A 123,628-nucleotide genomic window follows, 5' to 3' on the forward strand; every position below is an offset into this window, starting at 1 on the left:
GCCTTCATCAATGGATTGAGCAAGCGTTCTGCTGATTATGATTATATCATATATTACAACTGAAGCCTAGCTCGTATGGGAAGTGAACAAAGTGTTTAAACCTGTTTGAGCTTCAAGTTGACCAAGTGCCAAATTCCGGAAGGCCGACTCCAGGACCGGAGGTCACAATCTTGAATCGCAAGCAGGTGCGGCCTAAAATAGTTGGGCTCTCTATGTTGATCTCCATGGGACTTGGCACAAACAGTGGAAGCTGGAATATAAATTAGTAATTACAAACTCGTTGCCAACAACTTCGTTTTCAACTTTAAAACAAAACATGAAACAAAAATACCTGAAGTGCAAATGCGTGCATTTTAGGCTATGTAGGAAGGAAAATATGCAGTGATTTGTTTTAATTATTTTCCCACGTTTCATGGCTCAGCGCTCACCCTATCTCATGGGATCCCTCTCCTTTCCTCAACAGCGTTCGTTAGGTGTCACTGTCGCTAATTGCAGGCTAACGCCACGCCCGTAACGAAAAATCGTCATGATGCTCCATTTGGGGGAAGTAACACACCAGTAACACACCAGCATGCCACTGTGCCTGAAGAAGGACGTCGTTCATCGCAGGATTGCGAGAGATTGTGACCGCTTGGAAGGGCCTTCATCCAGCAGTGGATTGACCATGGCTGAAGATGATGCTGCTCCGTTTCGACGATTTTCCAATACAGTGGAATTGAATATTGCACTGAACATGTCACGTGGTCCATCGTAACAACGTACATTTCACCTTCAGAATTTTCGTCCAGTTCACCTTCACAAAGGCAAGCGAGCTATTATCGCGCGGCTGTGAATGCGACCCCAAATAAGTGTTATTCTCTGACTCAAGTTGGCAGCTTTGCTTTGGAGATATCCGCTACTTGTGCATTAAAAGGGAGGGTTGCGTAACTGTGCACCTACGCGAATCCGACTCTTGTGTTCGTTCACGATATCCCCGCCGTCCTCTCAGCTCTCGGGACGCGTCACTCATCTGGAAAAAGCTTCACGCACAAGGCGTGCGCAAAACAAACCCGACGAGTCTTTTTGTGGCCACAATTCAGATGAATTGCAACAAAATGCAATAGTACTCTTTGGTTCTTTCGGTAAAGTCACGTAGGTATAAAATAAAACAATATAAATAAAAAAAAATTCGATTTAAAGCTTTCGTGACTGCAGGGATTCATATTCTTGGTTCTTTCGGTAAAGTCACGTAGAAGGGAAATAAAAAATAATATGATAAAAAATAAAACATAACAAAATAAAATTCTCACGATGTTTCGGCCACAACGCAAGCAGCCGTCCTCAGGTGAAGAACAGAGCTGTCGGAAAGACAGCGCTCCTAATGAGCTCTGTTCTTCACCTGAGGACGGCTGCTTGCGCTGTGGCCGAAACGTCGTGAGAATTTTATTTTATTAAAAAAAAATCACGACGTTTCGGACGCAACACAAGCGTCCGTCATCGGGTGGGACAACCACATCAAGAATCAAGATTACAATGTAATCGATTTGCGCCTCTGTTTCTTCAACTGGTGTATCACACGTTGGTTGTGGAGGGAATGTAAAAAAAAAATGTGTGCGATCATCGCTTGCGTGTTTGTTTATATGCTGGTGGAGCTGTCACCACCTGTGCGCAGTTATGCCGTAAAAAAAAAAGGTTCAAGCGGACTGTGCGGCCGTAAACGCTTGCAAAAGAATACATTCGATAGGAATAATAATATAATAATGAAACGGGAGCATGGTCCAGGCAGGCGTTGGAGGCGCACGATGACGCCGTGTATTTTTAGCCGCAGCTAGGTACGTGCCGCGCTCAAGAGAAAGCCGGCGTGGAAAGTGCCCTCTCGGTGCCACAGCAGCAGCTGTGGGTGTCTGTAAAGTCCAGGCAGCTGCCCGTGGGCAGTTCCATCATTGCGCGTCCTTGTAAGGACATCGAAGATTGAAATATTGGTTCCTCTTGGGTTGCCACGTGGCGTGTTCGAGCAACGCGTGCTCCGCAAAGATCTGCGAGTGGCGCCGCTTCAAGTGTCCTTCTCACCTTGATTTGAAGCTTTCGTCACTGTAGGAATCCGTACTCTTTGGTTCTTTCGGCAAAGTCACGTAGGCGTAAAATAAAATACAATCACGACGTTTCGGGCGCAACACAAGCGTCCATCATCAGGTGCATGCTTTCCCACCTGATGATGGCCGCTTGTGTTGCGCCCGAAACGTCGTGATTTGATCGCTGCACTGTGGGCCTAAAGCACGGCCACACACGCAAAGCATCCCGAACAATTTACGCGTGCACTCAGCCCCCGCGTGCGCAAAGTATTTTAAATAAAATAGATTTGAATTGGCTTTCAATCACTCTGGTGGCATTGTTGGCCCGAATTAGCCCGTTCACTGCAGTCGTCTGCTCTTGTGGTTTTTTTTTGGAGTGCGGAGTCAACGCGTAAATCTGACGGTAACACTGAAGTGCAGCGATAACCCAGACAGTGAATGGGCTGTGGACAGGCGTGCAAATGCCTAAGCCATGGTTATATTGACGTTCGGTTACCTCGATGAACGCACCCGTAATCTTAAATTCGTTTCTCGCTGTAGGTCACGCACTGTAAAGGGCCGGCTAATGTGGGCAATTTGGTCATGAGGCTGAGGCATACTCGGCGTCACTCTTTCGCCGTTGTGCCCAGCACGAGCGATCAAATTACAAGCGCAAGATTGAATTTCTCCTCAGTCATTCCTCTGACGTCACATTGAGAGTTGCTGACCGAGGTATTCCGAGGCACCGCGTGCCACCCATCGTCACAATGGCAGTGACTGAGAAACCACGTGTGCCATCGTAAACAAGTGCATGTAAAGTGGCATTTATACCCTGTGGGGATCTGTAGTGTAGCGGGTTAGTGCGCTGTGCTTCGAATGAGTACCTGGTGCAGTGTGTAAACATCGCCAGTGGGGGAGACAAAGACGGTCGGGCGTGGTGCTGGCCATCCACCTCCTCGTGTGCCGTGCCGGCCTTAATAGGTGCTCGCTAACAGCACTTGCCCCAACACATCTGTTGAGGCTATACGTGGGGGGGGGGGGGGTCTTTGTCATACCCTACGGAACGCTAAAGCGAACCCGCGCCCATTCTCGGATCCAATGCGACTGGTATTGGACAAAATACCGCAACGCTGAAAATGTACTTACAAAGTACTCAAATGGGATTACACACAGCACTATCACCCCTCTACTGCAAAAAAAACAAACTTGTCCGGAACCTTCTGAAGAAGAGTTAAGACTCGGTGAAGCATTCCTCGGTAAAGAAGTGCAGCAATCATGATGATTGACTGGGACTCAATCCTGGGTCACACTCCCTTCTCATCTCACCGTACCATCCCTCATATGCTATCCTCCGCAGCAATCGAGGCCTCCTGCAGAAGCCTTCAGTTCATCCTCACTTAATGGGAGTTCACTCCTCGACTGTTATATTCTTAGCTCTTTCGGTAAAGTCACGTTGAAGGGAAACAATAAAATAATAATATATATAACAATAACATTCTCACGACGTTTCGACCATTACACAAACGGTCGTCATCAGGTGTGAAAAGCAACGCAAAGAAACATTTGAAAGAAGTGTCGGTTTGCATTAATTTATTTATCTTAAAACGTTAGCACCACGGGCAGCGATTTGGCAGTTTGTTTAGAAGGACGAGTCCATCTATGTTCTGAAAAGAGGAGGGGGGAGACGAAAAATTAATGTATGCTGTCTGAAAGCCACCGTAAGCGTGAACAATCAATTAAGACCTGAAATGGTTTATCAAATCTTTCCAATGATTGCTAAGCCAGAATCCATCTTCTCGGTTGAAATTGTCTCTGTGCTTGTATATGTGGATAGCCTCATGAACGAATCTCTCATGGTAGCCAGATGGCTTACAAAGAACCTCTGTCTTGGAGAAGTCAATGTCATGTGAGCCTACTTAATTATAACAATGATCTGCCACGGCCGAGGTGTTGGTCCTACCGTGTTTAAGGTCTGCTTTGTGTTCACGAATGCGGTCCGAGACATGGCGTTTGGTTTCTCCAATGTAACTACTACCACAGAGGCAACTTAGTTTGTAGACACCAGGGTACTGTATGTCCGGAATCACATCTTTTACAGACGGACCCAGATCACGGATTTTATGTAATGTGTTGAAACGGACCTGGATCTTGTGTTTATTCAAAATTTTGGAGATCTTTTTTGTGATCCCCGCAATGTAGGGTAAAGTGATGGTTTTGAAAGGTTCCTCAAGAGGGTCCTTCTTCATGGTTTGAGTGATAGCTTTGCGGATTGTATAGTCGGTGTAACCATTAGCCTTAAGAGCTTGGTGTACGTGCTTGAGTTCACTGCCTATATGTTCCTGGTCAAAATTCCTCGACTGTTGTTCCTGTTGTGTCGCGTCTCCTTCCTCCAAACCATCCGCGTTGCTGAGACCCTATGCCTGTCAAAGTCCAGGCTCAATACTTCCCCCTCTTCCTATTCTCTTCTGCATATTTCACTTACTTGTCTCATATCTTGTTGCGCGGTCACCTGTAGCTGCTCTATAACCTTTATTGTCTTGTTGTAACTGGCCAAGTGGCTCAGCAGTAGAGCAAGCGGCTCGCAGTTGGAAGGTTGAGAGCTCTAAATCCTGGTTGAGGGTTGACTCAGCCCACCATTTCTACTTGTTCGATACAATGAGTACCACTTTGTGGGGAAGTCAGCAGTGGTGGTTATATTGGAATGTGAAATTGGTGCCACTGGCTGAGGACTATCAACGGATGAACACCACCTCGAAGCTCATTGAGCAACACATCACTTTGATTGTATTGTATATCGGTATTATCAAAGCGAATTTTACTAGTTTGTATGTATCATGGTGAAAATGTGGTGCTTTAAAAGATATTGCTCACTTGGTATATCTAATTAAAGACATCTCACTATCTCCAGGTGACTTGCTTGTCAGCTTCGATGTAGTTTCTTTGTTTACCAAAGTTACTGTGCCTGACACCATTGCAATCATTGAAGATTTGGTCCAAAAAGGACTGAATGCTGATGTACCGGCCCTGGTGATACACTGCCTCACCAAAATTTACTTCACCTGGAATGGTACATTCTACATACAAGTTTAAGGTACCCCAATGGGTTCTCCATTATCTCCAGTGGTAGCCAATGTTCTCATGGACAAATTTGAGACAGATGCCATCCAGACATCCATCCTACGTCCTTCCTTGTAGAAGAGATACGTTGATGATACATTCGTCATCTGGCCACATGGCCTGCCAGCTCTAAACCAATTCTTCAACCACATCAATTCCATACACATCTAAAACCTGACTCCCACCACCAGCCAGCCAAGAAGAATTCCCTCATAAAAACTCTACACTATAGGGCTCGTTGCATTTCCGACCATCACCACCTAGCCAGTGAACTGGAGCACGTACACCAAGCCCTCAAGATGAATGGATATTCGGATTGCACAATCCGTAAAGCTGTCACCTTCCTGCCTCAGCAGTCCGCCTGCTGAATTTTTCACCTGAAGACGATTGCTTGTGGTGCGATCGAAACGTCGTGATTTTTATTGTGATTTATTTTTCTATCTACGTGACTTTACCGAAAGTATAGATATTGCAAGTTTGGCATAGAGCATACTTCCTCTGTTGTCCAGTAGTTGTTGCGTCAGCAGTGTGAGATATATGAACTTACTCTTTGTAAAATTGTAAATTAATACTTGTGCCACGACACACACAGCATCATTGGAACCAGGTACAAGGACTTCCTCACTATGGTCTGTGACCTTAAACAGAAGCCTCTGTCAAGGATTCCGTATATATACGCACTTGCTGTGACTTTGTGTTTTGGTGATAGGGTTACATCAATGTGAGGGCGCGCCCCAGAATAGAGTTGACATTTTCATTGGTATTGGACTGTTGGGGGACAGAAGGTTTCTTACCACACACTGTTACTAACACGACCCGTGTTAGTAACAGGTACAGTTCACTTGTGAAACCATTGACACGGGCTGGAATTTATTAGCCCCAGGCATTTCAGTCGGTGGCATGGCTACAGCAGGGGGCATGGAAAAGAAAGGAATGGCTGTAAGCTGTTCTGAATGAAAACTATCCTGCATGGTGTCCCACTTCTATTATTTTCATTCTGTCATCATATTCTAACGGTACATGATACACTGGCTTACTACATAGAGTCGATACTCGGCGATCGTGGAGTTGTCTCTTCATGTTATTGTTATTATTACATTGAACCAATCGTGCTCAGTTGCGAAGGTCATACGCTGGTAACTTAATGCTGGCTAGCATTGGCACCATGGCTCGAACATGCTAAATATATCTGCCAGGTCCATAACTTCCACTGGCTTTCTCCTCCATGCGTGGAGACAGGTAAACGAGCACGAGGCTGCGTGTGTCAGTGGAGAGCTGAGTCACGGGGCGGCCCGTAAATACATCGGACCGCTGCGATGAGGGCTTGCCTGGCGGAGCGGGGAGGATGGTGTCGGGGCGGCCGTAGATTGGGTGAATGAGGGCATTCGGTTTTTGCTTTCCCGGTCAGTTGTGCCGTACATGCAAATGAGCAGGCCCCAACCTGTGGTGACATCGATTTGCCGGGATTGCGTAAGACCTATCGGCTGAGACCGTTGAATGCTCGCACTTGTCCGGTGGCCTCATTTTGCAATTTCAGGTTTAAACTCAACACATTGTACCAGAAAGCAGCCTACGTGATATATAATGTGCGTGTCTGTAATTTCGAAGCAGTCCCGTGGCTAATCACAAGCAGCTGCAAAGCTTCACATAAAGCAGTTGTTCCGTGAGTAGATAATGTCAATGTACAAAACATACTTTTTATTTGGGTTTATTGCAATTGTTTCTCTCCAGTTAAAGCCAGGACTGTGCATTGTGATTAATTCCGTAATTACTTTAATAAAGCTTCCTCATATTTTGGACACATTTCAAATTCGCCACACACTGTTTAAAATTAAATAACAAACATTCATTGCAAAAATATTTCCTTGGTAATATTTTAAGAACATGTTTTACCCTGACGAATTATATATAGACCAAAAACTTAATACTTTTCATAAAATGATAAATTGTTGGTAATGTCATCCTGCACTTTGTAGCATTGCTCTTGTTGCCGAAGTAATTCCAAATATTTCACGAGAAGCGATCCAAGGCTTTCACATTTCTCCTGGGCACCAATTGGTCTCAGCTACAGGATATCATGAATATTGAGAGGGTGCTGTGCTGGGGTGACCAGGGTGACTGTGCACGACACATGGCCAATGAGCTGCTGGGTGTGAGAGTGGCCAGCCATGATGTGACACTGATGTGTCGACTGGCGTGGAAGAGAGCGGCTGGGTCATACGAGTTGGCCTCTGTGGGAGTTACATTTGAGTAATATTTGTGATTGCCCCAAAACGAATAACTGAACTTCTGCTACCTACAATCCCATTGCAAATGAGTGTACTGTAATACTATATCTCCATGTGCTCTCATCTGGTTAAATAAATATAACACGTATTGGATTGTGTATGGCTGTAAAACAATACAGAGGGCTTGGGGTATTTTGCCGGTCATGGTTGATCAAAGTTGAACTTTCAAATACAGTAATGATATCTTAATGCGCAGCATAACTGTGATATTGTGTTTCTGCAAATACGTGATGCAATTGCTGCATGAATCCCCGTGTGTCTCTCACTATTCAAACAGACCATTATATGCGACTGATTTTGACACAAATGTTTTCAAGGTTCAAAGTCATAAATTAGCTCGCAGAGACAGAGCCAGTGCAATGAGATATTTTGCGAGAACAAAGAATGCGTGGTGCGGTTTACTAATGGGAAAATATCGGCCGCGTAGCTTTAACGAGAACCATATGATTGTTGCACCTTATCTAGACTGTCCCAGATTAAATGTTGCATGTTTCTATTCTGAAGCCAGACATAAGTGAGGAAGATTGTTCTTATTTGTTTATTTCGTTTGGATGGCGATTTGTTATTGCGTATGGGCTACCGTGTTGAGTGCAGCAAGACAATTAATTATGCTTGCACTGTATGATATTAATGTCGTTATAGAAATTCATACTCAAGGGTAAGCTTAGAGATAAGGTTGGTTGCAGAATAGATATAAAGGGCCTTGGTGTGTAGGGTACAGGACATCTGGGACAAACCTCCGTCCACATGTAGCGTAAACTTAATTTAGATTTTTCAGTTTTACCATGTCTGTTAGAATTACAGTTCTTATACGGTACGTCACACGTCCATCCTAATTAACTGCTGAAAGTGCAGTGTTTGCATATGGTGTAACTAATTTGCTATATATCTTGACAAATCTGACCTTTTCACCAATGTGTTCTTCATCTCACGTCGTATCGCTTACCTTTAAAGTACACGAAAGGGTTTGGATTCTTTTCAGCAACTTATTTGCACTCACATCGTGTAACTGTCATTTTCGAAAGATGTCAAAATAATTAAAGTGCAATACTTAATGTAAATTATGTTTGTGAGCACAGCTTACCCTGTTAATTAAATCTAGATGTTCAAATATCCGACCCTTCACATGTTCGCATGTACATCTCAGTTTCCATGGAGTCATAAATGAGACATTGTGGTGCAGTTGTTTTTTTCCCTTCATCTTCCCTAATCAAGAGATGTTGTCCGTTCGACGCGAATCGAAGACGTCACCACGGTTCGTGCCACCGACATGAGCAGGATCTGTGGCATTGGGCGTGCGGAGTCAATCGCGAAGCATAACGTGCCACTTGCCAAACACTTAGGGCACAAAAAATGCCCATAGCCGAAGGACATTTGCAGCAATTGCCTTTTAAAGCAAAGGGTATGCAAGCACAGTATAAGCATACTTCCTTTAAGAGCATGTTGTTTTGCGCCAATGTCATCCAATGCGTTTTCCAGTGTTAGGGTTGACAATGAAATAATCTGATTGAGCTTAATTAATGTCTGAAATGGGAATGTACTGGACAGTCACAGGCTATTAAACATGTCTGAATATTTGTTGGGTGCATTTAGTAACTTGAGGACAGTTTTTGAATAATTTACATAATGGTGGCCCCATATAATTTTTCAGAGAAATAATTACCCTCATTAACTGTGATCTATTTTTAAACGTGCTTGCCTTTTTGGGTGTTCTTGAAATTCATCTAAATATAACCAAGTAAATCTGAATCAGATGCTGTTGAACTTGTCCTGAATGGAAGCACTCATGATCACAGCCTCTGTGTTGAACACTTTTTCTGCATTCTCAAAAGGGCGCTCCTCGTAGGTTAGAGCCACATGAAGACACAATCCCGGTGAAGCAATGATGCCTCCTCATGTCCAGGTCGGGTATTGAACGCAATGGGACTTTTTTTCTAAAGTTCCCTGAGTGGTGGTCACTTTTATGCATTGCAACACACACACAGCATATGCGCATAAGCCGGGAGACATATTTGCTTCTCTTTGTCCACCCAGTGATGTCACAGCAGACCAGCTGCAATGCGCCAGATCTTATCAGATCTTGGAGGTTGATGAGCGTTGAGACTGGAGAGTGCTTGGATGGGCGACCACCATACACAGGTTGTTTATAAGATGCGTGGCGATGTGGTGAGCAGCAGAGGGCAGTTTAACACGTAGGCTTTCGCGACGAATATCCACACTACAGGATGTTTGAAAAAGATGGACCGAATTTCAAAGCAGTATATTTCACGATGGCAACACGTTACAATTACACAAAATGTTACAAACGGTTTAATGAGTTATCAAGTTTTACAAACCATTTTATAAATGCTCTTTGTGCCCTCCACCTGCCGCATGGACGATATCGAGACGATAGTTGAATTCGTCCCAAACGCCTCTCAAAGTGAAGTCTTCTCCCACTGAAGTCACTGCTGCCGTGATTCTGTTTGAGTTCATCCAGATTAGTCGCTAATGGTGGCACAAAAACACCACGGGTCTTTGACGTATCCCCACAAGAAAAAGTCGCAGGGTGTGGTGATGTCTGGGGATTTTGGAGGCCAAGAGTGTAGCACCAAGTCTTGGGGTCCCATGCGACCTATCCAACGTTGACGCAGTGTTGTTTTGCGAATGACTGAGGCTAGGGGCTGTTTGTGCGCTGGGAGAGGCATCTAGCGGTAATCATGTGACACTCTATATCTCGCCCTTTCAAGTGGTAAGAGTTTCATTCGTGGGCGGTTCGTGGTTGCAGAGATATAGCGATTTCAAATCGGGTCCATCTCTTTCAAACACCCTGTAGTTTTTTTTAGTTAGATCGCGTAAATATAAATACGCCTTTAAAGCCGCCATCACCCGACACAGACAATTACTGTAGTAAGGTTTGTCACGTAAACAGAACATGCCAATTGGTTACTAGCAAGGCCATAATTGTAATATTCAAATATGCTCAAAATGTCCCCCCCCCCAATTTCTTGCTATAAAATAGATTTCTGTTTATATGATTGTGGTTATGGCTGTACTTTATTAATCCCTAATCTCTGCCATTAGATACAATGAAACAAGAAAAGGTAAAAAAATAAAAAAAAACAGAGCAATATAATACAATAACACTATTAGACATTATTGTAAAAAATAAAATAAAAAGTCCATCCTATGTGTTGGTGAATTTTTTAGGCAGTAAATTCGTTTTCAAATGTAGATATATTTTTTCTGGGGGGGGGACCCCCTGGAAGATTTGGTCCCGCCCCCCAATGTTGACTCCATGGGCTACATCCTTGGTTACTAGTACAGCACACCCGGTGTGTTGGAGGGCATATCCACAACAGGGCAGCAAATTCCGTTGCTGCGACGATACTCTTGACCATCCTGGTGGATTATGGTGAAACGAACCCCACGAACCGCATGCCGGTTTAGAGGCCGTTATCCAGCCGCACGCGGAGCACACACGTGCACATCATATGCTGTCTTCTCTAAGGCTCCTCTATGTCACTGTTTTGAGGGTTAAGTATCGGTACATGTGCAAGTCCACCGTTAGCCAAAAACCTGCGAGTGTGTGTTTGCTATGCGCCTATCGAGCCGCTTGCCTGGTGATTTACGGGGTCAGTCTATTCCCCCACCCCCCCCTCCCGCCGATGGTGACATTCCTCATCATGTGTGAGTGCTCTCATGCCCAAGAGTTTGCGTACTCGCTGAACAGCAACATGGCTATACTCTTTGGTTCTTTCGGTAAAAGTCACGTTTCGATCGCGACACGAGCAATCGCCATCAGGTGAGACAACTTACAGCAAGAACACTGCTGAAGCAGGCGTTGTGTTTCTTATTAAAGTGTTTATCAGTGGCCTCTCTCGCAGCAGAAAAAACACCCCCCCCCCAATAGTGTTTATTTCAATAGAGCTGAATGAATGCATCAAACTAGCCATACGTATGGGTGCTTAGGCTATTTATATTGTTTGCTTTGTGTGCGATATTGATCGTTTACGATGAGAGGTCATGCGATTATTTTGTATGTATGTATTTAATACAATAAGGCAAGGATTCCCCAATAGCTTGTGAACAGACTGTAGGGGCAAGTGCTGTTAGCGAGCACTTACGAATGCCGGCACAGGGCACCAGGTGGTTGGGGGGGGGGGGGGGGTTGGCCTGCACTAAGCACAGCCGCCTTTGTCTCCCCCAGTGACGATGTTTACAACACACAGCTACACCATTTGAGGCTGAGTCGACCTAGGGGAGGCCCCCAGAACCGGTTCAGATTTTCGTCGCTGGTGTTTAAGGCCGTGAGCGGGAATTGAACTCTGGTGGCCGGGCATGAACAACTTTGATCGCAATGACATATTTACGTTGATATCTCACGTACAGAGAGAGAGAGCGAAGAGTTCGCCCTCGTGGTACATTTCAGAGTGGACACCGCTGGGGGGCGCAAGATGCCAGCGCCGAGTGGTTATTTGGCAACCGAAAAGGCGAGGGGCCTCCCAACTGGTAAGCAAAACAAAAGCACGTTTTTATTCGCTTAAAAAAAGAAGTTTCACTGTGTAAATTCACACATCGTTTCGGCTTTAGGGATCGATTGGTTCCTCGTCAGTTATCGCCGGGATTGCAAACACGTGCACAGGAATAATATATATTTCGTACGCAAAAAAAAACGTAGCCCTCCCGTGCTTACTCTCGCGTGATATAATAACTAACCCCTTTGAATTATATCGACGACTCGCAACGACGATCTCACGCTTGCAAAGAAGGGCCACTTTGATGATTGTTCGCGTTTAGCGACTTCATCCCAAAACTGGTGGATTCATTACGTCCGCTGACGATAAGCGCAATGTTTCAAAAGCCAGGAGCTTTCATCTTAAAACTTGGTTCGAAGCTTTTTAAGGACGACTTCACTGTGTGCTTGTTACCTGTGCTGGTCCGCTCTACTTGAATGTCTTATGTGTGTGTGTGCGCCGTCTGTATCTTAAATTTCATACTTAACTTGCAATTGAGCAATCTTTGAAATAGCGTGATCAACCAGGCTATGCGTTAATTGTGTTTTGACCGACCGTCTGTGTTGCTTTATATGGTTTCCAAATTTTGCTAAACTCTGTTTGGTATGGTTCTCTCTCTGTGTCCCCTGTTGTATCTGTGTTAGTTCCCCCTACTTGTGTGTCTGTATATACATCTGGGGTTATGCGTTTCCTCTCTCTCCTAAATTTAGCTCTTCTGCACCTGATGATGGCTGCTTGTGTTGCAACCGAAACGTCGCACGCTATTATGTTGTTATTTTTTTATTTCTTATTCACAACGTGACTTTACCGAAATAAAAAACACACAAAGATTAGCTTTCATCTTCATCGGCGATCCATGCCCTATGGGGGCGGCAGGGTTCGGAGCGGCGACCTTCCCAACACACTTGCGCCTCACAGCAAGGAGGACCTAGGTTCGATCCCCGGACGCCTTCTCTCCGTGAGGTTTACATGATCTCTCTCTCTCCGTGAGGTTTACATGATCTCTCTCTCTCCGTGAGGTTTACATGATCTCTCTCCGTGAGGTTTACATGATCTCTCTCTCCGTGACGTTTACATGATCTCTCTCTCCGTGAGGTTTACATGATCTCTCTCTCCGTGAGGTTTACATGATCTCTCTCCGTGAGGTTTACATGATCTCTCTCTCTCTCTCCGTGAGGTTTACATGATCTCTCTCTCTCTCCGTGAGGTTTACATGATCTCTCTCTCCGTGAGGTTTACATGATCTCTCTCCGTGAGGTTTACATGATCTCTCTCTCCGTGAGGTTTACATGATCTCTCTCCGTGAGGTTTACATGATCTCTCTCTCTCCGTGAGGTTTACATGATCTCTCTCTCTCCGTGAGGTTTACATGATCTCTCTCTCCGTGAGGTTTACATGATCTCTCTCTCTCCGTGAGGTTTACATGATCTCTCTCTCCGTGAGGTTTACATGATCTCTCTCTCTCCCTGAGGTTTACATGATCTCTCTCTTCGTGAGGTTTACATGATCTCTCTCTCTCCGTGAGGTTTACATGATCTCTCTCTCTCCGTGAGGTTTACATGATCTCTCTCCGTGAGGTTTACATGATCTCTCTCTCTCTTCGTGAGGTTTACATGATCTCTCTCTTCGTGAGGTTTACATGATCTCTCTCTCCGTGAGGTTTATATGATCTCTCTCTCCGTGAGGTTTACATGATCTCTCTCTCTCTCTCCGTGAGGTTTACATGATCTCTCTCTCCGTGAGGTTTACATGATCTCTCTCTCCGTGAGGTTTACATGATCTCTCTCCGTGAGGTTTACATGATCTCTCTCCGTGAGGTTTACATGATCTCTCTCTCTCCGTGAGGTTTACATGATCTCTCTCTCTGTGAGGTTTACATGATCTCTCTCTCTCTCTGTGAGGTTTACATGATCTCTCTCCGTGAGGTTTACATGATCTCTCTCTCTCCGTGAGGTTTACATGATCTCTCTCTCTCCGTGAGGTTTACATGATCTCTCTCTCCGTGAGGTTTACATGATCTCTCTCTCTCCGTGAGGTTTACATGATCTATCTCTCTCCGTGAGGTTTACATGATCTCTCTCTCTCTCCGTGAGGTTTACATGATCTCTCTCCGTGAGGTTTACATGATCTCTCTCTCTTCGTGAGGTTTACATGATCTCTCTCTCCGTGAGGTTTACATGATCTCTCTCTCCGTGAGGTTTATATGATCTCTCTCTCCGTGAGGTTTACATGATCTCTCTCTGCGTGAGGTTTACATGATCTCTCTCTCTCTCTCCGTGAGGTTTACATGATCTCTCTCTCCGTGAGGTTTACATGATCTCTCTCTCCGTGAGGTTTACATGATCTCTCTCCGTGAGGTTTACATGATCTCTCTCCGTGAGGTTTACATGATCTCTCTCTCTCCGTGAGGTTTACATGATCTCTCTCCGTGAGGTTTACATGATCTATCTCTCTCCGTGAGGTTTACATGATCTCTCTATCCGTGAGGTTTACATGATCTCTCTCTCTCTCTCCGTGAGGTTTACATGATCTCTCTCTCTCCGTGAGGTTTACATGATCTCTCTCTCCGTGAGGTTTACATGATCTCTCTCTCCGTGAGGTTTACATGATCTCTCTCTCCGTGAGGTTTACATGATCTCTCTCTCCGTGAGGTTTACATGATCTCTCTCCGTGAGGTTTACATGATCTATCTCTCTCCGTGAGGTTTACATGATCTCTCTCCGTGAGGTTTACATGATCTCTCTCTCCGTGAGGTTTACATGATCTCTCTCTCTCCGTGAGGTTTACATGATCTCTCTCTCCGTGAGGTGTACATGATCTCTCTCTCCGTGAGGTTTACATGATCTCTCTCTCCGTGAGGTTTACATGATCTCTCTCTCCGTGAGGTTTACATGATCTCTCTCCGTGAGGTTTACATGATCTCTCTCTCTCCGTGAGGTTTACATGATCTCTCTCCGTGAGGTTTACATGATCTATCTCTCTCCGTGAGGTTTACATGATCTCTCTCTCCGTGAGGTTTACATGATCTATCTCTCTCCGTGAGGTTTACATGATCTATCTCTCTCCGTGAGGTTTACATGATCTCTCTCCGTGAGGTTTACATGATCTCTCTCTCCGTGAGGTTTACATGATCTCTCTCTCCGTGAGGTTTACATGATCTCTCTCTCCGTGAGGTTTACATGATCTATCTCTCTCCGTGAGGTTTACATGATCTCTCTCCGTGAGGTTTACATGATCTCTCTCTCCGTGAGGTTTACATGATCTCTCTCTCCGTGAGGTGTACATGATCTCTCTCTCCGTGAGGTTTACATGATCTCTCTCTCCGTGAGGTTTACATGATCTCTCTCCGTGAGGTTTACATGATCTCTCTCTCTCCGTGAGGTTTACATGATCTCTCTCTCTCTCCGTGAGGTTTACATGATCTCTCTCTCTCCATGAGGTTTACATGATCTCTCTCTCCGTGAGGTTTACATGATCTCTCTCTGTGAGGTTTACATGATCTCTCTCTCTCCGTGAGGTTTACATGATCTCTCTCTCTCCGTGAGGTTTACATGATCTCTCTCTCTCCATGAGGTTTACATGATCTCTCTCTCTCCGTGAGGTTTACATGATCTCTCTCCGTGAGGTTTACATGATCTCTCTCTCCGTGAGGTTTACATGATCTCTCTCTCCGTGAGGTTTACATGATCTCTCTCTCCGTGAGGTTTACATGATATCTCTCTCTCCGTGAGGTTTACATGATCTCTCTCTCTCTCCGTGAGGTTTACATGATCTCTCTCTCCGTGAGGTTTACATGATCTCTCTCTCCGTGAGGTTTACATGATCTCTCTCTCCGTGAGGTTTACATGATCTCTCTCTCCGTGAGGTTTACATGATCTTTCTCTACGTGAGGTTTACATGATCTCTCTCTCCCTGAGGTTTACATGATCTCTCCGTGAGGTTTACATGATCTCTCTCTCCATGAGGTTTACATGATCTCTCTCTCCGTGAGGTTTACATGATCTCTCTCTGCGTGAGGTTTACATGATCTCTCTCTCTCCGTGAGGTTTACATGATCTCTCTCCGTGAGGTTTACATGATCTCTCTCCGTGAGGTTTACATGATCTCTCTCTCCGTGAGGTTTACATGATCTCTCTCCGTGAGGTTTACATGATCTCTCTCTCTCCGTGAGGTTTACATTATCTCTCTCCGTGAGGTTTACATGATCTCTCTCCGTGAGGTTTACATGATCTCTCTCTCCGTGAGGTTTACATGATCTCTCTCCGTGAGGTTTACATGATCTCTCTCTCTCTCTCCGTGAGGTTTACATGATCTCTCTCTCTCCATGAGGTTTACATGATCTCTCTCTCCGTGAGGTTTACATGATCTCTCTCTGTGAGGTTTACATGATCTCTCTCTCTCCGTGAGGTTTACATGATCTCTCTCTCTCCGTGAGGTTTACATGATCTCTCTCTCTCCATGAGGTTTACATGATCTCTCTCTCCGTGAGGTTTACATGATCTCTCTCTGTGAGGTTTACATGATCTCTCTCTCCGTGAGGTTTACATGATCTCTCTCTCTCCGTGAGGTTTACATGATCTCTCTCTCTGTGAGGTTTACATGATCTCTCTCTCCGTGAAGTTTACATGATCTCTCTCTCCGTGAGGTTTACATGATCTCTCTCTCCCTGAGGTTTACATGATCTCTCTCTCCGTGAAGTTTACATGATCTCTCTCTCCGTGAGGTTTACATGATCTCTCTCTCTGTGAGGTTTACATGATCTCTCTCTCCGTGAAGTTTACATGATCTCTCTCTCCGTGAGGTTTACATGATCTCTCTCTCCGTGAGGTTTACATGATCTCTCTCTCCGTGAGGTTTACATGATCTCTCTCTCCGTGAGGTTTACATGATCTCTCTCTCTCCGTGAGGTTTACATGATCTCTCTCTCTCCGTGAGGTTTACATGATCTCTCTCTCCGTGAGGTTTACATGATCTCTCTCTCTCCGTGAGGTTTACATGATCTCTCTCTCCGTGAGGTTTACATGATCTCTCTCTCCGTGAGGTTTACATGATCTCTCTCTCCGTGAGGTTTACATGATCTCTCTCTCCCTGAGGTTTACATGATCTCTCTCTCCGTGAAGTTTACATGATCTCTCTCTCCGTGAGGTTTACATGATCTCTGTCTCCGTGAGGTTTACATGATCTCTCTCCGTGAGGTTTATATGATCTCTCTCTCCGTGAGGTTTACATGATCTCTCTCTCCGTGAGGTTTACATGATCTCTCTCTCCGTGAGGTTTACATGATCTCTCTCTCTCCGTGAGGTTTACATGATCTCTCTCCGTGAGGTTTACATGATCTCTCTCTCTCCGTGAGGTTTACATGATCTCTCTCTCCGTGAGGTTTACATGATCTCTCTCTCTCCGTGAGGTTTACATGATCTCTCTCTCTCCGTGAGGTTTACATGATCTCTCTCTCCGTGAGGTTTACATGATCTCTCTCCGTGAGGTTTACATGATCTCTCTCTCCATGAGGTTTACATGATCTCTCTCTCCGTGAGGTTTACATGATCTCTCTCTCTCCGTGAGGTTTACATGATCTCTCTCTCCGTGAGGTTTACATGATCTCTCTCTCCGTGAGGTTTACATGATCTCTCTCTCTCCGTGAGGTTTACATGATCTCTCTCTCCGTGAGGTTTACATGATCTCTCTCTCCGTGAGGTTTACATGATCTCTCTCTCCATGAGGTTTACATGATCTCTCTCTCCGTGAGGTTTACATGATCTCTCTCTCCGTGAGGTTTACATGATCTCTCTCTCCGTGAGGTTTATATGATCTCTCTCTCCGTGAGGTTTACATGATCTCTCTCTCTCCGTGAGGTTTACATGATCTCTCTCTCTCTGTGAGGTTTACATGATCTCTCTCCGTGATGTTTACATGATCTCTCTCCGTGAGGTTTACATGATCTCTCTCCGTGAGGTTTACATGATCTCTCTCTCTCCGTGAGGTTTACATGATCTCTCTCTCTCCGTGAGGTTTACATGATCTCTCTCTCTCCGTGAGGTTTACATGATCTCTCTCTCTCTGTGAGGTTTACATGATCTCTCTCTCCGTGAGGTTTACATGATCTCTCTCTCCGTGAGGTTTATATGATCTCTCTCCGTGAGGTTTACATGATCTCTCTCTCTCTCTCTCCGTGAGGTTTACATGATCTCTCTCTCCGTGAGGTTTACATGATATCTCTCTCCGTGAGGTTTACATGATCTCTCTCTCTCCGTGAGGTTTACATGATCTCTCTCTCTCTCTCCCTACCACCTCATCCTGAGGTTCGTCGTGCGTTCCCCTCCGTTTTCGTCGCTGGGTTACACCCGTAGATACTACTGCTCAATTGGGATTACGCACAGCATCACCCAAAAAAAAACTTCGGATAATTTCGACCGGACCTTCTTGGGTTTTAAAGAAAGCGTTAATAATTAGTTATCTACTGCTGGATGTAGGATAGCTTGCGCACGAGCTATCCCAATCGCTGCATCGGTGGATCTAATGTGGTGCACGGCCACAAGTCAACAATGCGTACAATCATCACGGACGTTGTGTGTGTAAAAAGGCTGAAGACTTCAGTTGTCATTGGCAGTGTTACCACTGGCAATCGTGGAAGACTGCGGTTGCGATGCGCTGAAGCTAATTCGGCAATTGAGGTATATAAGGCTACGTTCGACATACGCAGAAAGGTGACGGGAAAGTACGAATATAAACCTTTACGTGACGGTGGTATTCTGCATCGCTTTCCTACACGCCTCGGAAGCGTTGAATGACGTTAAATGAATGTTGCGCCCGAGTTAATAAGTACAGTACTTAAAAGGCGGACGAGGGCTCATGCATCAATGCTTTCAACGTTGATTGGAAATTGAAAGAGAAAAAAAACAATACAAATGAGACGGTAAACAAGACAGAGAATTAAGCGTTATCTAAGGAAATTGTGCTCAGGAATTGCGACAATTTATTAATTGTGGGGGACGTGGGGGACGGGGGGGGGAATTGAGTGATCCATTTCTAGATACTGTACCATTTTGATTCGTCATGGCTCACTAAGTATTGTTACAGTCGTTACAGTGTTCGCTCTATCTGGACCAAATGTGTCAGGAGAGTGGTCAAAGTTTCAACAAATGCATTGCGATTGGTGAGAAACCTGTAGATGTTGTTTCTTTTTCTCCATATTATTTTGATGGGGGTATCTATAAATGGACCACCGTGTAATAACGCAACGTTGTGCAGAATGTGCAAAATGCCATTGGGGAGTTTGGAAAATTGCGTGCAGGCAAATTAATTCAGCATGGAAGGACAGTATAATAGCCTTGCAATATCTGCCATACACACAAGGAAGCAGATGTATTGGCAGACTCAACACTGATGACCCTTCTGCCAAAATTCACTAAATCAGGGAAGTATGACGTTTAATACAGTGGTGAACAGTGCGTTTGGCTACCACACAGTATCTTAAGCACAAGCTTCAGTGGAAACATACATTCACGCAAAGTTTAGAATGTTTTTTTTTTTAAAGCTGCACTTTACTTTGAAAGAAGCAATATTATTCACGTTCGAGTTCAAGAAATCATCAAGGCCAATATCAGTTGCAATTGCAACTCAATGTTGCTTCCTCCTGCTAGATTCCCATCGTAACGGCAAAGTCGACACGCGATCTCCAAGGTCCGATGATCAGGTGCCACACCGTCATGCTTTGTACATGTTGAACTTCTTTCACACCGTACATAGCCAACCGTGCTAATCGGAGGTGCTGGTTTTCCCGAAGGTCACTGACCTCGAGGAGCCACTGCGATGCCTCTCTGGGTGACCCAGGCTTCCTGTACGTGTCCCAACCATCACAACTTCCACGTCCTGGTTAAAGTAAGATGAGATTGAACACTTTATGTTTTAGTGGCCTTCATCAGGTGAAGGGACGAGACTGTCTGGAGGACAGCGCTTGTGTTGTGGCCGAAACGTCGTGAGAATATTATTGTGTTATTTTATTTTATCAATTTATTATTTTATTCTCATTCTACGTGACTTTACCGAAAGAACCAAAGAAGATGAATCCTTGCAGTCACGAAAGCTTTAAATCGAAATTTATGTTTTAGTGATCACACTGTTGAAAAATATATTTGATTGATTTTAACTTTGATATCTTACACCATTTTCATACGCGTTTCTCGTTATTTTGTGTGATGCATATATTTACAATGTTTTATTTTTATGTCATTCCGTAAAGCGCCTTGAGGTCACCTTTTCATGACAAGCGATACAAAATAAAGATTGATTGATATCTACATTTTGTTTTCTGAACTTCCAAATTGTTGACACTATCCTCGTGTGATATGTTTACGAAGGTGTAAAGTTATCTTCTATTTGGTACCAGTAAAATGTTATTAATTGATTTATATTTAGCCATAGCCGATGCCCAATTTTGACATAAGTTAATGTTAATATCTCTCTTATAACTAAAACCTGTAGTTTTTTTATTATCATGAATTAGCAATGCTCTGCTGCTATGTACATTATTAAACTAGAGTGCCTTTTTCAGTACCCTTGGACAAAAGAGATGACATTTCTTTTTTCTATTTTAATGACAAAAAAATTCAGATCTGATTTAATGTTCTCTAAGAATATTGGACATTTCTTTTTAGCAGGAGCATAATTTTTTCACGGTAATTGAATTAAGTTTTGATGTAACATTGTCTTTGATGGTTTATAATTGTATGAGCAAAATTAACCAAATTAGAGGCTAAGGAATTTTATTTTCCTACAATTTATAATTCGCTTGGCATAGCTCAATTTACTTTTCTTTTCGAAAAAACTTACCTTTAATGACTTACTTTGGAAAATAATCTACCGGCAAAAATTATGTTGTTTGGATTTTTATAATGAAAGAAAATTACGTAAAAAAATGTAATTTGTTTATAAAGATGAGTGCAATCTCAAGGTCTTTTATTATTATTATTCTTATTATTCATAGGTCCTGGAAGTAGTTTCTTGTTATAAATTGCAGCACAACCTCCCGACAGTTTGAAGAAACATGGAAAGCGTGCACGGCTGAGTTGCGGATGCTGTGACATGCGCGCCTGACTGAAGGTAGGTAAATGTTTAAATTAATGTAATTTCTATAACCCTAATAATATCGTAATGTATTATAACGCACGGATATTACAGTCATATAACGTAAACGGTCGATTAAAGTGTTATTACATTTTTTGCAAACAAAATATTTGCAAGGTAAGTTCCCCAAACAGTCATGTACTTGATATGGTGGTGCAGGTGTTTGCGCACTAATGGTGTAAACCTGGCTACCAGAGTTTGATTTCCTACCATGGCCAATATCAGCGGTGAGTCAGTTTTAGAAAATGTATTTATACTGGAGGAATCCGATGAGCTATGAAGCTTTTTTTCACAGATGTCCAGTCGGGGCAGGTAAGAACGTTACAACAACAAACAAAACAAAAACATGACAGTACAATAAAGTTTTGATTTAAAGCTTTCGTGAATGCAGGGATTCATATTCTTGGTTCTTTCGGTAAAGTCGCGTAGAATAGAAGGGAAACAATAGAATAATAAAATATAAATATTTTTATATTTTTATAAATGTTTTACATTTTTTTGGTTCTTTCGGTAAAGTCACATAGAAGGGAAACAATAAAATAATACAAATATCAATATGTTTTATATTTTTATAAATATGTTTTATATTTTTATTATGTTATTGTTTCCCTTCTACGTGACTTTACTGAAAGAGCCAAGAATATAGTGCAAGAAAAGGTAAACAAATTGGCCCAACACATACAAATAAAACAAAAAAACATCCTTTTGCTGCCACACAAAGCCCACTGAGGTATTAATTTATTTTGCAAAAGCGAACTGGCCACTAATGATAGCTCAACAAAGTGGCTTATTATTTTAACATCTGAACCATTATCCAGCAGTGAATTGGCAATTGGTGGGACATTTCTTTTTTACACATTAGCAAAATAAGCATTACAAATTTGATGCTGTTTTAACCTTTAAAAAAAATGTAATCTGAACCAGAGACGTAAACCGCAGTCCTTCCCGTGTCGAGCAAGGCTGTTTAGTATGGGTTTAATATTTCACGCCTTGTGAGTCAACCAATTATCACAATGCAGGGTTACAATTTGGTTCAAGACCTGTCTATTTTATTAACCACTGTGTTAATTTAGCAGCTTCTAGTGACTGCAGGATCACATAATCCTGTTACATGTCACATACAAATTCAAATGTTTTGATTATTACATCATTCTATGCAATTGTCGTGAGCTCAGATAATCGATAATCATCAATGCCTCTTTGAATTAGAGCCGGGGTACAGTGCCTCAGAGAAGGAAATTACGTTTTTTCTATTGAATCTGATCGAGGAGCGCATGCTCTGGAGATTGACAGGCTCCCCATTTTTTAATTAGGATGCCATCTCGCCCTACTTCAGTATAGTGTGGTATTTGTGTTTAATAATTATTTACACTATTCACTCAAATCAATGGTGTATTTATACAGAACATACCCTAATGTTACATATAATGCTGGAGAGCCCTGGAAAAAATTTGGTAACGCACGAATGCGACTTTCGTTGAGAGTAGGTGGATTCAGTGACTGAAAAAGTATTTTTTTTAGTTTGCTGCATGGCCACCTCTGAGGAGGTAATATTGTACAATAAATATTACCCAAAGTGCATTTTAAAGTACTACTATGAGGATAGCTCGGGTTGCCCATAAAAACTATACGTGGTTTATAAAGTTTGTTTTAGGACGCCACTTTTGTTGAAAACCCCCCCAACATATACGCACATAAACCATCATATTCATCTCGGTCACTGTGCACACCGTGTAACTGAAGGCTCACTTGTTTGTACTCAAGTCTACATTCATGCCTGCCTGCTCAAACATACGTTCGGTAGTGCTCATTTCTCTTGGTTGGCTGCCTTGAACCAGTGGTGAAATTGGAGTGCATTTATTAATAGACAATAGGTCACGACATCAGAACGCACGTGGTTTGCTTACGTGAAGTATGTTCTGGGGGCTCCTATCGGATGGAATCAGTGGGAACCGTGCTCATAAGTTGAGGGAACTTATCTGGACAGTGTTGGCTCATAGTGGATTGCCGTTTTGTACAAAGAGCTAAGTTTGATTCTTGCTGTGGTTAAAATGGTATTGGTTCATAGATTATTTCAACCTGGCCGATTTACAGCATCCACTGACATAATAATGTGAATTGCATATCAAAACACTGAACATTGCGAACTCGTGGGCGGCAGGGTGGTGCAGTGTTAATACTTGTGCCTCACAGCAAAAAGGACCAGGGTTTATTTCTGACTCGGACACCTTTATGTGTGGAGTTTATATGATCTCCCTTTGTTCTGCATGGTTTTCCTCCACAGGCTACAAAAAAAACCAGCAATGTAAATGGTATTGCCCAAACATACAAATTCTGAAATATTACCTGTAAATTGCTCATTTAGGATTTCACACAGTGGCAATATCATCGCCTACTTGGCAGGAGCCTTCTGAAAAAGCTGATCAAGAGTCTTGATTTGTGATTTTTCTTCTCTCATTTTTCTTTAATATTTTGCATATTCTGCCGCAAGTGGCCACACATAACATTGAGTGCTTTCTTGTCCAATACTCCATTTCCTCGATGTTCAGAGGTCAATTTCGAAGTTTGGCTCGTGCACAGAAGCAGCATATGAGCTGCGAAGTTGGACAACGCTTCTTCCATGAGGGCTTTTCAGTCAGCCATTGCCACTAGAATATCGCTTCAAAAATAACACATTTACACAAAACAAGCATCTCACCTTCACCAGAGACGTCCCTGTTGGGGTTGAAACCTCAAGGCCTTTCCAGGGAAGCAAATACATTATCCCAAATTTTTTTATTGTTATGGCAAAATGCACTATTATAGTCAACTGGAAATAGTACGCTCCCCCAACACTGCAGGAATGGGCCAATACATTATCAACAATTTCTGCTTTAGAGCATTGAAGTGCAAAACTAAGGGACAGGGAGGAAGCTTTCCACCAAACATGGAACTCCCTTCACTACCTCTTCTCCGGTGGGTATTGATTCGTCAGAGCATTCATGAGGGCATTTAGGCACCCCCACCCTTTTGCCACCCCCCCCCCCTATTTTCTTCTCCTACAGGGGTATCAGAGCTTAGGAAGACACCAGGGGGTTGTAGAGTTTATTGAAACAGTTTATTGAAACGTGCGGTTTAGACAGGTTTCCATTGCACTGTAATCCGTAATGTGTTTGTTGCTGATGTCAGCCCCCTTTCATAGTCTCTGTGTTTGCCTGAATCGTTAATAAAATACTTTTGGAGAAAAAATAAGACATTTAGCACATTATGTTCTGTAAAGTTGTTGCCATCTTACCGTGCCTTTCTGGAGGGGTGATTTCAATAATAATCTTTTGATAAAGACTAAGTTGGTAATGAGGGGGCCAGGTGGCCCAGACATCAGCGCACTGAGCCTGCACGACCGAGATTATAGGATCTAATCCAGGCAGCCGTATGTGATTTTGGTCATGACCAAATGCACTTTCTCCAAATGTGTCGTTAGTGTTTCTGTTCAATGCTGAAATTAGCATTTTGACTTTGTTTTCAATACAGAGCAGATAGATAATAAGTAGCTTTTAATATAATCAGCATCACTTTAAATGCATGGTATTATCAACATTCTTAAGATGAAATACTGAGCATGCTCTGTAATTTTAAGCATAATTTTCTTTCAGAAGGCCAGTGTGGGAGTGTGAAATATGCTTCATTTAATTAAAAACAGCATTGATTGTTTATTCCAAAGGCATAATACAAGGCTATGGAGTTGGAAGTAGGCTGCATAAACTATGTGTGGTGCATTGTCCAAGATGTGCATGGCAAGCACGTTCATGCAGCGGTTTTATATGTGCACGTGTAGGTGTGTTCCAGGGGAATCTTTTGCTTTCCCTTGTGGGTCACTATACAGTACTTAAATATTAACGAAGACTACAAGGCTTCATGAAATGTACTGCACTGTATTCCACCAAATTGTGTTTTATTTTTTGTATTTATGTTGTTGGGCAAGTGATAGTATCAGTATTTTTTTATTATCAACAAACACAAGTATGTGTTTGATATATTTTAGGATTCTTTACTTTCTGATTGAGCTGTTGTGAGGTGGCAAGGAGATGGCAGAACATAAAAATGTATCCTTGGATCAGTGTTCGTGGTTATTTGAGTGTTGTCCGCTTCTGAATTCAAACATTAATGGAACTGGCAAGACATTTTGATGCGGGACCCTCCTGACAACGAGTCTTGAGGCTGAGGCTCTCCTGGGTTAAGGGAATTATTTGTATTGTAATAACAAGCAAAGGCATATGGTGAAAGGAATCATTCAAATCTGTAAATGATGAGAAAACCCTTGACGGCCAAAAAATAGGCTGGAAAAATTTATTTAACACACATTGATGTGCATTGCATGTACATGTTGTATTTTTGGAACCACCAACTCAAAAGCTTGAGAAAATGTGCAGCCGTGTCACTGCTGCCTGTTGTCCACATTTCTCAGTTGTTTAGTTGGTCTACAGTGATCAAATTATCACACATGCAGTTATTTTGAACTGGTGGTCTGCATAATTCGAATAGAACGTGTATACTTCATTTCTAAGGTTGTAGAGATGATTTATGATCATGAACTTTGAGGTGGAAGTGGGATAGTATATTGTTGGCCGGGTGCATGGGTAAGCAACGACATTAGCCATGGAGAGGAAGGTTGTCTTGAGTAAGGCACCCTCGACATGTTGTTTACCAGAGGGCTCCTTCTTCTGTCCTTGTTCTGTGCTGCAAATCGAAACAACTTCTAGCAAATCACTGAAACATTTGTTTTGCAGTTTTAGGTGAGGTGAGGAAATGTGCAACGGAGCGTTGGGGGCAGTTTATTCTTGGCTATAGTGACACTGTTCAGGAGCTAAATGCCAATGTCGAGGTCTATTAGCCACGACGAGAGGGAGATAGTTTGTGTAGTTTTTCTATTCCGCTTCCATTCAAGGCGTGCAGACTACAGTGGGTTACTATATGGGAGGTGATTAAAGTGTTCATAGTTTCGTTTCATAGTTGCCTTTATTTGGTATAGCCCTGTGAGCCATTCGGATCTTGAATCGGGTGCAACCGCAACAAACAAAAAAACAAAAACATGAACAAGAAAACATCTTAAAATGACTTTGTGCATGTGCAAACAGAAAATCCAGGAAAAAAACATCAAAATATTCCTGAAATAGCACCGTACACCAACGCTGTGTGCAAAAATCCCAGTGGGATGCAAGTCAAACAACAACAACAAGAAAACTTAGATTAAGGCCATCAGTCTAACTCCGTACTACAATAAACAAAAACATGGCCAAACCAAAAAACTTTTAGAAATCACCAAAATAAAGCCATAAATGCAATGTAACAGTGATCATAGGAACTGTCAACGAATTTGTAACAATAAACTACATAAATAACATGTAACACCAAACCCTAGAGCCACAGCTGACTGCATGAGTCACTCCACAAACAACAGGAGCATTAGTCGGAGTATGACATTTTTCAATACACCTTTAAGATCAGCACACTCAATCAAAATACAGATAATACTTTGCAGCGGTCATCCGGAGCGAAACATTTTATTTTATTTTAGGCCACTGAATAGCAGTGGCAGCTAGAAGTGTACAACGCCTCTAGAGCAGTTTTGAGTGAAGATCTCATAGGTAGTGATTCAAGTTGCAGTTTATTGGCAATAGCATTCCAGACCCTGGGGGCATCAATAGCAAAGGCCCTTCCTCCGGTTTTTGTACGGCAATAGGGAATGTGAAGCTGGTAGATGAGCCAAGACCTGAGGTCAAATTTGTTCTTTGAAACAGAGAGAAGATCCAGCAGGTAGTCTGCGGATTTTTTTATAAGTACATCGTGAATAAATAAGCCGTCGAACATTAAGAGATGTTAAGTTTGACCCAATGTAGAGATCACAGTGGTGAGTCCTATATGGGCAGTTCAATGCAAATCTTAAGGCCGAGTGATAGATGGAATCAAGCTTCTTCAGTACTCGGGACTGATTTATACACGATATCACAGTAATCAAGTAGAGGCAGTATGGTAGCTTTTATCAATTCCAAACGGAACATTGGGGGGAAGCAGTGCTTGTGTCGATACAGAAAACCAATTTTTATTTTTGTCTTTTTACCAATATAATCAATGTGATCTTCAAAATTCAGTTTTGAATCCAGGATGACCCCAAGATACCTATAGGTCTTGACTTGCTCTATTTGATAATTATTTAAGGAATGTAATTTGGGAAAAATAACTTTCCGCTTTAGTCCCGGTGAGAAGCATAGCACCTTGGTTTTGGAGGTATTTAGGACTAGTTTAAGAGCAACTAGCTGATGTTGTAGTTTGTTGAAATCACCCTGGAGCTTAGCAATCACGTCATCTGGCGAGCGGCCAGCAGTAATCAGTATCGTGTCATCTGCAAAAAGATTTACCCTGGAATGATCCAGGTCAGTGTCCAAGTCATTGACATAAAGAGAGAACAAGAGGGGGCCGAGGATGGAACCCTGTGGAACCCCTTTTGTCATCTTAACACTGTTTGACCTCCAACCATCTGTGAATACAGTTTGGGTGCGAGAAAAGAGGTAATTTTTTAACCATTTTACTGTGTTTTTGGAAAAACCAAGGCAACTTAGTTTACCAAGCAGGGTGTTGTGGTCTACTGTATCAACAGCTTTGGACAGGTCAAGAAAAAGACAGGCACAGTACTGCTTATTATCAAGGCTACTGTGAATTTGATTCAGAGAGTCTAATGCAGCAGATGTGGTGCTGTATTTTTTTCGGAACCCAGATTGTTTTAGATGTAGTAGATAGTTGGTGGACAGGAAACTGCTAATTTGGTAGTTGAATAATTTTTCAAAAATTTCATCAATGGGGACAAAATTGAGATAGGTCGGTAGTTATTGGGATCATCTTTAGGGCCCCCTTTGTGAAGTGGACGGACATAGGAATGTTTCCATTCTAGAGGAACTGATGCTTCTTTGATGGACAGGTTGAAAATATGGGCTATAGGTTTGTATATTAGGTGACCAACCGTTAGTAGAGCAAAGACGGGAAAACTACCTGCTCCGGTAGAGGAGGATCCTTTGAGGTAGGACAACTGTTTCAGAACATTACTTTCGTGGATTGGCTGGAAACTAAATTCGTTTAATGTTTGGACAGGGGTGTAGGAATTTGCATGAGCAGGGGTGACTCCCAATACATTATCAAAAAGATTACCAGCTTCAGAAAAATGAAGGTTAAAATTGTCAACTATTTTTTGGGGATCTGAAAAATATTCCCCATTTCGGTTAAGCTCAACGGGCAAATTGTCTGTTTTGGATGCCTTTTTGATACATTTGATTGTTTTCCAAAAAATCCTGGCATTTCCATGTGATTCCAGGAGAGTGGAGGAAAAGTAGGCATTTTTTGCATGCCGTATTTTTTTGACACATCTATTCCTTAAAATCCTGTACTCTAGCCAGTCATTTACCAAATTACTTTTCTGAGCACATGCCTAAGCCTTGTCCATAGTTTTCATGAGCTTTGTAATCAAAGGATCATACCATGGTGGGCGGTTGCCTTTAGTTTTAAATCTAACCAACGGAGCATGTTTGTTAAGAATTTGGAGAAACGTGTACCTGAAAGTCTCCCAAGCCGTAGTCAGGTTGGGGATATCACAGACCTTGTCAATATCCGAGTGAGGCACATCATTAGTAAATGCCTGAGTGCTGAAGTGCCTCAAAGAGTGCTTCTCAACAATTTTAGGAGGGCTTTGGGTCTGGCTGATGATCTCACCCCAAAAATGAAGGAGTGATCACTAAGGTTATTACCCAGAACACCAGTCAGTGCAAAATTGTGAGGGGCATTTGTCAATAGGACGTCAAGCAGAGTTGACTGACCCGGATTTTTTAGGTTGGGTCTTGTGGGGACATTTATTAATTGAAACAGGTTAAATTCATATGTAAAATTGGTGGCCACGGCCGGCGGGTTTAGCCAATTCCAATTTAGATCACCCACTAAAACTATTTCACATTTTGGGAGGCCCTCAAAAAGCTCTCTCAGTGCAGATGCAGCTTCAACATCCTTCCCACTAGGCGGTCTATAGCAGCACACTACCAATATCTGTTGTTTATTTAGGAGAGTTTTTCTGAGAGCTAAACCTTCAAAGCAACATTTTTTAATGTGTGAGCTGGTGAACATGCAATAGTATTACGAACATAGATGGCAATTCCACCTCCTTTAGATCCTCGGTCAAGCCGAAAAAGGTTGTAGTTGTCAATCGTAATCTGCAAGTCATTGACGGCAGGAGTGAGAAATGTTTCTGTTAGGCAAAAAATGTCCGGGTCAAGATTTGCCACTTCTAGTTTTAGTTGACTTAATTTAGTCACAAGCCCTCTGATGTTGACATGTAGAACACCAACACCTTTTCTGCCAGAAAAATCTGCAGAATTATACGAGTTCTTTACATTTGGGCAAGGATGAATTTCACTACCACCCAGAAATAAGAAATGTAGAATTAACAGTTTGCACACGTATTTTCTGTGAAAGGATGAAGAGCGGCGAACCTTGGACGAATAGCAGCAGCTCGTAGATGGTGTTATTTTTAAGAGCAGAATGAAGTTTGAAGGAGTGCTGGTGAAGTAATGGGACAAAGATAGGGTTTAAAAGGATACAAAGATGGAGTGTATAAGTGTCTATGAGCTGTTTCATTTGCAGGTGTAGTGGCAAATCGAGCAACAAGTATGGACGCAAAGTAATGAGGGTAGCTGTTTGTAGAGTTGAGTGTGGCACCAGATATGGCCGGGAGGGACAGCAGTAGGATACACAGCAAGAGAATTGCCATCTCTAAAATATCCGGGGTGAACACAGATTAACACACAAGCGGAAAAGAAAAAATATATATACTTGTAGCTGCTGCTGTAGAAGTTGCTGTAGCAGCTGCTGTAGCTGGATCCGTTGCTGCGACTGTGATTGTTTCTGCTGCAGCAGCAGCATGTACACATGAGGGGGATCGCATTGGAGATGTGTATGTGCCCTGTTGAATGGGCTGCTGGGTAAAGCATTGAAGCGTGTTAATTATTTAATATACTTTGAAACCTCCCAAAATCAGAGATCCTCTCTCGTTGCTTTATTTTCACAATTTAGTGAATTAATCATCTAATTACTACAAACTAGTTATCAACAGATTAGCATAATTCTTACTATAGATACAGCCATTGATATAATCTTTCAGACACTTGTCAAAACATTTACTTAACATTCTATATATACACGCTGTTATTATATTTTCTGAATATTCATCGTTGCTGATGTGCAGTCTGGGTCTCTTTCCTGAGACTTGCTGTTACTTGACTTTCCTCGCTGGTTTTATTGATCATCTTACGTTTTCCTCTCTGTATGCCATGAGGGGTGTGTCACGCAAGTGCAGGGGCTCATGCACTTTGCTCTGAACCCAATGATTTGAGTTTGGTTCCTGACCTCGCAGGCAATAATTATGCAGCAGGTTGGCGCAGTGGTAACAATCATGCCTCGCAGCAAAAAGTACCTGGGTTCAACTCCCAACTCAGGCACTTTTCTGCGTGGTGTTTGTATGTTCTCCCCTGGATTCTCTGGTTTTATCCCAAAGATAAAAAAAAAATCTAACAGATATTGGGTTTATACACAGCAACAACACCACGCCCTACTGCAAACAATTAGCAGAACCCTCCAGAATAATAGTCTTGGGACTCAGTGAGGCTTTCTTGGGTAAACAAGCTTACATATAAAAATATAAAAAAATCAAGTGATGTTTGAGCTAGTACAAAGCACCCCTTCACCATCACAATCCTTTAAGTTATTTGGACATTTTTTTATTCACCATATGTGGGGAAGAATGCTCCAACAGCCCCAATGATAGGCATGGCATGGGCAGGCCTTCATCCAGCAGTGGATTCACATAGGGATATACATTATCATATAGATTGTGTTATTATATGCAGGAAAACTTCCATGAGTCTCAAGACTTTATCAGGAAGGTTCTGCCAAGTTTTCGCAGTAGGGGACGATGTTGCTATCAGTAATCCTAATTTAGTCATTGATCTTTCAGCATTGGTATGTTTGGCCAATACCACTTACATTGTATTATTTTTAATTTGCTATGGGAGGAAACTGGAGAACTCGGAGGAAACCCATGCAGAATAGGGGAAGGAATATACAAACACCACACAGAAAGGTGCCCACATCCAGAATCGAAACCAGGCCCTTCTTACTATGAGGCACAAGTGTGACCACTGTTGACCATGATGCTTGCGGGTGATTCTTTGTTTATCAACAGGGCTGCATCACCCTTCCACACCCTCACATGGTGTTGCCCCTCTGCTGTTCAGTGCTTTAACCACTGGTTGAAGGAATAAATAGTAGTTTGTTAGTGTTAAAGGCTAATTCTTAAAACATTAATCATGTGTAATGACTCCATTATTCAACTAAGTACTATGCTTTTATCAAAAGCCATGCAGGATATTCGTGATCTTTCGTTTAATGTATGGAAAAAGTCAAAAAGTGTCTGTACTCAGATATCAGAATCAAAATCTTTATTTATCCTGGAGAAATCCGATGAGCTATGAAGTTATTTTTTCACAAAAGTCCAGTAAATAATCAGGTGGCCCTTGTGTCTTTTGACCATCCAAATCCAGTGGTCTGATTACATATTCCCCTGGCAGGGGCCAGTCAGTCACTTTTGAATTTTCACAAATTGGTAGCAAGTTTATCAGCTCTGGATGAACAACTGATTTGAGTTCACCCGCGACCGAGATTTAAATGCACGTTACTTGTATGAGATGAGTGCTTTAAAGCACAGTACCAACCAGCCGGATAACCACAGTGGTAAAAGTAGAAGTGCAGCGTTGCAATTACTCGCTCATGCCACGGCAGGCAGAAGTTGCCTGTACGCAGCGGGAACACGAGAGACAGCCCCTTCAGGAGTGTATTTTTGGTCTACTCTTTCACACTGGCCAGACATACCAGAGTGCTGTAGAAGTAATCCACATAATGTTTGAATGGCCCTCTGTGTTGAAAGTTGTACAGGGTGCAATACAGGAACGAGTGGGCGATTATCTTTTTAACACCTGTTCTTGTGTAATGCGTGCAAACGTCAAAACAAAGTGAAAAATAATTCAGAATGGAGATTCACCAATGCACAGGCTGCTGCTATTGCTTGCGAATTTTCATAACGGAATTCATCAGTAAGAGATCGCTGATTTATTTAATTTAATATATGCATAACTATATCGTTCGATTTCTTTAAATAATTGTACTAGGCTCTGTAATATAATTTGGCAGGGGTGCGGGTTCATAAAATGACATTGATTTATGCTCAAATTACTCCATTGTATGTTTAGACGTCTTGAATGTTATTAGGGTTATAGGCGATATTTTTTACTGGAATTTATTTTGCTTTAGTTTAATCCTGAATGAAAGCTCTATGCCTGACACAAAACATGAATTAAACTGTGTTATATTTACTACTGTTATAACATTTTAGTGGGGAAATTAGGATATTCCATAGTTCCAGTGTTTGCAACACAGCCTTGGTGCATCTTACGTGGAGTTGGTGTGATAAGCCAGTATTTTGTCTATGGATCCGTGTGCAAATAGATCACACTAGTGTATCGTGTTAATTATTTTCTTGCAATGGAACTACAGACCACAAGATGGCCTACTTAGCATGAACATTCTAAACAAAAAATAACATTTAATCAGTATATTTAAAAAAAAAATACTGCAGTGGCAAACATGTTCTATTGCATCTTTTATAGAAGAATAAAAAACGTGTTTTTAGATTTTTGTTCAGAGGTTTTCCTTGTTGTTTTATATCGCACATCTCATTTTCACATTTGGTTAATATTACAAACAGATTAAACCACTTACAACATAACATCTCCCACTGTGCTGGCTAGAAATTCCTTGAGAACATAGCATAAATATTTCATACGGTGTGTTGTTTTTTCTTTGAGACCCACCGAGAGAATTGACTAAAATACAGAGTTTCATATTTGGGGATTTCTTTGCTCTGACTACTGTTATTTGAAACCGGATAGCTTTGTGTGTGTTGTTGTCTCGTCTTGTGGAACAATATGTTTACTGGCTCCAGTAAGAATGATGCCAGATTTTTAAAGCACTGAGGTAGTTAAGTGCGTACAGCGACGGTTAATGCCTGTGTAATCTTCTTAGGGGAGTGAGTAGAAGATCTTTTCGAGACATTGATTCGTAGACTCGGTGTTTACTAATGTGCCTCTTTGAGATTTGGATAATTATTTACTCGCAGATATATTATACATTTAATAATCCTATGATGGTGTGTGTGTGTGCTGAAATAAATGCAATAGTAATGTAATTTTAAAAAAAAATTGTGAGGATATTTAAGATCATGAAAATAAAACAGGATTTATTGAGATTTAAAACAAAGGTCTTTTACGAATTGAATGCAAAATATAACTAATTGATTTAAGAATTAGGATTTGTAGAAAAAATATCCGTAGGCTATTAATATAGATACAGTTCGTACGTGTTATTTTCAGAAAATGTTCTGGCGTGAAGATCTAACATTCCTGTCAACGTAGCTTTCATTTAAATTGCAACTTTGGCAAGTCAAGGCAGTATAAAGGTACATCAAAATGTTTACAATATGCTAAAAACAATGAGTAAACATTTACTAATTAAAGCTTTGTGGGTAGTGGACTTTTTTCCGCCCTTAAATTCATGAATGAAAAATGCCATTTTTAAAACTCCCACCAAGTGCCAACTAAGTGTTTGGTAGGTTTAGGGATAAATTATTCATCTTGCTTCTCCTGTAGAACACAGCACTAAGCAGCACTCACACGTGGCTGGACTGACAGCCGTTCATGCAGATGATGCCTCCTTGGCCCCAGCAGCTGAACCCAGAGGTGGTGGCGGTGCCCATGCGAGAACACACTCGCAAAGCGCTACAGAACGCAGCGAGTTTGCACCGAAACCATTGCCATGGCAATTATTATTCCTGCAAGAAAAATCAAGCCGCATTAAATGAAATATCTAGCTTTTACCTGTTCACAGTACATATTAAGCCATTGGCATTTTAATGCATTGCATTACTAATCATACAAAACAATCCTTGGTAGATAAATTAGAATTATAGCCAGCAAGAAATAAGTTTGCAATTACACACGACGATGTATTCTGTTGTCTGCGTGGCAAAGTTTACACGCAATTATGAGCTTTAAATCAAGCTGCATAAAACTACCAGGGATGAGCGACGATCATTGATATTGATTTGGCACCTCTTAACGTGACTGTTGTCTCCTCCTGCTCCAACGCAGTTGGTAACATCAGTGCTGACATAAACTAAATAAATAAATAACCACCACTGGCTGGCAGCCAATATAGCGAGTAGCAATGGTAAAAACCCAAGCGCGACTTTAGGAGCAAAGTTTGATGCGTTTACCCACCGCCTGCCAAACAAACTGTGAGCACAGAAGCCACTGGCAGTGCCGCGGTGTGACGGCACCGGCAGTACACAAGTAAGGAGGTGTTGGTGGGTTAGAGACAGCCCCGCAATAGTTGAGACCTCTAAGCCACTGCCCCCGGAAGGAAGGGGGCTTGGAAACTACCAATCTTACATTAGGAGTAGCTGGATTTATAAGTGGCTGAATATTGATGTCGTAGCGAGAGGGAATTTTTTTTTGTTTAACATTTTTTTGCGTGCGTATGTTGTATGCGTGCGTCGATCACAGACTTCGAGGGAGCATGGCAGGACCTTTCCCAAAAGCCTCGTCGTTGTCAAACCTACTGCAACAGGTGGAGGCGGCCACATCTCCCTCGAGCAGCCTGGGGGCACAGAGCCAGAGGCAGTGCCGCGAGGGCATCATGAACCCGGGGCCCTGCTCCGAGGCAGACCGGGGCTTCTGCATCAACAACAGGGACATGCCCATGGCGGCGTCATCATCGTCGTCCTTCAGCGAGGCACATGGCTACGAGTACTCCGGGGCCTCGCTCTACCAGCCACTGCCTCCCTCGTGCACAGAGTTCTCAATTGGAGCTCATCAACAACAACAACATCAGCACCAGCATCACCAGCACCAGCATCAGCAGCACCACCACCAGCAGCAGCAGCAGCCACAGCCGCAGCAGAATGGAGTTTTGGGCGAGGGGCAGAGTTCCCATCTCTCTTATCTTCCGCCCTCGACCGAGCTGCCCCAGTACGTGCCCTCCAGCCCCAGCGCGCCCTACAGCATGGAGCTCGGGGCAGGGCGTCCTCACGGCTACGACCCAGGGCCACAGAGCCTCTACAGGTAATACAGCAGCACCCAGCAGCACCTAGCCCACTTGCTTGCCCCGTACTTCGGGCGACGCTAAAAATTCGTTCCCGAGCGGGCGTGCGTTTGTTTCTTTGTCTTTGCATGTTTGTCCGAGTCGGAGCCGTAGTGCTATAGGTAGTGTACTGCCCGATGAAACTGGCTGTCCGAGTTCGATTCCTGCTCACGGCCAAAACCAGTGTAGAATATGTCAACCCGTCCTGGGCCTCTCCCCTCCACCACCCAGGTGACTCAACCTTAAACGAGTAAACCGGTGCAGTAAACATCAGCTCTGGGGAGACAAAGCGGACCGGACGTTTTGGCCATACTATTGCTTCATGCCGGCCTTCGTAGGTGCTCGCTAACAGCACTTTGCCAAACAGAATGTAGAGGCTGCACGGGGGATCTTTTTATTTATTGTTTTTTTCAGGTAGAAGTTTAAATGTTTTCAGTATCGATGTGGCTAGTATGTGTGTTCTCAGCTTAATCATGGTGATCAATGCACCTTAAAATATTACATTCCATCTTTAGTTGGTGATGTTTAGAGAGGATTATTTGTATTTTCTGTTATAGGATTTACAATTTAAATGAATTTCCGTCCCTTAAGTTATTTTTTTATAAATGTATATCTTGTTAATTTGTTTTATTCACCAACCTGCACTGACTGGTGTGATAAAGTATGGTCAGACAACCCCAGAGAGCAACAACATGTGGTGAGGTCGTCATCCAGCAGTGGATTGATGTACTGCCATTTATGAATCCTGTAATTTCTTGTAACTTTTCATTTGCTTGAGTATAGACTTTGGGTAGGCATGCCCTCTCATCCAGTGACATATTGTTATCTCATTTAAAACATTCTCAACCCTACATCAATCAATACATATCGCTGAAATCGCCATGGTCTTCAAGAATTATCAAACATTTTAATGTTAAAAGTCTACCTTCCAAATTTGTTTATCTAAAGCTATTTAGATAAACACATGGCAAAGACTTTGAACTGTTTGTATCAAGTGGTATGCATTGATTTTACTATAGTCATTGGGAAATATTACCAAATGTTTGATTTATACGGTGACTGACAACGCACAATGTGGCACCGTGGCTGTGCCTTCAATGGCTCGCACACACAAACGGGTTCAGATACAACACCCCTGAAATTCACTGATACATTCATTATGATTATTATTATATATCATGGTGCAGTACCTAAGAATATATAGTATTTTGAACTATTTTTATATGGGCATTATGCTCACACAGATATACCAACAGTTGAAATTATCACTTTTGATTGAATATTTAAAGATTGTAAACACACTCATACTCGTACACATAGAACAGTAAAATGTTGATTTGTAAATTAACGAGTTTGAAAATGCTATCCCTCAAGTCAAATGAGCACGAATATAAATTACCAATATGTAATAACACATTCCGATCCATACGATTTCTGATGTCGTGATTCGGCCTCGTGGATGATTATGGTGAATATACAGATAAACATTGGAATAAAAAGCCTGTCGCAATCCTGCCATTTACAGGTAATTATACGTTTTAAGATTATTTGTGCACTATAATATCTCAAATATACAGTGGAACAATAACATTGCAAGTAAAATAGATGATGATGATGATGATGATCTCGTGTACGAAATGGTGTAATTCAGCAACAATATGAGGATGGTTTTAGTCATTTGCAGTCTGGATACAGATGCTATACTGGGAAAGGGGCAGTCGGGAATGTACACAGCAGCATAAAAAGTATATGCAAATATATGAATTAGGTTAATAGGCGAAATGACATGAGATTTAGCAGAATCAAACCTCAGCAATAAATACACTTCATTAAACGGCGGAAAGGAGGTTTAAATATGAATCGCAACGAAAGGAGTAATGGCTGCTTCCGTGAGAATAACGGTGGTTGTGAGGTAATGCAGTGGACACGAGCGGGAGAATGTTAAATTGTGGATGAGATGATGAAATATGCTACAGACAGAGAGAGAAAAAGTAAGAGTGATGATCAAAAAATATCTCATCAACTGGACAGATTCGGATAAATGCCGTGACTCTCGTTTTATACGTGTGAACGAGAACCCTGAATAAAACTCTCTAGTTTCGAAGGGAGATTGATGTACTACTATATTTCATGTAGAAGATTTTTTTTGTAGATTTGGCAGTGGAGTGGCTCATTCATCGGCAGAGACATTAGGTGTTACTAAGGTAGTCATAGAATGTTTTACGGAACTGACATTGTACAAATGCATTGGATAGCTGTTTATATATTTTATCAAGTTAGCGATTAACATTAAGGATCATTATAGAAGAGGCTGTCCAAGCTATCCGGGCAGGTGGCTCAACGATAGAGTGGAGTGGCTCGAAAACGGGAGCATTGCGAGATTCAAGTCCTGGCTGGGGATTGACTCAGCTTGACTCAGCTTGACTCAGCCCATCATCATTCTGGGGTCATTTAAACAAGTACCACATTGTGGGGAAGTCAACAGTGCTTGTCGTACCGTGAGACTGATATTTGCCATAGGAATGGGAAATTACACCACGTGCTTGGGACTGTAAACAGGAGATGAGCACCACCTTAATGCTCATTTGAGGTGGATATTATTTTGGAATGTTTTTATATTTGTCAAAGGAGACAATATACCAAGCTCTGCCAGATAATGCATTGTCAGGCATTAAATATCAAAGCCAAATCTTTAGAAGTGTCATTAATTGTGTACACATTCATACATTACTTGGCTGTGTGTATGCACGCTGGTCAAATATTCGTTAGGAAAACCCACAAGTGCTTTGATGCCCCAAGAGGTTTCGGATTAAAAAGGTAAAACTTTCCCACCAAATACAACACAAACAATAATTTCCTGCCATGCTGCCCAGTTTTCCACCAAAAGGGCCACCCACCTTCACGTGTAGCTGTCAAAACGATACCACAGCCTGGCACACTGTGATCACTGTGACACATTAACAGCTTGCCAGTGTTGTTTTGAACGCTTTACATTCAAGCGCGAGCGTGGGGTGAACACGTGGACATTGCGTAGTGCTCACAAAGACGCATACGTTATTTGTGAGATAAAAAAAAAACATTGCATGTGAAATTGCAGTGTCCAAAATAGAGGAGAGAATAGGAGTTCATGATACTCAAGGTGGCCTTCATCCTAAGAGGGTGGTGCTCACTCAGTGACCATTTTAATGTTCATGATTTACCCACATCTTGAGCATTTTTGTTGATTTTATTTTGTGTTTTACAACGGATTATTCTGCATAGGTGAACCTCAAAATTGGTCCAGCTTTAACTTAATGGAATCTATTGGGAGACAAGACCTGCCATTTTGAGACTGTTTGATACCTAATTTTATTGAGACATGGGAAATCATCTTGTTTTTTTCACCACCAAATTGAGATTTGTTAGACTTTTAACTTGCAATGACAAGGCAATCTATGATATAATATTAATTTTAAAGACAGAAATGTCAATCTGAATAACAGCAGCACCAATGATTAGTCATCATCATCACCAGCTATGAACAATCCACTGCTGGATGAAGACCTCCCCATGCCCCGGCCATCCCTAATGATACGGCCATGTTACAATTCACCCAGCACCTACACATGAGCTGAATTCATTGTTCCATCTCCTCGGTCGCCATCCTCCTCTGGCAACTACTTCTCTATCAGTGTATAATGATAACTACAGTGAGTAAATGATTAATAAGTGAGAGCCTGATTAATAGCTGAGAGCCTGAATGGGTGAGAGTCTGGACAGGTGAGGGTTTGAACGGGTGAGAGTCTGGATAGGTGAGAGTCTGGACGGTTGTGAGTCTGGACGGTTGTGAGTCTGAACGGGTGAGAGTCTGGATGGGTGAGAACCTGAACGGGTGAGAGTCTAAGTGGGTGAGAACCTGGATGGGTGAGAGCCTGGATGGGTGAGAGCCTGAACGGGTGAGAGTCTACGTGGGGGAGAACCTGCATGGGTGAGAGCCTGGATGGGTGAGAGCCTGGACGGGTGAGAACCTGGACACGTGAGAGTCTGGACGGTTGTGAGTCTGGACGGTTTTGAGTCTGGACGGGTGGGAGTCTGGACGGGTGAGTGTCTGCACGGGTGAGAACCTGGACAGGTGAGAGTCTGGACGGGTGAGAGTCTGGACGGTTGTTAGTCTGGATGGGTGAGAGTCTGGACGGGTGAGAGTCTGGATGGGTGAGACTCTGGGACAGGTGAGGGCCTGGACGGGTGAGAGTCTGGATGGGTGAGAGTCTGGACAGGTGAGGGCCTGGACGGGTGAGAGTCTGGATGGGTGAGAGTCTGGATGGGTGAGCACCTGGACGGGTGAGAGTCTGGAAAGGTGAGGGCCTGGACGGTTGTGAGTCTGGACGGGTGAGAGCCTGGACGGGTGAGAGTCTGGACGGGTGAGGGCCTGGACGGTTGTGAGTCTGGACAGGTGGGAGTCTGGACGGGTGGGAGTCTGGACGGTTGTGAGTCTGGACAGTTGTGAGTCTGGATGGGTCGGAGTCTGGACGGTTGTGAGTCTGGACAGTTGTGAGTCTGGATGGGTGGGAGTCTGGACGGTTGTGAGTCTGGACGGGTGAGAGTCTGGACGGGTGAGAGTCTGGACGGGTGAGGGCCTGGACGGTTGTGAGTCTGGACGGGTGGGAGTCTGGACGGTTGTGAGTCTGGACAGTTGTGAGTCTGGATGGGTCGGAGTCTGGACGGTTGTGAGTCTGGACAGTTGTGAGTCTGGATGGGTGAGAGCCTGGACGGGTGGGAGTCTGGACGGGTAAGAGGCTTGAATGGGTGAGAGCCTGGACGGGTGAGGTTTTAGACGGGTGAGAGCCTGACGGGTGAGGGTGTAGATGGGTAAGAACCTGGACGGGTGAGATCCTGGACGGGTAAGGGTCTAGATGGGTGAGTGCCTGAACGGGTGAGGGTCTGGACGGGTGAGAGTCTGGACAGGTGAGGGCCTGGACGGTTGTCAGTCTGGACAGGTGGGAGTCTGGACGAGTGAGGGTTTGAACGGGTGGGAGTCTGGATGGGTGAGAACCTGGACGGGTGAGTGTCTGGACGGTTGTGAGTCTGGACGGTGGTGAGTCTGGACGGGTGAGAGTCTGGACGGGTGAGAATCTGGACGGGTGAGAATCTGGACGGGTGAGTGTCTGGCCAGGTGGGAGTCTGGACGGTTGTTAGTCTGGACGGTTGTGAGTCTGGATGGGTGAGAGTCTGGACGGGTGAGAGTCTGGATGGGTGAGAGTCTGGACAGGTGAGGGCCTGGACGGGTGAGAGTCTGGATGGGTGAGAGTCTGGACAGGTGAGGGCCTGGACGGGTCAGAGTCTGGACGGGTGAGAGTCTGATGGGTGAGGGTCTGGACGGGTGAGAGTCTGACGGGTGAGAGTCTGGACGGTTGTGAGTCTGGATGGGTGGGAGTCTGGACGGTTGTGAGTCTGGACGGGTGAGGGCCTGGACGGTTGTGAGTCTGGACGGGTGGGAGTCTGGACGGGTGAGAGTATGGACGGGTGAGAATCTGGATGGGTGAGAGTCTGGACGGGTGAGAGTCTGGACGGTTGTGAGTCTGGACGGTTGTGAGTCTGGATGGGTGAGAGTCTGGACGGGTGAGAGTCTGGATGGGTGAGAGTCTGGACAGGTGAGGGCCTGGACGGGTGAGAGTCTGGATGGGTGAGAGTCTGGACAGGTGAGGGCCTGGACGGGTGAGAGTCTGGACGTGTGAGAGTCTGACAGGTGAGGGTCTGGAAGGGGTGAGGGTCTGACGGGTGAGAGTCTGGACGGTTGTGAGTCTGGATGGGTGGGAGTCTGGACGGTTGTGAGTCTGGACGGGTGAGAGTCTGGATGGGTGAGAGTCTGGATGGGTGAGAACCTGGACGGGTGAGAGTCTGGACAGGTGAGGGCCTGGACGGTTGTGAGTCTGGACGGGTGAGAGTCTGGACGGGTGAGAGTCTGGATGGGTGAGAGTCTGGACGGGTGAGGGCCTGGACGGTTGTGAGTCTGGACGGGTGAGGGTCTGGACGGGTGAGGGCCTGGACGGTTGTGAGTCTGGATGGGTGGGAGTCTGGACGGTTGTGAGTCTGGACAGTTGTGAGTCTGGATGGGTAAGAGCCTGAAAGGGTGAGGGTCTGGACGGGTAAGAGCCCTGAATGGGTGAGAGCCTGGACGGGTGAGATTTTAGACGGGTGAGATGCTGGACGGGTGAGGGTCTAGATGGGTGAGGGCCTGAACGGGTGAGGATCTGGACGGGTGAGGGTCTGGACAGGTGAGGGCCTGGACGGTTGTGAGTCTGGACAGGTGGGAGTCTGGACGGGTGAGGGTTTGAACGGGTGGGAGTCTGGACGGGTGAGTACCTGGACGGGTGAGAGTCTGGACGGTTGTGAGTCTGGACGGTTGTGAGTCTGGACGGGTGGGAGTCTGGACGGGTGAGAGTCTGGACGGGTGAGAGTCTGGACGGGTGAGAGTCTGGACGGTTGTTAGTCTGGACGGGTGAGTGTCTGAACGGGTGAGGGCCTGGACGGTTGTGAATCTGGATGGGTAGGAGTCTGGACGAGTGAGAACCTGGACGGGTGAGAAACTGGACGGGTGAGAGTCTGGACGGGTGAGAGTCTGGACGGTTGTGAGTCTGGACGGTTGTGAGTCTGGATGGGTGAGAGTCTGGACGGGTGAGAGTCTGGATGGGTGAGAGTCTGGACAGGTGAGGGCCTGGACGGGTGAGAGTCTGGATGGGTGAGAGTCTGGACAGGTGAGGGCCTGGACGGGTGAGAGTCTGGACGGGTGAGAGTCTGACAGGTGAGGGTCTGGAAGGGGTGAGGGTCTGACGGGTGAGAGTCTGGACGGTTGTGAGTCTGGATGGGTGGGAGTCTGGACGGTTGTGAGTCTGGACGGGTGAGAGTCTGGATGGGTGAGAGTCTGGATGGGTGAGAACCTGGACGGGTGAGGGTCTGGACAGGTGAGGGCCTGGACGGTTGTGAGTCTGGACAGGTGAGAGTCTGGACGGGTGAGAGTCTGGATGGGTGAGAGTCTGGACGGGTGAGGGCCTGGACGGTTGTGAGTCTGGACGGGTGAGAGTCTGGACGGGTGAGGGCCTGGACGGTTGTGAGTCTGGATGGGTGGGAGTCTGGACGGTTGTGAGTCTGGACAGTTGTGAGTCTGGATGGGTAAGAGCCTGAAAGGGTGAGGGTCTGGACGGGTAAGAGGCCTGAATGGGTGAGAGCCTGGACGGGTGAGATTTTAGACGGGTGAGATGCTGGACGGGTGAGGGTCTAGATGGGTGAGGGCCTGAACGGGTGAGGATCTGGACGGGTGAGAGTCTGGACAGGTGAGGGCCTGGACGGTTGTGAGTCTGGACAGGTGGGAGTCTGGACGGGTGAGGGTTTGAACGGGTGGGAGTCTGGACGGGTGAGTACCTGGACGGGTGAGAGTCTGGACGGTTGTGAGTCTGGACGGTTGTGAGTCTGGACGGGTGGGAGTCTGGACGGGTGAGAGTCTGGACGGGTGAGAGTCTGGACGGGTGAGAGTCTGGACGGTTGTTAGTCTGGACGGGTGAGTGTCTGAACGGGTGAGGGCCTGGACGGTTGTGAAACTGGATGGGTGGGAGTCTGGACGGGTGAGAGTATGGACGGGTGAGACCGGGACGGGTGAGAACCTGGACGGGTGAGAGTCTGGACGGGTGAGAGTCTGGACGGTTGTGAGTCTGGACGGTTGTGAGTCTGGATGGTGAGAGTCTGGACGGGTGAGAGTATGGATGGGTGAGCGTCTGGACGGGTGAGGGTCTGGACGGGTGAAAGTATGGACGGGTGGGAACCTGGACGGGTGAGAACCTGGACGGGTGAGTGTCTGGACGGGTGAGAGTCTGGACGGTTGTGAGTCTGGACGGTTGTGAGTCTGGACGGGTGAGAGTCTGGACGGGTGAGGGCCTGGACGGGTGAGAGTCTGGATGGGTGAGAGTCTGGACAGGTGAGGGACTGGACGGGTGAGAGTCTGGATGGGTGAGAGTCTGGATGGGTGAGAACCTGGACGGGTGAGAGTCTGGACAGGTGAGGGCCTGGACGGTTGTGAGTCTGGACGGGTGAGAGTCTGGACGGTTGTGAGTCTGGACAGTTGTGAGTCTGGATGGGTGAGAGCCTGAACAGGTGAGAGTCTAGACGGGTAAGAGGCCTGAATGGGTGAGAGCCTGGACGGGTGAGATTTTGGACGGGTGAGTGCCTGAACGGATGAGCGTGTAGATGGGTAAGAACCTGGACGGGTGAGAGCCTGGAAGGGTGAGGGTCTAGATGGGTGAGAGCCTGAACGGGTGAGGGTCTGGACGGGTGAGAGTCTGGATAAGTGAGAGTCTGGGCGGTTGTGAGTCTGGACGGGTGAGAGTCTGGACGGGTGGGAGCCTTGAGCTGCTGCTTGACGGTGGATGGTGTTTGGATGTTGCGAATGGGAGAGTACCCGACGATCGGTGCACCTACGGGAAAACGCCGTTCAGCTCGGACTACCCTGTTTCTGGGTACGATCGGTGCACCAATGGGAAAACGCCGTTCAGCTCGAACTACCCTGTTTCTGGGTACGATGAGAAGATTGTTGAACGTACTCTGTCGGACGTGGTGATTTGCTGTAGTTAGTGAAATGAGAAGGATGGAGAGATAACATGTATGTCAATTGATACCCTGGACACCCTTACAACTCAGATGTTCTACCTCAAGGCATTTTCTTTTTGAAATATTTGAATAAATAACTATTAAAAAAACATGTTAAAATTATCGAAAGTAACGTTTTTTTGAAAGACGTTAAAATATTCACATTTCTTCCAAGTTTTCAAATGGTGTAGGCACAAGAACAATGTATTTATATCTTGAGTTGTGGATGTAATTGGTGCCAGGGTTAAATGTTTGTTAATACAAAGCATTTTTCTAAGTATGTTTGAAGGACCCAATGTACTCTGCTGTGTTTCAGGAATGCACTCCTGTAACACACAAATCATACTACGCCCCTCTGTTGCATTTACATGATCCGTGATGTTTTTTTAATTGAGAAAAGCATGCTCTTGGTAATGCTGTATCGTGTTTCATAGCACTAGATCCATAGTCTGATGAAAAAATGTTAACGAGCATTGAAAGTGGGTTTTTTCACGTTTGAGCAGAAATGGTTTATGTGGCCACATGCATTAAGACATTTCGAGGTTTCAAGGCAGAATAAATCATACGTGACAATGCGCTGTAAACAATTTCAGTGATCCATGTGCAGTTTTGGCATTAGCGCCAGTTTGCCTTGTACGTGGAAGTTGGGCAGCGAATGTGCGAAGTTAAATGTGGTGCGATTATATCACTGGCCTACATGTTGAGCAATTGTGGGCTTAAGGCCATCAACAACCATCACCGGAAAACTCTGCGGACCAATCAGTGGGCGGGTTGTTGATCGTAAAGTCATAAAAGCTATGGCAGATGTCAAAAGAAAGCCACTCCGGGTCCAATGGCAAGCGTGAAAGAGAGACGGGGTTGTCCGTGCCTACGCACGGTGCTTGGCAAGTTTTTATTTTTCTCTGAGGTTTTATTTCTGTGGAAACTGCCGGGTGTGCCTGCGCTGCCTGTGATACGCACAGCAAGTTGGCGCTGTCCATGCCAAGGCTTGCAGAAGGGCCGCGTCTTCCGTGGCGTGTGGTTTCCTGCCAATGCATGCCGACAGCGAGTTCTGGTGCAGTGCGCTCTCTCTCTCTCGCGCGCGTTTACCGTCCACTGTAGTGGCAGACTTGAAGGGCTTTGGTTTTGAGTTGTGGTATGAACAGAATATCCTCGCGGTGTAATGTCTCGAATGGGTTGCTTCGCCGAGTCTTGTGTTCGAGGACATTTTTAAGTTTGGCTCTGTCCTAGGTTATAAAGGGACTATTTACAGCCTAGGCCTGAGGATCTGGCAGTGGTGGCGGACATGTGGCCAGAATTCAGGCTCGAGCGAGGAGGCCTAATTGTTCCGCCATGCTGTCTTTGTGTCTTAAGTATATATTTTGCTTGCTACAATGTGCATTCAGTGTGTGTGTGTGTGTACTTATTCTGTAGGAATTAATGGTCTGTACACCAATATATGTTTAAACTAATGGTGCTGTTTTTCCACAACTTTTTTTTGCCAGTTTAACGAGCAGGTGAAACTAGTTGTAAGTTGATATACCATTTATAGATTCTGCTTGTTATGTGCGTGTTTATTTCACAAGTCAATAATTACTCTGTGAGTGACCGTACGTTTATGAATTAACATACCAGTATTTGACAACTCACTTTCACCAGGAGAAAGCTTAAAGATGGTTTATCTCATCTAAAAGAGGCCTGCAAAAATATAACTACGGTATGTAGGGTAAGTTCAGATTTCTAATGAGAGGTTTATTCAATACTTTGGTTTGGGGTCAGAAACGCACGAATAATGCCTAATGTTTGTAAACGCTGAAATCGAAAGTTCGTTTACAGTCACTTTACAGGAGATGGGGCATGATGGTAAGTTTGTGTATAAATGCCCAGGTTGCTGCTGGGATCAAACTCGATGGAACCTCGCAAACTCACCTAGTGGTGAGGACACTCACCACAGCACACTCACCACTGTGGTGAGCACACCTACCGCTATTCTGTGCCATGGCGCTCTTCAGGTAGCTGTTTATTTTTGTATTTGTTAACAGCATTACAAACACGTTCTAGCAGTTTTTCTTTGCTCGTTCTTGAAACATAATTGTAACAATATTTACAACAAAATTGCAGCAATAACATTTAATAATTAACCTATGGAGCAAATTTTAAAACATTTGTATAGACAGCAGCTGAAATGACCAAAAATTTAATTAAGAAATTACCAAAAGTTACAATAGGCCGACGTACAATATACCTGACATCACTATTGTACCAACATAATATCATGCACATTTCGCCTATGGGTGTAATTATATGGCAATATATTTCTTTTTGTTTTCATTATTGTTTTATTGTGCTCATGCCAGCGGTTGCAATCCTACATTTGATATTCAGCAGCAAGGGCACCCTGGCTCTTGAAGGTGTCTCATCTCATCCCATCAGTAGTGACCGCTTGATATGTTAAGACCAAATGAGATGGCAGGCAGTGCCCCTCTCGTATCACAGGGCCTGCCGCCGACATCGTACGTTTGCCATGCGCGTGCATTCAAATGTATTTTGTATAACCAGGTAAACGCTCAAGAGACAAAGATTCGTTTGTTGTCTGTCCCCCGCACCTGTGATTTGCACGGTTGGCTACGTACGGTGCGAAAGAAGTTCAACATACATAGTCTCGTTTGCGAGAGTGATATGTGTGCCTTTTTTGCGTGCGTGTGTGTGTGCTGCATTTGCGGGGGGGGCACAGGGGCGGTGTGGAGAGCAGCGCCCCCCCGTACAGCGAGCAGCAGCAGGTGGTGGGCGGCGGCGGAGCAATGTCGGCCATGGGCTTGACAGAGCCACGCCACGTCAGCTCCGGATCGCTACCCAGCAGCACGAGGCCCGAGCGCAGCACCCAGTTCTGTGCCGTGTGCAGCGACTATGCCTCGGGGTACCACTACGGCGTGTGGTCCTGCGAGGGCTGCAAAGCCTTCTTCAAGCGCAGCACGCAAGGTGGGGGGGGGGGGGGGGCGGTGGATGCTCGTAAAATATCGCCGGAGGAGCCGGGGGAGTGTGGGTGTAGCTGGCGCTCTTGGGGGATGGTGTGGGCATGAGGTTTGTGGGAGTGGATCCGGGTTTTCTGGTAGCCGACTGGAAAGCATCTTGTCCCAGGGAGGACGGGAACAAGCCACGACACGCGGAATGTGGGACGGACGTCCCCACCCCTCGGCTGAGTCAATTACTTGGAAATCTGCATGGTGCTAGTACAGGAAAATGCAGCATAATGCCAATAAAGGTTTTTGGGCTGAATCGTCTGCAATTATATTCGTTTATATTTTGTTATTGTTTGTTTACCTCAGAAAGCCTCACTGAGTCTCAATAATTTTTTTCAAATGGTTTTCTCAGGAGGGGGCAATGTCACTACGTGGAATCCCATGTGAGTAATTTGCTGGTAATTTTCAACATTGTGATGATCGGCCAATAGAAGCTACATTTTGTGTGTTTTCGCTATGGGAGGACACTGGAGAACCCTGAGAAAACCCATGTAGAACAGGGGGAGATCATACAAATTCCAAACAGGAAGGTGCCTTAGTCAACAATCAACCCCAAACCCTTCTTGCTGTAAGGCACGAGTGTTGCCACTTTGCCACCCTGCCGCAAAAATTGCTCGATCATAAAAATGTTGTATCGTATCGATAAATATTTTTGGGCTGCAATGTTCAGTAAGTTTATACCACTGTACATTTAATTGCTTTTATGCTAACTTTTGTTATTAAATTAAGAAGCCCTCTTGTAGTTATCACAACACAACAATAAAATCCACGTAATTTAAAACACTTGCAGTCCATTATTGTTTTCGCCATGTTTGTCATTGGAAGTTTGACAAAAAACTTTTTGTGCTTTTCAGTAATTGCAATGTTGATAAAAAAAAAACAGACCAGCCTTGTGTTTCTGTGCCTTAACCTGTTCCCATAAAAACCCACGGCAGACTTTCAGAAGCGGCAATAAAAACAAGAGAAGTTTTTGGATGATGTCATCATCGCTAGCCGTGATCAGGCCACTGGTGGATCACCCAGCACCTGCGCAAGAGTTATTCCCTCGCTGCGTCTTATTAGTGGGCATGCTCACATACTCTCGTGCTCAAATCTCAATGCATCCCTACACTTGACCCTTGCCATTATCCTGCCCAGATGTAAATGCAGTTATTGAAAATCATCAAACAATTATGCCACTACATTGGCGTGAGTGCATAAGCACAAATAAGCAAAAAATAATGTTTATCATTAATACTACCTTATAAACATATAGAATATATACAGTGAGAGAAAAAAGTATTTGATCCCCTGCTGATTTTGTACGTTTGCCCACTGACAAAGAAATGATCAGTCTATAATTTTAATGGTAGGTTTATTTGAACAGTGAGAGACAGAATAACAACAAGAAAATCCAGAAAACTCAGGTCAAAAATGTTATAAATTGATTTGCATTTTAATGAGGGAAATAAGTATTTGACCCCCTCTCAATCAGAAAGATTTCTGGCTCCCAGGTGTCTTTTATACAGGTAACGAGCTGAGATTAGGAGCACACTCTTAAAGGGAGTGCTCCTAATCTCAGCTTGTTACCTGTATAAAAGACACCTGTCCACAGAAGCAATCAATCAATCGGATTCCAAACTCTTCACCATGGCCAAGACCAAAGAGCTCTCCAAGGATGTCAGGGACAAGATTGTAGACCTACACAAGGCTGGAATGGGCTACAAGACCATTGCCAAGCATCTTGGTGAGAAGGTGACAACAGTTGGTGCGATTATTCGCAAATGGAAGAAACACAAAAGAACTGTCAATCTCCATCGCCCTGGGGCTCCATGCAAGATCTCACCTCGTGGAGTTGCAATGATCATGAGAACGGTGGGGAATCAGCCTAGAACTACACGGGAGGATCTTGTCAATGATCTCAAGGCAGCTGGGGCCATAGTCACCAAGAATACAATTGGTAACACACTACGCCGTGAAGGACTGAAATGCTGCAGCGCCCGCAAGGTCCCCCTGCTCAAGAAAGCACATATACATGCCCGTCTGAAGTTTGCCAATGAACATCTGAATGATTCGGAGGACAACTGGGTGAAAGTGTTGTGGTCAGATGAGACCAAAATGGAGCTCTTTGGCATCAACTCAACTCGCCGTGTTTGGAGGAGGAGGAATGCTGCCTATGACCCCAAGAACACCATCCCCACCGTCAAACATGGAGATGGAAACATTATGCTTTGGGGGTGTTTTTCTGCTAAGCGGACAGGACAACTTCACCTTATCAAAGGGACGATGGACGGGGCCATGTATCGTCAAATCTTGGGTGAGAACCTCCTTCCCTTAGCCAGGGCATTAAAAATGGGTCGTGGATGGGTATTCCAGAATGACAATAACCCAAAACACACGGCCAAGGCAACAAAGGAGTGGCTCAAGAAGAAGCACATTAAGGTTCTGGAGTGGCCTAGCCAGTTTCCAGACCTTAATCCCATAGAAAATCTGTGGAGAGAACTGAAGGTTCAAATCAATTTATAACATTTTTGACATGCGTTTTTCTGGATTTTTTTTGTTGTTATTCTGTCTCTCACTGTTCAAATAAACCTACCATTAAAATGATAGACTGATCATTTCTTTGTCAGTGGGCAAACGTACAAAATCAGCAGGGGATCAAATACTTTCTTCCCTCACTGTAACAGGCTGACATTTCCAGGAATGGTCCTTCGTCAGGAGAGAGAAAGGACTCTGCCCTTTCTATATTTACATTTTAGTAGTAGAAGTACATTGAGTTTCGATTTAAAGCTTTCGTGACTGCAAGGATTCATCTTCTTTGGTTCTTTCGGTAAAGTCACGTAGAATGAGAATAAAATAATAAATTGATAAAATAAAATAACACAATAATATTCTCACGACGTTTCGGCCACAACACAAGCGGCCTTCATTAGGTGAAGGGACGAGACTGTCTGGAGGACAGCGCTGGAGTGAAAAAGCCACGCTCAGATCACGACCTTTAAGCTGTGTGAGAAGAAACAAAGCGCCTTGACAAAGGAATTAGCATATAATTTAGCATTGAAATGGCTGAGTGATTAGCTTGTGACTGGTCACAGAAATGGCTATGTTAAAGTTAAAGCATACACATCCGCAGAGGCACCCCTTGACAAAGGAATTAGCATAGAATTTAGCATTGCAATAGTTAAGTTAAAGTATACACATTGAGGTTTCTTAATAATTAATTTGAAGTTTAAATATGCATTATTTTCCATGAACAGATATTAAAGAAAAAAACAAATTTCCGTCAAACCGTCAAATAAAAGCAACTGGATATGAATCAATAGAGGCGGTCCTTGACTCAAGTTGGTTCGGCGCGAATCGATCCACACTTCCGGGCAGGTCGCTATTTTTGACCAAAGTCATGACTCACGGTGGTCGTTCCGCAATTATGGCACGACACCGACCCAGGTGCTGACAAACGGCACGTCGCCCAGTCTGTCATCCTTAAAAATGGCTGATAAAAGGAAAGGTGAGTGCTCTCGCGATGGTGTTGAAAATAAACGTAGCACAAAGGCCATTCAATCCTTGTTGGACCAAATCTTCAATTATTGCAATGGTATCGGGCACAGGAACTTTGGTGAACAAAGAGACTACATCGAAACTAACGAGCAAATCACCTGGGGACTGTGATATATCTTTAATTGATTATACCAGGTGAGCTGAGTTAAGAACAGAAGAGATGGTCTTACCAGTGAATGGCTGCAAGGTCTCAGGCAGATATCGGGCCAGTTTGTAGGTGGGTGAGCCAAAGGTGGAGACAATGGGACGAAGGGGTATACCTTTATGGATTTTTGGTAAGCCATATAGTCGGTGGTCTAGCAGCAGAGGGTTTTAAGGAAAACCGTTTGGTCTGTTCAATTAATGAAGATGAATCAGTGATGATACTGTTTTTGTAATGAGGCAGTTGGTGGGATTTCTATTAATTTTTGTGTAGCTACCATCATTAAGTAGGTCCTGAATTTTGTTATTGTACACGTTTTTGTCCATGATGACCGTGGCATTGCCCTTGTCAGCTGAGAGGATGACGATATATTTCCTCTTTTTTAATTGAGATAACTCAAAACACTCCTCCTTACTGATGTTGCTGACTGGTATCTTAGCGCTTTTGAGGTGTGCAGCTATTTCAGGTCTTGCTGATGTACCAGCCCTGATGAGACACTGCCTGACCAATACATACTTCACATGGGGTGGAACATTCTACAAACAAACGGAAGGCACCCTAATGGGTTCTCCCTTATCTCCGGTTGTGGTCAACATTTTCACGGAAAAATTGAGACGGACGCCATCCAGGCATCCACTCTACGCCCGTCCTTGTGGAAGAGGTATGTGGATGACACGTTTGTCATCTGGCCACATGGCCGACCCGCTCTGAAACAATTCCGAAACCACATCAATTCCATACACCCAGCAATCAAATTCACCATGGAGGTAGAAAAGGATGGCATGCTACCTTTCTTGGATGTCCTAATCAAGAAGAGACCAGATGGCTCAATGAGCCATTCTGTCTACAGGAAAGTAACCCATACTGATGCCTACGTAAAACCTGATTCCCACCACCATCCATCCCAGAAGAATTCCCTGATCAAAACGCTACACCATAGAGCTCAATGTATCTCCGACCATGAACACCTAACCAGTGAACTCAAACACGTACACCAAGCTCTCAAGGCGAATGGATATTCTGACTACACAATCCGCAAAGCCATCACCTCAACCGTGAGGAAGGAGCCATCTGAAGATCCAATCAAAACCACCTTGCCTTACATAGCAGGGATAACCAAAAATATTTCCAAAATCTTGAACAAACACAAGATCCAGGTCCGATTTAACACAGTGCATAAAATTCGTGATCTGATCCCATCTGTGAAGGACAAGATTCCTGACATGCAATATCCCGGCGTCTACAAACTTAAGCTGTATCTGCGGCAGCAGTTACATTGGGGAAACTAAGCAACATGTCTCGGACCGTGTTCGTGAACATAAGGCAGATCTGAAACACGGCAGGACCAATACTTTTGCCGTGGATGATCATTACTTTAATGCGGCTGGCTCACATGAAATAGATTTCTCTAAGACGATGGTACTTTGCAAGCCGACTGGCTATCAACAAAGATTAGTTCACGAAGCCATCCATATATACAGACACAGACACAATTTCAACCGAGACAATGGTTATAAACGCCACAATCATTGGACAGATGTCATCAACCACTTTGGGTCATGACTTGATTTGTGTTTTCTTGTCAACCTCTACCGTCAGCAGTGTGGATGGGTGTAGCGAGGTGCAATGCCCCCCTCCCATCTCTACCCCCCTCTCTCCCCCTATCTCTACCCCCCTCTTTCTCCCCCCTATCTCTACCCTTTTCCTCCCCCCATTGTCTAACACTTGAATTGTGCCCCTCGCCTTCAGCTACATATCTATCTCGCGCTTTACTCCCCCACTCTCCCCCTATCTCTACCCCCCCTTTCTTTCCCCCTATCTCTACCCCTCCCTCCCCCCATTGTCTAACACACTTGGACTGCGCCCCTGGCCTTCAGTTCTACCTCTGTCTCGCGCCTTACTCCCCCTCTCTCTCCCAATATCTCTATCCCCCTCTCTTTCCCCCTATCTCTACCTCCTCCCTCCCCCATTGTCTAACACACTTGGACTGCGCCCCTCGCCCTCAGCTCCACCTCTATCCCGCGCTTTACTCCAACTTTAGCATTGGCTGCCCCGCCCATGCTGTTTATGCCACACAGCTTTCCTCCTCGCAACTCTAATCCTCCGCCCACTCACAACTTTGGAAGCCCTTATAAGCAGTTGCATTTGGAGGCTTACCCCCTCTTTTCTCTCCGCCTGATGAAGACCACTTGTGTTGCGATCGAAACATCGTGGGTTTTTTGCTTTTATTTTGAATTTAATTAAATTTTCTAGCTACGTGACTCTACGGAAAGAACCAAAGAATAATCATTAGCATCATTGTGGAGAATACAAATAACACAATAAATTAGCAGAAAATAAACCTCTTCATATATCCGTCCCTCAAAATAAAAAATACTAGCATTTTATGCACTTTCATCGTCCACAAGGCCTATTTAGTGTGGTGTTCTATAACCATCTGAGGACCCAATCAAAACCATCACCTTGCCATACATAGCCGGTGTTACCAAAAAGATTTCCAAAATCTTAAACACAAGATCCAGGTCCAATTCAATACAGTACACAAAATCCGTGATCTGATCCCATCTGTGAAGGATGTATTTCCTGACATGCAATACCCTGGTGTCTACATACTTAGTTGTGTCTGCGGCAGCAATTGCATTGGGGAAACTAAACGACATGTCTCGAACCGTGCTCGCGAACACAAGGCAGATTTGAAACATGGCAGAACCAATACCTCTGCCGTGGCTGATCCTTGTTATAACGCAGTGGGCTCGCACGATATTGTTTTTTCCGAGACCAAGGTACTCTGCAAACCTTTGGGCTACCATCAAAGATTTGTCCATGAAGCCATCCAGATATATAAACAGAGACAATTTCAACCGAGAAGATGGGTATAAGCTGAGCAACCATTGGAAGGACGTTATTAACCAAGCAAAGTCGTAACTTGCTGTGGTGCTTCCATTCTTCCTTGCCGTTTGGCTGCTATCTCCCGACTCTCTGAGTTGCATTGCCCTTCTAGATTTGAAACTTTCGTGACTGCAAGGATTCATACTCTTTGTTTTTTTCGGTAAAGTCACGTAGGTAAAATAAAATTAAAATAAAAGAAAACAACTAAATCAAATCACGACGTTTCAGAGGCAACACAAGCTTCCGTCTTCAGGTGGAACAGTCACAACAAGACAGCTGCATCAAGTGGGGAGCTCTGAGACCCTCGAGCTTATATACAGGTTAAGGTGGGGGGGAGGAGCCAAGCAGGGAACGACGATGGCGTGCGGGGCTAAGTTAATCCGTCTTTTGTTATGTTGAGGGTTCGGGGAAAGCGGTGGTTCACTGCACGGGGGCAATGAAAAAATGGTAAAAAAGCTGTGTGCTTATAAGGTAGCTGAAGTTTTGACTTGGTTTATGACATCTTTCCAGTGGTTGCTTAATTTAAAACGATCCTCTCGGTTGAAGTTGTGTCTATGTTTGTATATCTGGATGGCTTCATGGACAAATCTTTGGTAATAACCGGGAAGTTTGCATAGTACTTTGGTATCGGAGAAAACAATGTCATGAGAACCCGCTGTGTTGAGACAATGATCAGCCACTGCCGAAGAATTCGTTCTGCCGTGTTTCAAATCTGATTTGTGCTCGCGAATTCGGTCAGAAATATTTCGTTTCGTCTCCCCGATATAGCAGTCACCGCAGATACAACTCAATTTGTAAACACCGGGGTACTGTAAGTCAGGAATGACATCTCTTACGGATGGGATCAGATCACGGATTTTGTGTACTGTATTGAACCGAACCTGGATCTTGTGTTTGTTTAGAATTTTGGAAATCTTTTTAGTGATGCCTGCTATGTATGCCCTGTTAGGTGCCTCTGCATTAACGGGCTGGGGTCTCACTAACATGGCCACCTCTGCTCCCTTAGCCTCGATGTATTGATGGTTCTGGCTGTGTGATGGGCTGTGTGTCTCACTGGCATGACCACCGTTGCGGTGGTTCTATTGCGTTGACCCGCTTGCCTCTCACAGCACAGTTGGCAGCGCCGCAGCTTGTGTTACACATAGACATGACATTAACTTGCTAATACCTGTAATCTCTCTGCCTAATCTCTCCCATCAACATAGTGCTAATCTCCCATTAACACTGCTGTTGTGCGCATATGCGGGGACGATACTCCTATGCGGCGACGGAAGCTCATTTCATGCTAATCTCTCTCCCTAATCTCTCTCTCGCTAATCTCCCCCATTAACACAACTGACGTGCTTGCGTGCGGGGATGGAATTCCTTTCCAGCTCAGACCCCGCCTGCTTGCCCTTGGCCACATATATAACCTCTTGTTGTAACAGCTCTCTTTCTGTATGCTTCCTGGTTCAGCAGTTCCACTGCTGGATTATTTTTTTCCGCCTGAGGACGACCGCTTGTGTACCGAAAGAACCAAAGAGTATGGATTCCTGCAGTCACGGAAGCTTCAAATCAAGAATAATAGAGTATATTACTCACTCACATATCTTAACGACAAAGTCCTTGTCAATAACATTTGGCAGTTCACCAGCATTTGTCAAGCAAGCCTGATTGCTGATGAGACACTGTACGTCCAGAGTTTGATTGCGTTGAACCAATGCTGCTGAAATTATGCACCCCCAGGACGCCATGTGGTTGATGGGAGGTGTAAAAATTCATTTTCTTTTTTCGGTTTCTTTTTTATGGCTTGGTTGCTGTCTACTTGCAAAACCGCACCTTCCAATCCTCCAGGCACACATATATCACACTCCGTTGATGACAAGACTTGCCCAGCCCAGGATTGTTCACCTGACATTGGGGGGGGGGGGGGGGGCGAGGGGGTGAGGCATACTTGAGCACAGTCCCAAAAAATCTGGAGCAGCCCGCTGTCTGCCACCGGACATCCGCAACGTGCCGGGTGTTTCTCAATTTCGGGGTCTGTGCAAGATGCACTCTATTCCGATTTTCCTTCCCATAAAATAACTTATAATGGTAAATAAGTAAATATTTTCTTAGTTTTTTTTTTTACTATATCATGCTATTTGTTGCGCACGGTTGCACTTTATTTTGTGCGTGGTTGCAATTTACTTGACTTATTGAGCACTGTTCATCCGTAAATTATTTATTGGCAAGTCTCCGCTATACTTAGATAATTGTGAAATCGAAGAAACCTACGACGTCCATCTAATTGCCTTTAACTATCCCAAAAATTGAAATAGGTGACAAAGCCTTTGCCGTTGCCACATGAACGTTATGGAACAACCTTGTTTCCTCCCTTAACATCGTACATCTTCCTTCAAAAATATTCTGAAGCAGAAGATTGGTGCTGGATACAGCCACATTTGCAAATGTGATCTGTGCATTTGATTCTTAACAATGTATCGATAGTTCAATTTTAATGTGCATTTTCATTGAGGGACTGTGTTGTGTTGGTGTGGTCTGGGACTGTTTTTTTCTGTTTTTGCCTTTCCCAAGCTTGGGAATTCATGTACGAATGCAATCTGAACCGATACACTTTATTTATTTAAGGGGCACCACAGTGGTGTGACGTAATATTCCTCGCCTGGTATGTAGGATGTTGGAGGTTTGATCCCAACTTTGACGCCTGCTATATATTTGGAGTTTGCAAGTTCTCCCCGTGGTCATGTGGATTTTTTTCTCTGGGACTATGTGGTTTTTCTCTCCACATTTAAAAACATGCATTTAGATTATTTAGATGATATAGCTGCTATAAATTTCCACGTGATAAGCCACTTTGTTGAGCGATCATTTGTGGCCAGGTCGCTCCTGAAAAAGATGTTAATATCTCAGTTGCTTTACCTGGAAAGAGAAAAAAGACTCTAGTTTTATCTGTATATTTTTTTAACTGATTTGTTTACCTTTCCCATACTTTGCACTCCTATTGTGTTTTTGTATTGTTATTCCACGTATCTACGTGGCTTTACCGAAAGACCCATAGAATATGTATTCCTGCAGTCACGAAAGCTTTAAGTCAAGATTTTGTATTGTTGTAACGTTCTGACCGGCCCCTACTGGACATCTGTGAAAAAGAGCTTTATAGATCATCGTATTTTTCCAGTATGAATAAATATTCTGATTATGTAAGCCGCTGAGGGTGTGGTGGGTTTATTTTTTTATTCATATTGCTGTATGCCCCCGGTACCGTTCCCGTTATGCTGTAATGTGCACTGATCCCTACTTTATTGAAGGCGATATTGGCACGTAAAATAAATATTGATTGCTTACGTGGAAAAACAGAAATGGGGAGATATTATGTGCTTATTTTCTTTGCAACATAATTATGGAGGTGCTAACGGACGGTGGAGTTTTCGGTGGTGTCCAAAGTTCCAGAAACATCTTGGAGAACTAGGAGTGAGAGGGGCACGCAGCCTGAAGAGAGGATAAGGGCATAAGCCACACGTGGGGGAGAGGTTTTAGTATTATAGCCGTGGTGGAGACCAGTGGAGCGAGAGGTGTATGGAGAGCTGAAAGAAGAATGTTTTCTCAAAATGTTCAAAGCTAACGAAGGTTTGAGATAGGAGGGAAATTATCAGGGATATTGGGTGCAGTGTCAGAGTTTTTCAGGCTGCATGTGGCAGCAACAGTAGCAGCAATATTGAGAGCTAAGGAAATTGTACTGGGAGAGATAGATGCCTTGACAAAGTTAGTCATATCAGACGGGCAGGTTCGATAGGCAGTGAGGCATGTGCTTTGTTAAAGGCAGAGGGTTTAGGATGCTATTTGGGAAGCATTTTAAAAAAATATAGCACATTACACTTATTTGCATTACTTTTATGCTGTTGCAATAGCTTTTTATATACAATGTTAAATTGAATCTGATTTACAATATTTATACATCGAACAATTTCTGTCAGAAAACCTACAGTCAATGCATTTTGTGCTCCAGGCCCATACATGTTTTCTAGTTTTAATTGTTGAGTGTAAAGTACAGAGCATATTGTGAAATGAAGTCGGTGCCGAACATTAAACATTACATAAAGTAGTTTCTGAAGAGTAATAATTAAAAACATGATACCAATTAAACGCAGCAGTAATTGGCCATTAAGCTGGAATCCGACGGAGATGTGAGAGGGGTGTGCGTAGCTTTCTAGGCCGCATACTTAACTTTCAGCGCATGTGTCCGAGTACACGGCTCCCGCTCTCGCCAGTATCGAAGCGTTTTGCCGTGTGTGTGTGTGTTTTGTGTACGTCAGCACCATTGTGTTTGCGATTGGCACAATGAAGCGCGCACTGGCCAGTGTCTGGCACATTTGTTCGCTTTGTTCCATTGTCACACCAGTGAGGATAACAGAAGCAGCAACAAAAATAATAATTATGATGATGCAAATTAATTACCCATGAAGGCTTCGCTGAGTCTCAAGGCTCTTTTCCAAGAGGGTGCTGCTACATGAGGATGTCTGGCCAATTTCATCAATAGGTGTTTGATGAAATTGGCCAGACATGTGGGAGGGAACTGGAGTGGCAGGGGGAATCCCACCGTGTGGACGAGACGGTGACACCAGAACTCGAGCCAATCCCTGTGATGTTTAATCAACAGCATTAGGGAAGAGAACTGAGAACCATATTTTTCCATTATAATATCTCTGTTTTGGCATCGCGGGAGACAAACGACTTTCATATTTTTGTGAAATGTATTTTAATTACGTTCATATTTAAGCATGAAAATACTGTACTTTTTGTTACAAAGTTTAGAGCAATATCAGTACACAATGCACATTTACGAAATATAAATGCCCAGAAAGAGTCAGGTTTTTTTTGGGAGTGGATGGGTTATGTGGATGAAAAAAGTGAATTATTAAGTTTATTGTGTGGCCATCTGCGGGGCGATTATACAATTAAATACTGTCTAGACCGAATTGCAAAGGGCTACGGTCAGGCTCGCATGGCTTATCTCTTCAACACATATGGGGTTACCAAGTTTTTCGAGGTTTGGGCGGACAGTTTATGTGGAAATTTACAAGTCTAATCCTTTTGTGGAAACCTCACAAATAACCAAGTTATTTGTGGGGTGGCAATCACCTCACAAATAACCAAGTTATTTGTGAGGTGATTGCCAATGAGTACATACCGGGTACATGCAGTACTGCGTTCTACCTCGCAGCACTGGCAGAAAAAATATATATTCAGGCTTCGCGTGGCAATAATAAAGAAATAAAGTGCACCATGAGCGCTGATTTACCCACGCTGAAAGCGAGTGGCTTCATAAATAACGCGATCTAACCCAAAAACCTTTACTATGAATAATATTGGTCGCGAAAGCCTACGTGTTAAACCGAGTGGCTTATGCTGCGGATTGAGGAAGCGGCGGCGGCGGCGGCTCAACCACCCCTTGACAATGCGGAATTTACACCATTGGCTCAGGGCTATGAACAGAAGATGAGCATCTGCTTCAATGCTCCTTTGAGCAGCAAATCACGATCATACATAGTCAGCTTTCGTGACCAATATTAATAATATAAGTATTTTTTTGGGTTCGATCATCAGGCGATTTGACTGGTTGTAATTTACGAGCGAATCGTCGTACTCAAATTGTAAATGTGGGTTAACTCTCCAACACACTGGTGTGCAGAAGTAGTAACTAATTGGCAAATTGTATTTACATAACAAACCTTACTTACTTATTGGCTGTGTTGGGTGGTGGTGGGTTGACGACATTTATATTTACGTGATCTAACCCCAAAAAACCTTTATTATGAGAAAATCACTATGAACTCCACTTTCTGAGTATTTTATAATCGCAGCACAATTGCAAAAATGTTTGATGCGACCAGTGTATACGTTATTGCTTTTGTAATTTTTGTGACACAGGTCACTTTGCAAATGAAGCTATCCTGGTCTCATGAGTTCTCACTTCTTTAAGCAAAATTAATTTGAACCTGATTCTGTATTGCGACTATCACTTTGAAGTTGCAATTGCATTGACAGCAGCAGGGTTGCTGTAAGTGTGTACATTTTCTGCTTTCAGGCCACAATGACTACATGTGCCCGGCCACCAACCAGTGCACCATCGACAGGAACCGTCGCAAGAGCTGTCAGGCTTGCCGCCTGCGTAAGTGCTACGAAGTGGGCATGGTCAAAGGTAAGGGCTGGGCCCAAATTATTGGCTCTTGAATGTGCATGCATTTTGGTAGCTCCCATAGCAAATTCCTGGAACTTGTCAAATGCCCGTAAAACAATCCGCATGCTGTGTTTATCGTTGAGGTTTGTTTTGACCATACGTCACCACGCTGGTATGGTGGAGTGTGATCCTGCAGCTCCCTAGAAAATGAGGACAGCTTCAAACCATTTACTAAGCTGTAAGATTTATAATAATCATTTACAACCCTTTCCTGCCACAATTGTATGAAGGCCTCCCCACGCCGTGCCAGTCGGTCGTTTGACCGTAACTCTACCATGCTGGTCAAGACGGGTTGGTGAAGGGGGGTGCCTTAATGGGTTCAGATATATCGCCACTGACGTTTATTATGGCTGGAAATTGAACTCAGGTCAGGGGATTCACATCCCAGCCCTCTAACCACTGGGCCACCGCTCCAACACATGCCACATGTAGGGGCTGAAGTAATCAGTACTCGCAGACTTTAATACACGTATTGTGAGCGAAGAATCGATTTTAAAGATGAATTGGTGGATGGTTACAAATATAGCTCACTAACACTTGCCCTGGCATGGATTCCAGGGCTACATTGTTTTGATGGCAATGAGAAATGTGTTTATGCCAAAGACGACAGAACTAGTGCGTTAAATGTGTTTTTTGCGTGAAGCGAAGTATTCCAGTGCTGGTACAACATGGAGCAACTATAATCCACAGCATAAGATAATGTAGTATCACATCCACAAAACAAACACGCAAATACAAAAATATAAAAAGGTTTAAGTGATTTCCTGCAACTTGTATTAATCCTACACTCCCTCTAAAACTACATTTACAGGCTGTAATCCCTGTGTGCAGTATGAACATCACGACTGGATATATATGTGCACATAATTCATTATTTTTTTTCAATTTCAAGCCAGGAGGTTCAGCAGTAGAGCGAACGGCTCTCAATTGGACGGTTGCGAGTTCAATTCCTGGTTGGGGCTAACTCAGCCTTTCACACCCCCCTGGGTAGTTAAATCAGGACCACTTGGTTTGGAAATTAACAGTGGTTGTTCCATGATTAGACTTTCCCCGGCCATAGGAATGTGATATTTGCATCACTGGCTTCAGGCTGTAGTCAGGAAATTAGCACTGCCTCAATGTGCATTGATTAATTTGAGCAGGAAACGACTCTTACCTTTTTACCTAAAAAACGTCAACTGAGTCTTAAAACTATATTTCAGGAGGGTTCTGCTTGAGTTATTTGGCCAATGCCTCACTTTCAACTTGTTAACCATGGTTCATTGCAAGAAGCGTGTAACTTTTTAACTCCTCAAGTCAAATTTCTTCATTCTGAACTCAATATTAGGCAAATCCTTCATGGAGCATATATTCCTGCAAATCACAAGTACACGAGTAATTTGAGTTTATGCAATTTCATCCAATTCGTGATTACGGGTAACAAAAAACGAGAATTGTTTTGGACATCTTAGCAGAACAGTTTAAGAACGTAATGATGTGGTTTTTAACTGCACCCTATGAAACATGTTCTAGGAAGCACTGCAGCGATTAAACATTTTCAGAAGAATATATTCTGTCAGACAGCGGCAATAAAACTTTAATTATGGGCTAATATGAAAAACGCAGCCTAAAAACCTGCCTTAGAATTAAAAATATTTTAAAAGCCATATTTCTGTTCAAAATTCTTAATATATGACCGCTATTGATAATTTGGGCAATTCTGAGTATGCTGACAAGATTTTAGTCTAAACGAACAAGTTGTAAGAAGAAAATCAAATAAATTTTCCATTATTCCATTCTGATTACTTTGGCAAATGGGTAATGAACTGTCCAATTAGCAAGTTATCTTCCAATGTAAGGTTTATATTAAATTTCAGATAAGTGCTCAATTCCCATCATAAATATGGCTGGTTTGATGAGGTTGATTTTTAGTTTTTTAATGGCTTAGCAAGTCACAAACTGTGGAAGCCAGTGTAATAAAAAATATTATTTATCTGTGATACATTGATAGAACAAAATGTCTTTACTTTATATACATAAACTTTCAAATAGTGATATAGATGCAAAATGTATTTATATAGCATCCAGCGGCAACTGCATATCAAGACTACTTTTATAGTGGCATATTTTCTACAATTTGTAAAATAAGCCTCTGATGTTAGGTTCCATGAGTGCTTCCCGTCTTGTGGACTCGACGAGTGGCCCCTTGGTCGAGTTGGGGCCATTCGTGTTTGGGTGGCAGGTTGGCGTAGTGGTAACACTTGTGCCTCAAAACAAGAAGGCCTGGGTTCGCTTCCTGACTTGGGTATCTTCTGTGTGCAGTTTGTATGTTCTCCATCTACTCCTCATAGGTTTCCTCTGGGATCTCTGCTTTCATAAATTGTAACTGGTGTTGGCCGAACATTGCAATGCTGATAAAATACCTGCAAATGACTCAATTGGAATTACAGAGCAGCAATATTGCCCCCTACTGCGAAAACTTGGCAGGACCTTTGTGGAAGAGAGTCTTGAGACTTGGCGAGGCTTCCTGAGTAAACAAGCAGAATAAAATTATAATGGTCATTTATATTTGAGGTATAAGCAGCCTTCATTAAAATAAAATGTAAAACTTTAATTTGGGTGCGACTACGTGCGTGACTTTATCACCAGTTGTTGCTTAAGTCGCCCTGCTGCTGCTGTTGTTAGTCTGCTGTCATGCATGCCAGTGCTGCATCTTTACTACTGCTGCTGCTACTGCTGCCACACAAGCCACTTGTTCAAATTGCCATTGGTCGATACAGTCCCTAATTGGTTAGCATTACAGCTGCACTCACTGGTAACATTCACCATCATGTTACATTCCCACTCCTGATTTTCTGATTGACCATCGTGATTTGATGGTGGAAGTCACACACAGTAACAGCCAATTCAAGTTTAAAAATCAATATTAATTATTATTTTGGGCTGGAGCCAAAACTCTTTTTATGGGGTGGCCTGAATTACCTATGGCAGACTATCGTCCAAATAGCGTTAAATTCTATTAGGGCATGTGCTGTTAGCATACACCTATTAAGGCTGGCATGGCGCATTGACCGGTGGTTTGGTGATAGGCGGTGTGATGTTTTTACACACTGCACTTGGCTGAGTTGACCTAAGCAAAGCCCAGGATCGATTCAGATACCGCTCACCATTGATGATAGCAGTGGCTGGTAATCAAAGTTAGGTCATGGGATTTATAGGGCTGTGTGGCAACCAGTTGGGCCACTGCTCATGTATTATGTATGTGTAGTGAGCGACTTCCGAGACACGTCAAGTAGAAGGCTTCTTATTTATTAAGAGCACACGGGGCGATACATTGTGTAACGCAGCTACACATAGGCGGTCCTAACATGCAGCCCATCTCCGTCATGCGCTACGCTAGCTGTTCGACTAGCGTAGCGGCGGCGACGGAGCTGGTCTCGCAGAAGAACAGCCACGTGGTCGAAGATGAAGAGGTAATGACGAGTAGTGACACAGCCAGGACCCAGGACCCAGGAACCGCAGAACAGCCCATTGTATCTGCCCGGCGCGGCCAAGCTCCACCTCTGGCCACGCCCCCTTTCCAGAACCTTTTTATTGATTCCCGGAGCTTCTCGACTGACTCCGCCCTTCGCCTTTATTCCATGCAGCCATAACCGTAATTACCCCTTCAGGCCAGCAGGTGTCACCCTGTCATTACATATGTGTAGTGGGTACAACTGGAGAGAGAGAGACTTATCTGGAGGCAACACGTTTATGATAACAATAACAAAAGCCCTAACACAAAAGGGTATTTGCCCCTTCCACTAGGTAACCTAAGGAGGTAGTTTCTCCGGGCTAACGAGCCCTAACACAACTGGGGAGGCTATCGGAGACCGGACCCCGACACGGGTCCGGGTCTTGTCTTCGGGGCTTCTCTTCAGGGTGATGGCTTCAGGTCTTCAGGTGTATAACAGCAGCTGGACCCGTTCAGGGGTCTGGCTTATATTGTCAGTCCTGGGGATTACTCCGCCCATAGCCACGCCTCCCTGCTCGAGCCTTCGAGAGGGACCTGGTCCTGGTCTCGTGGTCCCCCAGCCCCCTCTTTGGGGGCCCCCAGGCTGGTACCTCTGGTCACCAGGCCTCCGGGTTTATACAGAGTGCCACGGCCCCCTGTGAACCCATCCACCATACCTGGCACTTTCGCGCCCTATCCTTTGCAGACTGGCACTGCACGTGAAGTGCAATGTCATCCATCCTTGATACACACAGCCTGGCTCACGCATCATGCAGTGGCATCCCATGATGCCACTACATATGTATACACATTACTCATTGTATGTATGTGTGTAAGTGCATGTTTGTGTAAGTTTTAAGGATACAAGGTGCATTAACTCCCATCCTAACCTGTGAAACATTATCTGTGGCAATCAACTTGTTAAACCGTTGTTCAAACTTGATTTGAAGCTTTCGTGACTGCAGGAATTACTCTTTGGTTCTTTCGGTAAAGTCACGTAGAAATAAAATAAATAAAATAATAGAATACTTTTATGTTTCGATTGCAACACAAGCAACTGTCATCAGGTAGAACTGAATTTGAGAGAGAGACAAAACACAGACACGGAGACACACAGACACACACAAGCAGAGAGAGAGAACACAGACACACACAAGCAGAGAGTGACAACACAGAGACACACATAGACCCAATTCCTCTGTGTCGAGGCCTTAAATATAGAGAGGGGGAGGGGGGGCAGAGAGAGAGGCGGGTCTGCTGGAGCAGCTGCTGGAGCAGAGAAATTAGCATGTCACTGAAAGACCCATCAAGACTGGTACATTTTAGAGAGAGTTGTGTGGAAAGCCACCCCGAAGTGACCAAGGGAGAGAAAGAGCGAATGGACCTATGAGAGCCTGGTAAATTTTAGAGAGTAATAGGCAGTTTAAGAAAACAAAATTTAGTATTTTTTTGGGAAATGTAATGCAATGCAACATAGAGAGTCGGCTAACACACAATTAACGCATAGCCTGGTTGATTACTATCTCCAAAGATAGCAAAAATTAGACGTTAAGTGTGAAATTTGACAGAGACACACAGAGAGATGTGTGGAAATCCACCCCGAAGTGGCCGGGGGAGAGAAAGAGCTAATGTATTATATTATTTATTTGATTTTATGTCTACGTGACTTTACCGAAAGAACCAAAGAGTAAACCGTTGTTGTTTGAGCGAGCCACCTCTCCCACCTCTTCTCAATGTGTTTTTTTTGGCGCTCGTAAAATAAGATGATAGTAAATCCCGAGGGGCCTCTTTTGAAATCCTTTTGGCGCAGTGCTCAAAGCCTCCGCAAAACAGTGAATGCCTCCTTCACCCGCACAGACGTGGCCTTGGAGTCCCTTCTTAGTGTCTTCAGCTTTTGAACATTGTTTTTTACAATGTGTATTTTTACCACGTTAGAAAAAAAACATAAATTGACATTAACCCAAGGCATAAATTGATGTTGAAGGATATTGCAGGTTTTTTTCGTGTTATTTCGCTACTGCCTGCCTCGGGAGCTGATCAGACATTGGACGGCAGGGCAACATACACCATTTGTATTGGAATTGTGATGGCGTTACCATTCTCAAACGTGATACACACTCCTCATAGACTATACACGAATGCAGCCGCTGCCAAGTTTGAGCCTTCTGCTCTCTGCTTTATGCCAGTCACTAATTTAGTTTGTTGTCCATCCCCCACACCTCCAATTAGCACGGTTGGCGAAATACAGTGCGAAAAAGTTCAACATGCATAGGTCATTCTTCACATGCTTATACATATACACAAAGGCCTCCTGTGGAGCCTCATAGTTTATTGCCATTTGGCATCTTTTTCTCACTTATGCTCACACATGCCTTTGGGACAGCAGAAGAGGGAGTCTTTCTTCATACAAGATCTGATGGCAAATTATTCAACCTTGGCCATCTCAGATCCAAAACCAAAGTCCGCAAAGTCCTCATCAGAGAACTCCTATTTGCTGATGATGCTGCGCTGACAGCTCACACAGAACAAGGTTTGCAGACACTCATCGACCACTTTGCCAATGCCTGCAACAACTTTGGCCTGCAAATCAGTCTAAAAAAGACCAATGTCATGGGCCAGGATGTCATAAACATTGGCAGCTACACCCTGGAAATCGTTCAGGACTTCACCTACTTGGGTTCTACCATCACCTACAATTTGTCCCTTGTCACAGAGATTGACAAGCGCATTGGGAAGGCATCTACAACTATGTTCAGGTTGACTAAAAGAGTGTGGGAGAAGAAATCCCTAATACTCAACACCAAAGTACAAGTGTATTGGGCCTGCGTCCTTAGCACCCTCCTCTATGGGTCTGAGTCCTGGACAGCATACGCCCATCAAGAACATCGACTAAACACATTCGACCTCCGATGTCTCAGGCGCATCTTCAATATCAGATGGCAAGATCGCATTCCCAACACCTCAGTTCTCAACATGGTCAACATTCCCAGCATGTACATACTCTCTACTCGGTCAAAGGCGTCTGAGATGGCTTGGACACGTGCGCCGCATGCAGGATGGCAGAATACCGAAGGATGTCTTGTATGGCGAGCTGGCATCAGGCACACGGGTCACTGGTCGCCCAGTCCTGCGCTTCAAAATGTCTGTAAACGGGATATGAAGAGCTGCGACATCAACCCAAATGACTGGGAGAAAACTGCCGATGACCAACTCAGCTGGCAGCAGGCTGTGAAAACAGGCCTCAGGAGAGGCGAGGAGAAAAGACACACTGCTTGGCAGACCAAGGGGGAGCGACGTTAAGAAAAAGCAACAAACACCTCTGGAGCTGCCACCGCATTCAATTGCTGTGGCAAGGATCCCCACTCAAGGATTGGCCTACTAAGTCATTCTAGGCGCTGCAAAACCTACAGCTGACCTCGTAAGGCGCAAAAAGAATTGTCTCTCGAGACACAAAGGCCTATGATTTTGATGATTTTTTTGGAATATGCCATCAATGATTGCCTTTGTCTCCCTAGTTCTCCCAGTGTTGATGTTAGGTGAGGGCCAACGTAGGTTCAGATTCCATTTGCCACTGATGTTATCCATGGCCAGGGATTGATCTAAAGTCATTGAGTTTGTATTGCAGCTCACGAGCACTGCACCACTGCTCCCCTGTCACACACACCACGCATTATGTACTGCATACATGTATAATGAGACGACATTCGAGGCACGACTTGTAGAGGGATTTATTTATTTTTAATACTTAAGGACAGGGTCACAGAGTAACATAAGCGCTGACTGACTTATAGCTTAGCCACTCATTCAGCCACATCGGCGATATACAACTATATAGCTGGCTGACTATATAGTGACAGCGAAGATGAAGACTGTATAGCTGGCTATGCAGCGACGACGACGATGAAGAGATGGCAGCGATAACAGCGACGACAGCCAGGACCTGAACCCCCATGACAGCCCCCAAACCCCCGTTTGCCTCTCCCTTTTATTCACCCAACGTGGCCAAGCCCCGCCCCTTGGCTACACCCCTCTTTTGGAACTCTCTCGCAGGTTCCAGGAGCTTCATTTCGATCCCCTCCTTGACCCTTGGCTCAGTTACACCCCCCTGGTGATTGCTTGCATATGTGTCATTCTATAATGCGCCCATACCCGTAGTTATCCCCCATGGCCACCAGATGGCATACTGCCACTACATCACCCCCTCCCCCCCCCCCCCCCATGTTAAAAAAATAGCCATCCCGGCTAATACCAACAACAATTATACAGCTTAGGGCAGAACAATTCCACAAGGCGAGAAGAATATAAAAAAAACCTAACATCAGTAATAACAGTAAGGAAAGAGAGAAAAGAAAAAAGAAAATACAATCTGACACGCGTCGCTCGCAACCCGACCCCGACGCAACACCACATACAGGGAGGTTCCTATTAACGGAATATGGCACATTTCGACCGGGTCCTTGACGCCAATCCATCTTTGGGGGGCAAACTTTGGCTTCTCTCTGGGCGATAGGGACTTGTATATAAGCCTTAAAGGGGTCGGCTCCTCCCCTTTCTTTAGAAGACGTAAACCTGGCTGCAGCCAGCAGTCCATTGCACGCAGCGGGATCCTGTGACTCCGCGACCTTCAGGGGCTCAGAAACTGTGGGCGGCACAACACAATCTTTCTGATGCACGCTCTCCATGGTCGATTCCCCCGGCTCATCGGACACATCAGACACCGGCCGTACGGTGCTTGGAGTTGCTGTCAGTTTGGGGAGGAACATATAGTTTCAGACGTGACGGATGGACAAACCAACGACGACCCCTCACCTGTATACACTGTGGCCATTTAATTTCCACCACTTCCATGGGAACCTGCCGTGGCCGATGCAGTTTAGGGGACATGCCCAGGGGCACCTGCAGGCAGTTCAACCATGTCCTGTCCCTGATGGCCCATGGAAGCACACGCTTATGGCGCCCCGCGTTTTTTTTTCATTGGCCACCTGCGCTTGTGCGGTGTTTACCTTAGCCGCGTCGCGTGCTGCCGATATGAGACTCAGCGTAACCTGCAGGGGCATGGGCATGGCTGTTTTTCACTTGCCCCCTGTCATGCCCAATTGGACCTCCATGGGGGGTTCATTCTCCCTCCCGTATATAAGGAAAAACAGCGAAAATCCCGTGGAAGTGTGTGGGGCGATCCTGTACGCTGCCAAGACCCCCGGGATGTGCAAATCCCAATCGGTTTGCACCACGCTGACCGCCTGACAGAGGATAGATGTCAAAGTTCTGTGCAGGTATTCCACCATACCATCCGTTTGGGGATGGTATGGTGACGTTATAATTTTCTTAGTGCCTAGCGCGTCGCACACCTCGCGCAGCAGCTTTGATGAGAAATTCCGGCCCTGATCCGTGAGAATCTGATTGGGGGCTCTCTAGTTGTTATTTTCATCTCTCTGATTTTTACATTTTTTACATTAACAGATTAAATATCTCACACTAACACAGCTACCTTGCGCGCCACCCCTGAGGTTGCTGCTCAGCGATCTTCCATTAGCATGCTCATTTTTACCTGGCAGCTCTTTGATTGGTGGAAAACCCACCACCGCCGCAGTCGCTGACCACCGCTTACATTAACATTGGCTGCTGACATTTGGGCTACGCCCATTTCAAATCTTTTTAAACAGTTGTCTTTAGAAGCTAACTCCCCTTTTCCTAATGACGACCGCTTGTGTTGCAAAAAAAACGTCGTAGTTTTTTGTTATTTTTGTTTATTTCTTTGAACCTATTACGTGACTTTACCGAAAGACCCAAATAATATGAATTCCTGCAGTCACGAAAGCTTTTAATCAAGATTTATAAAATGTATATATGCAATATTTGCCTCAGGGAATAGATTTGTAAGATGACATTCCATATCGTGCATTTTACATTATGAACGATACATGACAATCACTTGAAATTAGTATAATGTGCCCTCTGAGCCAAGGAGTTAGGCCACACCCTGCATTACTTTCTGCCCAATGTAGATTGCTCATACAATTTCAAAATACAACAACCAAGAGTGACACATGATATTCTGTTTCATTTATATTGTTAAGGTCTTTAACATTGACCACAATGTAAATGGCTTGCATCCAACCTCATCGGATCTTGTAAGTTAAGCTAAGCATTTTTGAGCATGGTTTGTCACTAGTATGAGTGTGTAAAGCGAGGTGCAATGATTAACTGACAGCCCTGTAATTGGTGGAAACCCACCACCAACATCATCATTTCCCACTACTACCATCACCTCGTGTACTGCCCTACATCACCTGCTAGCACCACCCTACATGCTGGGGGGGGACACACCGTCTTTAATCCCTTACATTAACATTAGTTGCCCCGCCCATGCTGCTGACACTTGAGCTACGCCCACTTTTAAACAGGTGTGCATGTGCAACATGGGGTTGCACGAACAAAGCGCTACCTAATTAAGGGTCTAAGCGGGTGCAAACCGGGCCGGCCGGGTTTGCACACTGACACTGGAGGTGTTGCCAGGGAGACGGGAGATAAGGGTTGATTAATGGGCTGACAGGTGGCAGCCTGGCTATCCTTAAAGAGACGCAGGGGAGGTCTCGGATAATTGACAGGGGGATATAAGGAGAGGTGAGTGAGCCAAGTGTGGTTGTTGATGGGGACAATAGTGAAGACATCTCGCCACTGCCGCTCAAGCCGTGAACGGACCTCAACCCTCACGAGTCGCCGGGCGGGTGATGGTTGATCCCCCCGTCCGGGACAGACGAGTGAGTGGGACTGAGGCAGCGGTGGAGTGCGAGAAGCTGCTGTGTGCTGAGGCGCTGTGTGCAAGCCTGTGTGTGGAGAAGAAGCTGAGTGCTGAGGCGCTGTGTGCGAAGCCTCTGTGTGGAAAGACGCTGAGTGCGACTAAGCTGAGTGTGGAGTCGCTGGGAGCAGGGCTGCCGATGGGAGGATAGGTGAGGTGTAACGTAGAGACGAGTGGAAGAAGTTATATCTAAGTGGTCGTGTAGATAGTTCTAGGAGTGCCAACAGCTAGTGCAAGAATAGGTTAATAAAGTGTAAGCAGGTGACTTGTTACAATGTGTCCGTCTGAGTGATTTTCAAGACACTACACCTTTATAAACAGTTTGCCTTTAGAAGCCAACCCCCTTTTCCTGATGACGACCTCTTGTGTTGCGATCGAAACGTCGTAGTTTTTTGTTATTTTCTTTGAACCTATCTGCGTGACTTTATCGAAAGACCCAAAGAATATGAATTCCTGCAGTCACGAAAGCTTTAAGTCAAGATTCGTCATTATTATTATTACAGTATAAAAAATAAAGTACGTTAAGTGATGCATATACTGTTTTTTAAAGAGTTTGAATAGCTGTGTGGATGGAATTCGGCAGGTCACCCTTGTTAATACTGCGTGTGTATTAACCATAAAATAGTATGCGTTGTCTGTGTCAAAGTGGACCTTAAAAGGCCTATGATGTTATTTTAACAAGAGTAGGCCATTACATGCCAATGTAATGCTCCAAGTTCGTTAACTTTCGCAAAAATAATGGCAAGACTCTCCTGCATCAGAGTTGAGACTCAATGAAGCTTTCCTGCATAGAAAAGTGTGTTATAATGTAAATGCGTTGTTCTTTTCCGTTTCTCTGGGGAGGCGTTCGCAAGGACCGCAAAGGCTTTCGAGGGGTCAAGCACAAACGTCAGCGCCCCATCCCCCAGAAGAATGGGGGAGGAGGAGGCGGCGGCGGCGGCCAAGACGTGAGCGAGACGAGGCCTCAGGGTGAGAGGCCCTCCGGGCCGAGGGACCGGGAGAGCGCCGTCAGCTCACTCGAGGCTGACCAGGTGATCTCGGCTCTTCTGGAGGCTGAGCCACCCACCGTACTGTCCTCGTATGACCCCGACAAGCCTGTGACGGAGGCCTCGCTCATGGCTGCTCTCACCAGCCTGGCTGACCGAGAGCTCGTGCACATGATCACCTGGGCTAAGAAGATTCCAGGTGAGCCACGGGCAATGATGCACAAACACTGGAAGTGTAAGCGGTGGTGCACGCCTGCAATCCACTGCTTTGAATGTGGCGTTTGATGTAAAACTTTGTAAACCCCCTGGGATGTGAGGTGGGCAGGAGATGGCAGTATAGTAAGCAGGTTTGAAAACTCGTCTGTGCAGACGTTTCAGCGTTATTCAATCAATCACCTGTTGGAATTTCTCTGCGTGCTCCAGGTGAAGCCCACTCAAGGTTGCTCGTAATATAATTTCTCTCACCTTATTATAGTCAACATATTGTAAATCCAAGTGACCCATGCAAGGAAAAAAAATACGTTTCAGATGTAACTGTATGTTAAGACATGCGAAACACTCAAAAACTGCTGAAACAGCCTCAACAGTCTCAAACCCAGTGAGGCGCCTCTGGGTAGGTAAATATTGCATTACAGCAGAAATCATAATCTGTGATCCAAAAATCCACAAATCCCTGTAATTGCTCCCGTACACCGCAGCACATTGTGCCTGATTGAGAATTATTTACGAACTGCAAACCGCTATCTGTAGACATGGGCAGAACTAACAGATCTGCAGGAGTGGAGCTGCAGGGAAAATGCAGAGGTAAGGTTTGCATACTTTTATATTTTACATCTGAACAAACAAGCTGCGCTGATGTGATTTGTTAAGTATACAAAATTTGTAATTTTTCTGACTTTGAAATCAAGTCTCTAAATTGTAAGAAAAACTCCTCAAACATAAAACCTCATGGCAGATTTGCAGCATTTGGATTTTAGAAAAACTAATAACCTTATAATCTATTATTTTTGGATCAATTTAGCTGTTAGTCACGTGCCATGGTTTCCTTGTAGTCAGTGAATGTCGCGGAGTAATTGGATGGGGTGGTTTTTTGTCCAACAATCCAATGCATACCGCGTTGGCATGAACACGTTCTTTTGGATTATTCGGTGTAACCTCCGCGATGAACCACGGATTCACATTAATACATTTTCACGTAGTTTTTGGCATAAAATTACTACGTGGCCTCACCCCAGGACAGATATGGGTCACAGCAGAATGTGTATAGCACAATTATTGAATTATAAATATGGCAAGCGAAGGTAGGATAGCGTGTATTTGTTAATTACATTTCATGACTTAAAGCTTTCGTGACTGCAGGAATTAATATTATTTATTATTGTATCTGTTATTTAAACAGGAGATTAAACAAACCCATTGAGACGTATGGAACATCATTGCCTCTTCTCGATTTAAAGCTTTCGTGACTGCCGGGATTCATATTCTTGGGTCTTTCGGTATAGTCACGTAGAAGAGAAAATAAAACATATATTACGTTTTATCTTTACCGAAATTGCCAAGAATATCATTGCCTCTTTTTGCAAGGGAAACCTGGGGAGTGCAGGTGGTGCAATTGCATCAAAGCACATGGAATGAAGGGGCCCAAGCACCGGGCAATGAAGAGGAGGGGACATTGGACAGGGGGCCCCATTTAATTCCTTATACCCAGGGCCATGCCAACCTCGCTACTGTGCCACTGCTTGTGCATAAGCAGCGACTTCTTCAGCAGCCTGAATGCTGTCGTTTATGCTGCAGCTGACACATGCTTGGGTTTCACTTTGTGTGGTACTCTGTGGGTTCAGGAGTCGTCCAGTATCAATGTTGCTACCTGGTGGAATCTTGGCAATATATTGAATTGGAAAAGTAAAAAAAAGCAGCACGTTTGATACGTGGCAGGAGTGGAGTTAAAAACACAAATGTACTTTTCATTTGAAAAGATGAGCGTGGTGTGTATGGTATGCACATATGTTGAAGCAGTCCTCAACAGTTCCGATTTTCATTGTTGTGCTTTTCAACTAAAGTTGAACAAAAAATATTCGATAGCACTGTCTGTAAAGTAGGGCCCATGATAATTCTTGTAAAATATGATGCAATATAAACAAAACTTTAGTTTAATGTTGTTTTGTTATGACGGACTTACCATATATAAAATCACGTTCAAGAGTCATGAAACTAATTTCAATGTAAGCACACCTCTGTGTATGTATAAAATTAAATATAATTCAAAAAGTGAAAGCGACTTTCCGTTCAGAATCAAACAAGTATGCGGTAGCGCCCATCACCCGTGTACAACCCTGATCCTGTTTGATCACTCCACGTTCATATGGCATGGATGAGCATGAACAGAACAATCACTGCGCATCATTATCAGCCATGATCAATCCACTGCTGGATGAAGGCCTCCCCAAACCGTCACTATCTCTAAATCCAGCAATGTGAAAATCCCAGGTCACTTCTCACAAATCAATGCTCATTTTAAGGATGCCAGTTGGCACCTAACTGGGATTTGAGCTCGACATCTCCTGGTGGTTAGTTGCACATTCTTTTTGGATATTTACAGATTAAATTTCTAGAGAAAATACATGTTCTAGACAGCTTGACGACTACATTTGTTTTATTTATATATTATGAATATGCTTGCTTACCCAGGAAAGTCTCACTGAGTTTCAAGACTCTTTCAGGAGGGTTTTGCTCAGTTTTCGTGAGGGGTCGGTAATGATCACTTTGTTCCCAATTAAGTAATTGGCGAGTATTTTTTGGAAAATTTGGAACATAACACCAGCACACAATGTTGAACTTCCACTGTGCAGCAGACGCCTTGGATGTTGTGCTTAATACTTCTGTAGTGTTAACCAGGGTGGCCTGCCAGTTGTAAACCGTGAAGCAATGCAACAAGTGGTAGACATGCCAATGCTCCTGCTGCTATTATCAATGATATGAATAAATTCTTATAGCATGTAAACCACTTATGGGAATTTAAATGCAGTGTAGATTTGTAGAGAGCCATGCCATATGGCCAAGTAAATGTATTTTAGCCCCTCGATGTGGGGATTAAGCACAATTTAATCAGATTTATTATTTAATTGCATATGCTCTTTTAAAGTAGTTGATGTTAAAAGGCAAATATTGTAGTATTTATAGATAATTCTAGTTGCTTTAAAATTGTATTTGTAAGTTGGAGAAAACCCAAAGAAACACATGTTTTTGTCCATAACAACACGTAAATGATTATACAGTTACATATTAAGCAACTTACAAGTTGATGAAAATAACAAAACAGACGGACAACTAACGCCATTGTTTTGCAGTGTGACAGAAGTATTTGAGCGTTGACTTTTCACCAAATATTTTTGCACCAAGGCAGCAGGAGAGGCCATCCTCACTGTGCGGCCCAGCGTTAACAAGAAAGCCTCGTGCTGTTTTGGAAAGACATGTCAGTCGTGACGGCCCAGATTTACAAGATACCAAGGTTATGCCAGGATATGTCATGGGGAGTGTCACCTGTTGGCGGCACTACTGGGAGTTGGCTTGTGTCCGGCACTGTAAATGGCAGAGGAAGTATACACTGTGCTCGCATCAAGACGCTAGCTCTGCGGGTCAGCCAAAGCTACAGCTGCTGCACATGCATCCTGTGTTTAGTGACGGGAGCCAGCATGTGTTGCTACAGCAGTTGGGCAGTGATGCAGAGTGTGGTCTGCATTTGTGCACTTTTAAATACAACATTATTGTTGTTATTTTTATGATTTTGCTTGCTTATCAAGGAAGGCCTCACTGAGCCTCAATACTCTTTTTAGGGAGGGTCCTACCAAGTTTTTACAATTGTCGGCAATATGCTGTGTTTAATCAAAATTTGGTAATTTGTTTAGTTTTAGGATGTTTGGCCAATGCCATTTTATTTGTGTTTTGTTTTGTTTTGGGAGGAAACCAGAGAACATGGAGGACACCCATGCAGAACAAGGAGAGAACATACACATTTCACACAGAAAAGCACCTGTGTCTGGAATCAAACCCACGACCATCTACGTGTGGAAGCCTACGTTATAAACAAGGGTTACCTATGCACCACCCTGCTGAACCCATGAAACCAAGGTGTACGCAGTAGGCTTTGATTTGATATAGCATCAATCCTTAAAAGTATGATAAGCATTGCACAGAGATTACAGAGTAATGCATAAATAACAATAGTAACATTACCTGTATTACCCCAGGAAAGCCTCACTGACTCTCAAGACTCTTACTCAGGAGGATCTTGCATTGGGATGCCTGTTCAAATCTGTTCATGAGGGTTTGGCATGTGGGAAGAAACTGAAGTACGCAGAGAAGACCCATGCCATGCGAGGTGGAAACACTCGAAGCTTGATGTAGATGGCTTTAAAAATCTAATTTCTGTTCATGTCTCCTATCCAGTGCTCACCAGGCTCAAAGCTGCTTCGTTTCTGATATTTTATGAGGTTAGGTACATCATTCAGGGTGATTTGTTCGTAGTCATACAAAGAAGAAAGTAAATAGTCTGTGTTATATTGACACACGTTGATCTGCAGAAATGAATTCAGGTTCAGGTTTAAAAGTGCTTATTTTTCTGAGAGTAATGTATGTTTTATTGATATTAAGTACACCTTTACTTTATACATTATTGGCCGTGATGACCTCTTGACCCTAACCTTGAGTGTTTTTCATTCATTGTAATATTTGTAATCATCGTCATAATTAGCAGCAACAGGTCAAATATCCGTTGATTGTCTGAAGGTTTGGAATGGTTTCTACAATCGAATTAAGTACAGAACATCATGCTGTTTTTATATTTTCACTACAAAGTGCCTGTACATGTTATAATACTTTCAACTAATTTGGTGTAGAGTGAGAGTTGTTTGGTATCTGCCAAGCAAGACGTGACCTTTAGCACAGATTTGTGCTGAGCCCGTAAAATGAGCCAAAGGTCTTAAAAGAGTATGACCAACCTGCCTTTCCATGCCAAAACATAGTATTGTCCAAAAATGTAGTGCTTTCTCTCTTGTGTTTTGCTCAACCATCCTGTGTGGGGGCCAAAAAATGAGGGTTTTTAAATGCCATAGAAATTTAACAAGGACTCTTTGGCCATGCAAAGCCAAACATGCAGAAATGTGTGTATCAAAATTTGTATGAATGAGGGGTGGGCAAAATAACACACGTGCAGATCCAAACCTATTGCATGATTTGTCAGGGTGAGTCATTGATGAACACTGGGCTAAGGTTCTTCGTTGAAATAGAGTATTTTAAGGAAGACCTGAGCAGTTTTAAAATCAATTCTGTACAGCACAAAATCTAAATACAAAGTACAAATCAGAGTTGAGATGTACAAAGATAAGGCATTATTTATACTGGTAGGAACGAAGTTGTAAACTGAGTGTACCAGCCTGCAATAGATTAATGTGTCCGTCCGTTCGTCCCCTTTCAATACTTTAACGAAGTGAAATCTCGTGCGCAAAATTCCAATGTTCCTACCAGCCCACCCTGCAGGGACCTGTTATATTATTAACACAAAGTTAATGTTGATTCATTATGTTTAAAAATATGATTTAATCCACAAATACAAGCATTTGAAATATATTCCAAAAACACAAGTCCAAATTAAGAATAAAAAGACAAAATTGTGCCTCTGTTCCAGTGACTTACAACATCGCTGTAGGCAGTCGATGGTAAGCGTGGGTGCAACGTGCCTCTAACAAATCATTTCAGTTTTAAGGCCCGCGACACACGGATCGGATCACGTGTGTAATAGTCGATGTTTTTCATGTTACATGAAAAACAAAAAGTCACAAATTTTACAAACAAAATGCAATACATTACAAACGAGTTGGTAAAACTTAGGCAAATTACTTGTTGATTGTGGCAATCAAAATGCCATCGGAGCGAATCATCATTTCACTAGTAAATAGTAAGTGGCATTGGGTCGTTATGCTTTATATATCTTGTTCTGAAATGTGTTGACCATCCTGTGTGTGTGTATATATGCAGTCGCCTCTGCCTTAAATGGGTACGTGTGTGCTGTGTGTAAACATCAGCACTGGGGAGATAAAGAAGGCCGGGCGTGGTGTTGGCCATCCGCCCCCTTCGTGTACCGTGCCGGCCTTCATAGCTGCCACTCACTAACAGCACTTGCCCCAACAGTCTGTTAAAGGTTATATGGGAGAGCTTTGTCTTTGTGTGCAGTCGATGGCACGGACGTTCTATAGTTGCGTCATTAAATATTTCATGTTGTTTTCTTTGCCCGGCCACACTCTCGGCTAATTGGCAGAAGTGTTGGTCATCTTAAGTTTTGCTTTCGTATTTTGTGCTGAAGTGTAATAATGTACTCGTGCTAAAGTATTTTGCATAGAGCTTAGACCTGCGTGCTATAGAAGTTGTGCATTAGCGCAGCCAACCACACTGTGCTGAATGTGCTGTTCTGCAGCAGCAGTTCAGATTACAAAGTTCAGGACGGGGTCCTGTTGATATTGATATAGCAAGTACAATATTGGTTTATCAAAAAAAATCTGCAGCTTTTTTGATAAATTATTGTTTTCTATTTTCCTCTTTTTTTATTCACATTAATAAGTGCATTTGAAACACTGCAATACATGCAACATGCTTAAATATGCAGTGTTTAGGTATACAAGTACATGCTTATTTTCAATAAATGTGATATGGCTTCTGTAGTTGTGGAGTAGCTGCTTTGGTAACTGTCAGCTATGCGTGCGTGTGTGACTGAATAATGGCCTTTGAACAGAGCCACCTCACGGCTAATTGGGATCCTATGCAGATGTGGGAAGGGTGCCCTCGACACACAGCGATAGACAGTGAGATACACATGGAGAGAGAGATAGACAGAGACAGACATGGAGAGAGAGAGACACACATACAAAGCGACAGAGACATGGAGAGAGTTGGCATAGAGATATTTGGGATCCATAAAGTTGTGGCCCTTTGCGGGTACACAAATAATACCAATACTTCCATTTATATTGTCTCCATAAGGTACAAATTAGTCAATTGCTTTTAGCCTAGGTAACCCCCTAATGGCAACAGTCCCTGAGTGGCACACAGCAACTCAGCACCGGCCTGCAAATGTTCATTATGTCTGCCAGTAGGTGGTAATTATTGCTATCGCAATTGAGTCATGGAACCTATTAAGCATACGAGTAAAGGCACCGCTGCTTCTCCCATACTAGGACTACTTCCTTGGGTCCACCTCTACCATCCGTGGTCATGCGCCACGAAGGGCACCTCTGATACAGTACTGGAGGCAAAGGTTTGTGGAACGTACAGATTTGTGAAACTCACAAACTCAAAGACCCAGGTCGCCGGGAGATAGCAATATTGTAAGAGGATTAAATCCATCATTGTGGAGCTTTCATTGTTATCTTCTCGTGTGTGAATTTTCTCTGAGTACTATGGTTTAAATCCACACAGAGCAAAATACTCATGATTGGAATTGGCCCAATATCTCAATGTAGCTGGATCCTCCTGAAAATGAGCTGAAAGACTCAGTGAAGCTTTCCTGCATAATTGTAATTACTAGAGTAATACTTCGTTCCTTCATTTTATCCATCATTGTTTATGTCAAAGCTATGGCATGCTGCTTTAAAAGTCTGGGTAATGCTTGAAGTATGATGGAAATAATCCCACCATATTTACTTATATCCCCCACCCCCGTACCACCGTCACCTCCTTCCTCCCGACACCCCTACCCAGCCCGAGGGCAGTAATGAAGGATTACAGCCGCATAACAATACAAGTTTTAGTTATTTGGCTATGAATCAACAAATGCCATTGAAGGTATTTTAAAGAAAAATCCTGTGCCAAAAAAAATCTGTCTTATATGACGACTGCTCGACTGTTGGACTTAGGCTTTAGAGACTGAATTGTCCATGTTCAAGAATTAAAAAAAACCATTGGGCCATTCTTCTAATTACTCCGGTTTGCAGATGCCGCTAAGATATCAAGTTTAAAACATAACTCTCAGCTTCCTGCACAAAGCAAATATTCACTAAGATTAAATGCTTCTAATCAGAGGGCACTCAATAAACTTCGGCAGTTTGGAAAGTGGTACATAGGCTAAAGCCTGTAAACCAAACTCAAAAGCATTGCCAAGTTTTGTGCAACAGAAGTGTTTTATGTCCGTGGTTCTTGAATGCATCACAAACTCCTGAATTCCATATTAGCTCAGTGATCGCATTCTTTGCAGTAGGTACCTGGTGCCCCTTGAAGCTGTTGTCTGACAACTTGAAGAGCTGGATGTTAACTGTAAACATCTACAAAAATCACTGGGCTAGTGTGAGGTCGAGCAATGGTGCCATAGATAAATATAATCTGTCATGTCTATGTCTTTAGCTGATCCCAGTGACAATTTCACTCAGCCCTCATTCCATTAAATTTGTCTCACAATTAGTATTATTCACGTATTAATGCTGGTTTATCCAGGAAAGTATCAATATTTTTTCAGGAGGGTCCTTGCCAAGTTTTATCAGAATGGGGAGATGTTGCTTCTGTTTGTCATCCAAAATAGGAAAAATTGCAGGTCTTTTTATAGCATTGGGATGTATGGCCAATACCTGTTACATTGTTTGTGTTTTGATAGCTACGGGAGGAAACTGGACGGTGCAGAGAAAACACATGCAGAACAAAGGGAAAACATTCACAGTCCACACAAAGGTGGTCGAGTCGGGAATCTACATCAGGGCTTTCTTGCTATGAGGCACCATTGTGCCACCCTGTCACCCAAATTGAACCTGTAAAATACAATACAGACAACACAGAGAGGATTGCATACATTTAACCTATCATTCAAATATCTGTTTTTTTTTCTGTTTGAGAATGGTGAGCAGGAAGTGTAATGGTGTAAGATTGATTTATATCAGACTGTGTTGGAATTGGTCAACTGGCATAAAAATAACTAAATCACCACAATGATCATGAACACTAGTTTACAACAGAAAAAATATACTTAATAATCTGATGTTCAGGTATTCACCCTTCTTTAGAACAGCGCAGAAAGATGGAATGACTTCACAGTAAATCTTTCTACTGTAGCCTTTTCAACCATATATATTATGTGTTAATGATGAATATGGTGATTTTTAAAAAATATATTAGTTCTAATATGCGTCCAATATAATAATGCCCAGTGTGAACATTCCATTGATGTCCAATAGTGAAGCATTTTTTCATTGTTAATACAGAATGCCATATGTGCACCCCACCAGTATATAGCACAAACACGGGGCTGTTTGCATGCTGTGGTGATTTGTTTATTGCATTCAGGGTGCTGACATTTTTAATCATCCTAAAAAATATGACACTCATACACACATTGTGTACATAGTGTAACCTTTGTGCAGTTTTCCTGTATGTTGCGAGGCTGTTTGAACTCCATATGAGCGCGGTAATGCCGCACTGTGCTTGGCCAATTCATGACAAAACATGAGCGCCCTTTGCGACTGTGTTGACTGTGCATTTGTTAACAGACGGGGAGACACCGATCATGTAAAATATATACGCTAAGTACACACAAAAGTGACCCAACCAAAATTTTTGGCGTCCGCTGAGGTTGAAACGACCCAGCCTTCGGGGTTGGGACACTACGACTTGGCCATCACGGAGCTCGGAGCTAGGAGCCCTGTGTCCGTGTGCCCACTGCCGGGCAGGGGCACATTGCGCCTGCGCTCGCTTTGGCCACCTCCATACTTTTCGTGGAATACGCGTAACCTTCAGCCTATAGCATTATCATCAAGAATGTTAAAAAAATAGATATATAATGTTCAAGCTACCGATGTAACATTGTATTGCTCGACCTATCATTCCACTTGCGAACGAGCGTAAGCATTCGTCATGAGCACCATATGAGTTCCTGTGCTCATTACCGTCATAATAATTCACTTTTTTGTTTCCATTATTTGCATAATTTTCTAACCCCCAATAACATTTTATTAACGATAAGTCAAATAATGTTTGAACAGCATATGATGCTGTTCAAAGTAAATACTTTGTGTGCAACATATATTATGAACCAAATACCTGCACTAGAGGAACCATTTAATACATATACATTTATCAATTTAACACGTGGTAAGCTTTTGCAACCAATATTATCCATAATAGTGGTTTTTAGGTTAGATCGCCTAAATATAAATGTGTCGTTAAACCCACCACCACCCGACACAGCCAATTAGTAAGGTGTGTCATGTAAACAAAACATGCCAATTCATTACTAGTACAGCACACCGGTGTGTAGGAGAGTAAACCCACAACATTTACAATTTGAGTATGATGTTTCGCCAGTAATTACAACTAGCAAAATCAGGTGACAGCTAAAGTGCGATGATGCTGGTTGTAATTACTGGCGAAACATCATACTCGAATTGTAAATGTTGTGAGTTTACACTCCAATACACCAGTGTGCTTTACTGGGTGCGAATTGGCATGTTTTGTTTACGTGACAAACCTTACTAATTGTATTTGTCGGGTGGTGGCAGGTTTAACGACACATTTATATTTAAGCAATCTAACCCGAAAACCTATGTTACGGATGTACGTTTAAGTTATTTCATTTTTGTAAAAAGCTGTTATTTAAAATTTCCACTTTTTACCTGGTCAGCACAGCTGCACTGGTTGAGTATTCCCGTGGAGTTTCAATTGTTGATGAATGCTGTTTTACTTTTTCGCCTATGTAATACATTTTGCAAAAACATTTTTGACTCGGAAAATTATTAGCATTTGGCTTATTCTGTGGAGTGTTGTGCTCAGTATAAATCACTCCCAGCGGGGCACAGACATGAGATTTTTTACACGACGTTTTTCTTTTTTGATCTGCCTCCCCCCTCGAAGACCAGAAGTACCACTTTCATCATGAACACAGTCGGATGTGTCACCGAGTTAGGCTACAAAGTTGTGGAAAGCAATCATGTTATGCATGCCCTGTTGTGTTCCTCTTGAGCCTTGTAATATTTGAAGAACAAAAAAATGCCGACTTTGTGAAAATGTACTTTAACTGGCTCAGTTGTAGGTATTATTTTTATTATTTTTTTCTTCTTCATTTTCACTCTTTCCACCTGTCTGACACCACCGTCCCTGGCAGGATTCACGGCCATCGGGCTGAGTGACCAGGTGCAGCTGCTGGAGTGCTGCTGGCTGGAGATCCTAATCGTGGGGCTCATCTGGAGGTCTATCGATCGCCCTGGTCAGCTCCACTTTGCTCCAAACCTCATCCTAGGAAGGTACATGAGTCTCGGGAGGATCGTTCGGGTGGCCGCGTAGCCCGGGGAACATTGCACACAGCATCTTCACGAATTTTGTTTTCATGTCTTTAGTATTTTTTTCAATATGTTATCCTGATTTTTCTGACAGCACCATGTCACGAGAGGAAGAATCCGTGCTGAAGTCTCACAGAGCATGCAACCCTCAATGTTAGAGAATGGTCTGCAAAAGCAGATGTCACAGAACTACTTCCGAGTTTCCTTGAAGATACCTTTTATCCACACGACGGGGCACCACTTTTCCACCTGTCTTGTTACAATGAGAAAAGCTCACGAATATTTTTAATTACCAGGGCAGTAATTTAGCCAATTTGAGTGACAAACCCAATTTAATATGATGGGTTTTTGTCTGATCATTGGTGACCAGGTTAAGACTATGAGCTCACCACACTTGAGAACTCTGACCTCTGAGCCACTGGGCCACGTTGTTTCTCTTATTTTGGTGCAATTTATTTATTTGTTTCTTAACTTTTAACCTTACTTGGTAGTGGAGTTTTGATTTGCTTGGTAGTAACTGTATATACATTTTGGTCCTCATATAATTCATGTACAGAATTATGGGATACAATTAGCATGAATTACGCGATATAAAATTACGTTATTATTGTTATTATGTTAAAGATTGAATTCCCACAACTGCCTGGAAACATTTCTGGTGAATTATCAGAGCACGCTATTTGCTACAGCATGGCATATGAAACAACCTGAGGTGGCATTCACTTACAAGAGTTGACATATGTATGTCCTGTCACAGGCCAAAATAAAATGTTACTAATTACCATCAACAAAATGGATACAATTATAGAAAACCTTAGTCACTTTAGCCTCATGTGCAAAAGCCAAATTTATTATTACTCACAATAGGCTTTCACCTGGGTCAACAAGTCACGTTAAATTGTGTTGAGGTCAAGTCCAGACTCAAGCCATAGTTCTTACCACCTCTGTTTATGACTGTTCCAGGCAGCGGCACCTTAGCGTACGGGCTCTCGCGATCTACCCCCCTTGTCTCTTCCCTCTGTTTGTGCAGCATCTTGAGAAGTAACATATTACATTTGAAAATAAAAGTTACCCTTTAAATTATACAATCTTCATATATATATCTTTTAATGATGAATGAATTTGCTCCGAGCAATATTTTTTTCTTGGGATAATTAACTGAAACATCTGTAAGCTTGAGTGTGGGAGTTCTGCTTCCTGACCCTTTCAGTGATCTCATCTAAGTTTGACCTAATGGTCTGAGTTAGCAGCTCCGAGTAGCGTCCACCAATGTTAAAATAAAACACAAATACAATTCTAAAACTGGAAATAAATGGCTCGTGATCACAAATCTAATTATTTGGTGACACTGCGTTGGCAGTGATGCACATTAAGCAACACAACCCCAACCCTTTCGTCAATAACATGGGGGCACTAAGAAGGGTAAATATATAATTGGCGACGTTTTTGGGCAATGCTATGTTAAATCATTAAGACGTGTGGTCATAAATTATAACCTCAATGTTAAATTAACACTTTTCCATGAAAACACACACCTGCTTATCTCTGAACAGTGAGTAAATGTCCAAGATATTATTTCAAAAATGTATAAGATAAACGTTTCAATATCACGTTGTGATAAGCACATGGTGATGGGCTGGATAACAGATCAGCTGCATACAAGAAAATTGCTCTTAAACTTAATTGCCTCCAGTCTTCATTGTCAGCGGCTGAAATAACAAATTGTAAGTCTGTGATGGGCTTAGAGTGAGGTGTGAGGCAGTTCTGGCACCCATCACGCTGTGTCTCCCCCAGCAGTCCTCGGCAATTGCCCTTGATGGCTGTCTTTAGGGCCGTTTTGTGCCTGCAGTGCAGTTCCATGTTGGTGATGCTAATTGTCCCAAGTCCACAACATTTCGATTTGAACACATTTTTGTTAGCTTGTGCGTCCACCCTTATTAAACATTAAGGCAAGTTCTAACACGTATATATTTACATCGTGAATTATGTTTTTTTTTTATTAAGTAAATTTGTGATTTGTAACAAAATGTAATCCGCACAGCCAGTGCAACATAAGGAGGCTGTTTTGACAACTTTTTTTTTATTGCAACCTCCTTTTGGAGAACTGCTGTTTTGTGGAGAACACATGCAGTGTATGCAGGACAATCTTAATTAGCCCTGAAAAATTGCAAAGAGACTAACGTGTTTAGTGTGGGTCAGTAAATGTGTCTACGTTGAGATCAAGTGGAGTATTCTCATGAAATAGACAGATGGACAAGCGATCAAGCAAACAAGGCCAAACAGAACTGACATCCAAGCAGACTAAGCAATACAAACATACGGAACATTGCGAAAATAATCCATAATAGACGTTTTTTTGGGGTTAGATCGCGTAAATGTATAAATGTGTCGTTAAAACCCCGCCACCACCCGACACAGCCAACTAGTAAGGTTTGTCACGTAAACAGAAAGTGCCACTTCGTCACTCGTACAGCACACCGGTGTGTTGGAGAGCCAAGCCACAACATTTACAATCCGAGTATGACATTTCACCAGTAATTACAACTAGCTTCATCAGGCGACAGCCAGATTTGTGGAGAAGTCTAACTGTTCCGTCCCTTATATAATGACACAATTATATATTTACACGATCTAACCCAAAAAAACCTCTTATGGATGATATTGGTCGCGAACACCTACGTGTTAAATTGCGAAAATCAAACATGTGTGAGCAAAGCTGGCAAGGCAAGCTACGCCATGGCCAGTTTAGTAAACCTGTGAATAGACCTGCCAAGGGCTGCTGAACTCACCACACCTCACCATAGCTTCCTCCCTCATGCTAGAGTCTGCAGTTGGTGTAAAGTCGACACGTGACCCGCATGGTCTGCTCTCAGTCTCATCATCACCACCGCCACCACTGTCTGGCTGTTGATCCTCACCGTTGATTTCATGACTCCAGCACCAATCTCAGCAACCGGTTCTCCATCAGACACAGATGTGTTCCAGGCATCGCAATCCTGGTTATATTTAAAATACTTTATTGCCATGTTGTATTATGGACGTCCAAGTTGCTAACCCTATGTTATATAAAATCCATGGCATCCTCCACATGCACCAGCTGTATTGAATAGGCAGTAGTTGTATTGTCGAGCTCTCTGACCTATGCAGTTATGGTGCACAATACTTTTGTCCTGCTCATATTTACCTTGATTCAACTTTGCATCCTTCTTGGTGAAGTTCTGCAATCATTTATTTTCAGTTATTGTTTTACTGCTTTTTGAATTGACCGTCATCATCAAATCTGAGAGTGCTATTATTTTCTCCAAAAGGTTTACGCATTAATTTCTCCAATCTAGCTTTCAGAAAATATCTTCTAATGTTGCTGTAAATAACTATAGCGAGAGCATATCTCCCTGCCTGCATCCTCTTCTGTTTTGTATTTTGTTACATGCAAGCTCACTGTCGTTACATCTTGATAACTTGTTTTGATAATGGTTGTATATGTTTTTTTAATTAAAGTGCTTTATGAGTTTGTGTATGGGACTGTAATTCCAATGGATATTTTCGTCTCTCAAAGGGTCACAGTGATTGTTGGAAGGGAAACAAAGCAGAGGAAATCAAATCAGATGTAGAATATTACGTCAAATGATTCAACTATAATCCACAGAATAGTCGGAGTGCTCGCTGCGATGCCAGATTACACCTAGCAGATGAACCAAGCTCCACATTTAAATAGAAATCGGAGGTGGCTGTGTTTTTAAAAGCAATGTTCCAACACTGCCCATGTATGGAGGGGCGGAGGACAGGGTGTAACTGGCGCTCATTAGCGACGGAGCAAGCAGCGGAGCTGACGCGGGAGCGCGGAGACAGGCGGAGGCTGCGGGTCACAGTTTGACGTGCGCATTGGCAAACGGCCACAAATTGTTCAACGTCCACAAAGGGAGAAAGGGAACCCATCCACCCAGCTACCCACCCACCCAGCAACCCACCCACACAGAAACCCACACAGCTACCCAGCCACCCGCCAAGCCACCCACTCAGTTACCTACCCACTCAGCTACCCACCCATCCAGCAACCCATCCAGCGACCCATCCAATCAGCTACCCACCCAGCCACCCACCCAGCCACCCACGCAGCCATCCACCAAGCCACCCATCCAGCCAGCTACCCACCCACCCAGCTACCCACCCACCCAGCAACCCACCCAGATACCCACCCACCCAGCAACCCACCCACCCACCCAGCCAGCCACCAACCCGCCCAGCCATCCACCCAGCCACCCACCCAGCCACCCACCCAGCAACCCAAAACGCAGTGGCCATTCTTATCAAATAAGTGCTTGAACTTATTTCTCTGCAATATACTCAACTTAATGGCAGTCACCATGGAAATGACGTATTTGACCGAGGGGCGCTCTGTATCCTTTGGGCTGTAGGTTCCATTGTGGGGGGATTTCTGGGGATGTTTTTGAGAATCGCTTGTATGGCTCTGGATATGTTCACATTTATTAGTGAAATGGACCCTGCTGGCTGTAAATGGGCACGGAATTGATGGTCTCTGAAAAGTATTGTACGGCTGTTTTTTTGCTGTTTAATTAAGCAGTGGCACCCATTGTTAAACGAACCGCAGATGTTCTCTGGTGTAGGTAATGGGGGCACCGTGCCCCTATGCTATGCTATCATGCTATGCACTTTCATGTCCCTTGCATTACCTCTGTGTTCGTGGCCTTTTGTGCTGCCGCTGTTTGTTCTCTCCAGTTACCGTCATGTATTTTTCCGCCACTGAGCGCTAAAATGTCCTATCATTACCATCATCATCACGGACCACGGTGTGAACCCATTTGTAACAAGTTTCCTAATGACGGGCCTGGTGAATTAATTTAACCGTGCACAAAACTTATTACTGTGCATGGTAATAATTGATCAATAACACAATTTTTGTGATCTCTATGACTTGCAAGTTAAAACAATGTCACAAGTTTCTGAAACCCCCCGATGTGAATATCCATGTAGCAGCATTGACGTGTTCACCACAGTCGATCGGCAGGTCGTGTGTGTTGTGGAGTTGTGTGTCGGTGCACCCACCTCTTCCAACACGTTAGATCAACGTATATGAGTCGACCAAGTGAGCTCTAGAGTTTGCCCAAGCGGAGACCATTTCACCGGCACTGGCATGATTAAGCAATTGGTAGACTAATATAATTTTTCTACATTTTCTCCAAAACTAGGGTATCTTTAATCTTGATTTGAAGCTTTCGTGACTGCAGGAATCCATACTCTTTGGTTCTTTCGGTAAAGTCACGTGGGTAGAACAAATAACAGATCACGACGTTACGATCGCAACGCCTGATGACGATTGCTTGCGTTGCGATCGAAAAGTCGTGATCTATTACTTTTTGCTACCTACGTGACTTTACCGAAATAACCACAGAGTAGGGTATGTTTGTGTGTGCAATGGTTTTGGAATATTAAATATTTTCGAGTAAATCACCAAAACTATGGCAGTTATCATTGCAGGTGCTGCATCTTAAATGCTTATCAAGTCCCAGGTTTTTCTGCAGGAGACTCCAGGAAAAAAGCACAGAAAACATAATCTCCGGATTGAAAATTGCGTGAAAAGAATTAAATTGAAATCGTCCCTGCATATCGCTAGATTCACATACCCCGTAGGATGTAAGAAAACCGCATGTGTGTGTGTGTTTGTGGTTGTATGAAGTAACCAGTGGCATTACCACTGAAGAGTGTGAGTAGTAAGGTCTGTTCTGACACTCTGCAATCGTCCGGCCCGACATTTATTTCTTCATTCAACAAGAAGATGGCAGACATTACTAAAAAATACTCACAGCATTCACTGGCCATGATTTGTTGGCCGAAGGCCTCCCCAAGCTATTTCCATCCTTCACAATCATGCAGCTTAACAATCTGTGGAGTACATCCTGTGCAAGAGCTGACTTCATTGCTCTGTCTCTGCATTGGGTCTCATCTCAGTTGTCATCTCAGTGAGTTCCATCTCCGTGGGTGTCATCTCAGCGGGTGTCATCTCAGCGGATGCCATCTCCGTGGGTGTCATCTCAGCGGGTGTCATCTCAGTGGGTGTCATCTCAGTGGGTGTCATCTCAGTGGGTGTCATCTCAGTGGGTGTCATCTCAGTGGGTGTCATCTCAGTGGGTGTCATCTCAGTGGGTGTCATCTCAGTGGGTGTCATCTCAGTGGGTGTCATCTCAGTGGGTGTCATCTCAGCGGGTGTCATCTCAGTGGGTGTCATCTCAGTGGGTGTCATCTCAGTGGGTGTCATCTCAGCGGGTGTCATCTCAGTGGGTGTCATCTCAGCGGGTGTCATCTCAGTGGGTGTCATCTCAGTGGGTGTCATCTCAGTGGGTGTCATCTCAGTGGGTGTCATCTCAGCGGGTGTCATCTCAGTGGGTGTCATCTCAGTGGGTGTCATCTCAGTGGGTGTCATCTCAGTGGGTGTCATCTCAGCGGGTGCCATCTCAGTGGGTCCCATCTCAGTGGGTGTCATCTCAGTGGGTGCCATCACAGTGGGTGTCATCTCAGCGGGTGTCATCTCAGTTGGTGTCATCTCAGTGGGTGTCATCTCAGTGGGTGTCATCTCAGTGGGTGTCATCTCAGTGGGTGTCATCTCAGTGGGTGTCATCTCAGTGGGTGTCATCTCAGTGGGTGTCATCTCAGCGGGTGCCATCTCAACGGGTGCCATCTCAGTGGGTCCCATCTCAGTGGGTCCCATCTCAGTGGGTCCCATCTCAGCGGGTGTCATCTCAGTGGGTGTCATCTCAGCGGGTGCCATCTCAGTGGGTCCCATCTCAGTGGGTCCCATCTCAGCGGGTGTCATCTCAGTGGGTGCCATCTCAGGATTATTTTATCCTTGTGCTGCCACTCTTGTCGGTAGTGTCGACCAACAGCCATCACTCTCTGTGGGTGACGTCCTGTCGTGATCACCGTTTTGAGCGGTTCATATGATATCTGTCACCTGATTTTACCCTCTGATCCAATCTAACAAGACTAGGGGCGTAATGTGTATAATTGGAAAGATTAATTATTCAGTGGTATTTAAAGACGCATCGATTTTCAGTTCAAATCAAAACTTGGGTCGAGATATATGCATTGAGCAGTGTAAGCAATAATCAATTATGAATGATTGCGACAAATTATATGTATGTAATGTGCTAATGTAAAACCTAAAGGCTACCACTGGGTCATGCATTGCTGTGCCACGCTTACAGTGAGGGAAAAAAAAGTATTTGATCCCCTGCTGATTTTGTACGTTTGCCCACTGACAAAGAAATGATCAGTCTATAATTTTAATGGTTAGGTTTATTTGAACAGTGAGAGACAGAATAACAACAAGAAAATCCAGAAAAACGCATGTCAAAAATGTTATAAATTGATTTGCATTTTAATAAGGGAAATAAGTATTTTACCCCCTCTCAATCAAAAAGATTTCTTGTTCCCATGTGTCTTTTATACAGGTAACGAGCTAAGATTAGGAGCAAACTCTTAAAGGGAGTGCTCCTAATCTCAGCTTGTTACCTGTATAAAAGACACCTGTCCACAGAAGCAATCAATCAATCAGATTCCAAACTCTTCACCATGGCCAAGACCAAAGAGCTCTCCAAGGATGTCAGGGACAAGATTGTAGACCTACACAAGGCTGGAATGGGCTACAAGACCGTTGCCAAGCAGCTTGGTGAGAAGTTGACAACAGTTAGTGCGATTATTCGCAAATGGAAGAAACACAAAAGAACTGTCAATCTCCCTCGGCCTGGGACTCCATGCAAGATCTCACCTCGTGGAGTTGCAATGATCATGAGAACTGTGAGGAATCAGCCCAGAACTACACGGGAGGATCTTGTCAATGATCTCAAGGCAGCTGGGACCATAGTCACCAAGAAAACAATTGGTAACACACTACGCCGTGAAGGACTGACATCCTGCAGCGCCCGCAAAGTCCCCCTGCTCAAGAAAGCACATATACATGCCCATCTGAAGTTTGGCAATGAACATCTGAATGATTCAGAGAACAACTGGGTGAAAGTGTTGTGGTCAGATGAGACCAAAATGGAGCTCTTTGGGATCAACTCAACTCGCCGTGTTTGGAGGAGGAGGAATGCTGCCTATGACCCCAAGAACACCATCCCCACCGTAAAACATGGAGGTGGAAACATTATGCTTTGGGGGTGTTTTTCTGCTAAGGGGACAGGACAACTTCACCGCATCAAAGGGACGATGGACAGGGCCATGTACCGTCAAATCTTGGGTGAGAACCTCCTTCCCTCAGCCAGGGCATTGAAAATGGGTCGTGGGTGGGTATTCCACACGGCTAAGGCAACAAAGCAGTGGCTCAAGAAGAAGCACATTAAGGTCCTGGAGTGGCCTAGCCAGTCTCCAGACCTTAATCCCATAGAAAATCTGTGGAGGGAGCTGAAAGTTCGAGTTGCCAAACGTCAGCCTCAAAACCTTAATGACTTGGAGAAGATCTGCAACGAGAAGTGGGACAAAATCCCTCCTGAGATGTGTGCAAACCTGGTGGCCAATTACAAGAAACGTCTGACCTCTGTGATTGCCAACAAGGGTTTTGCCACCAAGTACTAAGTCATGTTTTGCAGAGGGGTCAAATACTTATTTCCCTCATTAAAATGCAAATCAATTTATAAAATTTTGGCATGCGTTTTTTTGGATTTTTTGTTGTTATTCTGTCTCTCACTGTTCAAATAAACCTACCATTAAAATTATAGTTTGATTATTTCTTTGTCAGCAGGGGTTCAAATACTTGTTTCCCTCACTGTAAACCTCTTGGTTACAAGTGTTGCTTCACACTAAGCGGAAGATGTAGAATGTGACACTTGGGTTAAACCGTGAGATCAGCAGTGGCAGTCAGAGGAGACATGTCTTGTTGGGTCAACAAAGAAAACGTATCTTTCATCAGAGCCTAAGTTACAAGATTACTGGTCAACGTTAATAGATTTTACCATTTTGAGTTATTCTGAGACATACACAGTAGTAATGGATGCAGCACACTGGTAAATTTGGATTGGCTGAATTGTGAAAGTTATTTAAAATGAAAAGTTGAAATGAATTGGTAATTCCAAATGTTAGTTAACATTATATAACAGTGTATTAATATATCTGTGAAGTAAGGTTTTGCATTGTTATTTGTATTAAAAACATTTTAAATTCTGTAGTATAAACTTCATTATTTTTTTTCTAAACTTCATTAAGGTTTTTTAATTATTCAAACATAGTAAAGCTTCATATTCATGCTTGTTTTACCAGAGTCGATTAGCAATGTAAATAGAAAAGTAATTTATTTTAGTCTCCCGTCGTGGCAGTTGAAACAATGGTACAAGTTTCTAAAATCTCCCTCGTCTGTCCACCCAGCAGTACAAATGGGCTCACCGCAGTTGATTGGCAGGTCGCGTGCGGTGGGGTAGAGTGTGGGTACTCCTCCTACCTCTTTCAATTTTGCCGAGCCAGCCTGGAAGAGTTGGCAAAAAATATCCTCCAGAGAGCTGTCTGGAGCCCCCACTTGGAGGGCCTTCCACCAGCAGTGGCGAGCATTACAAGACTGGCCCTTCACCTTAGGGGTCGTCCATAAATGAATGACGTCACGCGATTTTGGAAGATTTTTGACCCCCCCCCCGCCCCTTCGTCACACGGCGTCACAAAAAAGTCAGACCTTTCCTCAAATATGACGTCACAAAGCTCTGCCCCGCCCCCCCAAAAAATATATAAAACATGCTTCAAATCGCTTTAAACGATTTTCATTGTAGTGCGTATTTAATGTGGCGCTGCACTCTGATGTAGGAGAAAACATTTATTTAAAAGTCTATTTAATTCAGTAGAACGTGTTGTCTATATTTATTTAAAGGTGCGCATTTTGATGTGACGTCACATTTCTCAACCCCCCCTCTTGTCACACATCGTCACAAATGTCTGACCCCCCCCCCCCTCCTAGGTGCGTGACGTCATTCATGGACGGCCCCTTATGCACTTCCTTTACTTTATTTGGCATAGGTATGAAATGCATCAATTAAAATCCACTATTATTTTCAAGTTACACAAGCTCAATTGTGCATGTGAGAATAATTTATATTCGTAATAAGTTTGTACGACATGCTGCAATGCACCAGAATGCACTTTTGTATTCTTTAATTGAATTGCGACCCTTAATTGTGACAATCAAATTGTGATGGTGGAGAATCATTACAGGAATGTCTTTCAGAGCTAAGAGGCGTATCCGATTCATTATAAGAGACATTTTCTCTTAAAGGCCGATATGCAAAAGTTAATATTTGCAATTCATAATCCATTAGCCACCCTTTTACTTCAACAGTCTTTGAAACACTCCATTAGCGTTCTTTAACACATATGTCCCAGACACGGCGTTTTGCCACGATTTTAGAAATATAAAACCGTGTGTGGCTCTGGGCTTTAACGGAGGAGCTCACAGAAGAGTGTGAGGTTTCATCCAGAGCCCAGAGAGCCCCTCCTCTGCTCTTTTCTCTCTGGGAGTGCCGGGACCCTGCTTGGAGATTGAGGGATCATAGGACGATCATTCTTAGAGCTGGGCTCTGGATGAAAACAAATACGAATTTGCTCGAGGTATATTGACAGGCCAACGCCTACCCTCCCCACTCCCCACCCCGAGCCCGGCGATGCAATGATTTGTTGCGATGCAGAGTAACGGTTTGATTTCGGAACGGATTTGTTTAAACGTGACGGTGGGTGTGCTGGTCACTTGTGGCTCTAGGTGTTACTGTACATACTGCAAGTACACATCTATAAACATCGATTCTTATACACGCAATCTGATGCCCGTGTCGTAAATGTATGCATCGTTATAATTGATCTCTTTTTACGTGTCCTGTCGTAAAGTCTTGATGCCTTCAAATCTGGCATAACATTTTCATAATCTTGAGACGATTGTACAGGGACCACTTGATCACACGAGATTTAATTTCAAGGTCAGAGATATTGTCATATTATATTCTCAAATGTCAGTTACATTTCACAGGTGTTTTAGTGATTGTAATGGGATATCAATGATTTAATAGAAATGTACATTACTTGAATTAATAGCAATGGATGACGTAGCCATTGTGTGTTAACTTGCATGTGCATTGCTCCAAATTTAGTTTTAGTTCATCATATTCCCTCCCATGTTGCTGACATTTGTTGTGCTATATTTGTTTGAAACTACAGTATATTAGCATATGTGATATACAGCAGGTTGTGGGTTCGACCCTGACACCTATATATTTGGAGTTTGCATATTCTCCCTGTGGTCACGTGGATTATTCTGCGGCTCCTGCGGTTTTTCCCTCCGCATTTAGAAACACACAATTTAGAGTATTTGGCTGCTATACATTTTCACGTGATAAGCCACTTTGTCGCCAGGTCGCTTCTGAAAAATTTATATATAGGTCAGTGGGTACTTACCTGGTAAAATAATAATAGTTTATACTTAAATTTAGATCGACTTACGAGTGTTTCTGAGCATTTGTAATAGTGTAACTTTCGGAATGCCCGATGTTATAACTCTTGTTTTTTCGTAGTTATGAGAAATCCTATCTGATGTTAGAAGTCGTTTTGTACTCCGGCACCAGGAAAACAGTAACACTGTTGTTGGAGCATGAATTGTTTCAGGGATCAACAGCTGGTGGTCATTGATTTAAATCAGCCAGGCGCTGCTCACACTCAGGAGCAGCAGGCAAATAAGTGCCAATAACTTTACGAGCCCGATTGAGGTTGAGTTTGTTTTCAAGCCGATATAGGCTCTTATGCCTTCCTCTTGGTCACCTGACTTGTGGATATCGCTCCGATGCCCGTCTCGGCAATCGGTCCTCCGGCCCCATGCTGCAAACGCGCGTCCCACCCAGGGCGACCGTGTTTGCCCAGTCACATCTCCAGCACTCACCTGCCGCGTTTTCCTCCAGGCTTCTGCGTAGCTTCTCCTGTCTGAGAACGACAATCGCAGCATCCGTCTCAGACACCCGTGCCCGCTGCCAAAAAACTTGTTTTGAGTTCCTTAGTGTACAGTCGAGCTGTCTGACCCAGGCAACAATGCAAGTAGCACTCCTGCTGTTCAAATATCCAGCTGGGATAAAAGTATACATAAATCGGGCTCACTTCTGGAGTCTGATCATATGCTGTCAATATGAACATTTTCTGTAACTAAATTACAAAACAGATTTTAAATTATTTCTGCGTAACGTCAGTTACCTAGGCAATCTTTCTAAAAGGATGAAAACTTGAATGGACCCTCACCTGGTCATATAAAATATATTAATATTTAATTGGAATCCCTGGGGGGGGGGGGTGCTGACGTAATTTGTTTCTGCAAAACAAATGGTGATCCGTATAGTCTTTGCAGTTATGTGCCATCTGCGTCGAGGCTGATGGATGGGGCCACATCTGCCTTGTGTTTATGACCTCAGCTTTTCAGGAGAGCATCTTGAAACCCCATATTGTCACTCGAGCGCAGGGGGAATTTGATTACCTTTAACATAATTTGATGTCACAATGAAAAGACTGAAAACAATTTTCTCAGTGAGGGTCCTTGATGCTGGCAAGGAAAGCATTAATGAGCGCGCTCATGTTGAAGTGTCATGAAGATTTGCGGCGCGATGGGTCTATTTTTTATTGCAAAAGCCTGCATACTGAACAGAGTTCTCACGTTTATGTGGAGTAGTATTAGGAGTACTATTGTGGAGTAGTATGAGGAGTAGTATTAGGAGTATTATTGCGGATTATTATTGTAGAATAGTATTAGGGGGTAAGTATTAGGAGTAGTATTATGCGGTGCAAAATGGTTGAGGTTCATTCCACAGCCAAAGAAGCATCTGCACATCTACAAAGCTTTTGTGTTTCCTATTAATTAAACATCCCTCTTTTTGTGCTCATGATGAAGGTAATTCAATTAACACTCGACGTACGTTTTTGTTTAATTTATTTTCTTCCACATCTGAAGAGTGACAGCTCCAGTTGAATGAAGGAACCTAAATTCGTTCTGTTGAGTCAGGTAAACAGTTGGATCTCTCGGGTCTTCTTCAAAGCGGTTGTCAAATACCCTTTTGTACTAACTCTCCACATCACTTCCCGTGTGGGATCTGGAGAGAGTGTCGCATCGCAGGATCGTGAAGGGTGGCGGTAGCTTGGGGAGACCTTCATCCAGCAGTGAATTGATATTGGCTGATAATAATTGTTATTAGTATCAATATGTAATGAGAGGCATTAGATGCAACTGAGAAAATAAAAAACAAGACGAAAACAATCATCAATATTTGTATGTACTCTTTTGCACCGTACATAGCCAACTGTGCTTATTGGAGGTGCGGGGAATGACAACAAATCGAACCACGATTTTGAATCGCGTTGTAGACTGGGTGGGTGATGGTAAATCTAAAGTATATTGAATTGATGAGAACTCAGCTGCTTATCTTCTGTACATGCACATATTTTGAGCACAACACATCTTATTTTTGTTTTTTGATCGTTAACATGGCAGAGAATTGTGCCGGAGACTCGCAGTGGTTGGGGAAGAGTGCTTTGTATGGTACAATGACCTGTAGGGCAGCGAAAGAGAGTACGAGTGAACGGGATGGAATGTGTGGTGAAGGGCATCCACACAAAACCCATTCGTATGAGCTCAAGGATGCCCGCCAATGTTCATGGGGGTAAAAAGAGGAAATTCACGGTCAGAGGAATGTACAATATTGAGTTTTTCGGAAGTTCTTCTGTTGTGGCCTTGCTCGGCACAGTTTGTGAGATCAAGCTGTTGTGGAATGAGAGCGAGTGAGCTCTGACACTTGTGAACAATGTTCTGTAATTGCAGCGCATTATGCACAGGCACCCAAATAGCTCTTAAACACACGATGGCTCTGAATGGGCAATTTAGACGCTTCGGATTGACATCATCAGAACCGTTATTATTTCCGGAATGAGAAATGGCTTCAAATGACACACACATTAACTTCTCCAGCTTCAGTTGCAAGCAGAGAATGCGAGCAGGTCAGGCATCTGTTTTTCTTCTTAGTACTTTAACGTGTCTCTTTTTCACCCATTAGATCTATCTGTTCTCGCGGCTTCAAAGATACTAACAGCATCTCTATTATGTAATATGCTCGTGGCACTTACTTCTTAAGCTCAAAAGTTTAGTAATTGCTCACACTCTATCTTACCCTGTAAAGAGCAGCATGGAATGTCAGTTTTCCTTCACTGCAGATAAAGCGCACTTGCGCTGCAGAAGTGATCCATTGGACTGCTACGAGGCTTGAACCTTGTAGAGTCTCGGCTCTCCCGAGCCAGTGCGTGTAACTCTCCGTGTGCAAAATATACTTTAGAATTAGGATGTCATCTCGACACGCAAAGCATACCGAGTTTCCTGTGAGGTTTTTCAGTTGAAGACATTTTCACGTATATATAGATGAGCGTTCATATGGTTTATAAGGCGAATGCAGAACATGTTTTTATTTACAATGAGCTGCTGAGCACAGGCCCAAAGGCTCAACACGTCTATCAGCCAGCAACAAACAGCACTGTCAAAGTTTGAATAGACAATAGTATAAACATGCTCCTGGAATCGAGCAGGTTATTATTGTAAAAGTTTGGGAATAAGACAATCAGAGGAAATCCAAAGTGGCGTAGTGCAAAGGAGAAGCAGAAAGATACGTGTTGTGAGCTGCAGTGTGGTGGTGCTTTAACACAGCATAGAGGAGACGAATCAATTAATCTGGTACACCGAGTTTTCAGCTCATGAAATTGGAGATTATGCCCTAGAATCGTGATGTCATCTTGACATGCAAAGCATGCTGAGTTTTTATGTTTTCTGATTTTTACGAAATCTTTTCACGTATATATTTACACATTAGCATTCATATGGTTTGTGAGGTGAATGCAAGAAGTATTAATGGAGCAGGGATTTGAGTGAGCGTATTTTGTACTGTAAAAAAATTACAGCAACAGCAAGCCAACGACAGAAGCGCAGTGCTCAAAATAATGAGCAGAATGTTGGGTGGCTAAAGGCAGCAAGTTGGCAGTGCGGAGGACACGGGTGGTGCGTATGACGGTCTCCCACTTTGTTAACCTACAACAATTAGGGTGGGTTCTTGACCTCCCATCAGGGAGGCCTTGCCATTCTGGATGGCCTCAATGCGCACCTATCGGATATAAAGAGCAGCATGTGCCTAACAGGTTTGACTGCTGATGGAACTCTGTAAGTTAAAACTGGTCCAGTGTTTGCTGATGAAACAAATATTGTTTAAAAAAATATGTCTGTAAAAGCCAAAGGCCGATGGACTAAAATGTTATTTTACCTTTTATTTGTAGAGAAGGACTTTTGTTTTTGTGTTTTCATCCACACAGGTGCCCCATTATTGTACTATGTGAGCATCCAACCATATCACTCAGAATGTGTCGTAGGATTGGGCTGTGAGTGGCCAAGGAGATGGCAGTACAGAAATAGATTATGGATTGTATTGTGTAGATAGCTTTTCTCCTGGCCTATGAAGCCAAACCCTCATTGATGACATTGGCCAAATATCCGAATGCAGGATCCTCATGAAGAAGACTTGAGACTCAGTGAGGTTTTATAAAATGAATAGAGGTTCCTTAGAAAAGTGACCTCAAATAACATTTGAATGATATAGGGGTGGGATGCCCCATTATATCTGCTTTATAATCACAATCCAGTGGCAATGTACGTACTTCTTCTTCTTCTTCCACGCGTTTGTCCTACTCATGTTGAGTCTGCTGTCCTTGCCAACCTTCTCCACGCGGCCCTGTCCTGCGCCATCTTTTCCCGCTCCTCGGTCCGATTGTACCACATTGCCCCATCTCTTCGTCTGCCTTCCTCTTGATCTCTTTCCTTCCACTTGCATCACTTGCACCTTCTGACCAACATAATTTTGCTGTTATCTCTCCACGTGACCAAACCACACCAGCCTCTTGTCTCTCACCTTCTCTGTGATTTCTACCACCTTGAGTCCTTCCTCTCGCTTATTCATTTCTCACCCCTTGTCCTTCCTTGGCTTGAAAGTTCTCCGACACTCCACAGCTGCTTCGCACATGCATATTTACCTCCTTCATACATATCCTGGATCGGCCGGACATATGCATCAGGAATACCTTTTTCTCATACACCACCAGGTGAGCTCTCTAGGTACCCTGTCATACGCTTTCTCTAGATGGATAAACACCATATGCAGGTCCCGTTTCTTCTCTCTAAACAATACTGTCATTGCAAAGATTTCATCCATTATTAACCTTCCCTGTCTTAATCCAAACTGACTCACCAATGTCAACTAGCTTCCTCAGTCTCCTTTCTATGATCCTTTCCCAGAGTTCCATGGTGTGACTCATCAATGCTATTCCTCTGAAGCTCCCACACTCTTGGACATACATCACCTTTCCCTTTAAAGATGGGAACCAATGTACTCTGTCTCTACGCATCTGGCATTTTCTTCTCCATCCAAATTTTCCCAAACAGCCCCATCAATATTTCAATACCCTTTTCTTCCATTAATTTGAACACATCAATTGGAATCTCATCTGGCCCCACTGCCTTTTGATGTGTCATGCTCCCCAGAGCCTCTACTACCTCGTCTCTATATCTGCAACTACTTCAATTATTGGATATTCCTGAACTATTTCAGTCTCGGGTTTTCCACATACAGCAACTTCTCAAAGTACTATTTATATCGCTCTCGAACCTTTATCTCATCCAAGATTGTTCGTCCTTCACTGTTATTAACGAGATTCACATGGTCAATGTCCCTGGTATTTCTCTATCTGGCTCTCGCCAAATGGTATACCATCTTCTCACCTTGTTTGCTGTCAAGCTTCTGGTAGAGTTGTGCAAATGCTGTTTTTTTGCCATTGCTACCACTCGTTTTGCCTCTCTTCTCGTTGCCAGGTATTCATCTAGATGGTCCTTCTCTCTCCTGTTCTGCCATTTTTTTTATTTGGCCTTTTTCTCTCTTGTTGCCTTTTGTACTTCATCACAAAGCAATATACTGGTTTGTAATATTATTTTGAGTGCCCACATACTTGTACAGGTATCCCTTGATTTACAAAAGGGATGCGTTATTCACAAAATATGCGCAAAAAACATTTCATAAATATACTTTTTCCATTAACTTAGTACAAAGAGTAGGGCTGTGTTTTGGACGGTCATTCCAACTCTACTCCTAACCTCAACATATACACCTTTATCACTTTTAGCAATACAAATATAATAATAAAGAACATATACATGAAAACAATTGAATATTTAATTAAAGCTAAAATAAATAACCTTTTCAGGTTATTTATTTGTCAGAATGTGGAGGCGTTGCTGTTGCTCTGTAGGAATACCGTGACACTGTAGTGGATGGATGCCGGAGCCTCCGGGGTGCTTCTTGTTTGATGACCTCGTGGTGCGTGAAATTTTGTTCACGAGGAAATTCGATTTCGTGAATTGAAAAGTGTCCGTAATTTGTCCAATTGCGTTAACGCTAAATGTTGTAAACCGAACGTTCTTAAATCGAAGGATACCTGTGTAATGAGCGACTTCCTCGACACGTCGTGTAGAGGGTACTTCTTCTTTATTTTTCACGGGCATAACACACTCTGAGTACAACACTTAGATATTAAAGTCTCTACTAGCTACACACAGCCGATCACTCGGCGTGGTCCCACCGCCCTCACTCGGCTATGCCGCTGGTTGACGGCGTGACGAGGATGGCGATGGAAACCCCGTAAGGACATCTTCCATGTGGCCAGACGACGGAGAGAGATGACGGCGAGCAGCGACGCAGTCCGGACCCAAGAATCCACACACGAACCCCGAGCCCCGGTCCGCCCGCGCTTATATCTCCCCAGGCGCGGCTAGGCTCCGCCTCCGGCCACGCCCTATCGTGGAACCTTTGAGCAGGTTCCCGGAGAATCTCGGCCAACCCCGCCCATGACCTTTGCCCCAGATACCTCTCCCTTTCAGATTGGATGTTGTCTTAGCGGTGCCCGTACCTGTGCTTCCCTTTCCCAGCCAGCAGGTGTCATCATGACATTACATCTGTATTATAGCAAAACACAAATAGTATATAATATCGAGGTCGAGAATACGTGGTGTGGAGGTGTGGTCAAGCAATGCCGTCTACAGTAGTTGTTGTTACGCTTTTGAGCTTTGTGAGTGTGAATTTCATTATTTCTATATTTATAATATATAACTATAATTCTGCTTGTTATCCTCGGACCAGCTCACTGAGTCTCAAGACTATTTCTATGATTTTCCCAATTCAGTAATTTGGTGTTTGAACATCTTAACACCGAAATTTTGATTTAAAGCTTTCGTGACTGCAGGGATTCATATTCTTGGTTCTGTCGGTAAAGTCACGTAGAAGGGAAACAATACCGAAAGAACCAAGAATATCTTAACACCTGTTTTATTGCCAAAAAGGGTAGAACCTATTCTTAATTTTCATTTGTAGAGCAATTAAACATTTTTGGAAAATTTGGACTGTGACCCCTGCATGCAATGGCTCTGATACAAAAATAACCTGAGCAAATGTGCGGGACCCGAAATGTCCGGCACATTGTTTGGAGGAGCTGCTGTGTTGCTCTCGGTGGTATCTGGCTACAACCACATTCGCAAATGTTACTTGTAACTTTTATTCTTACCCATATATCGATAGTTCAATTGCTGACCGCCCCTATGGGACATCTTCAGGAGGAATCCAATGAGCTTCATTACTCATTGGATTCCTCCTGAAGTCTAAATAAATATTCTGATTCTTCTGAAAGATTGTTTGCGAGGATGAGGCGGTTGTAGTAAGCATGCCCGTGTGCATGCGTGTCCGGCAGGGAGGACGCGCGCAATGTGGAGGGCATGCTGGACATGTTCGACATGCTGCTCGTCACCGTGAGTCGCTTCCGTGAGCTGCATCTCCGCCGGGAGGAATACGTCTGCCTCAAGGCCATGATCCTCCTCAACTCGGGTGAGTCGAGCTGTCGAGTGTGCAGGCGGTGAAACTGCATGAGGACCCACGTGCAAGGAAGGGGGTGCGTGCACTCTCGTGTTTGGCTGAGGGCCCTGGAAGTGCTGGCTTTAGGCGAGGCTACAACATGGCCCGGCGGAAACGTGTTCGCCGCTTGTTGCAGGGGTTAGTTGTTTAAGTCCGGCAAGCTGCCCTGGGTAATACTGCGATAGTGTATTAAGCCTAAAATACGCGCTGTCTGCTTCACAGTGGATGTTTAAAATCACGTTAATTCATTCTAAATGAGTAGGTCATTGTTTGCAGGCGTCAGGGTATAAATCTTAAGAATGATATTCACATTACTGAATTGGAATGTTCGCATAGTTCCTTGATAAGATTGGCTTGAATACAAAATGTAGTCAATATTATTTATAACTATTACTATTGTAAAAGCAACGTAGCTCTAGTAGTGGCAGATGGTTAGGAATTTGGAAGACGGCTGCATTGTCAAGTTTTGAGTGTCACGTGGTCTCCTAACATGACGCCAAGACACCTACACAAACTCTGCCCCACAGAGTTTGTGTATGTGCCCCGATTAAACAATGTCATGTCACAGGGTTGGATGCCAGAGGATGTAGATGTGCGGGGTGAACTGCACACACTGGAGATGGTGTGAGAGAGGAAGTCCTGCTCGAGGAGGCTCTAAAATGGTGGATGTTGGGGGTGAAAGGATAAACGCTGCTTGGCGACTTAAAGAAAGGAGATATTTATTGTAGAAATTAAGGGGAAAACATAAATATCAATGAAGGAGACTTTAGCCAAGAACCTGCCCTTGGGCAGAGAACTGAAGAGATTAATCAGTTATAGAGTCATATTTTATTGTACCTTTACAGTGAGGGGACAAAAGTATTTGATCCCCTGCTGGTTTTGTACGTTTGCCCACTGACAAAGAAATAATCAATCTATAATTTTAATGGTTGATTTATTTGAACATTGAGAGACAGAATAACAACAACAAAAATCCAGAAAAACACGTCAAAAATGTTATAAATTGATTTGCATTTTAATGAGGGAAATAAGTATTTGACCCCCTCTCAATAAGAAAGATTTCTGGTTCCCAGGTGTCTTTTATACAGGTAACGAGCTGAGATTAGGAGCACACTCTTAAAGGAAGTGCTCCTAATCTCAGCTTGTTACCTGTATAAAAGACACCTGTCCACAGAAGCAATCAATCAATCAAATTCCAAACTTTCCACCATGGCTAAGACCAAAGAGCTCTCCAAGGATGTCAGGGACAAGATTGTAGACCTATACAAGGCTGGAATGGGCTACAAGACCATTGCCAAGCAGCTTGGTGAGAAACGTCGTGAGAATTTTTATTGTTTTATATATACATTATTGTTTCCCTTCAACGTGACTTTACCGAAAGAGCTAAGAATATGAATTACTGCAGTCACGAAAGCTTTAAATCAAAATTTAACCGCCTCTACGGGGAGGGTTTCCATATAACTTTAAGATCCTTCAACAAACTCCGGCATAAGAAGGCTCAGCTGATCGAGTCTCTCACCTTTCTGAAGAGATGCCGCGACTCTGGGGTAATACCAATCGCATTTACACTGACTTCTGCTGCTGTAACTTCTTCTAATGCGAAACGAATTCTTTTCAAAACTAGCTTAGCTCTTATCTCAGAGAAAATCAGACTTATACGCACCGAACTAAATCAATTAGACAAGACACTCTACAAATCACACTTATCATTGACGGCAACAATGTCCACATCGGATTGGGAACATGTAGACAATATGACTGCCTCTTCAGCTGCTACTATGTCGACCAAATGTAAGGACAACCTGATTTCCAAATTTAACCTCCTCTTCAACAAAAGACCGGACCCACACACCAAAAAGTTAGATGTTAACAAAGTCGTAATTAATCGCAGGAACAGTTCTATTTCCGATGGTTTGAAATCCGTTTTAGCTAAAGGTCTAAACTTTGCAGTCACACCTAAACACATACCAGTTAATGATATAATTGCCCAAGTAGACGTTGCTCTCAGGGGCCTGGGTCACATCGCTGCAGACGTAGCAAGATCTGAAATCGCTGCAACCCTCAAAAATGCTATGCCAGCTATCAACTTCAGCAAAGATGAGCGTTTTGAATTATATAGATTTAAAAAGAGAGATGACATTGTAGTCCTCTCACCTGACAAGGGCAATGCTACTGTCATCATGGATAAAATAGAATATAACAACAAAATTAAAGAATTACTCGACGATGGTAGCTATACAAAAATAAAAAGAGATCCCACCAACAGCCTTGTCACACAAACCAACAAAATAATTTCTGATTCAACCGCATTAATTGATCAATCTAAACAGTTTTCGTTGAAACCTTCTGCTGCCAGGCCACCAAGATTATACGGCTTACCAAAAATACATAAAGTAGATACACCCCTTCGTCTCATCGTCTCTACTATCAACTCCCCCACCTACAAACAGGCTCGTTTTTTGTCTGAAATCCTGCGTCCTTTCACTGGAAAAACCACCTCTGCGGTACAAAATTCTACTCACCTGGTATCGACAATCAAGGGTATTTCCCTGTCCCCAGACGACCTGCTTGTCAGTTTTGATGTAGTTTCCTTATTCACCAAAGTTCCTGTACCTGACACCATCGCAATCATTGAAGACTTGGTTCATCAAGGACTAAACACTGAGGTACCCCCCCTGGTGAGACACTGCTTAACCAATACATACTTAACTTGGAATGGAACTTTCTACAAACAAACTGAGGGCACCCCAATGGGCTCCCCCCTATCTCTGGTTATAGCTAACATTTTCATGGAGAAATTTGAGACTGACGCCATCCAGACTGCCACTCTGCGCCCAACCTTATGGAAGAGGTACGTGGATGACACTTTTGTCATCTGGCCACATGGCCGGCCTGCTCTAGACCAATTCTTCGACCACATCAATTCCATACACCCAGCCATTAGATTTACCATGGAAGTCGAAAAAGATGGCAAGCTACCTTTTTTGGATGTCCTAATAAAAAAGAGACCTGATGGTTCAATGAGCCACTCTGTCTACAGGGAAGCTACCCATACGGATGCTTATCTGAAACCGGATTCCCACCACCATCCATCACAGAAGAATTCTCTCATCAAGACTCTGTACCATAGAGCCCAATGCATATCCGACCAGGAACACATAGGCAGTGAACTCAAGCACGTACACCAAGCTCTTAAGGCTAATGGTTACTCCGACTATACAATCCGAAAAGCTATCACTCAAACCATGAAGAAGGACCCTCTTGAGGAGCCTTTCAAAACCATAACTTTACCCTACATTGCAGGGATCACAAAAAAGATCTCCAAAATCTTGAATAAACACAAGATCCAGGTCCGTTTCAACACATTCCATAAAATCCGTGATCTGGTTCCGTCTGTAAAAGATGTGATTCCGGACATACAGTACCCTGGTGTCTACAAACTAAGTTGCCTCTGTGGTAGTAGTTACATTGGAGAAACCAAACGCCATGTCTCGGACCGCATTCGTGAACACAAAGCAGACCTTAAACGCGGTAGGACCAACACCTCGGCCGTGGCAGATCATTGTTATGATTCAGTAGGCTCACATGACATTGACTTCTCCAAGACAGAGGTTCTTTGTAAGCCATCTGGCTACCATGAGAGATTCGTTCATGAGGCTATCCACATATACAAGCACAGAGACAATTTCAACCGAGAAGATGGATTCTGGCTTAGCAATCATTGGAAGGATTTGATAAACCATTTCAGGTCTTAATTGATTGTTCACGCTTACGGTGGCTTTCAGACAGCATACATTAATTTTTCGTCTCCCCCCTCCTCTTTTCAGAACATAGATGGACTCGTCCTTCTAAATAAACTGCCAAATCACTGCCCGTGGTGCTAACGGTTTTTTATAAATTAATAAATACAAACACCGTCTACAAATAAATAAATAAATGCTAACCGCCCCTTTCAAATGTTTCTTGCCGTTGGTTTTTCACTCCTGATGATGACCGTTTGTGTTATGGTCAAAACGTCGTGAGAATTTGTATTGTTTTATATATTTTATTGTTTCCCTTCAACGTGACTTTACCGAAAGAGCTAAGAATATGAATAAGGTGACAACAGCTGGTGCGATTATTCGCAAATGGAAGAAACACAAAAGAACTGTCAATCTCCCTCGTCCTGGGGCTCCATGCAAGATCTCACCTCGTGGAGTTGCAATGATCATGAGAACGGTGAGGAATCAGCCCAGAACTACACGGGAGGATCTTGCCAATGATCTCAAGGCAGCTGGGACCATAGTCACCAAGAAAACAATTGGCAACACACTACGCCGCAAGGTCCCCCTGCTCAAGAAAGCACATATATATGCCCGTCTGAAGTTTGCCAATGAACATCTGAATGATTCAGAGGACAACTGGGTAAAAGTGTTGTGGTCAGATGAGACCAAAATTGAGCTCTTTGGCATCAACTCAACTCGCCGTGTTTGAAGGAGGAGGAATGCTGCCTATGACCCCAAGAACACCATCCCCACCGTAAAACATGGAGGTGGAAAAATTATGCTTTGGGGGTGTTTTTCTGCTAAGGGGACAGGACAACTTCACCGCATCAAAGGGACGATGGACGGGGCCATGTACCGTCAAAGCTTGGGTGAGAACCTACTTTCCCTCAGCCAGGGCATTGAAAATGGGTCGTGGATGGGTATTCCAGTATGACAATGACCCAAAACACATGGCCAAGGCAATAAAAGAGTGGCTCAAGAAGAAGCACATTAAGGTCCTGGAGTGGCCTAGCCAGTGTCCAGACCTTAATCCCATAGAAGATCTGTGGAGGGAGCTGAAGGTTCGAGTTGCCAAACGTCAGCCTCGAAACCTTAATGACTTGGAGAAGATCTGCAAAGAGGAGTGGGACAACATCCCTCCTGAGATGTGTGCAAACCTGGTGGCCAATTACAAGAAACCTCTGACCTCTGTGATTGCCAACAAGGGTTTTGCCACCAAGTACTAAGTCATGTTTTGCAAAGGGGTCAAGTACTTATTTATCTCATTAAAATACAAATCAATTTATAACATTTTTGACATGAGTTTTCTGGTTTTTGTTGTTGTTATTCTGTCTCTCACTGATCAAATAAACCTACCATTAAAATTATAGACTGATCATGTCTTTGTCAGTGGGCAAACATATAAAATCAGCAGGGGATCAAATACTTTTTTCCCTCACTGTATATAGAATTACGACGGTACATCGCATCCTAAAATATAATTGTAAAAGTGAACGAACTTGTATTAACAAACCACAGCTTTGCCATTTCCAGAAAATTAAAAGATGCTCAGTTTACACACCTCAGGGCACCCCATAAAGGTTGTCATGGCGGTGGTTTCATGGGGTATGGGGCTCACAGACTAGACCAATGGGCCTCACAGTCTAGACCAATGGGGCTCACAGTCTAGACCAATGGGGCTCACAGACTAGACCAGTGGGGCTCACAGACTAGACCAATGGGGCTCACAGTCTAGACCAGTGGGGTTCACAGTCTAGACCAGTGGGGCTCACAGACTAGACCAGTGGGGCTCACAAACTATACCAATGGGGCTCACAGACTAGACCAATGGGGCTCACAGTCTAGACCAATGGGGCTCACAGTCTAGACCAATGGGGCTCACAGTCTAGACCAGTGGGGCTCACAGTCTAGACCAATGGGGCTCACAGTCTAGACCAGTGGGGCTCACAGACTAGACCAGTGGGGCTCACAGTCTAGACCAGTGGGGCTCACAGTCTAGACCAGTGGGGCTCACAGTCTAGACCAGTGGGGCTCACAGTCTAGACCAATGGGGCTCACAGTCTAGACCAGTGGGGCTCACAGACTAGACCAGTGGGGCTCACAGTCTAGACCAGTGGGGCTCACAGTCTAGACCAGTGGGGCTCACAGTCTAGACCAGTGGGGCTCACAGTCTAGACCAGTGGGGCTCACAGTCTAGACCAGTGGGGCTCACAGTCTAGACCAGTGGGGCTCACAGTCTAGACCAGTGGGGCTCACAGTCTAGACCAATGGGGCTCACAGTCTAGACCAGTGGGGCTCACAGTCTAGACCAATGGGGCTCACAGTCTTGACCAGTTGGGCTCACAGTCTAGACCAGTGGGGCTCACAGTCTAGACCAGTGGGGCTCACAGTCTAGACCAGTAGGGCTCACAGTCTAGACCAGTGGGGCTCACAGACTAGACCAGTGGGGCTCACAGTCTAGACATGTCCGGGTTTGGTCTTCAGTGGTAAAGGCGGTCGGTGGTGGAGGTGGCTCCGAGTGTCGACAAGCTCGGGAAAGAACTTGGCTGGCACCATGGCTGCTTTCCTTCAACCGGCAGTTATCGTGTAAACTGTGCATGCACTGTATTGGCACCGGGCTGCAAGGCCAGTTCAAGGCTTTGTGGGAAGCGGCTGAGAGAGAGAGAGAGCGATAATGACAAGAACGCCAGTTAGAAGAGTTCTCATGCCTACTCTGCGCCTTTGATTTATGCCACAGCCTGGAATGTTGCTTGTGTTAAACATCACTAATCTTGATATGCCACTTGACTTTCTCTGCACTGGCAGTTAAAAGTTTAACACAAGGGAAGCCTTAGTTCAACATTTAGATATTTTCGTCAATGTCTTTTGGTTGTTTCATATTTCTGTTGATTTTGATTGGTTACATTTAAAAAAAAACGCGTGTTTAATTACCATGAATGTTTATGTACGGTACTTGCATCTATGTATCTATCTCTTCTGTATGAGTATCGGTTTTGTCTTCATATACGTATGTACATGCTTATCAGCATGTTTTGTACAATTATGTATACATATGTTTAAGTATGCCTCCATTTATTACGTTGTATCACTTTAGTTCATTGACCTGTCTTAAGCCTATTATCTATCTCTTTAATAGTGGTCAAGCAAATGTGTGAGGTCAAGTCAAGATATATTAAAGTGTATGCATACATATTGCCAGCTATGAAATGTGGCTCATAGAGAAAATGAAAAACTTAAAAGTATGCTAAGTATCATGAAAGGATGCATGCTTGGGCTTACACTGAGGGACAGGTAGATGACTTGAATCGGGGAACAAGTGTAACACTTAACTAAATTATTTCCAATGTTCACATTCATTGCTCCTACATTAAAATGAATAACCATACTAATTTTCATTTAAATCTTTCGTGACTGCAGGGATTCATATTCTTGGTTCTTTCGGTAAAGTCACGTAGAAGGGAAGCAATAAAATAATTCCAAAATAATATTTTTATTATTTTATCGTTTCCCTTCTACGTGACTTTACCGAAAGAACCAAGATTAACCATACTAATGTTTTAGCCTTTTATTAATCATGGAGGCATCCCCATACCATGTCATTCGTGGAAGTTATTTGACTATACTTCACCAAGCTGGTCAGTGCGGGTTGGTGAAAGGCAGAATAGGTACAGATAATACTCACCACTGATGTTAGCCATGGTGGGAAATCGAAGTTAGGTCACCGAGTTCATAGCACAGTGCACTAACCACTGTACTACCACTCCCCCCATATGATAATGTAGTGGAATTTAAAACTTGGCACTGTTTTATTTCAGTTCTATAAAGAGTTAACATGCAACGCAGATGCCTTCTGTATTCCAAATGCATTGCAAATGTTCACCAACCCGCAATGGCCATCATTGTGAAGTATGGCAAAAACAGCCCCTATGAACAACATGTTCACTGTAATGATTCCTTTGAATTCTATGAATCATCATGTTTCATGTTTGTGATGCCACTCAAGAAGCAATAGCTTTTTTTTTACATTCTGGTAAATTAGCGGCCTCTAGTGGCAGGAGCAGAAATGTGAACACATTACAAACATCATGTACAAACTAAATCCGAATGCAAACCACCAAGAGTCAAAAGCACGGCTTGATTAATGCAACTTTGCTACGTCGTGGGCAGCAGGAGGGATTGCAGCAAAATCCCCTGTTGTATTGTACTTCTATGCTTACATGTACATGCTAACCACCTTCACCAACGCACCCTGATCAGCGTGATGAAGCTGGGTCAAATGATACCGGCGACCAGGGGCGGAGCCAGGATTTTGACTTTGGGGGAGCTGACTTCAATATTCTGAGATATCCAGTGTTTATGTTTTCCAAAGGGCGCCACAAATGTATAAAACAAATTTCATTGGATTTGAACGCGGAGTTTATTAATAGGTCGGAGCCGCTGATGTGGCTAATAAGTTCGATAAGTTCGAAAGGCTGCCGCTCAAGCAGCCTGCAGGGCAGCACACAAGGTGGCAGCCTACAGGGCAGCACACAAGGTGGCAGCCTGCAGGGCAGTACGAGGTGGCAGCCTGCAGCATTTTGCAGCAGCCAGATATCCGGTTATCCCGATTACTGACTTTCCCAAAATTTCAGGGGGGGCTAAGCCCCCCCCCAGCCCCCCCTGTTGCTCCGCCCCTGCCGGCGACCCACTTGGAGTGAGGGTGCCCTTATTCAGCAGTGGATTGACAAACAGGCAGTGCGTGTGCGTCATAATACCAATAACCAACCAGAAATCACTTTCCGACAAGGTTTTATCATTGCCTAACTGGACTTACTTAACTGCCATTTAACTCCACAATGCAGTGGATAGCTGAGCCAGTCCCAAGCCTGGATAAAAAGGAGGAGGATTTTCGGCGAAAGGGCGGTGCTGAGACTTTGGGCGTAAAGAAAAAAAAAGGAATCCAATGCACGTGACGACCACAGAAGAAGGGTACCGGCTGGGATGTCGTCCAGATCAACAAGGTCCGTGTCCCCAACCGAGTAACCAGGATTGGGTCGAAAAAATAGCGACCGGAAAGCAGCAGCAGCAGCAGCTACGACGCCATCAGGAACCAAAGCAGCTAAATGCCGAATCAAAGAAGAGGCTGAGATGGCACTTTTCACCGATGTAAGCTATGGCCAGTTAAGGAAGTCCAATTAGATGTACAAAATAAATGTACAGCCTTTCATTTTTTTTTCCCAAAGCTCTTGTAACCTTGCTCAAGTTAAAACGAGCGTTCACTCTTACCTTTTACTACTTTGATAGTGCTGTTTCTTACAGGCCACTGTTTTGGACCATAGGGCATGTAGCAGCTGTGTAAAAAAATATATATATACACTGATATACACAGACATTATTCCTTACAGATATTATCCATGGTGTGCGATCAAACTCACGTTGTTACATATACATTTTAAAAAGTCTGCGTTCATTTCCATAACGGATATTCTATGAAATCGAAGTGGTCTTGAAGACAGACACACTAAATCAATCTCTAAATATAGCCCGGGTTTCTATGAATTTCTGTTTCGTGCTGACAACTGCTCTCTCCTGCAGGGGTGTTTTTCTGCCTCTCCAATTCCGCCGGGGAGCAGACGAATGTGCAGCTCATCCAGCAGATCCTCGAGAAGGTGATGGACGCCCTGGGCAGCACCATCGGCCACATTGAGGCGTCCCCGCCGCAACACTCGCGTCGCCTCTCCCAGCTGCTCCTGCTGCTTTCACAGATCCGGCACATTAGGTCAGACGTGCGTGCGGATGTCCTCCTTGCCTCTTCCGTGTCTCTGTGATATGCAGAGTATGCACGACAATGGTGATGTCACCTTGACCTGCTTTACTAGTAATTATCGAAGTGTCCACTCCTGTGTGTTTTTTTTTAAGTGCGCGAGCTTCAAAGGAGCCACCACCATAGCAATGTGGAATTTACACCACTGGCTCAGGGCTGTAAACAAAAGATGAGCACCGCCTTGATGCTCATTTGAGCAGGTGATCACTTGGAATTTAATTTGATAAAGCCTATGTTTTGGGGGCTCTGAGATTTATTACAGATTTAGGCTTTAAAAAAAATAACTGATTACGATGTCGACAATGTGTTTGGCCAATTTTTATATAAATTTGTGTTTTTCAACAATTTTCTATTTTTCGGTGGATTTCATGGCAAAACGAATATCCAGTATCCATTATTTAACTAGAAGATGACAATAGAGGCCCACTGAGGCACAGGAAACATTGCCTCTTGCAAGGGTGGGCCAGCGTTTGACACTTGCACACACTGACTTTGCAATGTGTGTTTGTTTACAGCAACAAGGGCATCGAGCATCTCAACAGCATGAAGCGTAAGAATGTGATCCCGCTATACGACCTGCTCCTTGAGCTGCTGGACGCTCACAGCCTGCAGAATACTGGCTTACGGACGTCGCCCCCACCGCAGGATTTCAGGGCAACATCCAATGGGGACGGCGACGTGGCTGCGCAGCCGGGCGAGCAGGAGTACCATCCGTACGTCGCCGCGGATTTCAAGGCCCTCCACCAGCCCGAGTCGCGGGAGTTCCGGACGCATGCGGATAGGCCGTACCTTGGCGGTGGCCACGCCAACAGAGGGCCCGTCGCGACCGTCATAGAGCCTGAAGTCAGGCCGCAGCACGAGAGGGAGTTCAGGGTGCATACCCAGCGAGGATTCAGAGATCACGTGGAGAGGGAATTCATAACGCTGGGCAAAAGTAACAGCGCGTCGTCAGAGGCGGGAGGCCCCGTCACGTTCACGAGCAAGTCATTGATGTTTTAGTTAAGCGATTCAGAGCGTCTGTTTTCATGGGTGCAGAATTCCATTGGGGATAAATATTATCGTTGTTACCTCTGGATGGTGCGTGTCCATTGATGATTAATTGCAACGGGGGCATGTTATTTTTACAACCGGATCGCACAATCTGTGGAACGTTATTGTGAATCAAACGAGTGACCTTTGCATTCCACTCCACAAAGTTTGCGGTGGCCATGGTGTGGCCGGTCATAAGAAGGCATGAGACTACGTGACGTGGCGACGATATCTACGGGCAAGCAACGGGCAGTGGTGCAGATTCCCCAAGTGCAACTCACGCGCTCGTGCTGGGCTGTGTTGTTCTGTCGATGGATTCGTGATCCGTGTTCCGTGGGCTCTGGAGATACCGGAATCAGAATGAGGTGGCCTGGTGATGGGACTTGGCACTAGAGAAAGTAATATTTTCAGCCAGAAAATACACATGCCATCGTATTTTATAATTTATTTTTACCTGGAATTTTTAATTAACGAAAAGCAAACGTTTTTATTTGTATCTGATTATGAATATACCATTGAATTAATGCCTCGGCTGGCTTCTGTTTATTTTTTATTTTGATTATTATCAATGTGTACATTTTGACATTGTTAACCATCTGAACATTACATTTAAAAACTTCACTGATTGTTTTTATATTCATGGGCTGGATATGATATTAAAACAAAAAGGCTGCACATATATAGTATGTAAAAGTTGTTCAGAAATGGCTATAAATTATTTTAATTAAGCCCCAAGTCACCCATTCTAATAATAATAATGACAACTTCTATCGCAACTTAATATGGCAAGTCATATCAAGAGCGCTGATCGATTTCAGAAGATCTCAGAAGCTAAGCAGAGTTGAGCCTGCATATTGCATGGATGGATGACCACGATGCACAAACAGGTCTGAGACAATGTTGGCATGACACCTTCTGGGTGAGGAAGCACGTCGGATGACACTGGCCAAGAGGACAATTGTCTGAAAAATAAGTCATGGAGTTGAGCCAGCAATAGAGCTGGCCTGCATTTGTGATGGCCTGACTAGAATTAAAAATGCCCAAACAGTCTTGATAGCAGGATTCCCAATGCCCGTGAGCATGAGAGATTTTGAGATCCGGTTTAGATATAAGTCCTGGTACTCGCTACGTACTGTATGTGGCGCTCTGCCACGCACATTGTTTACTTCAATCACACTTACTATATTAATGCTGTATTAATATTATCGTGATTATATTTTTTATTGTGGATTTTGCAGCCTTTGTTAAAGTGCAGGACGTGAGTTGGCGCTGACTGAGCTACGACAATCAAAATGAGAGCACAGTGAAATGTTGCTTTGTGGACTCTTCATTTCCATTGCTATGAAAGTTCCTGAAACTTTGACCCTTGAGCTATGACTAGGAAATCATGTCTAAGCAGGGCATGTCATGGCCCTGGCATGTCTAGTAAAATTGTCAAGATTGTGTTGGTGTCTTCTGTAGATAGGAAATGAAAAACAGTGACTGGCTCTGTGACACTCTTGATCTGCACTATTGGACATCAGCCAGGAACATGCGTGATGCCAGACAAGATATAAAGTCTCTGGACTTTTCATGAGCAGATCTTTAAGTTGGGTTCGTGATTGAAATAGCTATTCAAAAACATAGTTGTATTAAAATACATGATTGTGGTTACACGTTGTGTTTGAGTGAAAAATGTTGTTCATTATCACTACAGTGTTGACTTTATGCCATACTTTTTTATGGGATTGAAATTAATGCAGTGATTGTAATGGCCTTGTTCAGTGCGACGATAGTTTAGTATATCTGTGGTGTATATTGTAGATCTGTGTTTCAGTAGTTGCAACCCGACACTACATTTTTATGAAAAAATAAGAATAGGTTTTACCCTTTCTTGCAATAAAAACAGGTGGTGTTAAGATGTTTAAACACCAAATATAAACCTTGTGTAAGCAATCAAGTCTGCATTAACCACGCGTGCTTGTGGTGAACATGCAAACAAACATGCTTTGATAATAAATGCATTGTCTTTGAAACTGATTGGCCTACATCACAGACAAGGGTAAAGCCTATTCTTACTTTTTCATACTTTGATACTGACAAGAAGTTCCCATTTTGTAGCTTCTCACCCTGAGCTATAAATGCCTCTGGTAGTGGCATTGTCTTTGTGCTGTTCACCTTTCGGCGTTCTTTGGTCTGACACTGGTGAGACAAGGCCCTAAAGAAGGTTGTTTCTGGTGTAGGCCAATCAGTTTAAAAGACAATGCATACATTATTATGTTTGCATGTTCACCACAACTACTGTGTGTGGTTAATGCGAACTTGATTCCTTGCTAAAGGTTTCTATTTGGTGTTTGAACATCTTAAAACCTGATTTGAAGCTTTCGTGACTTGCAGTAATCCATATTCTTTGGTTCTTTCGGTAAAGTCACGTAGGTATAAAATAAAATAAATCGCGTCGTTTCGGGCGCAACACAAGAGTCCGTCATCATTTTATACCTACGTGACTTTACCGAAAGAACCAAAGAGTATCTTAAAACCTGTTCTATTGCCATAAAGGGTAAACCCAATTCCTATTTTTTCATACTTTGATACTGACAAAGAGGTCCCATTTTATACTACATTATTATTTTGCATTGCCATTTACGTTGAGCTTATGTTTATAATATGAACTCTATTACAAGTAATTGGGCATGCCTACTTCTCCAAAAGCCACACAAAGGTACCATAAATACACTAATCCATGCAGCGATCCGCATCGTCTGACATGAAAGCACTCTACCTATAAGGGGCAATGTTTAATTTGAGAAGTGTGGAGACGCAAGTCATAGCAGTCCTGTCTCATTCTCTCTAACTCGATTGTTTTATAGGATTATAATTTATATTTACTGTTATCAAGAAACTCAACTTTATTTAAGAAATCATTTATGTGTTTGTGTCTGTGTAAGCTGACAATTTTAGGCATTTTATTGCAGAATTACATCTCATTCAAATGACCTACACGGTTTCACAAGGATATTGTGAAATTGTATTGAGTATATTTTGTCTTTGGTGTAACTAATGCATGAATTTCTTTATTAAGGGAGCTGAAGGTCCGTCCTTGCATCTGTCCACGGATATTTTGTTATTTCATAAAAACTGAATGTCTCTAAACTAATCGCTGCAAATCTTACCATACCAATTACTAATTCCCAGATGAGTATTCTTGTTGTTGATCCGTCATATGTATGTAGTTATCCACATGTAACATATAATGTATTTTTTAAGTTTAAAATAATGAAATATAAGTGGATATACATATCAATGAATTATATTGCGTGCCAGCTTAGCACCCTCAGTAGTAGATCAGTGTGCTGCACTGGTGTGGTTACCACACTGGAATGCAATCCAGAGGTCACCGCATTGATCTCGCAGCGCGCCAATTGAAACATTTTATACGTTTCTTAAATCCTCCTACCTCTGTCCACCCAGCAGTATAAATGGGTACTCCTTAGTTGATCGGCAGGTTGTGTGTGATGGGGTAAAAAATGGGTACCTCCACCTCATCCACGACATCTGGGCCAGCGTGGAAGAGCAGGGCAAAAATACCCTCTTAGAGAAGGCCTCTCCAGATCTGCCCCTAGTGGATGCCCTTCTGCCAGCAGCGGTGTGAGCGAGCACTTGCAGGGCTGCACCTTTCACTTTGTTTATGGTAAGATCACAAATGGGGAGAGTACTCTGTAGGTTATGGTAACACAATGCTTTGTAAAGAGTCTTTATTTTTTTTTTGAAGGCGAATAGAGAACATTTCTGTCGGCATGCGATGACTGAATTCGTGAGTGTGTGCGTTTGCGTGCCTTCATGCACGCTTATCACTTCGTAGTCCACCCTCTAACAGAATATAGGCTGCTTGATGATTCGTTTTGGTTCCTAGGTGAGGCCAAGTGATGATCCGGCCAAACTTGTGTTACACCCCTTCCACCACCTGATAACGGCAAATAAATATCATTGTCACGTGGTGTACAAGGGTTTAACGTGTCGGTCGTTGTTGCAGCTCACCGGTGAAGTTAAGACAATTCTCCAAACCAAATGTAGCAATTAGATATACAATTTTGATTTAAAGCTTTCATGACTGCAGGGATTCATATTCTTGGTTCTTTCGGTAAAGTCACGTATAAGGGAAACAATAAAATAATAATAAAAATATATAAAACAATACAATTATCACGTTTCGACTGCAACACAAGCAATCATCATCAGGTGCTTGTGTTGCAGTCGAAACGTCGTGAGAATTGTATTGTTTTATATTTTTATTATGTTATTGTTTCCCTTCTAAGTGACTTTACCGAAAGAACCAAGAATATAGATATACAATGTTTAATTGGAAATTGCATAAAATATCAGGACAAGATCCAGGAAGGATAAAAAGTATGTAGTGCTTCCTGGATTTTTTTTAATATTAATTGGGTAATTTACTTTGCATTAATTTTCCAGCGAGCTGAAACAAAATAGGTACATTAAAGGCTTGTATGCCTGGTGGAGGGTCTCAATGACAAAAATTTGGTCAGCTCATTCGGTGGCCTAACGAAAAAAACTTCGAATCATAACATAGGCTGCGAGAGCTGACATGTTAGAAACTACCTTCATTGACCGGCATGCCAGCTTGTAAATGTCGGGACTGTTTCCTTACATACATTGTATGTAAATTGCAATGCAATGCTTTTCGTACGTTCACAAGTTTTGTGTTTGACACCGCGGTGTGCGGATGGGCAGCTTTCAAGCCTCTGTATAAATAATTGCTCATGACAATCAAATGTATTAGTGTTAGTATATTAGTTGGCATTATAACTGCACCATGGTTTTTTTTTACTATGATTTAAACATTTTCATACTTTTACTTCCTAGTAAGCATACCAAATTGATAAGATCACGCCAACCATAACACCTCCGATTAGCACAGCTGGCTACGTACGGTGCAAAAGAAGTTCAGCAAAACATACAATATTTTTTCATTTCCCTGTTGGCAACTTGAAATTCTCGTAATACTCTAGTACCGCTACATCAACTGGTGAGCGAGCCTCCATTTTTTGTCGGTTGCGGTCACGCGTTGTAGCGGGTAGCGTGATGAGCCCTGGGCCCGTAAGGTGTGCCGGGGCCGCACGCCCCAAATGTTCACGCGAATTCTCTGTGGGTTCACTTGGAGGCTTGTGCGCTGTGCGTTGAGAACCCTTGTAAGATGAGCAATACCCACAGCTGCAGTGGCCACCTGATGGTTCCACGAGCCTCCCTTCGAGTTGTTGTTGTTGATCAACGTGTGGCAGAAGTCAAGGGTCAATGCACGTAAATTGGCATCCATATATCAGTCTTAAGGTTTTAATTAAAGAGCAAATATTTTTTTTTACAATTTGTTCTTTAAGAAACTCTGCTGGATTCAGTGGTGGTCCAATTATAGCACACACCTGCTCCTCATTTGTAGTTTATGCTATTGCTGCTGATTTTACAGACTGCACGAGGTATGATTTGCTGCTCAGAGCGAGAGAGAGAGAGAGAGCTCATGTGCAGGCTCTGATGGAGCATCATCTTGTCTCGACCCCAAGCGAAGGTCTGCGAGTTTGGTGCTGGTCACAATTGCACTAAAGCAGAGTGGGATTGCGCCATCGTTGGCCAGCACTTGTGTTTCCTGAGCACTCGCAAATATAAAGAAGCCACGGGTAAATCCGATCGCAGCATTTCAGTTCTGTGCTGTTGGCTCGCATCGGCCATGCCTCCACGGGTCTGCTGGAACACTTTCAGTCCAAGACTGCCCTCATGTGGCCATTTGCTGTTGTCAAAACCCAGTGCCTCGGTGTATGATGCCACAAGGTTCCAGGCAAGGGTCGACAACATCTTCCTGTTCCTTCTTCATGATCCGTCTTCATGGTTACCACTCATTCCCCATCCATCCAATCCATTCATCATAATGTGCTCTCATCAATTGTTATTTCACTCAATTCACGCATCACACATTCATCTGCACCATTGTTAATCATCTGCAAAGCGCCTTGGTGAAGGCGCTATAAAAATAACGATAAGAATGAATCAAATCCTTTTCTCAAAGATCGCGGAAAACCATCGCGATATCAAACCTCGGTCATACAAATTGCGGGCGTGTAAAGTACGGTTTGTGTTTTCTCGCGTTGCGCACAACAGCGGTCACTCTGTGAGAAAGGGGGGGCGCCTCGAACGGGAGAGACTGTCGTGATGTGCCACTCGCTTGCAGGTTGTTGTTACCTTTTAAATTGTGGGGGGGGTTTTTAGTGCAAAACAAACTGGACAGCTGAAATGCGGTACATTCCACGATAAACCACGCGTTTTGTGATGAAGCTGTAAATGTGTCTCAATGAAAGTGAAATTTGTATTGTACAGGCATTGTAAGTCATTTGTATTGATTCATTCAAAATATTTTATTTTTTATCATGCTCTACTTATCCACTCTTCGTGAACGTGTTTGGTAATTACCGTATCTTTGTAAACATGTCTGAAATAATGACTGATGTATACATATCGACTTGGAAGTGTGTTTGTTCGTGGCACGTGATGTTCCGTTGTGTCGCTTGATAGCACTTTTGTACTGTGACCTACGCCGTCTGCACTGAGCTCCGCAAAGCTTTTGTCTACATGGCGCGCTTGTCTTTATTGCAGTGGCAACCCCGATGAGCTACAAAGTATTGCTATTATTAACTGTTTTAGCAGTTTATATCTACACATAAAATATGTTACAGTCAACAATTGTCTTTTTTTCCCCTTGTGCTCATTCTGAATTCATTCGTAGGATTCCATGATGCCGTGGAACTCTCCAATCTGTTTTCGGGTTGTACCAAGTGTCTTTGGATACGGTTTGCTGGGAGCTTCTTTAGTTTCGGAAGAAGCTTCCAGCACGTGGAGTAAAACGTCGGGCATCATTCTGAACAACATGCAGTTATGACTCTAAAAACACGTGGGAGGTCCGGCCTATATGAAGTTTTTTTTTTGTGCTTGTCAGCCCGGCACACTTTTCGCACTTGGGTCCAGGAGGATGAAGGAGAACGTCGTCGACAGCCCACTCCCAGCACAAATACTCGGCACGGTCTCTAACTAACCCGTAGTCGGAATTAGCTGAAGTCGATGGATGCGTGGGGGTGCGCAGGGCTTGGCGATGCTGCCTCTGTGCACCAATGTCGGTGCAGTGGCCTTGTATCCCAGTACTGTACGTTATTTACAAGAGCGAGGGCTTGCATTCTGCAGACTTGGCATCCATCGCAAAACATCATTAGGCAGCTTCACTGCACCACGGACCAGCCTTCTCCAAGAGACGGAGGGGGGGATACAACCAATACGCCTCTTACGCCAGCATTGCTTGAAGCCCAAAGGCAACGGAGGGCCTAACATTCCACTTTTACGGAGACACAATAAAGCGTATTAACAAATAATCAGTGTCATTTAATCAGCGTCAATTAGCGAATGAGTATATGGATGTGGGTAATTACGTTTTGCCAAGCATAGTACGTTCGGGGAATACAGTAATGAATGCTAACATGTCCAATATTTTAAGCTTCTTGGGTTTTTAAAATATATCTCCAAAAGAGCAAAAAAAGATTAGAAAGAAATGCAGTTCCACATTGAAGATTCACAGCTGTTTTAATGAGAGAACCAATCGCTCATTAACGTCGAATTGGCCATAACATCCTAATCCTGCGGGATCCTGAAAAAGAGCCTTTGGGGCTCGGTGTGGTGTTTCTGTATAAATGAATTACATAGTTATTTTCATTTCAAAAAGTAATAAATTACAGCCCCTTGTAAATCCACTTCTGGGTGAAGGCCTTCTCAAGTCATGCCAGTTAATCAGTTTGATTTACCATACTTCACCATGCTGGCCATTGTGGGTTAGTGATGTTGGGTGCTCAAGACCGGTTCAGATATCAATCGCCACTTTGTCGTGGCCGGGAATAAAACTCAGGTTGACAGCAAAATAGCGTAGTACACTAACTACTGTACCAGTGCATCACACATATGAATATCTTGTAACAAAATAGAAATCCTCCATATTTAATTACAATTGGTATCAGCTATGCTGGTGTTCATTCTTTAGTTTTATGCCGTTAACAGTTATGAACTTGGCTTGGGGTTCAGCCCTACAGTTCTCTCTGCTGACAACGTGTCTCGTGAGCGTTCTGAGTTTCCCTGAGTGATGTATGGCCTTAGCTGTTAAGAGTTTCGCCTCGTCAAGAGCACGCTATCCGTTAATGATCAAGAGCAGTTGAACATTATGGAATGTTAATTGCAGCAATGACATAGGACTCTATGCAAACCACAGTTATTGAAAACCACTTAAGTCAGTATTTTCTATCTGAGACAGCCTCGTCAACAACCTGTGGGATTTTAGTCGAATCTGTATGTGCGTTCCATGGAGTTATTCTCTTGGTATATTTGACTAAAGAAGTCAAACGTTTAATCAGACACAACTAGTCATTCGTTGTTTATGTTAGGAGCGCACGTCCCCCCCCCCCCAGTAGTTATTAAATAATCCAATCAGTCAACTGGACACATCTTTACAGTGAGGGAAAAAAGTATTTGATCCCCTGCTGATTTTGTACGTTTGCCCACTGACAAAGAAACGATCAGTCTATAATTTGAATGGTAGGATTATTTGAACAGTGAGAGACAGAATAACAACAAAAAATGCAGAAAAACGCATGTCAAAAATGTAATAAATTGATTTGCATTTTAATGAGGGAAATAAGTATTTGACCCCCTCTCAATCAGAAAGATTTCTGGCTCCCAGGTGTCTTTTATACAGGTAACGAGCTGAGATTAGGAGCACACTCTTAAAGGGAGTGCGCCTAATCTCAGCTTGTTACCTGTATAAAAGACACCTGTCCACAGAAGCAATCAATCAGATTCCAAACTCTCCACCATGGCCAAGACCAAAGAGCTCTCCAAGGATGTCAGGGACAAGATTGTAGACCTACACAAGGCTGGAACGGGCTACAAGACCATTGCCAAGCAGCTTGGTGAGAAGGTGACAACAGTTGGTGCGATTATTCGCAAATGGAAGAAACACAAAAGAACTGTCAATCTCCCTCGGCCTGGGGCTCCATGCAAGATCTCACCTCGTGGAGTTGCAATGATCATGAGAACGGTGAGGAAGCAGCCCAGAACTACACGGGAGGATCTTGTCAATGATCTCAAGGCAGCTGGGACCATAGTCACCAAGAAAACAATTGGTAACACACTACACCGTGAAGGACTGAAATCCTGCAGCGCCTGCAAGGTCCCCCTGCTCAAGAAAGCACATATACATGCCCGTCTGAAGTTTGCCAATGAACATCTGAATGATTCAGAGGACAACTGGGTGAAAGTGTTGTGGTCAGATGAGACCAAAATGGAGCTCTTTGGCATCAACTCAACTCGCCGTGTTTGGAGGAAGAGGAATGCTGCCTATGACCCCAAGAACACCATCCCCACCGTCAAACATGGAGGTGGAAACATGCTTTGGGGGTGTTTTTCTGCTAAGGGGACAGGACAACTTCACCACATCAAAGGGACGATGGACGGGGCCATGTACCGTCAAGTATTGGGTGAGAACCTCCTTCCCTCAGCCAGGGCATTGAAAATGGTTCGTGGATGGGTATTCCAGCATGACAATGACCCAAAACACCCGGCCAAGGCAACAAAGAAGTGGCTCAAGAAGAAGCACATTAAGGTCCTGGAGTGGCCTAGCCAGTCTGCAGACCTTAATCCCATAGAAAATCTGTGGAGGGAGCTGAAGGTTCGAGTTGCCAAACGTCAGCCTCGAAATCTTAATGACTTGGAGAAGATCTGCAAAGAGGAGTGGGACAAAATCCCTCCTGAGATGTGTGCAAACTTGGTGGCCAACTACAAGAAACATCTGACCTCTGATTGCCAACAAGGGTTTTGCCACCAAGTACTAAGTCATGTTTTGCAGAGGGGTCAAATACTTATTTCCCTCATTAAAATGCAAATCAATTTATAACATTTTTGACATGCGTTTTTCTGGAGTTTTTGTTGTTATTCTGTCTCTCACTGTTCAAATAAATCTACCATTAAAATGATAGACTGATCATTTCTTTGTCAGTGGGCAAACGTACAAAATCAGCAGGGGATCAAATACTTTTTTCCCTCACTGTATTCTCGTCATAGTGATGTCTTCTTGCTCTCTGGTGGGTGGTAGCCAGCCTCAAGCTTCATCCAATCACAGTCATCGTTGACAATTTTTTTCTGTCGCGAACGTCGTTAACAAATTGACACTTAAGTGTCTTGTGTGGTTTGAGAAAAAATATATCTTCGTCTCGTTCTTTGAGCAGGTTTCGCAACTCGTCAATGCCAAGTTTTACGAGGTTATGCATGCAGTCCATAACGGACATACTTCAAAGGGCCCAGTTTTACGTCCCGTGCCCTTGAGAGTCCCACAGTGAGGCTCCGTGTCATCGCCAAGCACGTGGGGCTTCGACCGCCCGTGCCATGGTTCACTCTACAGCCGGTCGTAATATGGCATCCAAAGTCTGACTCGTCTCCATTGATATACAAAGAGTAGATCAGGATGGTAGTCTGAGGTTTTAAGAACACGTAAAATTATTATTTGAAATATAGGTTCGATATTAAACACTCCACGTGCATGTGCTGTGCTCATGCACGCATGGCTGTTGTGCAGCCAGCGATGTTAGCATCACCACATGTTCTGGTTGTATTGATTTTCCAAGCTGTTTTTTTGTATATTCAATGTTCTTAGCCGCTGAGTTTAATCTCTCTACCCTGGGTTTTTTCTCCCTGCCCCACCTTGTTATCGAGTGAGCAATTTTACAGCACAGTGTGTTTGGAACGCCGTGTTACGCAACTGAATCGATGCAATTCCGAGAATCGTGAATGATGTCAGGACATGCTGTGCTGTGTCCGTGTTAGCTTTATGACGCATGCCTGCCCTCTGCTGAAAGTGCTCCAGCAAATCATCTTCTAATAACATTGTTATCATTACGACTCTCATCGTCATCATCGGCATTGTTTCAACTTTGGTTTTAAATGCACTCGAAATAAACGTGACGCACGTGGCTCTGTGCGAACACCAAATTCCAAACCTAGGATATAATTATGGTAATGTGGAGCCGGTATGGGTGTAATGTAAATGAACCACAAATATAATTGTGAATGAAAGTATTAATGACCATGGATTGGGCCCATCGGGTCACTGAGTGCACAGTAGTCCAAACCCACCAGTAGAGTAATCAATTCAGGGTACAGGGCACCGATTCAGATTCGGGTGGACGCTGTACAGGGGTTGAGTAGTGAGATGGTGTGAATTGGGGTTGATTGCTGTGCATCTGGTCATATTTACAGATGCCAAATGCTCCTCAGAAGAACACTTTGAAATAAAGAGTTGCAGTCACTTCTAGATTTGAAGTTTTCGTGACTGCAATGATCCATACTCTTTGGTTATTTCGAGTTGCAGTCACACAATCCTCTGGTGTCCCTTGGTGGTGGAGTCATCCGATTCTCAGGAGGGCAGAACACAACGCAGAGTATCCACTCATCGCCTCCGAACTCATCTACCATATATTTTTTTTAACTTATTAACCGGCTTGTCTCCTCGTAACGAACACGGGAGGAGAGGGATAGGGCGGGCCGGTTAGAAATGCAAACCAAACTTAGTAACAACTAAAATAAGTAGCAAATGGCAGCAATAAAATGTGTGGGAAGATATGTAAATTTGCAATGCACTACATCGGCTGGGTGTTTCAGTGGTTATAGTCTTGGGTGG

The 123,628-nt window shown here is 43.7% G+C and overlaps 1 protein-coding gene across 2 annotated transcripts; it reads left to right on the forward strand.

Annotated features, from left to right (window-relative positions):
• The first annotated feature begins 20,596 nt into the window (after positions 1-20,596).
• On the forward strand, positions 20,597-118,605 carry LOC103091711 (estrogen receptor). Of its 2 annotated transcripts, XM_032956080.2 has the most exons (9): positions 20,597-21,033; positions 34,746-35,303; positions 46,652-46,896; positions 59,573-59,686; positions 70,840-71,181; positions 82,114-82,252; positions 101,123-101,256; positions 110,622-110,805; positions 111,366-118,605. In XM_032956080.2, the coding sequence occupies exons 2-9, from the start codon at positions 34,759-34,761 to the stop codon at positions 111,847-111,849; spliced, it is 2,187 nt and encodes a 728-aa protein (XP_032811971.2). In that variant the 5' UTR covers positions 20,597-21,033; positions 34,746-34,758; the 3' UTR covers positions 111,850-118,605. The 2 variants fall into 2 exon arrangements, with proteins under 2 accessions (XP_032811971.2, XP_032811970.2); XM_032956079.2 differs by lacking the exon at positions 20,597-21,033 and having other exon boundaries at positions 34,427-35,303.
• Positions 118,606-123,628: the final 5,023 nt, after the last annotated feature.

The sequence above is a fragment of the Petromyzon marinus genome, chromosome 17, assembly GCF_048934315.1.
Source record: "Petromyzon marinus isolate PM22_M1 ecotype Great Lakes invasive population chromosome 17, UKy_Petmar_22M1.pri1.0, whole genome shotgun sequence".
NCBI classification, from domain to species: Eukaryota; Metazoa; Chordata; class Hyperoartia; order Petromyzontiformes; family Petromyzontidae; genus Petromyzon; species Petromyzon marinus.

Bases quoted from the DNA above. Each gene is read 5' to 3' on its own strand.
- LOC103091711 (XM_032956079.2), top strand. From the start codon at position 34,720: ATGTTGTATGCGTGCGTCGATCACAGACTTCGAGGGAGCATGGCAGGA. The intron at 46,897-59,572 runs GTGGGGGGGGGG...TTCTGCTTTCAG, and splicing joins CTTCAAGCGCAGCACGCAAG to GCCACAATGACTACATGTGC. The intron at 82,253-101,122 runs GTACATGAGTCT...CGTGTCCGGCAG, and splicing joins CCAAACCTCATCCTAGGAAG to GGAGGACGCGCGCAATGTGG.